This window comes from Amblyomma americanum, chromosome 9 (assembly GCF_052857255.1).
Source record: "Amblyomma americanum isolate KBUSLIRL-KWMA chromosome 9, ASM5285725v1, whole genome shotgun sequence".
NCBI classification, from domain to species: domain Eukaryota; kingdom Metazoa; phylum Arthropoda; class Arachnida; order Ixodida; family Ixodidae; genus Amblyomma; species Amblyomma americanum.
In genome coordinates, this window is record NC_135505.1 from 137,782,019 (window position 1) to 137,896,402 (window position 114,384).

The window sequence follows — 114,384 nt, forward strand, 5'->3', positions numbered from 1 at the left end:
TGAGGTGATTTAAAGGCAGGATATTGTGTCTTAAAGATCACCAATGATAATTCACTTTTAAGACAGATTGAATCGAAAAAGAAACATGTTGTATACGTATATCGAAAGAAAGGGTGAGGCGTTAGATTTTGCGACTGGTCCACATTAAACCCATGCTATGGCGTGCCTATTTTTCCGCGGAAAAAAAAACAATAAAACTTTCACAACTCTTCTGCCTTGTTCTAACACTGCATAAGGGGTGATCGCTCGAACCCTGACAGACAGGAAAAGTTCACGGCATGGAGGACGATCCAGATAGCATTTACAAAGTAGAAAGCGCCTTCTCTCCGTCCCTCCCCCCTTATTTATTGAGCGACTTTCCGGTAAAGAACTTCACTAATCCTGCTGGTTCTGTAAGAGTCACGACCGACAATTGCATGGTGCTTAAAGTAGCCCCAGACAACCTGTAAAGAAAGACTGTGGAGATGTGTTTAATCTGGTGAAACCGTTTTCCGCTCCTAAGTGTAGCACTGACGGCCGAACTCAAGCTCCAAATTTGTGCAAAGGGTCTAGAGCCTTTGCTCTCACCCTGGAAGAGCTTTTAGTTCACCTCAATGTTTCAGATGCAATTCAGGAAGCCTAAACATCACTGCAATTTTCAAGGAAACGGGCTGCATTTTAACCAAGGCTGCACCTAAGGCATGTGCCGAAACACCCATCCCACGCATACAAAGGCTTGTTTGTACTAAATTACACTCTCCCTCTGGCCAAGAGTGATAAGAGCGTGTACGTGGAATTAATTTGTATTACATGCTTGTAGCGACCTTTAATTTGGCCGCGAAAATTTGAGAGGGGACACTGGTAATAATAATAATAATAATAATAATAATAATAATAATAATAATAATAATAATAATAATAATATAGCACCCGCCGCGGTGGCTCAGTGGTTAGGCGCTCGGCTACTGATCCGGAGTTCCCGGGTTCGAACCCGACCGCGGCGGCCGCGTTTCGATGGAGGCGAAACGCAAAAGGCGCCCGTGTGCTGTGCGATGTCAGTGCACGTTAAAGATCCCCAGGTGGTCGAAATTATTCCGGAGCCCTCCACTACGGCACCTCTTTCTTCTTTTCTACTTTCACTCCATCCATTATCCCTTCTCTTAGGGCGCGGTTCAGGTGTCCAACGATATATGTGACAGATATTGCGCCATTTCCTCTCCCCGAAAAGTAATTTTCATTTTCATACGCTCATAATGCCACTCAGGTGGTTCTGACCTGTAAATGGGCTGCGTTGCGCAACTTACTGTGAACAACGAGGAAAAGGAAAGCTATAAAAGCTCATTTCATTTGCAGTTCTTGTGAGAGAAAGGACGACCTCAATTTAGCACACTCTTGAGTGTACACTCTTGAGTGTACACTCTTCAGTACACTCTTGAGTACACACTCTTGATTGTACACTCTTGAGTACACTCTTGAGTACACACTCTTGATTGTACACTCTTCAGCTTACACTCTTGAGTACACACTCTTGATTGTACACTCTTCAGCGTACACTCTTGAGTACACACTCTTGATTGTACACTTTTGAGTACACTCTTGAGTACACTAGGGTGGCAGACTGGGCATGTTGGTGATTCATAATGGAAATGTACAGCGCTAATACAGACAAGGACACAAGAAAGAATGACATGGAACACACGAGCGCTGTGTGCTCGTGTGTTCCATGTCATTCTTTCTTGTGTCCTTGTCTGTATTTGCGCTGTACATTTCCATCTTGAGTACACTCTTGAGAGTACACCGGAATATTTAAACCCAAAAGCCCAACTGTTATCTCTACGTCCGAAACCTTTCTCAATACCCTAAGCTACGTGACTCCATGCCTTTAGAAACGTGCCGCAACGTATGATTTCGTATATGTTGCTGAATGCGTAGAAGAATGAGTGCGTATTTAAATTAAAACTACGCATAATTTGACTGTGAAGCTGGGGAAATTTCGGAGTAATTTCACCGTTAGAAGTCGGAATCTGATCTAGACAAAGGAACCAAATAGGACGGCTGCACGGGGCACCCCGTCTTCTACGCAGTTCCTGAGCACAACGAGTATGCTCTCCGACTTCGAGTGGCACTTACAGGCTGCAGAATTCATGAGTTTCCTTTATACACTGCAAATGATAGGTTTGAATTATGTTTTGCGATAGCGGAATAAATAGCTGTTCAGATACCGAAACATTCTTCCGCATCTAATTGCAAAATACTGCATATGCTATGCTAATAACGCAACCGACATCAAAGAGGAGCGCTCCACCGAATCCCTTGTGTCTGTAACAAATGCATTTTTAAGTTTCTGAAGTGGCCCGCGCTCTTGTATTGAACTCCACAGTCATCACATGTTGATGGCTGTATCGTTCTACGCCGTTTTTCAGTGATGCTCCATCTCTCTTCTTCAGCTCAAGGTGTACTGTATTCCTCGAGGGGATATCTTGAAGAGCTTGCCCTCACCATGGCAGCTCCTCATCATAGTAGCCGTTGTTCTGCTGGTAACTTATGTTTTTAGTTTTTGAAGCACTTTTTATGACGAATTAGTCTCACATTTTCTGTGAACCGCACTTCGTTGCGTTCATCGTTGAGTGCCCGGCGTCGCTAATAAGTTTACGAGGAAATTGGTCCGTTTCTTCGAAGTACAAATGATTCTTGCTTAAGAAAATGCACGTGTGATCATAGGATCTGACGCGTAAGACCTCCGTTATCAATATTGGTTGTACATTTATTTTTCTTTTACATTGAGCGGTCTACCCGTTGCGTGTTCAAGTGCATTTCAAGTGGAAGCGTACACACACACACACGCGCACACACACGCACACACACACAGGTCACTGGTTTTTGCCGAAAGTGGACTATCGAGTTAAGTTGGTAAAATAGTTTTGATGCTTCCGAAAAGCAGTTGTGCAGAGGTTAGATTAATGACACAGCGGTTTACTGCAAATGGACAGAAGTTTAATAATTCTTGCATTTATCATATCTTTTTAACATTTTCACTGTGCCCAGCATACCTTGCTTTACTTCCCAAGCAGCACAGGTAACCGGCCCAATACTGGTATGAATGGTTTCACTCTGGTTCTTTGTACGACCGGAATTTGCCGATACATTTGCAATATTGGGAAGATTACACGTGCTGCTTGGGTTGCCGATTAGAAGGTTGGTTTGCCAAAAGATTGAGGCTGTTCCAGCACGTGTGAGTCGAGATGCTTATTAGCGGGGAAAACAAGTCATGAACGGCCAGTGCCATTCGCAGAACGCTTTTTTACTTAGTCTTTGGCCGCCGCGGTGGCTGAGTGGATTCTATTTCCGGCTACCGTTCGGTGCGGACGCAGAATCATGAGCTCCGGCGGAGCGGCGATAGCGACCCAGGCCGGCCGCGGTAACAGGCTTGAAGATAACGAACAGGACTACGAAGTTATTTTGCCTACGTTGCCTACCGGTCGTGCTGTGTTCAACAGCGTTTTTGTTTTTTTTTGCACGGCGGCGTGCGAGTTAGGCCCTACAGGGTCCAGGATTTGCGCGACACCCTCGCCAACGCTGGTGCGCTCTCCGACGTTGTGGCGTTGGAGGCGTATCAGGTCAACCATGTTTGGGCGGTCACGGTCAACGGTGTCGAAGCAACGAAGAATCTGGCAGCGATCAAGGAACTGGAAGTTAAACGACGGCGCTTCATTATCATCTATCCTGCCGACCAACAGGTGAAACTACGGCTGCACTGGATGCTGCACGGTGTATCCGACGACGACATTCGGACGGCACTTGCGGTATTTGGGAACGTAACGGAGGTGACCCGGGAGCGTTGGCGTGTTTCAGGCGTCAAGGAGAAGGGGTCTACAACCAGGACCGTTCTCCTGAAACTGAAACCCGGCATGAAGGTTGACGACCTGCCGCACCAGTTACGAGTCGCCGGGGAGCTGACCCTTGTTGTGGTGCCTGGGCGGCCTACGCAGTGCCTACGGCGCCGTGGCACGGGTCACGTTCGACGTGAACGCAAGGTACCCCGGTGCTCTAAATGCAGGCGTTACAGCCACGGCGATAGTGAGTGTGTTCGCACATACGCGGTGGCTACCGGTGCGGTATCGAGAGACGATACGGCAGAGCTTCTGATGGATGTCGTCGAGGCGGAGGAGGCGGCAAAAGGAGCCGAGGAAGTTGGAAAGGCTGCTGGGACGACCGATATTTCGGGGCCTCCCAGCGGAGACACTAGTGAAGAGGGCAACGAGAGAGCAAGAATTACTCGTGAGTCAGGTGAACACGTCGACAAACGGGGAGAGCGTACCGGCAACGAAGGACACCGAGTCAACGAACAGCGAGAGACAGCTGGACCAGAGCTGCTCCCGTTCAGCGAGCGGCACCGCCTCAGCCAAGCGCCCTCATGCCCTGACCGGCAACCAAGGGGGCAAGGCGGCCGCTTCCAGTGGTGAGGAGCCGCCAGCAAAAACTGCTCAGCCCCGACGGTCTTCCCTCAGACCGACACCAAACTTTTTGGTGGACAAGCGTGCCGGCGATAAGGCAGTCCCGCGGCAAGGTCAGGGGCCTGCACCGGATGGCTCCGGTGGCAACGACGGCGTCTACCCATGTGCTAGACGGGAAGGGTAAGCACCATGCTCTTGGCCTCTGCACTGTGCGAAAATGCTTTCTGTAACCCCGTTGAAAGCAGCCACACTAAATGTTAGGGGCTTGGCAGGAAACAAAAAGCACAGCCAAGCATACCGGCTTTTAACGGAGCACGATACCGACATACTGGCCGTGCAGGAGACAAAAGTAGACGGGGAGGAAGAGACCGGGAGCATGATGCGACGTCTCACTCTAGATTCTACGCTGTTGTAAGCCATGCGATTGGCACATCTGCTGGTAGCGTCCTTTTTGTAAAGAAGTTGCCCGGTCTTGTTGTGATCGATCATTGCTCGTACCCTTCAGTTCGATGGGTCGCTGTCGATTTTACATTGAATAACGCTGAGCGGCGGGTTGTCTGTGTGTATGCCCCAAATGTTGCGGACGACACTTTTTTCAAAGTGTTGAACAGCGTCTTTGTTTCGAGAAACAGCTTATCATCATGGGCGACTTCAAATGCGTCCTGAACGGCTGCGATAAGACCAGTGCAAGGGTGTTCAGGGACGCAAGTACGAAGACACTGTCGAAAATCATAGACAAATGGAACCTTCAGGATGTCGCGGAGTGTATGCAAGGCGCGAGCGGTGTGAAGTACGCACACTTTCAAAGGACAAGCCATGCTCGACTTGATCAAATTTATGTATCGCTTGACGTGATTCCAAAATGCAACAGTTACTATGTATTGCCGGTGTCTTTTTCGGACCGCTGTTTAGTAGAATGTGGGATAGGAGAGAAAAAACGGGGCAGTGCATTTAGTTGGCATCTGTGAAAAATGGAAAATAAGTAACGAGCTAATTAAGGACGATGACATTAATCGCGCAGTAATTAAGAAATCAGAACAGAGCCTAGTAGTCAACTGAAATTAGGCAACAGTGGGAACTTTGCAAAGAACAGGTTAAAATAAAAGCAGTTGAACGGTCTAGTGTCATTGCGTAAGAAGCGAATCTAAACGAAAACAATCTAAGGTGTATGCTTGCAAAACTGCTCACAAAAGAATGGGAAGCGCCTGGTAAATGGATCGATGACATCAGGAAAATAAAACAAAAAAATTCAACTAATAGAAGAGGACCGATATCGCGGAGCGTTGGTGCGGGCCAGAGAGGAAGATGTTGCTGCAGGGGAGACGCCGACGAAACGAGGCTTGGTCATTGAAAAAGCCCATGCGCGGCGAAATCACATTGACGGCATAGAATGGGGTGGCATCTTATCAGACGAAAACGAACATAGACAGCGTGCGTTCTTTGAGTACTATCAGGTGCTCTTCGCATTACATGACTCAGACACGAACACGTTTAAGGACAGGTGTCTGGGGGCACTGCCGCGACTTAGTGACGAGCAGAAAGAGTGGTTAGAGCTCGCAATTACCGAGATCGAGACGGCAATAGACAATTTAAATTCGGGGAAATCACCAGGACCAGACGGGTTATGTGTGGCGTTTTACAAATCATTTAAGAGCAGAATCGCGCCAGTGTTGACAACGGTCTTTAATGAAGCTTACGACTTAGATCAATTGCCTCCGTATTATGGTAAATCACACTCTGTCCTAATCCCAAAAACTGTTGAAGCTGACAAGTTACGACACGTAACAGGGTACAGACCAATTGCACTCACAAACGTGGATTACAAAATTTACATGAAGGTGTTGGCTCAAAGGTTACTGTGTGTAATCCAGCGAATTGTGGGCCCCCATCAAACGTGTGGGATAGAGGGCCGGTCTATTCTTACTAACATACACAAGGCAAGATGTGTGCTCGAGTGTTGTGACCTTACGAATAGTCGCGTTGCTATCTTGCATCTTGACCTCGAAAAGGCGTTCGACTGTGCGCGCATAAAATTCTGCTGTGCATTCTGGATTACGTGAATGTTGGTTCAGTTATCCGGGAGTAAGTCGCTTTGGCGTATCGGAACTGCACGACGAGATTGATTGTTAATCAGAGTCTGGGGGCCCGCATTTTCCTGCAGCGTTCGGCACGTCAAGGCTGCCCCCTCAGCCCTCTTCTGTTTGCCATTTACATTGAGACGCTGTGTTTAAACATAATTGAAAATGAGAGCATCACTGGTTTTCGGCTGCAAGGGGTGGAGGTCAAGCTGCTGGCATATGCGGATGATTTGGCGGTTTTTTCCGTTAATCGAGAAAGTGTAACTGAGACCGTTGAATGCGTCGCAGAATTCTGCAAAACCTCAGGCAGCAGAGTGAACTGGTCTAAGTCAGTGGGGCTCTGGCACGGAGCATGGCAAACGACGTCTGACCACTTTGCAAACGTACCCTGGGTGAAGACCCCAACGAAGTACCTGGGAGTACCTCTAGAAAGCTATCGTGATAGCGAGCCATATTGGAAACTGCAGACCCAGGATGTGCGTGACAAGGCGGAAAGATGGAAAGGAACAGGCTTATCAATTTTCGCCGGAGCCACGGTGTACAATCTTTTCTTTATCAGCAGGGTGTGGTATGTGATGTAAGCGTTGCATTGTGGAAGAATGAACGTACAGAGGCTACATCTAATTTTTGCTGTTTTTGTGTGGGCTGCGCAACGGGAAAGGTGCAGCCGGGCGAATTTATTTAGAAGAATTAAGGATGATGGAGTGGGCCTGGGACACCTTTTTTTTCGTCAGATTGTTAATAGATTTATGTTTCTGCGGGATGTCAGTCATCCGTTTTTGCGCACCGCGTGCCAAGTAAGGCTTGGGCGGGCGCTCCCTGACTTTGTTGTTGCAACCGAAACCATGTCGGGCGGAATTTTTGGGTACTTTAGAGAAGTTGTCGCAAGTGTGTGGTTTCTCGCAACTAGGTTTTTTCAACGAATATTTATCTACAGTGAACAAGAACAAGCTGTATAAGGATTTATGTGCAGTTTTTCTGCCGGAACCCATGTACAGGGCCTTGTACAGTGGAGGCCCCGGAAGGAATGTGCTAAAAAGGGTAAAGAGAATGCACGTCGAGCCAGGGGTTAAAACATTCTTTTTCAAGTTACACACTTTAACGTTATCAGTCAAAATGTTTTTACAGCATAAGGGCTTATTTGTTCCGTGGAGTCCTAACTGCCTTAACTGCAAGCAACCAGAAACGATAGACCACGTTTTTCTGCATTGTTGGGAAGGGGTTTACTTTTGGCACGTACTCCAAAGGACGATAAAGAAACAATTTCCACTTCACGCCCATGGAATACGGTATCTGTCCATTGATAACGAAGGTGGAGTACCAATTGATTTAATAATGCTAATGGGCCTCCACAGTATTTGGCGCTCGCGAACGGCAGTATATTACTGTGATCCCGAAGCACGGCCAGCACGGATTTATTTTCTTGAAACTGTGCATCGGTTAGTTCAGAGGGTCAGAGCTGATGGCGATGTTCCCAAGTGGTTGTCAAGGGTGGAGCCTTTGATGGCCTTAAAAGAATTTTAATGTGACGAAGCCAGCCGTTGGCAGACTGACTGTAGTAATAGCATGTTTTCATTGGGTCCTGTAATTTTTTTCTAGTCTTTCTTGTGCAATGCGAAAGCTAGGCAATAAAGAAAAAAAAAGCCCCGGTGGCTTAGTGGTTATGGCGCTTGGCTGCCGGCCCGAAAGACGCGGGTTCGATCCCGGCCGCAGCGGTAGAATTTCGATGGAGGCCAAATCCTAGGCGTCCCTCATACTAAGGCGTCCCTCATAGCCTAAGTCGCTTTGGGGACGTTAAACCCCCATAAACCAAACATCGTATTTGTTTTTATGTTCCTTATCGGGCAGAGAGCAGGATAATGTGTGAGGCACTAATACATGAAGTACTAGAACTTTCAGACGGGCTAGTTGGTATATCTGAAGGGTTAGTTTGTTTACTGTGCTGCTAAATCTACTCATGAGTTTAAATTTAGCCTTTTCAACTTCGAATGTGAATGGAGCGATAATTGCTAAAGGCAAAGTCATTGCGTACATATTTATTAGTCATGGCAAGAAATTTTTTATTTGCGTATCTCTTGAACCCTTGGGTGTTTTGACACTAGCTTTGATACCTCCAGTTCTTTAGTTCTGGTGCTCTTCCTCATCCTGAACGGTTTTTTTTCTTCAGATTTAAGAGATCCATTTCGCAGCACTGTGTCTACAATCCTTCTTTCGTTTAGCGTTCTTCCTCTTTTTTATCACGCTTCCTCATGGCTCCGGCCTTGATTATATTCATCTTTAATTATTTTAATAGATTAGGGAGAATGCCCTCTGGCGCATTACGTCACACTGTGCGGTTCCTTAGTAGGCTACTGTGAGGACACCGAAGTGGACGGGTAGCAAAATGAGCGAATAGGTTTCGCTCCATTCATTGAATTCCACAGATGATTGCATTTGTATAGCCCTGTCAATTGTCGGGGGATTAGCGATACTTTGTGAGTTTTGTCATGTCACCAATGTAAGCCCTCTTGTGAGTTTATAAATTTTGTAAAAATTATTTCAGATGGATAGCCCGGTTAAGAAGTTCCTTCGGTGTTTGCGCGGTCGTCACCCTGTTCTTTATAGTGATTCGTCGTAACAAAAACTGCCGCATTAGCTAAATGCGCGATGAGGGTGTTATCTGACTGGCTCTGGGTGACGTGTGCCGGGAGTCTCGGAGCTGTACAGGTGGTCTCATTTCTGGTCATGATGTACAGGTTATCGAGGGCAAAGGTTGGGAGTGGTCTATCTTAGCAGGCAGGGCAAATGGAGTACTGCTGTCATTCTCAGTTGTTTTACATGATGAGGCGTGAAGATTCAAGAAGTTTTCTTCTATGTATTTCTTATAACAGGTAACCATGTGGGCTAGGTAACCATGTGGCCATGTGGGCTAGTTTCAGACATCACTTCACCAGCGAAAGCACGAGACACCAGGAGAAGAACAAAGAACAACGCTGGTCCCGTGTTCATCTTCTCCTGATGTCTCGTGCTTTCGCTGGTGATATTATGTCTGAAGTATTTCTTAAGCTGGGGACATTAATTGCTTTCAAAGTCATTTGGAAGCGCACCAACCTGTGAGAGAGAACCGGTTTTCTCTTGATTAACATCTACATGCGAAAAGAGGGAGGCCTGAGAGCGGCAAAGTCGAGAAAAATACGACACCGTATTTGATGCTAATTGAAAGGTCAGTGATCTAGAGTGCAAGGCTTAGTTGCCGGCCTTGGAACGCATGCTTGTTTTTCTCAAGGTGAACAGCAACAAAATGGGCGTTCGCACACTGTTGCCCGATGGTCAAGTGCCACTTGTTGGGCTCTCCACATACGGGGTCATTATCTGGGCTCCAGCAATGGATGAAACCAAGTGGATCTTATAATTATCGCAAACATGTCAGTTCTTATAGGGATAATTTGCGGATCGGGAACGTGAGATTGGTTCTAATAGCGTTCGTGTTAGCTCCGATCACTGGGTAGGGCGATGTACACGATGTTTACGGGGGAGGCGACGATGACTCAATGGACTACGCCATGCAGTGCAAGGCATCATCAAGAATATTATAAACAAAAAACTTATGGACGGGGCAAAGAAGGGCGAAGACAGGATGGTTGCTCCTCCTCCCGTTCAATTGCTACGTTTTTTGTTTACAATATGTCCGACCAACTGGCCCCAAAGCATACTCTGTTAAATCACCAAGAGCCCCCTTTTTGCGGAGGCCTATAAAAGGATCAGATCGATAATTTTAGGCCTCCTGACTTTGTTTTTCCAGGGCTCTGTTCGCACCGGAAGCCTCGTAATGTAACACATACGCATTTTGTAATATATAAATGCAACCTGCCGCGTGTCCTAATTTGCGTACTAACATGAAAATTTTCCTTTTTTATCAAACAATATCGTTCCCACGTTTTTACTCTTGCGGCACCTTTGCGGTTTTTACTCCACCCCGTCCACAGCCGAAGCAGCGTGCGAGTCCTCAGTAACGTTCCACTCTCATAAAAAGTGTTTGCTGAGCTGGCCGTCTTATCTCGTGTGCAGTTTTTTCGTGTCTCGCTGTCTTGCTATTTGGAAATCTTGCTGCAAATCATGGGAGGCGGGGGGAGGGGGGGGGTTGCAGCGCGCGGAGTGTCCAAAAGCCGCCCATGAGCTGTGAAAGGCGACCAAGTGGAGGGCTCTGGATTATTTTAAGCCAGCTAGGATTATTCAATGTGCACAGACATCGCACAGAATACGAGCATCTTTTTCGCTAGCATTTGCCGAAATGTGGCCTCAAAGGCCTCCGTTTTGCCCCTTGGCCTTTCGCTCTTCAGCTGGATATCATAGCTCCCCTTACAAAAAAAAGTTTATAGACAATCAACTGACTGTCTATAGACTTCTGTCTATAAAGTATATAGACTATCGAAAGACAAATCCTAGAGAACATTCTGTACGCAACACAAATGCTCAGTCTATGAGAATCTATAATTTATGGTCCTACAGTTTTAATTGGTTTTTGTCTATAGACAGTTTATAGACGATGACTAGACCAAAAGAAATATCTATACGAAGGCAATAGTCTATAAGAAGTCTATAGATGGTCTCTAGACCATTTTTATAAGTGTCGACAGACCCATCGCTTTAAAATTCAGCACTTATACACTTAAAAAGGTGCATCACATTGAGAATAATCTCATACGCTGCACTGCCTCGGTGGCTGTGACGTTGCCATATTGAGAAATATTTTATGGGCTTGCATCGGTAATGGCGGCTACGTTTTGACGAAAGCTGCAAAGAGAAAAAAAGGCTTTGTACAGCAATATTAACGAAAAAGTGTGGCTGCAATACATTCATTTATTGATGTAATACATAGTTCTTCCCCTTGAGGCAGGGCAAAGGGAGGGAACACATCCTCCTGACTTGGCCCTGGCCTCAGAGGGCCCCGATGGTGCAGCAACAGTGGTGCGTCAGCAGTCACCCTCCACAACAAAAGTCATAAAAGAACAAGCAGCATTATCCAGAATATTGTACTGTGTCAAAATGTACATATGAAAACATAATGTAACAGTGCTGTGCAAAAAGCAAAAGGAAAGTAAAGTAAAAAATGTTGATTAGTAAATTTAAAGGCAATCAGTGAAAAGAATGCTCTGTTCAGGGTTGGAGTAAGAAGAAAAAGAAAGAAAGAAAGAAGATAACAAGACCGCGCATTACACAAATCATGCAGACAGTAGAATGAAACTCCAACATTCACGCTTAAATTTGCAAGCCGTTTTACATTTTTTGCAACATCAATCATTTTAGGGTGAGCCTTACAGATTAGCATGATTTTAGGAAGTAAAAATAAGAAAGAAAGATGACAAGACCGCGCATTACAAAAATCATGCTGACAGTAGTATGTAATTCCAGCATTCACGCTTAAATTTGCAAGCCATTTTACATTTCTTTGCAGTCTCAATCAATTTAGGGTGGACATTAAAGATTAGCATGATTTGATATTCCTCAGTTTGCTTTCTATAAAATTGGTACGAGGACGCTCTACTACAACGCGCGTATAACTTATCTCGCACGTATAACTTAGCTAGATGAAATCCCGTAACCTAACAACAGCCCACATACCGTGTTCAATTGCTGTCCTGCGCCGTCGTCGAAAAAATTTGACGGCCATAAAAAATTCTTGCGGTGTGCCAGAGATTCAAAACTCGCGCGGTAATTTATGAAGCTCAGCACAAATGAAGCGCGTGTGGCAGCCGCGCAAACCAGAAGCGCTTGTCCCGACGTCCCGGTCTTGGCTGCGCCTTAAAATTAAGCGTCGCGGTGCGAGAGTGGAAAACAAAGTAGTGCTATCTACACACTTATCACTCATGGCCAGCGGTGCAGTTTCGTTGAGAACAACCTTTTTTTTTTGCTTGTGATGGGCGTTTACAACCACTTTTGGCGCATGACTTAGGTGCAGAGTAGGTTGAAAACGCAGCGAACGCCCTTGAAATCCTGCTCAGATGTGTTTGTGCCACGTGCTTTGATTTTGAACCTTAGAGAGAGACATTCGCGGCACCCCTTAACATCAACACCAAAAGGCCTTAGGAGTAGTGGACGAGGATTCCTCTCACTCCACACACTTCGAGCTTGAGGGGTGCTGAAGGGCGTGCATTAGGAATGCAGGGTGCGACTGTAGGCCTAGAATAGACGTAATTGCTAATGAAAGCAACCTCGTAGCTAAGTGCTCGTATAGCTATAGGAATAACCCGACACAAGGTAACCTCTCGCCCGATTTGTTGTTTTTTGTTAATGTGCAGCAAGAAAGAAGCAGAGATTGTGGCCATACAAGGGAGTCAGCCGATTTTCGCAGCAGGAAAAAAAAACTGCAAGACGCCAGAAAACATTACACAACCCTACACAGAGATGCAATACACAACACACAACAACGCAAAACACAACCTGCAAGTAATATAAATAGAGAGCGTTATACAAGGAATTATAAACAGGAGATTAAACACGCCTCAGCTTTCTTCCTTTCCAGTTTGTTGAGGGTCTATCAGCCCTTACAAAAATTTCTTTATACAGTCTATAGACTGTCCATAGACTTCTGTTTATAATGTCTATAGGCTCTCTATAGACAACCCATAAAGAACAATCTATAGGCAGTACAAATCATATAGACTCTATAGAGAATCTGAATATTTATAGCCATACACTTATAATAGGCTTTTACCTATAGCAAGTCTATAGGCTATGAATAGACAAAATGAAATATCTATACGAAGACAATGGAGTCTATAAGAATTCTCTAGACTATCTATAGACCATTTTTGGATGGGAGGCACCATGAAAGTTTGAAACTCGCCGCGGTGGCTCAGTCTCTTCCGCGTTCGGCTGCTGATCCCGAGGTCGCTGGTTCGGTCACGGTCGTTGCTGCTGTATTTCGATGTAACCGAAATATAAAAACGACCGTGTGCTGCGTGATGTCAGAGCTTTTGACTACGAATAGCGCGAACTAAGACAGCGACAAAGGGAAGCCACACAAGAACAAGCACTGACTTTGGTCAATTGAATTCTTTTTTCTTGGAGCATGGAAAAAAATAGATGAGGCACCAAACTACCAGAGATGGACATCCCGAGAAATCCTACTCCAGCATACACGCAAACAATAAATCTGATAAAGATGACAACAGCTTCGTCCCTACCCTGCAGCTAAAAACCCTCATTTTCTAATTTTACAGTCGCTCTCGCAAAGAAAAGCCAAAAGAGAAGAGCAGAAGAAAAGGAGAGAGACATGGCGGCCCAGCAAAGCTATCACATGCTTAGACCAATCTAAGTAAATTAACAAGGAATAAAACAAGGCAACCCAAACTAATTTTAAATTAAATGCCAGTTAGAAAAATAGGCGGATGGTATTCAAGGTTGGTATTCATGGCACAGTTGACTTTTCTTTTTTCTTCAAGGGTTGGGCCGGTCCCACCGTTTTGTTTCTGCTTAAGCTTCCAAGGACTGATTCTGGTAAAGAGACAAGCAGCTTTTTATCATATCCTGCCTTGACAAGGATCTCGGTTTGGTGGCTGAAACAATCCTGACTGGAGCGAATACGTGATTAACTTAACGCTTCAATATACTCATGGTGAAACACAGCGCTAACAAGATGGAACAAATAAGACAAAGAAGACACCACGTGCGCTGACTCGCAACTCTCACGGTTGTGTGGTGTTTTCTTTCTCTCGTGTGTTCCGTCTAGTTTTCGCTGTCTTTCGCTAAGAATACTTGCCAACTAGCCCAAGCTTCTGTTCTGCTGTTTCGCTACACCCCGACTTAGCCACAGCATGTTTAACATGTGGCGAGGAAAACGGAAGCATTGGCTTGTCGCTTTGCGGTTCGTAAGCTCAATAAATATTATTTGGCATTATTCACAACTTAGTGGCCGCCGCGGTGGCTGAGTGGTTATGGCGCTCGGCTGCTGGCCCGAAAGACGCGGGTTAGATCCCGGCCGCGGCGGTCGAATTTCGATGGAGGCGAAATTCTAGAGGCCCGTATACTGTGCGATGTCAGTGCACGTTAAAGAACCCCAGGCGGTCTAAATTTCCGGAGCCCTCCACTACGGCGTCCCTCATAGCCTGAGTTGCTTTGGGACGTTAAATTCTCATAAACCAAACCAAACCTATTCACAGCTTAGGGTCCACAAATCTGACAGCGCCTTCCCAGCTAACTTCGCTAGTTCATCTTCTTTTGTTGGTTCATTGATTGTGTCAATGCTTCGAGATTAAGTTTTCTCCAATGTTTCTTGTTTTCAGCTTTGACCTAAATAGAAAAAATATTGTCTATTACACTAAAGTCAAATTTATTTCAGCTTTTGTCGTACAAAAACCGTGGGTGACGAAAAAAAAGCGGTTCGCAATGACCGCTTGACAAGCTTCGTCACCCGTAGAAGTCGGCAGCATTAGCAGAAACATTTACACAGGGGAATCATTATACATAGTTAGAAAAAGAAGAAAAAGCTCGAAAGGAAATACCCATAGCTACGTGTTACCTAGACAGTAGCGCTAGGCATCCCCCTTCCTTGTCCGCCGGAGGCAGGTAAAGCGAATGTTGTGGTATGTCAACTAGTTGTTGTCATCAGCACCCCGCGATGGGAAGATGCCTGAACAAACGTCTGACTGAAGTCAGCAGTATTGTGCATAATGCGGTGGAAGCCACCCCGATATACATTGCAGAGACTGTGAAAGTAAAACTTGCCATTCGTTATTCAAGAAAACAAAAGCGTTAAACGAGCAGCGGAAAAATTGGCGGTGGTTTAGCTCTCATTCAACCTGGAGTGACGCGATAGCTACAGCCGGCCGACTGGAACTTGCTCAGTTGAATTACAAAGTCAGTCTTTCGCCGCTCCGTTTCGCTGGGCGTTCCTTCTTCATCTTCGTCTCACTTGACACGGCGCATGCGCACAGCTCTTTCAGCTCGGTTTCGCCGGCGCGCCGCGTCGCCGCAGCAGCAGCTGCTCCGCACCACGTGGCTGGTCACGTGACCACGTGGCAATGGCGGCGCCGCCACCTCCGCCACGCTGAAGGCTCGAAATGCTACCGTGCTGTAGCTATCGCTACAAAACTGTTGGACGATGCATGTTTGATTGTTTGAATGCGTTAGCAGTCAAACGTTCGTTATATCAGAGGTTGAGGTACTAATGTTTCTTATATCCCAAGGTGACACACTTAGTTTCATTATATCCGAGGTGCCATACTTAAGTTCGGTATATCCCGGATTAACAAATTAAAGTATATCCGAAGTGCCACACTAAGGTTCGTTTTTTTCCTACACTCTAAACAGAAAGGAGTAATAAGGGAATAAACTGTCCTCTGGCGTATTCTCGTTTATAAAAGGGAGTTTGCTAGAAGTGTGTTAGGAAACAGCTTACTTCCTTATTACTCCCACATAAGTATATTCTTGTTTAGAGTGTAGGTTAACACACCAAAGGTCGTTCTATTCGAGGCGGCGTACTAAGGTTCGTAATACCCGGGGTACTATAATAAGTTCGCATAGACAGTATACTAAGTTCGTTCGTATCCCATTTAACAGGTTGCCACCTGCCTTCGGTGGTGGTTGGGCAGCCTGCAACTGGCTGGTCAGAGACTATGGTCACCAACTCCGCTTGCACGAGCCCCTCTAATGCTAACTATTAATAAGCAAACACGGATACTTGTGTGCCAGCGCTAAAAACGTGCTAAAAGCGTGGGATGAGCGGGCAGTTTCGGAGCACAGGAATAGCTAAAGAGCCACGGGGATGGAGGGGGCGGAAACACTTCTCGGGGACAGAATGGAGATATGCTTCCTGGCGAGATAATGAAAACTCTAGCGATGCGCCTCTAAGCGTTCAAAGTAGCGTAACTGTACTGACCTATTTGTTTGATGCTCGGCTGGGTCGCCATCGTCGCTCTCTGGAGAGAAACTGAGACTATGCGGTCCACGGCTTTTCGGAGACGGGACCCTGCTAGCGACGTGATACTCGCCGTTGCGAGCACGTAAGAGGTTTCCGGGAAGTGCTGCATTATGGAATGGAGCGATATTTGAATAATCGATCGCCTTGCCGGTCATATCTCGATCAGGTGCCGCGTCAGGAGCCCGTCCGAATTAACCGGTGTGAGCACAGCTGCGGCAGAATTAAGCGCGTCCTACATAAATACCGGCGTGAAGCTTAGTGATATGTTTCTTCCCTGATACTCAATGCCACCTGCTCGTCGCTTTGTCCCTCATTAACGCGAGATGCAACCAGATTTATTTGCAATGATTGCAGCGGCGCGCAACTGCTGCCAGGTTATTCGAAATTGCAGTAGCTCATTTACCTGCCTTATCTCGAAGGTTATTGGTCACTCTTAAATTGAGCGGGGCCAGACCGCTCAGCGACCGCTAAGCGCACGTGTTGCTATCGCCACAGCCTTGTTTAGTTCTTTATCGCGCAAGCAGATTGCTCAGTCGAAAGTCGATAGCAGCAATTGCGGCTCGGCGGTCGCTGCATGAGCGTATGTATTGCTAGCGCCTCCTCCTGGTCGTTTAGTTTTTTGTCGCGCAAGTCAGCCCCTTAAAGAGCTCCCTTGTGAAACTGAAAATTGGTTTGAAGCCTTTAGCTGTTTTCCTGTATGTTTGCAGGACAGTAGTCACCAGCTAGTAGCAATATGCAGATTTACTTGACCGTTGGTAGGAGCACAGTTTTCCGTCCGAATTGTCCGGATTTCGGAATTAACGTTGGTCTAATAAACGAGGTTTCACTGTAACGGTTCCCTTGGAACTGTTGATATGAACTCCAACAGGAGTCGAATTGGTTTGTTTCTCTTCCTATTTTGAGGTCATAGGGCAAGTATCTTCGCCCAGCTATCTGCCGGCTTTTAATATGACCAAGCTAGCCGCCGCGGTGGCTGAGTGATTACGGCGCTCGGCTGCTGGCCCGAAGGACGCGGGTTCGATCCCGGCCGCGGTGGTCGAATTCCGATGGAGGCGAAATTCTAGAGGCCCGTGTACTGTTCGATGTCAGTGCACGTTAAAGAACCCCAGGTGGTCGAAATTCCCGGAGCCCTTCACTACGGCGTCTCTCATAGCTTGAGTAGCTTTGGGAAGTTAAACCCCCATAAACTAAACTAAACTTTCATATGGCCAAACGGTGGAAAACGAAGCGAGGACAAAGGCAAAGCGCACCTAACTGTCTCACTACCTCAACACTTGTCAAGCAGAGCTGGAGCTATGCAGATTAAATATCAGTGACTATTTGTCTTCGATGTGTCTGTGAGGATGTAGAGCGAGTGCGTGCATGATGTGAGGTATTGCATCTATCAGTTTTGAATAGATGATGGCTCGTACGGATTCCCGTAAACTTTAACTGAAGATGGAGGTAAGAATGGCGATCTTCGTACACTAGGGGCAGTTTCACTGTGTGCAAGAAAAGCACTGAATTACGTTTCCACCTTGTGACCATGCCTGTTTTTCAAACAGCAAGGCCACACTCTGCGGTAATCAATATTGGTCTTTCAAACTGCGTTTCTTTCAAACTCGACACGTTCGCATTGATCTCTGTGCCCAGCAAGCTCCAGCTTCCTGCCAAGAGGAAAAAAAAAGATACTGTCGTGCTTTTTCTCTTCGTGTATCCTCGGGCAGGGGGCGTCGGTAAGGAGTGGGCTTAGTCTCGTGTATAAATAGCGTCGCCTTCTTCTAGTAAACACGTTCTCAAGGAGAAGGTGTCACATGAGCGGTATGCGAAAGGAAGGAAAGTAGTCAGCACACTGTTTTGATTGAAAAAAAGCTGTGCTTCTTCGGTTCGAGGAGAGATAGGAGGAGTATGTTGATGCTGTCTAAAGAACTTCGCCTACCCTGGCCTTGCCAACAGTGCAGGCTATGGTAAAAACTACGCAGACAAACAAAATTACTCCTGGAAACAAATCACGCAGAAAACGAGGAGTCTTTATCGACCAAGAAAGCTTTTGATTCTGTTAAGCATCGCATTCTACTAAAAACTTTATTCATATAGAAGAGGTGTAGCGTGGCATCTAATAAAAAATATTACCCTGAAAATAACTTTCCTAAAGGCTCCATGCATGGCCCGCTTCATTGCTTGGTCTATTTAAAAGACATCACAAGCATACCACTGACACAATAGGCATCATTTTGTTCTGTGAGAGCATAAATCTATTTTTCTCATAAACTGAATGACAACTACTTCTGCATTGCCTAAAAATATGAGTTTCTGTGCAAAGTTTTAAGACTCCATGCCTATCTGTTGTTTTGCGCGCATGCGTGTGCGTGTTCCATTGATTTCCCGATAGGAACAACAGTTCACAATTGGCAGCGAGGTGCTTGAAGTGGTAAAGGAATATGTCTACTTAGCTAGTTCCATCATGAGATGGAACTAACTAGAATAATAAGAATGGTGTGGAGTGCATATGACAGGTCCTCCCAGATCATGAATAGCAGTTCACCAATATCCCTCAAGAGAAAAGTGTGCAACAGCATAATCTTACCGGTACTCACCTACGGGGCAGAAACGTGGATGCTAACGAAAAGGGTTCAGCTTAAGTTAAGGACAACGCAGCGAGTCATGGAAAGAAAAATGATAGGTGTAACGTTTAGGGACCGGAAGCGGGAAGAGTGGGTGAGGGAACAAACGCGTGTTGGGGTTGGGCGTCTGCGACAAGGCAGCTCCTAGTCGCATAGCCGTCCTGCCGGAGCCCAGACGTTCGGTTGTTTTCGCAAGCAGTCGTCTTCATCGCCTCGGCGCTTGCATGCGCCTAATCTAGCTTTCTCGTTTTTTTTTTTCGTTTGCCTTAATTCCTGCTCTCCAATCTTTCCTCTCCAATGCGTCTGCACGTGCCAAAAATAGTGGCCCCAGTTGGTGCCAGTCGGCAAGCCCGTGCAGTTTCATCAGCATTTTCCTCTAGGCACTTAATATTGCTACTACTACCCTAAATTGCCGGCAACCTGTTTCCTCCGTTGAATTGCGAATATAGACGCAGAGGTGGACGGTTTGGGATAAGTCAAGAGGTATGGGAAGGCGGCTCGCAGATTGCCCTGCGGTCATACTCAGTCAAGTTTGCCACATGCCTAAGCATAGCAAGGGGTGGATTTGGCTTTCACACGTGCCCAGCTGCCTTTTACCTTCTGCCACGTATTGGCCAGAATTAGGGAAGCGACGCCGTTAGCTGCTGCTGTAAAAATACGCTTTTCCGCGCTGCTTGCACTGTGCACATTGAGATGGCTTTGTACACAGAAAATTTAAAATTGGTTTTTGGGAAAGGAAATGGCACAGTATTTGTCTCACATCTCGACGGACACATGAACCGCGCCGTAGAAGAAGGGATAAAGGAGAGAGTGAAAGATTAAAGGAAGAAAGAGGTGCCGTAGTGGAGGACTCCGGAATAATTTCTACCACCTGGGGATCTTTAACGTGCACTGACATCGCACTGCACACGGGCGCCTTTTGCACAGCAGTTCTATTTTTAGGACGACAACCTTTGCGGCGTAAAAGAGACCGGTCATCAATTTTGCATTGTTTGCTTTGAGAACGCTATTGTGGTCAGTCTCAAAAGAGGAAAATGGCATAAGCAGGAAGCGAATTAGGCGAGTGCATTACGAAGAATCAGTAAACCCCTCTTGAGAAAAGGAGATGAGGCAAGTTTGACTGAAAAATACTTGCGATGCTTGAGCCAAAAACTTCCAGATCCATTCGCGTTCTACCATTCCTAAAAATTTGATGGTCGTAAAAAGTTCCGACACCAATGACACACTTTAGGGGATCGATGTATGTTTTCGCGATCCAGCCCCCCCCCCCCCCCCCCCCTTCCCTGATAGGTGATAACTTCAAGGCGGAGTTAGGTGATTGCAACGTGGAACACTATTTACATTGCGCTCGTGCGATATGCGCAATGCAGAAAAAAAATTCCATCGCAACAGCACGAATTTAACCCAAGTTTGCTTCGAAAGAAAACGATCAACTTCAGGATCTCACTTTGCACATGCAGGTCCTCTTTGCATTTATCCTTCCCATTCGGCACTCCACAAGTATTCGCTTAGAGCCAGGCACTTTGAGCTCCCTTTATTTACCGTTATCCAATACGACGGCCTTAACTGGAACTATCAATGTCATGCTTAGAATAAAGGTCCTCATCCTCATCCTCGTCAAATGTCAAACGATGGACAGAGGCCCCTTTCAGTTATCTCCACGTGCCCCGGTTCTGTTCCCGAAAACTTCCTAATATTACCGGCTCTCCCTCTGTTGGCTACAACTGCCTTCTTTTTAAATACGAGCACCCAGTTTGCCAGTGTTCACTAATTACCTACTGTCCGCATTATGTGCCCCACCAGTGTTCATTTATTCTTCTATTTTAACTCGCACATGATCCCTTATCCACCTTGCAGTATTCCTGACTCTACGTTGCAACCCCATACATAACACTCTTTTTCTATAGACCGTGGCGCGGTCCACAAGTTAATCAGAAGCGTTTTCTTTAGTCTCATAGTCTAGGACGGAAAGCGAATGCGTCCGCCTTGCATTCTGTACGTGCGGGGTTCGATCCCCACTGCCGCCGGGCACCCACCTGTTTCATAATCGGTACAAGATTTTTCTCTGCCTGCTACCCGGCTCTTCTGTGATGAAATGGTTGGAAAAGAACCTCTGGCCAACCTAAGCCCACCCTCGATGGAAAATAAATCCTCAAGGTATCAAAATTCGCCTTGTACTTACACTAACGTCATTGTGTACCTTTTTTTTTTGCACAAGGTGGGTTAAAATAATAAAACACTCATTCTTCAAGCAAAGCACCCTAAAGAAGCCGACCAGCAGGCCAGGGTAAAACTTGTGCCCATTGTAGCATGTAGCCACTGCATCACCGGTGGGTACCCGGCGGCAATGAGGACTGAATACCGCACAGCCTGCATACGAGGCGGATGCTCAAACCGATAACTCGTAGGATAATGTCTGAAGTAAAAATAAATACACAGCTTCATTCCTGTTTCCAGTTCATTCCGCTTGCATTTATCTGCTCTGCACTGAAAATCGTTAGCTTACAAAAATTTCTTTACACAGCCTATAGACTATCTACAGACATTTTTCTGTAAAGCCTAAACACTGGGTATAGACAAATTCTAGAGAATAGAATACACATCCTATGAACAGTCTACAGAGAATCTAGATTTGTGGCCCTACACTTCTACTAGACTTTTGTCTGTGGGCAGTCTACATAGACTGTGAATAGACGAAAGGAAATATCTACAGGAAGGATAATGTGTCAATAAGAAGTCTATACATTGTCCATAGGCCACTTTTATAAGGGTGGCACCTATCCCGTCAAGATTGGTTTGGTTTATGGGGGTTTAATCTCTGAAAGCGACTCTGGCTATGAGGGACGCTGTTGTGCAGGGCTCCGGAAATTTCGACCACCTGGTGTTCTTTAACCTGCGCTGACATCGCACAGTACACGGGCCTCTATAATTTCGCCTCCATCGAAATTCGACCGCCGCGGCCGCTGGATCGGTCTCGCGTCTTTCGGGTCAGCAGCCGAACGCCGCAACCACTCAGCCACCGCGGCGGCGGCGATATTCGGGCAAGAGGGTAAGAAAATATATACTCTCGCTCTTCTCTGAGGCAGCAATACACCAGTGCTATAGCTCACGACTGGGACTATCTGCATAAACACGCGCCGAATGAGCACGGCGTAGGCGGAGAATTAAATGCCTGCTGGTGACTTTCCGACAACCGTAAAATGTGCATCCGGACGATCGCTTCACTCACGCCGGCTCCCTTGACGCGGGCCTCTATAGGGAAGCAACGCATGGGCACTTTTAATGAACCAGGAAAGTGATTACGCGTGCGCCACGCGTTGTCCTCGGACGGACAATTTCCTTGTATCGGAAACACGGCAGGTTTCTTCCAATTTCACTTCTGGCATCGCGGCAGGTGCGCTTTCTCCGCAGTTTCTCTCAATTTCCGAGCAGCTATGCACGGTGCCAGGGATCGCGTAAAATTCGGAAGAGCTCGCCAATCCGAATTATTAACATAGGCGTGTTTGGTTACGGCGAAGTAAGCAATAAGGCGCCCATATTTCTATAATTGTGTGCCCCAGTTGCCCACATCGACTATATCCTGCGATGGTTATCTCGATGACGCCATGAGTCTTCCACATATTCTCTTGAGAACACAGCCAATTAAACCAAGACGTGGGTCAGACGTGAGTTACGTAAGGAAGTATCATTAATTGCATTTGTCCATAAAATTACACTATCAGTCACATGAGTTCCCACTGGTGGTGAATCCGTGGAGTTGGCAATTCATACAGCTGATCCGAGGCTAGAAAGCGGCCATCAAACAATATCATAAGCATATCGTTGTCCTCGATAATATATGGCCCAAAAATCTACCATCTCCCCGATCAAACACAAGCATTGGCTTTCAAGCAGGGAAAGTAATGTCAAACACAACGCTGCAGAACAAATTTCGGATTCTGACGAAAAGTCAGCTCGCAACTATAATAATTCCGGCCATGAAACAATGAAAAAAAACTCCTTCAGTTATTACGAATTGTTGATACGACTACAACATTGCATAATATAGTTGATAATATCACAAAAAAAATGTTTTTACAGCCACTTTTTTTTCAAATGTAGGGGATATGATAATTTGGTTCCAGGTTCTATACGGTTTAACGTTCCAAAGCGACTTAGGCTTTGAGGAAGGCCGTTATGCAGGGCTCGGGACAACATCGACCAACTGCGGTTCATTAACGGGAAGTTATATATTGCAGAGTACAAGGGCCTCTAACATTTCGCCTCCATCGAAATGCGACCGCCGTGGCCGGAAACCGAACCAACGCCTTTCTGGTGAGGAGACGAGCACCATAACCACGAAGTCGGCGCTGCGGCCAATATGCTGATTTGTAACCCGTAACACAACTAAAACATATTTTGCTGCGTTCAAACGTATTGCCTGTGTGCTCTGAAACGTCCAATTGAGCAGGAACTATAAAATTTCCAAAGCACAAAACAGAACCAAAGCCACGTCCCTCAATTGTGCGTTTAGGTGCGATGGGAGCATGTCACTGATGCCAATAGGTGCCTAAACGTGCGCTATACCGCCAGTCGAAACATCCACAAATCGGCTTGATATTTTTTTTTTACCGGCCTGTGAAACGCATTCTCACCGGCTTCCACCTTTTTGGAAGTAGGCGAGAATGGGCCGAAGCAATACAGCTTCGACAATACTCCCAAGATAGTAGGACAGCATTTAAATGTAGCTGGAGGCAAAGATATTTTCGATGCAAAGCCTCCTGTCACGGCTGCCACGCTTCGGATTTCCTTAATAATAATAATAATAATTGGTTTCTAGGGAAAGGAAATGGCGCAGTATTTGTCTCATATATCGTTGGACAACCGAACCGCGCCGTAAGGGAAGGGATAAAGGAGTGTGTGAGAGAAGACAGGAAGAGAGAGGTGCCGTAGTGGAGGGCTCCGAAATAATTTCGACCACCTGGAGACCTTTAACGTGCACTGACATCGCACAGCACACGGGCGCCTTAGCGTTTTTCCTCCATAAAAACGCAGCCGCCGCGGTCGGGTTCCAACCCGGGTACTCCGGATCTGTAGCCGAGCACTCTAACCACTGAGCCATCGCTGCTGGGCGAGCTACAAAAATCTGCTTTGACCGCATTTCCTTGTCCAGATGTGGAGCAAATTTACGCCCCCTCCCCTCCCCCCGCTTGGTGCGAGCTTCAGTGCAATCGGACGACACAGCTATCTCGTATAGCGCGGCCTAAGATGGGATAGAAGAAAAGAGAAGCAGGCTAAGGCGATAAGATAGAACTATAAGATAGGATAGTGCTATGGGCGATGGAGAGGATCTCGCCCGCCGCTCCACCAGAGCACAAGACCGCGTGTTGGCGAATGTCAGGTTGGTGTAAACAACGTAAATGTCGTCGTCGCAGGAGAGAAGCCTATGCCATGTGCGAAATCAAAAAATAATCAAGAAAAACTGCCAAAATAGCTCCGGTCTTTATTGCGCATACTTACATCACAGCGCAACTTTGTTCACTGTAGCTCCTGTGTGCTGGCCATCCAAAACAGCTAAGCAGCACGGCAAAGCCTGCAGTAAACCGGCTATCACTGGAAATTTATGCGCTGAGAAACGAAGCTTGACTCTGACTGGTTCTTTCTTTTTTTTTTTTACCGCGTCTCGGGAGAGCGTCGTTGAGTCAATAAATAGCTAAATGAATAAACACTTGCAGAAGGGCATTGCTAAAACGGCCATTTCTTTCCCTTCAAGGACTTACGGAGTGACGACCGAGAAGATATATCAGCAAACGCCGAGAAAGGGGATCCGTGACGCGCGTCAGGTTGCGGAGGGGGGGGGGGGGGGGGGACGCACGACGATAGAGCGCGATGGCGAGAGGTGGCAACTGCTCAAAGAAAGTCGCCGAATGGGTGCGACCTCTATGAAAGCCGCGCAGACTGGAGAAGCGATTTCGCTCGCTCTTGCATATCCTTTTCATGGCTCTTAACCAAGCCTTGATTGCAGGGTCGCTCTCCATCGGTTTCCTCTCGGGTGCCTTTCGTCTTTCCTGTTGACCTTTCACGCATTATTTTCGTCACAGTTCGCTCTTCCTTTTTACTTTTTACTGCATCTTTTCTATTGGCCCGAGACGCGTCTTCTATCTCGCAAGTCTCGAGAGAGTTTCCCTCACACTCCTGTGCTTAGTAGAGTGCGGACATGCGTACTTCTTGGACGCTGTTTGTGGCGTTTGCACTGCTCTTCTGGAACGCGTGGGATTACGTGCCGTTACTTACGCGAGTTGGAAGCACTGTGGGATCCATCGGCGTCATCCTGTTGGCGGCACACTGGCTTTCCAGGTTCGTGTGGAAGAAGCTCTTTGTGAAGCAGCTGCCCAGCGATGGAAAGAGTGTACTCATTACAGGTGAGTTGTGCTGCAGTAAATCGGAAATTCAGTGTTCCACGCCGTGAGCGGAAATGAAGCTAAAAGTCGCGCCTGTTTACTATAGCGCATATGCACACACACGGGCAGAGAGAGGCAACAGGACCCGCGCTAGCGCTCGCGAACGCCAAGCAGCACACGTAATCGGCCCCAATATTGGACATAGATTGGCAATTAACGATCATACAAAGGACCAATGCAAGACCATCTTTTTCCAATATTGGCCCAATATTTACCCAACATTGGGCCTAGCGAATGGCTAGGCTACGGATTAGAGTTAACAAGAACGGTCTGTGGATGTATTAGTATGCTGCTTATAGATATATACAAACTTGTGATCTTAATATTCGCGGCTATTTCTTTTCGCACTCAAAGGCTGTCAAACTTGCCGTCATATATTAGGTTTGCGATGATTTGTACCAAGGAATAACTACAGACTGCTTGGGTTAAGTACTGAAAGACGCACTCGGACGACCGATGCTACTGCTCAGCAAATTAGCGAGCATAATCCTTTTTCTGCTATGGCTTACATTAAGCCGTGATGAACTACTCGTAAAAAAGAGAGTGTTATCATCAGGCTATACTTCTCTCAAAGGGTGAGAATACTTAAGTGGAGCATATTGGAAAAAAGGAAAATATTTGATAAGCGGCGGCACAAACGCAACTGGGAGAAATCACGGTCAGAGTTTTGGGATGGATAATTGCCCCAATTCAAATGGTTGTCGGCAGAAAAATCACTTGGACGCCCGTGGTGTAAAGCAGAATGCAAGAACAAAATGTACGCTTCAGGCTGTCAGAAAACCGCCGTACTCTAGCTGTAAGGTAGGTAGGTAGGTCTCAAACAATGCTGGCGCATACCCACTGCGGGGTAGTGGCCAAGACAAAGGCGGTTAATTGCTGGATACAGGAAAGTTTTGACGGGAAAAGGAGTGGTAATAGCATGTTCGCTGATAGATTGGAAGACGCAAAGGACAGGGGTCCTGTTAACTAGGAGATCGAAGACGGGACAATGGCTTAACGTGCATAATAGTATACAATGTCTGTATATCTTTTAATGTCGTACTGACTGAGAGCGGGAAAAAGAAAGGAATGGGAGTCGCTGTGTTTCTTGAAGGAAATTTTGCACAGCAGAGCGCACACTCCTGTCGCTTCGTCCAAGCAAAGAAGCGCCAATGGAAAGAACAACCGCGGAGGACACAGGCAAGCCCAGTTGATGAAATGGAATTTGCAAAAGACGCCCCCTCAAATGAGAGAAGCGGCGGCAGACCAGCAGGATGTGATCTATTGTCTCAGGTTCGGCACAAAAAGGGCACAGTGGGGAAACAGCCAGGCCAGATTTGTGGAGGTAGAAATTCAGAAGGGGAACCCGGCAACGCAAGCGCGTGAAAGAGACCTCTAGTCTGCGCGAGCGCCAGTCTTTGCTACTCCAAGGATGCAGAAGGTGCTGATATTCGGGAGGTGATGTAAGAGCTTGGGCAGAAAATTCCTGAAGCAAATTCCTAAGGTACCAGCTATACAACAGTGGCGGAGACCAGTTTTTTTCTTTGCAAGGCCAGATGCACAAAAACGCACCCCGAAATGCTGCGCTGGTTAGAGCAACTGATTGTCGCCTGCCCGTTACTGCGACAAAACACCACACTTAAATCAGCACGCTTGGGAATAATTAATGCACCGCACCTTCGGCACCACCTTGCTCGCCATAGTGCGGACTACAAAAATGCTCGGTGTCGTCAACATGGTCGAGTTTTAATGCGCAAGCATGCACTACTTCACAGCGTCAAACCCAGCCAGGAATCTTGTGGCTTGTATGAACTTGAGGGTGCAGAAATAAATTATATATTGCCGCTACTGGGTTTTGAACTTGCGGCTGCGCGAGCAGATTAGCTTCGCTGGCCACTGCACGATAGCACTATGCTATCGGCGCAGCCGATCACGCCTCGTGTTAAACTGCAACACACTCTTGGGTTGTGCATTGCACATCGTCGTCTTCACATCAGCTTCCATCTGCGGCGCGAACAGATCAGATCAGCTTAACCTCGATCAGTGCTTAGCATGAGCTTAATATCGCCGCCAGACGTGCCGACGACACAGCAAAGCAAAACCATGAGCCAACCAGGCTAAACACATGCTTTCGCACGTCTACTAGGTTTAGCTACGTTAAAACCGTAGCACTTTTCTGCTGTTTTTTTTTCATCTTTTACACTGCTTTTCGATTTGATTCCCATGTCAGTCGTTAAAAGGGACTTAAAGTATGGCAACAGAGTACGAGTAATAGCTGCTCCGCCTTATTGGGTTTATTGTAATTAGTGAACGCCAACTTGCCTGCCTTTTTGATATGTCCTTGCATAAGTGTTGGGTAATTGTTACGCAAGCCGTCAGGTCGTTTGCCTTCACAGCATCACCGGTGGAGAGGGCGACAGAAGGTAAGCGAGGGGCGATCGCCTGTGACGATCGGGTGTGAGTTTCAAGGCTAGGGGTTTCTTGCCATGCCTCGAAAGGAAAGATGGCAATGAAAGAAGACCGGCAGATGTAACGATAATTCATTCGGAGTTCGCCGATTCGTATCAGTACATCTCAGTCTCCCCCTCCCCTCCCCCCCCCCCCCCCCCCCCCCCCAGTATACTGTGCGAAAATATAAGGCCAATGAAAACGAAAGGGCAGTAAGGGATTCTCAAAATGTAAGCAAGGTATCAGACGTACACATCAGACTCTTGGTGTCTCAAGGCTAGCTCAGGACGAGACACATGTCGACGCACTTTAGCGTTCGCCCTTAAATTTTGGCATCTTATCAGTGCCTTTTAAACTCATCGTTTCCCTTGTAACCGCTTCGTTTTTGACACCTCTTCAAAACAGGGACTGTTCATGTGGTTACTAGCATTCGGAAAAAAAAAAAGCCGGACCTTCAACACAGCCAGAGACGAAAAGGTAATTTAAGCACAGAAAGTCGTAAAAGTCCCCTCGCGGTGTAGCTCGGAAAATCCCACACATAGCCTGCTCTGTCGCCTAGACTCGCGCATATCGCAATCGACATTGTAACGTTACGATACTATGTGCCAGGGATACGCAATGCTATAGGTAGAGTAAGTTGAGAATTCGACTTTAACTGCACTAGGTTACGTTACAGAACGATTACAAAATGCGCAGGGGCTCTTAGCAAAACGGAAAAATAGACGCTACATTCAAAGCAGCCAAACCAGTATCTCACTCAAAGCAGTCCGCCACGAGTCCAGAGAAATCTTTTAAGCTAGTGCGAAAACCAGTTAACTAAGACTTTTGAAACCCGTTTAAGAAACATATATATGTATTAAATCTAAACCTGCCCATCGCTGAAAGAGATGCAGCGAATCTTCAGCGGTTAAATGTGCCGTTTCGAAGTCTCCTGTGTGCCGAACGTTCTATCAGTGACAGCGTTTCCAACAATTAGTTAGCTTGATACCAATAACTGAGAAGAATACCATGATTCGAGCCAAGTATAAGGAAAACGGTGTAAAATTACTGCCACTTACAATGCCACAGCATGCTCCCAATTCAACACCGATCAAATTTTACAAAAAAGGACCTTTCTCTCCTCCTGACTCATGAGCGTTTTTCTGAAGGGTAAGACAACGCTTACATTCCAGCGAATAATAGCCGAAATTACAGTTCTAACCCTGACGAAACATGGGAGACACGCGCTAACATTGCTACTAACTAAAAAAATGGCAGACCACGTGCGTGTAACAAGTGCGTAATTGTCAAACTGGTGCCACAAAGTCTGAATAAATAGTAAAAATAAAGTTCGAAGGCGGTCTCAGCGGAAAACGCGCAACAGTGCAAGGCATATTGCAACAAGTTGAGTAGACAGCAGTTGGCTTAGATGCACTTCTCAACCATGTTTTATTTCCGCTAGCGTTGGCAATTCACCGCCTGTGTAAAGCGAGTAGCCCGCTGGTGTCAAAGGAAGGAAAGAAAGAAAATGCGTGCAAAAGCAAAGGAAGACACGGAGAGCTGGTGTCCGCACACTGCTTTCCTCAGGCGTAGTCTTGTCACAGGACCATCATGTCCGCCGCAAGCTTTACTATGTTACACAAGGCGCTACAAAAATGTCTGGAATGACTCTTCAATATGATTCGTGTCGGTGACACCCAGAAAGGCATCGGGCCAGACAGGAACGGACGTTATGTAGACAAAACAGTGAGGCTACTGATATGGAAAGAATCAATGGCACTGAAGAAGCGCGTCTCTCAAAATACCGGCACTCACTGCTGCTGCTATATGCTCAGGAAGGCTGCAGCCCCAGGAGAAGTGTGCACCCAGGAGAGCGTGCGAGCTTGCACGCTGACTATGACCCGGGAGGACCAAGGGCACGTGAACTGGCGCCATCTGTTGGCCGTTACTCGCGACTAGTTCGTGTGTGCGCTTTAAAAAAAGAGAAAGGCTTTCCGGTTTTTCCGGCGTACTAGTACGTGGCTTGTTATGATGCGTGACTCATCGCGACGCCATCTCGTGACAGGAGGCGGAAACATTGGCTTTTCCTGCCGCCGCTGGACCGGCTCGGCCCAGCAACGCCCGCATCCTTGTTATACCTGCTTTCAGGCCGTCATCTCCCGGTCATTCAGCGCCTGAAGAACGTGTTGAGTGAGGGCCGCGAAAGTGAAACTATAGCCTTACATGAACGCCAAGGATGGTGAGTGCAATTGGAGGAAATTTTTAGGCCGTCGCCTCACCGGGCATGCTATCGCTCGGCCGCAAAGGCCCAAGCAACTTGCGGCAAGCGATGAGCTTCCAAGCAGCACAGGTAATCGGGCCAATATTGGAAATGACTGGTTTTACTCTAGCCCAACGTAGGACCGGCATTTGCCAATATATTTCCAATATTGGGTTGATTAGTTGTGCTTCTGGGGAGAAACGGTGCTGCGTCGCGTGCCTGGCCGCTCGGTTCCATGTGCAGGCACCGACTTAAATCACATCTTAGCTGGTGCACGTAGTACGCCGCGTCTGTCGCCGTACTTAGCATGATGTTCCCACTAAGCACATTTTTCGTAACCGTTGGTCGCGCCGTCGGCGGTGCGCTAGCGACGGCATCTGCATACCGACCAGTTCATCGACAATCGATCTGCCTAGTGTGACCAGACCCTAAGTATACCGACGGAAACTAACGTTACCGCTTTCGGTTTTACGTCGCCTGTAACTTATATACGAAGGTCGACTGCTACTCCTATCGCCCTCGAGAGTAAAGGCGACAAGAAAACTCGCTGCCGGCATTGCTGCAACGGCAGTAGGCGACGTTGCTCCGTGTATGCCCTTGTGACGTCACGAGAGCATGAAATATGGAGGCCGCTGACAGATGGGAGGAGTTTCGCGATCCCATTTTCGAAAGCGTTTTTTTTTTTGTATATACAGCGCGTCCAGCACACTCAAATTGTGGGTACAGAATCTTGTACTATTTACGGAAGTACCAAACTTCAGTGCGTAGGAAAACCATGCCATTGTCCCTTTAGTACAATTTCATTCGGATGACTGCTCATTAAGCATAAGCAACAACAATTTGAAAGGTTACTGTTACGTACGGGGCGCAAAAAATAATACAGGCCGGCTGAGTCTACGTGTACCAGGTGGTGACATCCACAACATGCGTGCATCTCCAGTCAATTCATTGTTTAATTATGAAAACACCGCGCAATTTTCCCGTGATATTGCCTCGATAAACTGCCGCAAGATCAAAGTTTCATAGTTACTGCTTCATACATCTTGCACTTTGGTATTTGTTTCACACGCTACCTGGCATATGTAACGCACCATCCAGGTTAGTCCAGAATTGAATTGTGAGCATTCCTTAGACTAAATTAACGTAACCTTTTTCCAGGCTGCGACACCGGTTTTGGACACGCCCTCGCCGTGCGACTGAGCAAAGAGGGCTTCCTGATCTTCGCCGGATGCCTCAACTCCCAGGGTGATGGAGCCCAGGAGCTTAGAAAGCTGAAGAACGTTCGAGTCCTCCAGCTGGACATCACCCGAGACGAGCAAGTCGAGGCAGCCCTTTCGAGCGTCAAGCAAGAGCTGGGCTCCCGCGGTAGGCTGCTTTGCTCCATTTCGTATCGTTGCACGCGGTAGTCGCTTTTGAAGAGGCTTCGTTCCATACAGGCTGGCATTTACGACCGAGTATGGTCGCTTGAAGGCAAGGTTTCTTTTACAGCCAGCTGGGCGACGTATGCGGGCCCTATAAATGTAGCTTTGGAACGTTCGCACACTTGAGGCTGTGGGTACCTAGTATCAAGAAACTAGGAAGAAATGAGAGTACGTATGGATATGACATTCACCTCCCATTCACCTCCCATTGAACGTCTCTACAGAGGTATTAATAAATGGGCGATGTAAAGAGCATTCTTTCCAACACTGCGAGCTCAGAGCTCTGCAGATTAATTAACCACCTCCTGTCCCTGATGATCTCGACAAAGGCATCAGTTAACCTTTGAACTTCCCTAATTAGACGTGGCACTGTTCCAACACAACCGGATTAGAGCTCCTAGTGTAATCGGTAACCCAACAGCTGGAACATGCTTATTAACATCCCTTGCTGCATGCTGCTTGAACTGGTAGGTCATTTAAATCATCTTTTGAGAGACAGGGCTTTTCCCATTCATCTGGAAAGAGGCCAGTGCCATTCTTATATCCACACGTGGATGACCCATCTTCACACGCAAACTTCTGCCCCATTTCGCTCACTTCCTGGTCGGGAAATGTTATGGAGAGTAAGAGAATGATGCGTATTTGCTGGAGGGGCGCTTATTACACGATAAACAGCCCCCCCCCCCCCCCGCGCACACACACACGCACGCACACGCACGCACGCACACGCACGCACGCACACGTCCACGGACACGCACACGCACACACACACGCGCACACACGCACACACACACGCGCACACACGCGCGCACGCACGACTTGTTGGCTTCAGAAAGCACGTATGAACCCAGGATGTCGCTATGTAGTATGCCCAAAATGTGCGCTATGCACTACGCCCAACAGTGTAGGCTCGTTGCCAACATCCCCTCCGTGTTGGGTAGCAACCCTACCACGCCGAGTCTGAACTCACCGACTAGAGACAGTGACACAGACCTCAGTTTGGTTAATAATTGTTTTTTTTTGGAGGGGGGGGAAAGAAATGACGCAGTATCTGTCTCATATATCGTTGGACACCTCAGCCGCGCCGTAAGAGAAGGGATAAAGGAGTGAGAGAAAGAAGAAAGGAAGTGAGAGGTGCCATAGTGGAGGGCTCCGGAATAATTTCGACCACCTGGGGATCTTTAACGTGCACTGACATCGCACAGCACACGGGCGCCTTAGCGTTTTTCCTCCATAAAAACGCAGCCGCCGCGGTCGGGTTCGAACCCGGGAACTCCGGATCAGTAGTCGAGCGCCCTAACCACTGAGCCACCGCGGTGGGTCCTCAGTTTGGTTTGGTTTCGTTTTCATCGGGGGGGGGGGGGGGGTGGAAATGGTGCAGTATGTCTCACATATCGGCGGAAACCTGAACCACGCCGTAAGGGAAGGGTAAAGGAGGGAGTGAAAGTAGAAAGGAAGAAAGACGTGCCACAGTGGAGGGCTCTGGAATAATTTCGACCACCTGGGGATCTTCAACGTGCACTGGCATCGCACAGCACACGGGCGCCTTAGCGTTTTTCCTCCATAAAAACGCAGCCGCCGTGGTCGGGTTCCGACCCGGGTACTCTGGATCAGTAGCCGAACGCCTAACCACTTAGCGCAATAAATTGTTTTCTCTCTCTCTCTCTCCTGCTGTCCACTGATTATTCATGTGCCCTTTATGAAAGTTGTTCCAGCTTCTTTTCAGTTTCCTAACTGTCCAAGCTCTAGGTAACAAGCCCAAAGAAAGCCTGCTACCAATTGACGGTCTCTCTTCTACTAATTTCGCAGTTCTCTGGTCTGTCGTCGCCAACGCTGCTGTGCGCACCAATGGCCTCCTGGAGTGGGTCACGATGGACAGCATCACCAAGATTTTTGACGTCAACGTGTACGGGACGCTGCGGGTCACCAAAAAGTTCCTGCCGCTGCTGAAGAAGAGCAAAGGACGGATGATCGTTGTAACTAGCCCATTCGGTAAGCATCGGGACATCGGGTTTTGCTTGACTTTTTTCCCATTGCTATGAAACTTTGGCTCGATCAAGGCACTTATTTCTTACTCATACTCTAATTTAAGTCATTTGCATTAAAGCACAAAGAGGAAAACGAGAAAGCTGACTGTTGCAGTTAATCCACTTCCGGGAGCAAAATATTCATCATAAGAATTCTTCCCGTGCACTTTGCATACTGTTTCCATATTCTTCGCGCATTTTTCTATGCAGCAATTTTCTAATGCAGCTGCCGCCGCGGCGGCTGACTGGTTATGGCGCTCGGCTGCTGGCCCAAAAGACGCGGGTTCGATCCCGGCCGCGGCGGTGGAATTTCGATGGAGGCGAAATTCTAGAGGCCCGTGTACAATGCGATGTCAGTGCATGTTAAAGAACCCCAGGTGGTCGAAATTTCCGGAGCCCTTCACTGTGCCGTCGCTCATAGCCTGAGTCGCTTTGGGACGTTAAACCCCCGTAACACATAACCCGCAGCAATTTGCTGAGATTTGCTGCATCATACCAGACAGGTTATTAGAAAACCAAAGGGGATCTCGAATTTCAACCATCAAAAATAATGATGAGGCGTTAAGCATCATAACGGACGCCCTCCCTGAATTTGTATTTAACGTAATCTACTAGAAATGTGAGCCTAATATGCATGTTAGAAAGTAAAAGACGTCTTCTAAGAAAAAAAAAAGTCTTTATGAATGTAAGATGGGCTTGCTGTTTTCTACCTTTTTTTTTGTCGCAGGGCACATCACGATGCCAATGGCTGTCCCCTACTGCATGACAAAGTACGCCCTGGTATCGATGGTCGAAGGGCTTAGGAGGGAGTGCCAAGGAAAGGGCGTGGACTTCATTGCTGTAGAGCCCATTGCATACAAGTGAGTGTCCGCTAGCACTGCAGCTAACATCCCCGTAACAGGCTTGCAGGGCTTGCTCTTTCTTTAAGGCAGCTGTGCATTCAACGGCTGCGCTAAAGCTTTTTTCAGCAAAAATTTTGCGCACCAATTTTTTTTCCCCACGATAATGTCTGCGCCATTTTCGTACACGGACATCATTGCACTGTTGATTGTGAGCGGAAATCTGTGCGTCGAAATTCAGGGCAGAAATCGGTTCACCATTTATTGTCGGCTGACATCTGGGCACCTTTTCTTCCACAATCAAATGTGGGCACGACTTGCCGGCCTCAAAAATGTGCGTGCATTTTTGTTCGTATTTGTTCCAAATGCGCGCATTGTTTCAGACCGGCGGAATACAATACGAGAGAACTTTGTCAAGCCCAAGGGGTTTCGTTCTAAGCTCTGTAGAGGAGTTCGAATTGAGTCATCCGTGGAAGTCGGGCGTTTCAGAGCTGTGAGGTCGAGTCGCTCTTACCGTAAATAGGTCTGGAAGGCTGGTGGTGAGTGAGGAGCCACACCGATTGACCCAGTTGAAAATACCATGGATTCCTTACTCTTGACGAAGGATGTGCACTGCTTCCCTTTAGAGCGGTGTTCACTTCATCGCTTTTGCTGCCGAAACGATGACACCGACACTCACTTGAGCTGTTACCCATGCCCTGCATGAAATGACGATGTTACATTGCAAGATCACATGATCCAATGTGATATGATCCAATGGGGACATGAATGCAGTATACGACTCGCTGATTGCCCGTTAGTTACGTGACCCATTTACTGAACAGTCATGACCTATTTAATTCTCACTATTAAAGTTGATGATGAAGATGAATTTTTATGGTGCAAGGGCGACTTTGGCCAAATAGCGCCATCCACAAGGTAGTTTTCATTTCACAAGGGGGGGTCAGAGACCCATTTCCCAAGCATTTCACCCCAAGAAGCCGAGCACCAAGCAGGGGAAAGCTTGCACCCATTGTATCACCGGTGGGTACCCGGCGGCACTGGGGATCGAACCCCGCACCTCCCGCATACGAGGCGGGTGTTCAAACCAGTAGGCCACCGCTGCGGTTCACTCTTAAAGTTAACCGACCACCCAAGCGAGCCGCCAAGCCTGCTCAGTTGTGATGTCCTTTCTTATTAAATTAAATTAAATTGGTTTTTGGGGAAAGGAAATGGCGCAGTATCTGTCTCACATATCGGCGGACACCTGAACCGCGCCCGAAGGGAAGGGATAAAGGAGGGACCTAAGAGAATAAAGGCAGAAAGAGGTGCCGTAGTGGTTCTTTCTTGGGGTTCTTTCTGGTGTTCTGGGGGTTCTTTCTCCCTCATTTATTTTACGAATACAGCCAACGCTGAACTTCCCTTAAATGTTTACAGTGAGAACGGTATGTGCCACGTTAAACAAGTTCAAGTCTTCGCCGCCCATTCTCTTCCTTTCTTCCTCTACCCCCCCCCCCCCCCCCCCCCTAGTCGTTCTTTTTCGGTAGTTTTCATGCTGGACGCCCTCTGTTCTGGATGTATCCACCGTGTGTCACGTGACGCACGTCTACCACGCACCCTTGCCCGCTCACCTCACGTCTCGTAACCCGCCCCCCCCCCCCCCCTCCCGATTGGCTGCTGCACACGGTTACTGAACTCTTCCATCGAAAGGCAAGAGAAGGAAAATGAAGGACTCGTTATCACATAATATTTCGATCTTTTTTATTCCTAGCGTCAATAAATGGGAAATTAATATTGTAAGTATACTACCATTATACGATAATTAATTAGAAATTCAGAAAAAATGGCTCTTTTCCTTTTAATTTCTCGTCAGTTATCATTCAGCGATAAAATGATTACGTTATTAATTTCCCCTTGATTTACACACACAAAAAAAGATCGAAACATTCCCTTACACTATTCGTCTCGGCATTCACTAGACAACTGCCGCGGTAAATCAGTGCTCATGTTGCTCAGCCGCTGACCCGAAAGACGCGGGTTTGATCCCGGCCTCGGCGGCCGCGTATCGATGGAGGCGAAATGCTAGAGGCCAGTGTAGTGTGCGATGTCAGTGCACATTAAAGAATTCCAGGTGCCTGAATTTATCCGGAGCCCTCCACTACGGTGTCCCTCATAGCCTGAGTGGCTTTGCGACGTTAAACCCCATAGACCAAGTGAAACCATTCACTACACAAACAAAAAGGCTGTTACTTTGCGTTCCGTCCAACCAGCTAGCCCGCAGCGCTAGCGTTGCGCATTCACTACACCTCCCGCGTGACGCTAATGTAAGCTAATGTAATGTAAGCGCAGCAGGTATCCGGCACCCTTACTAGTTATGAAACACTTGTATTAGCACCAGCATCTTGCACCGCCCTTGCTGTCGTTGAAATTTGCATTCCGCAACGCGATGCTAATGCAAGCTGCTTTTGAAACGAACGCTAGTTTCGTGTGGCCACCAAAGAGCATGCTAATGTGGCGCCACCACCTGAAAGTGACGCCACCGCTGACTATACATAGCATGGTTGCCGCAGGGTCTGCGTCATTCTCCCCGACGTTGAAGTAGACGGCACTGCTCCAGTGAATAAGGCTGCTCAGCGTCTCTCGCGAGTTAGAGAGCGCGAACGTTTAACACGGCTTAGAAATGACGGGCTGCTGAATCGCCGCAGCAAGAGCGTGCTGCAGAGGTTGAACTACGCGCGAAGGGCTTCCGCTGTCATCGCGTGTCAGACCACAAGCGTGATCAATGGCATTTTTGAAGCGATAGCTTCGCTACTAGAGGTAACGGGCTGAGATCGCCGTGTACTTCCCATGACCTTCAAGGCTCAGCCAAGGTCAAGGCTCAGCCAAGGTCAAGCCTTCAATTTAGAAGTTTGGAGAACCATTGAACGGTCAGTGGTGAGACCAATGGCCAAGCCATTGCAAATATCAAAGATCGAGGTCAAGGTCGTTTCAAGGTCGAGGTCAATGTCATCACAGCCGTCAAGGTCACATTAAGGTCAAGTCAAGGTCAGTCAAAATTGGGTCACGTGATCGACTCTTGGCTCGCCGAGGAGCCGAAACGCGGCGTTTACCTGACAGGTTAAACCACCGTGAAACTACCGCTTTTCCCTCGGTTTAACGAAAGCTAAACCACAGTTAAATTTTTCTTTCTTTTTCCTTATCACTCCATGCGCAGGACGGTTATTACGGCCAACCTTGATGCTGTCGAGGCGGTGGAGCAGGAATTGCAGCAGCAGCCTCCAGAGGTGATTGCCGACTACAGCGCGGATGAGATTCAGCGCTGGCTGAAGATACCCAGAATCGCCTACGAGTTGATCGCCAGGGAGGACATCAACGAAGTGGTAGAGACGATTATGAAAGCGGTCCGTGAGACGTTCCCAAAGACTCGCTACATTTCGCCGTTCAGGCTCGGCGGTTTCGTGTACTACTCGCCCATGCTTCTGCCCTCTGAGCTTGCGGATTGGGCAATTGGATCGACCATAAATACGGTGCTGCCTTTCGTGTACCGAATTTTGGGGTACGAATCTACGAAGAAAGTTTCATAAATATTAGAGTATTTAGTTTTTTCTGAAGAATAGTTTTTTCAGAAGAAAGGTGTGTGGTGCTGCGTGCGAGTTTCCGCTCTCAGTCAGAGACGCGAAGACATTGTTTGCTTCTTTATGCTCAAGAACAAATATTTGTATTTACTCCTTTGTGTCTCAGGCTGCATACACAGTGAGCGCAGGTTTGATTGTCGATGTATGGTCCCCGTTCATCTGCATCAAACAATGTGGCCGTGTTTACTTGTGTTGTGGTGTGCTTTAGCAAAATTCAGCATGCCCTTCAATATTTCTTTAAAGGTGCAGCTACATATGTTCGCCCGTAAAACTGGAAGATTTTTATTCCGTGACTGTGCATTTTTGAACTTAGCCTGAAACTGAGGGGGCCTTGTAATTATTCCGAAGAGAATGCTTGTTTTAACGCATTCAGGTATTCGCGAACACATCTAATCTTAGTGAAGACAATCCGGAGGCGCTCGAACATATCTCAATATCACGTGACTTTTTCCCGAAGGGCGTAATACAGACATCAACATCAGCATCTCCTCTCTGTATTGGTGATGACTTACGGTGATGGTATGGGGGTAGGAAAATGTTTTACTATTACTGCAGCGAGGAAGCGCGTTTAGGCAGCCGCCTGTCATCCGTAGGAAAATTGCACTACGCCTTTAATAGCACTTAGAAAGCGGCTTAACTGCAGGAGAAGATCTTTAGCCGCTCTCTGTGAGCGAGCTGCATTATGAAATATGTTCATATCAATATAGGGAATACGATTTCCGAAATAACTACGACAGGCTTCCTCTACCTGTCCACAAGCAGTTTCTACACTTAGAGGAAGAAACAATTTAGAGCACACGATAATCTTGTGTTCAACTGTTGTTGTTTTTTCATTTTTTCATTATTCAGCTGACTCCTCCGTCGGGATTCACGACCGATGCGATGTGGGGCTGCCGTATGTTGTGTCTTGTAAGTTAGCGACTAGCATTAGCCACACTAGCTCAATGACAATGACTAGCTCGTGTGCTTCAGCGCTATTGTTGACGACGCAGAAGGCTACGAACGTATCGCGGGCGGTATCTGAACTGCTGAAGTAGCCATCATCGTAGCTCCGTTTAAATGATTGCTGTGAGTCGCTTTTTTTCTTGCATATTTCTTTTCACACCTATTTCTTTCAGCTTCTTTTTTTACACGCGTGGCAGTGACATAGGCCCAAGTTACCCATCGTGTTTTCTTTTTTCTTCATTCGTTCATAGCAGCGACTCCGGAAGCTGTTCCGTATAGAAAGGGACCCTGAAGATTATTCCCCGCGCTAATTCTCGGCAAAGCTCACCCTATTTTGGGGACTCTCTATAGCGAAGAACAGAGTAATACAGCTATTGAGCATTCACCAAGAGATTGTTTGGAAAATGCAGACAATATCGGGAAGAAAGGAGTTGTCGCTCACTATGATATTCGCCGAGGACTTCAGTAATCACTTGTGACGAAAAGACGAAGTAAGACACGACGCCTAAAGCGGGTCATCACCAGAAGCGGGAAAAATTCTCGGTCTTATGCAATCAAGTGCTTCACGAAGAGGCTTCAATTTATTCGCTTCTTAGAGTTGTCTAATAATTTCGAAGCGGTATAGTCGCTGCTGCGCGATATAAATCAGTATAAATCGCATGGTACAAATTCGGTAGAACATCTGTAGCGTACACGCCGTGTATAAAATGTCACCTGTGAACTAAGTGTAAGGTGATTTTGGTGCGAGTCTTTTTTAGCACACTAATAGACTTTTTATTGCTCACTGCCACGTTTCAAGGTCACAAGTTTTGATAGGTATGCGTGTGGGCTTGTACTGTATATCGCTAGCTTTACTGTTTGCGTTTGGAAAATTATAGTCGGATGAAACTCAAGAGTGTAGCTGCTAATTCGCTTGAAAAGGGGCCCTCCTGACAATAGGTTCGACCGAATGGCATGAAATCGCAGACGACCGGCAGGTGCCTCCGTTAGATGGGGTCGATCATGACGTCATGGTAATCGGTCGAAGCTATTGGCTGGAGGAAATCTATTGAAGGGTATTTGCTGCTTGGTTCTCGAATGTGTCCGTCTATATTTCTAAATTGGGCGTGTGGAGTTTACTGTACATATTTTGCAAGGGAAATATGCGGAGAAGGACTGGACAGGACTTGTGCTCTTTTCCTAGTGGTGGTTGCGCCATATTGGTTTCCCATTTTTTTGGGGTGTGTGGACCTGTATGTGTGCTGCGCCATGATTAGACGACAAAAGGAGTAGCCAGCTGCGATGAATGGTGCTACTCCTTAACACACATTCAAATAAAAGAAAATTAATAAATGCAGATTGTTCTTCAACACAATATAAGCCTGCAGGAAAGAGCTATACACCACTATATCGACTTCGTATTTTGAATGCTGTCAGACTAGCAAAGACTCAATCAGTGAAGCGGAAAGACGGCCATTTTACGGACGTGGCAAAGAAAACAAAATACGGCCTTTTTTTTTTCTTTCATGACAGAGAACATTTCCGTTGGGCACAAAACTTTGTTCCCAGCACTTGCTGTCACAAGTTCCCTTTCGTGAGGAAAATTAAATCTGCTCACAACGTGCTTTCAAACCGTTCAATGCTTTCAGTGTTTTCCCGTTTCTTAACGAGCCGCCGAGGTGGCTCAGTGGTTATGGCGCTCGGCTGCTGATCCGAAAGACGCGAGTTCGATCCCGGCCGCGGTAGTCGCATTTCGATGGAGGCGAAATTCTAGAGGCCCGTGTACTGTTCGATGTCAGTGCACGTTAAAGATCCCCAGATGGTCGACATTATTCGGAGCCCTTCATTACGGCGTCCCTCATAGCCTGATTCGCTTTGGGACGCTAAACCCCCATAAACCAAACCAAACCTTTTCTTAACTGCATGCGTGGTCTCATGCTATAGCGTATACCTTGCGGCGAACGCCAGCCATCCCGCTTACGACACCCTCATAGCCACGTTCCTGTGGCTGATGGCGGCACTGACACCGTATACTATATCGCAGGGTGTGAATGAGAAACGGCGGACCATGATGCGCAGGCCGGTGGAAGGAGAAACAGTACGTGCGGCGAAAACTCGTAGAATGAAAGCGACATGCACTATAGAGTAAGCGCGAGTGACGACCGTTTTAGTTGAAGCTAACAACAAGAAATATACACGGAGAAAGATTGTGATGCACATAGCTTACTGTGGTAATGAAGCAATGGCACGACAGGTGAAAGCAGTGCCCACCCTGTTCATCCTGAAAGAAGTTTCTTGCACAGTTACCACAGAAAAGGCGGTGTATACCATCAGCGTCAAATGACACGCGAAGAGGAATAATTTAGACGCGAACACAAAAACACATAAATATTAGCTGCTGGAAAAGTGATGCAGACCGAGTCAATTAGCCCTTCCACACAGCTATCTTCTCAATAAAGAAGTGAAAATAAAGTGCACCAGTATCCCGTCTTCGAATGAAAAAACTTCCCGTGTTGCTGTTGGCATTTCACCTCTATTGGCCGCGTTTTATTCGACGCTGACTCTAAATACGCTCTTGCACGGATGGTGAGAAAGGAAATCATTTTAAGTCTGACGACCTATTCGAAGAGCTTGTGCAGTTAGCGCGTCCGCCATTCCGATTGTAAATTAATATTTCTCTGGGGGACAGCTATCAATACGCAGCCGCAGGCTGATTTTAGAAGTAACGGTGTGAGGCAAAGCCATCGCATGCCTTTGAAACTTTCGCTACCACGAGTTGAATTCAAAGAATGGGGTGGTGGACCATCCGTGGTGACGAAGGCGAAGTGATCGGTGACGAAGCCCGGTCATCGATAAGGCAGTAGAAGCAGTACGAAGAGCGACTTGCATCTTTGTAGTCCGGTGACACATTGCCGGCTGGGTCAGCAGACTTTCGGATTCTCAACAGAGGAATGACAAGAGAACTTTTGCCTAGTTTCCGTAAACGTGCTAAAGCAGAATTGCATGTTCATACTTCGTGAATCACTTTTGTGAGCTTTGGCATGATTAAAAATGAGGTGTCTTAAAAAACACGTACATCGACGACGTTACCCGTGGACTGAAATAGTTACAGCCGCTGTATTTAAGCAGAAACATTCATTAACATAAGCTGACGAGTTTTTCAGTATTAATAGACGCAACTGAAGGATCCCACATTGTTGTAGTTCAGTAGCAATTCAAGCAACGTACTGTTGGCTGAACCGAAGTTCGGTGCAAATTTGAACAACCAGGAGGCCACGGAGTCTCATCTACAACATAAAGCACTTCGATAGCCAGCAAAAGCTTTAATTAATGTCAGCGAGAACGTTCTCCGTACTACAAATGAAGGCCTTTACACTAGCAGAATAAAATACTAGAGCACGAAAAGATGCCTCCAACATGTAGGTTAACGGCTTTTCTAAAAAAAAGATGTCTACCCGTGTTTAGCAAAAAAAAATGTTTAGTTAGAAAAACTTGAGTACGAGAGAAGCAGACGGGTAGGTTGTTCTTGTTTGTCAATTGATTGGCTGGGAAGAAAAAACCTTCTTCCTCATACGCATTGACATCAGCCGTAAGGACATATACGTATCGGAGAAGCTTGTTCAGCGGTTTCTTTTTCACTTTCTTGAACGTAAATGGACTGTTTAGTCTTTCTCTTTCCTGAAAGTGAAAGGGGAAGTCTAATAAAAGTTTTATTTGTGATAGGCCACTTCCTGACGCTGAAGGAAATCACAGTTTTCTTGTTTCTTGTACGACTACCCGTGAATAGGTCAGAGTGACGTTTATAAATCTGGCATCGAGACTTCTGGAATTCCCGACGTTCTGGGCCATGCTCACGAGATTCTCACGTAAACAGGCAACTCTCATTGAAGCCAACGCCCGTTATACCTATTGGCATGTGCGGAGACTTATTTTTATTTAGTTATGAGTCCCAACACAGTATCTGTCATTGGAGCCAAGCAGAGCGCAGGGAAATCTTTCTTTTTTTTTAGGACAGGAAATCAACGGTCGTCATTTTCTTGTCTACATATAAAAATGCAAACCCACAATCTTTCCCGCTACAAGGACTGTCGATTCCTTCGTTATGTAGTAGTAGTAGTGAGTGATTTTATTAAAATAATAATAAAAGGGCAGGAAAAGATTTTTGCTAGCCCCGGCATCTGCCATCGATACTGAAGCACCTGAGCTGGGGCAGCGGAAATAAAGGATAGCAGGCAGAATGGAGAAGTGAAATGAAAGAGGTGAGGGGACAGGAAGAGAGGATAGGGGGAGAAGTAATATGCACAAGCTATTTACACAGTAAGAAATGTGTACCGACAACGTGTTCAGCAAAATTACGGATGTATAAGTACAAAAAACGCACGCGCTAGAGAGAGAGAGAGAGAGAGAGAGAGAGAGAGAGTGTGTGTGTGTGTGTGTGTGTGTGTGTGTGTGTGTGTGTGTGTGTGTGTGTGTGTGTGTGTGTGTGTGTGTGTGTGTGTGTGTGCGTGTGCGTGTGCGTGTGCGTGTGCGTGTGCGTGTGTGTGTGTGATTTCTTTCTCTTTGCCTTGAGATAAAAAAGACCAAACGACATTGTCATGATCACCGTTACTCCTGTGCACAGCAACCGCTGAGAAGCTTCTGAACCTTTCAGCCCTTCAAGAGAAAAACAAATGTGATTAATAGCTGCCTGTAAAACTTGATTTACCGCCTACTTCACCTTTACTTTCTCTGTACAGTACCAGGCAATCAACTCAGATAAGCCTTGAATTGCGCTGTCAGATCCCTCGCTCCGGTGCTCCGATAAATATGACGCTCAAGCCCAAGAAAATGTCCTCAAGAAACGCAGCAAGCTCACACATTTGTGGGAGCCGACGCAGTCTCCAACGTCCCTTTTGTCATCCCGCCTGTACAAATTGGCCCGGCGCTCATATCTGCTCCCTTCTCATTGACCACCATACGCGCTGCATCAAGAAAAACTACCGCGACCACAGCTATATCTTCTGCAGGCATTACTCAAAGTGATAAAAAAATGCACAAAGAGAATACGAAGGACGGACTGAACGACGCAGACAAACGCATACATTCTTAGATTGGACCGGCAGCTCTCACACAATATATAGTAGGATACAGCCTAAAAAAAAACAGCAGTTAGTAACACTGGGCCACGGTCCACGGCATCCTATATCACTCCCCTAGCGAATCCCAAGAGTAAATGAAATCAGATTTTAACTTTCGCCCTTATTAAACAAGCCAGGTATCAAAATGCTAGAGCATATAACTTTTTCTTGCAGTTACTTTCTTCTTTAGCCGACAAGAAAAGTTTTAACAAGGAACTACTTTTTTGTCGAGGATGAATTCAGTGCGCCGGTCCGTAATGTACGCGGAGCTTCACCGCAGACTGAAGTTGCATCCGACTGTGGGACTACCGACAGCCCTGACACTGCCATCAGCTCACAGTCCGAGATTCAAGCCCAATGTTGTGCGAACTGGTGTGTCCCCGCGCATACAGCTTGAATCCCCAATTGAGTGTCCCTGCACATACCACGAGCTCTTGATTAGGCAGGTTTGAGCACTTCAGATTATTTTCGCTTATAAACTTCGTGTTTGATCAACGGCGTCTCCTTCTTCGACTGCCTCGATTTCATTGCGTTTATAATAACAATAATAATTTTTCTCTGGGGAAAGGAAATGGCGAAGTATCTGTCTCCTATATCGTTGGACACCTCAACCGCACCGTAAGGGAAGGAATAAAGGAGGCAGGGAAAGATGAAAGGAAGAAAGAGGTGCCGTAGTGGAGGGCTCCGGAATAATTTCGACCACCTGGGGATCTTTAACTTGCACTGACACCGCACAGCACACGGGCGCCTTAGCATTTTGCCTCCATAAAAACGCAGCCGCCGCGGTCGGGTTCGAACCCGGAACCCGACCGCGGCTGCTGCGTTTTTATGGAGGCAAGGTGATCGCCTATTTCCCAACGTGCAGGCAGAAAAGAATAATGACATTACCAGAAGAGCTTCGCGCCCTCGATCCCGTAAATTATTTCTTTGAAAATTTAACTTAAAAGACAAAAAAGCCCGAGTTACTATGCCTTTGTCAGGCTTAAAGACAAAGTGGTATAAAAGAGAAGCACGTGCTGAAAAGAAATTTAAAGGGAAAGTATTTTGGAAAAAAAATAGTCTTGCCACAGGAAACAAGCACCTAGACACATTTTTTTAAATACGAAAACCGATGGAAACACAGGAACGAATAAAACAAACCGCACGCAAGAAAAAGGTTGGCTTGCAGGAACATATAATTAAAAAGAAGAGCTAACAAGAAAGTGATAGGTAGCCAACAACAGAGGGATCATTACACAAAGCAAAATCATAACAAAAATACTCGGCAGTGGGATTATTAAACAAAGCAAAACGAGAACGAAAAAACTCGGTTGGGAAAAAAAATTTAAGCGAGGATGTACAATCAGCGATAAATGAAACGCGAATAATACAACTTAACCACGGAGAGAAAAATGAGAAGCTCTGATCAGGGGAAACCTCAATGCTAGTGGAGGGTAATTTCAATTTTAAGGAGCGAAGGCTGTCCTTTAGAAGTGTTAAACAACCTCAATCGTGTTTTCCTCTCCCATAATTATTATGTTGGTTCTTTTTGTGTGTGTGAACTTCAGTTCCTTTGTTCGCGTTGCATTTGCTGCTCATAGCACGTAAGGACAGGGTATACGATTGCACCCAGACTGCTTAAGGCACCCGGCTACTGATCCGGAATACCCGGGTTCGAACCCGGCCGCGGCGGCCGCGTTTCGATGGAGGCGAAACGCAAAAGGCGCCCGTGTACATTGCGATGTCAGTGCACGTTAAAGATCCCCAGGTGGTCGAAATTATTCCGGAGCCCTCCACTACGGCAACTTTCTTCTTTCAATTCTCCCTTTGTCCCTTCCCTTTCGGCGCGGTTCAGGTGTCCGCCGAGATGTGAAACAGATACGGCGTCATTTCCTTTCCCGAAAAACTAATTTTAGATTTTCATCTATCACCCAGACTGCATTGCCTCGTGAATCTCAAGCTGCCATCTCAGAAAAAAAGCTACAGACAGGGTATTTTGGTACCGAAAGAGTTAAAGGCGACTCCACTTAAACGTACTGATGAGGAATTGGGTTTTCATGTCACAGCAGACTTGTAGGCAGACTTGGCACAGCAAACTGTGCCAAGCTTTGCAGCCGCGACGCAGGAACGAGTTGCTGCGAGAAAGGGAAGCACATTTATGGAAGTAGTACAGCCTTGGAACTCATGCCAAATGTGGTGACATGCACGCTAGGAGGAAAGTCTGCGCTCTATAGCCTACAACGCCGGAAACTGAGTATAGCAGGCCGCTCGTGTCAAGGCTGCGACACGATATTCTTGTCTGGGCGGTAACACCAGTTCCGACGTTGCTTCCGTAAGCACAGAGGAGTGGATTTCACACAAGTATTTCGAAGTTGGGAGGAAAGTTAGGTTGTAGGCGGCCCCTGGCACCTTGTATGAGAAACAAGCAAGACAGATAAGGAGGTGGCCTGGTTACTTCCTCAAGCTATTTTGGACGGCCCACACATTTAGTTCCGTACGGTGCTTCAAAGGCACGGTCAAGGAGACCACCTAGGGACGTCAAGGGCGCGTCTTCAGCACGCCCTTCCCACATAGAGTGTGAACACTGAATTCAGTGACCTTGGCACAGAGGGCCTTCGATGCTAAACATGAGAGAATATACATTCGGCAGTTGTCGTGCTTCACAAACGGGATATACGTCAACTAGCTTACGCTGACCTCCAGACTTAAATGCTCCTGCTTAAAATATATGTACACTTGCGACGACCGCTACTTCAGACGGTCCGCTGGCACTTCAGAGTTGTTCGGTGTGTGTGGCCTTAGCAGGACACTTCTTTCATGGGTCCAGGACTTGTATGAGTACCCCTCCATCGATGAGCTCCCTGGGATCAAACTGGATTTTTCTTCACTTTCTATAAACGACGGAGGAAGTTAACTACGGGTACCGACCAGCAACACACCCTGCTTGGAACTGCTGGAGAGCATCGTCGCTTGCGGCCATACCCGAGTCTTTGTGGGCAGCCGGACGATGCGCACCTCGTGGACTTTGTTCTTCACGTTGGTGGTGGCATTTTGGAAGTACTGGAATCACCTACCGCTCGCAAGATGCGTGGCGCAATGGACTGGATTTGTGGTGATTGTGTCGGCACTGTCTTACTGGTTGGCCCGGTGTCTCTGGACCACTGCCTTCGTGAGGCTGGTCAACGGCGATGGCAAGGCGGTCTTGGTGACTGGTAAGCTAGCGTGTGGTGTTCTGGTTTGGTCAAAAAATATTTATTGATGTATTTACTCACTTCATAATTTATTCGTTCACTCAATCATCTATTCGCATTTTCCTCAATGCCGACGGATTATTTTTGATAAGAAGGCTAGAAAGAAACTTAAAAAAAAGCATCGCAATAGATCGTCAGAGCCGGTGCACAATTCTAGCGAGCTCGGTATGATCAGCTACTACGGAGGGAAGATTACAAGTGCTATCGATCTCTGCTGCCGATGCGGGAAAGTTGTTCCGGTCAAGTGACTTGGGCCTGCAAGTCAGGCTTTACACTGCCTAGTTTTTGCATTCGCTGTGAGATGCTAGTATTTAGCCTTGCTATATAATAAGCTCAGTGTTTCTACTCTATTAAATGCGTTGTGCTTCATAGCGTGGCTATGTGAATTTCCACTGCTCATTATCACAATCAGTACTAAGTGAACGCGCAGTTGAAATTTCGTAAACTTCGGCTTCCTGAGTAACAAGGGTTCTGTTGTCTTCACTCTGATATTTGTCCTAATGTGCACGAGCCACGCATCACAAAGTAAGTAAAGCAAAGTTAACACCAAGTGAACCACAGTGAAGTACCTCATTTGAGTAGGCTAGAACACTAGACTCTCTAAAGATGATTCCATTGACGGAACACTGCGGTATTTATGAAGTAAATATAATTAGTGTTTTCCGCAACCATGACATGCGTGCGCTTACATTACAATGCCTTTGGACCATTCCGGTAGATGTGTTGAGAATGTGGTAATTTGCAGCCAGTGCTTTATAATATCTGACTTCTGTTGGAAGTGGAGAAGGAAACATTTTATTAGCATTTTTTTTCTTTTTTCTCCAAGGCATGTTTCCACAATCTCGCGAATTTTAAGAGCATATAGGTGACTGTGAATGGAACGTTAACGAGGGATAGTTTGACCTTAACTATTTTCGTTCCACTACTTAGTTTTACAAAGCACATGAACCAGCACTCCGCGTGCCCCGAGGCTTGCCATTTAGTCAAAGTTTTTCTATTCCTGAATTTTCGACGTCCTCTAATGAAACGAAATGCAATGCGCCTGAGAACAGGGCTTGGGTTCGTGGTTAATTCAATAGTAATAATGCTGATCTACCCTGCGAAGCAACGGTTTTAGAAAGCGTTATAAGTTGCCCTGAGTTTTGACCTCCAAATAAAGTCAGTCGGTAACCGAACAGTGAGCTACAAGCGTCCTCGTTAATATGGCGATGGTGGCATAACAAATTGGCGGGATAGCCAACAGAATGCTTGGCGGAAGTTTAGCATAACTAAGCTTGAGATAAAGCTTGTTAAATAAAGAAAATCCTTGCCAGGGTACCGCCCCCTTGAAGTACACGGTATGGCAAAGACCACTGGGATTCGGCTAAGTGTTACCTGGCGTTTCTAAAAGAATAGTTGACTTCTATTCCAGCGCCACTCACAAGTGATTTGTGTACTTATGGCTACAAGCATATCAGAAATCGACAGACCGTACGGAAAAATGGCCATATACAATTCCGTTTGAAACTAACTATCAAGTTACATGGAAAACTTATTACAACCTGCACGTTGATGAAGTTTGTCTCGTAAACACATTGCATACAGTCGAAACCTTGTTTTATAATCACATAAGACCTTCACACAGATTTCCGCCACATAAGGGTTTATTTGATTTAGTCGCAAAACTTTACAAAATTACCGCTTATGACCTGAACCTGTAGTAGTTATAATTATGGGCATCCTTGCGTTACTGCTATCAGCATCTATTATACGTCTCTATTTTAGAGTGCTCTGTAGGGCACCTAGGCAATGTAATCTGTTTCGCTTCGAGCTTACCACTTTGCATTCTATGAATTGTTTTCTGTTTGACTTCTTTTTAAATTTTCTCATTTTTGAACACATCATCGTAGGGTGCGACAACGGCTTCGGACACCTGCTGGTGAAGACTCTGTCCCGCATAGGTTTCTTCGTGTTCGCGGGCTGCTTGGATGCAAATGGCGAAGGCGCCGAAAAACTCAGCAATCTTTCCAACGTGAAGGTTCTGCAGATGGACATTAGCAGCGAGCAGCAAGTGCACGACGTAGAGACGATCATTAGAGCTGACCTCGGCTCCAAAGGTAAGTAAGCTGCTGAATGGCTTGCAAAACGCCAACCTTTGAGTTCACTTTTTATGTACAGGAAAACATTTTGTTCACTCCTCACCTATTCCATCCCCACTGCGGGGTAAAAGTTTTGAGCATGCTCTACAGAGTTAATAGAGGACAGTCTATATTGAATTTTGCATGGATAAAGATAAAAAGCACCTTTGTTTTGACTAACGTAATCTGTATATAAGGGCGCAAGGACAGCAGGATATCTTATTGATATCATCTAGGTTACCACAGAAGATGAAAAACTACTAGTATACGAAGACGAGGAGAGCCTCGATAGGATACATTATCAGTAATGCACCCTGGCCAATCCCCCACCGTGGGTGTGTGCTATTCAGCATGAGGACATTATCATCATCATCATCATTACACTATCTTCGCTCGGCAATCGCTGGCAATGCAGACCTTCATGAGCACGTGTTCCACCCAGGTTTACGTTCTTGTATTCATTTTTGGGGCAACCATCGAATCTTGCTCCGGATTGCTTCAAAAATTTGCCCGACAATTAACGGATCGTCACCAGCCGACGCAACACTGCACACTGCGATTCTCGCCATACCCGCCGCGGTGGCTCAGTGGTTAGGGCGCTCGACTACTGATCCGGAGTTCCCGGGTTCGAACCCGACCGCGGCGGCTGCGTTTTTATGGAGGAAAAACGCTAAGGCGCCCGTGTGCTGTGCGATGTCAGTGCACGTTAAAGATCCCCAGGTGGTCGAAATTATTCCGGAGCCCTCCACTACGGCATCTCTTCCTTCCTTTCTTCTTTCATTCCCTCATTTACCCTTCCCTTACGGCGCGGTTCAGGTGTCCAACGATATATGAGACAGATACTGCGCCATTTCCTTTCCCCCCAAAAAAAACCAATTATTATTATTATTATTCTCGCCATTGTGGAGGGGTCAGAATTAGTTTTTACCACCTGTGGCTCTTTGCAGCGCATGTAAATCACAGTATCACGTGCATGGAAATCACCAAACACCTAATGTCAGCCCTAACACAAAAGAAACTGAAAAACATTTGAGGGCCTGCCTTACAGAAGAAAATGAAAACCAACATAACAGCGGAAAATGAATATTGGCAGTAGGCATTTGCTGGCTTGGTTTGGAATTCAAAAATCGAATTTATTTTTATTTCCGCATGATGGTTGGAAAGGGATTAATGTCCTGCACAACGGAAAAAAATGCCTCCACAAGAAGAGAATTGTTATTCATGCTGCCCTCATACAAATAGAGTATTTCTTTCCATATATCCCATGGTGTTCTGTGCGCAACTGCAAGAGGCACTCACAGGGTAGGCACGGAAAGAACACGGTGTGACTCAAAATGAAGTACAGCTCAGTTGTGTCCGGTTTGCCGATGTCATTTCCTTTTTAAACTGTAATATGTAGGCAAGCCCACACCACCGCGTTAGTTAAATAGTGGCTGGTTTCTTTCTGCCGATGGATGGCGACAGATTTCTTACTTCAGTCACAGAAAGACATAAACCATCCTCATTATCATAAGCCTGACATTGTCCACTGCAGGGCAAAGGCCTCTCCCATGTCTCTCCAATTAACCCCGTCCTTTGCCAGCTGGGCCTCCGCATGCCCGCAGCTGGCAGACATAAAACGTGACTTCAGATAGTAGTGCTTGTATTGAACGCCCGTGATTGTATAAATAAACCACAATTATGTTTTCTGCGAAAAAAAAATACACTCTAATTCTTCCTGCCCTCCTACTCACTGTAGATCCCAGCGGTCGCGTCAAAAGTGAACTTGGAGCACGAAAGAGACCTTCGCTTCACGACCTCCAACAAGCCTGCCAAGCAAAAATCATTAGAAGCGGTGGCTCTAATGCTACAGCCCGCATTTCTGGGCGAAAGTGCGCGATGTTTGTGTAGTATATGATCGGCTTATCAAAACTCGAATTGCAGACACCACGGCCATGGCCTTCGGTTAGTGACGTCAAAGGGCGCGCAATCGACTTTACGGTCGCTGCAAGCACAAACAGCTAGGAGGCTTCGGTTTCAGTCGTTGGCTGAACCTCTTGGCCCCTTTTGCATCGAACTGGGGGAGTATTATTAAAACATTTCATGGCCGTGCCTTACGGGTCAGTCTCCCTCAAAGGCGGTGCATCTGGATCAAGTCGCAATCAGAAAGCTCCCGAGCACGGAATTTCATCGCTCTTCGGGGAGTCATTGGTGATCAAAATTCATTCGAGTTCCTGTACAACGTCGCGCCACACTTTTCTGCAATAACTTTTCAGCGCATATATACGGGAATTAACCTCAACACGGTGTTGTCAGTAGACAGTTAGGTGGGCGGATGAGATTAGGAAGTTTGCGGGGATACGGTGGGTGTAGGTGTCACAGGCCCGGTTTAATTAGAACGATATAGAACAGGCTTTTACGCTGCAGTGCGCATAGTCAGGCTGATGATGATGATGATGATGATGATGATGATGAATCTGGTGATGATGGTGGTACACAGAGATCGCAGTGTACGCAGTTCCTCTTGCATTGTTTCGTGTTAGTGATTTCATGCTCGGCTACGCGGAAAATGTCATAATAAAGATCACCCACCAAAGACGTAAAAAGCACCGCTATCGCATTTTCGCAGTTTTATGGGCCGTCGTCTGCAACGCGGGCGTTCGAAACGAAGGACTCCTAGAGTGGATTCCGATGAAAGCCGTCCAGAAAGTGCTCGACGTCAACGTCCTCGGCACCTGCCGGGTGAGCAAGAAGTTCCTGCCACTGCTGAGGAGGTCCGGGGGACGTCTGGTGGTCGTCACAAGTTCCTTCGGTAATATATTACCTATGTATTATAATAAGAATGTTTCTCTCACGAATGATATCCGCGTAAGCTTTGGGGAAGGCGGTTGGGATGAAGCGGTCGATGGAAAATATTTGCCCGGTGATGTAGGATATGGTGGTGGATGGCTTATTTAGAGGTATTTGATTATTGAATAAATAATAAAGAAGCAAACCAGAGCGTTTTCTACGAAACTGACGGACAGAAAGGCATTGCATAAAAGCATAATTTCGAATGTGCGTTCCGAATGCAAGAGCCGGCGCTAGAGAGTTTATGCTTTTTCAATATTTCACATCAACCGGGCTTACCGAATTATGAGCGTGATATAAATTCCTATTGTTTAGTTCGAGACTCTTCGGAGATATTTCGGGGATACTAAAACTGCTATCGCCGCGTTTTTGGTCTTACACCAGCACCGTGATTATAAACAGAGGGTGCTGGTCTACAATAAGTGTTGGTCTACAACTGTGCCTAAAACACCTGAGTACGCAACCTTTGGACAGGTTGTTACCAGTGATGGGCTTGTTTGACTGAAACACTCTTTTCATTCGCAGTGAAGGCAGCCTCTTCCGTAACACCTTGCAATCTTCTCGTTATTTCAGGCTACGTCACAGTGCCCATGGGCACGCCGTACTCGATGTCGAAGCACGCTCTCGTGTCTATGGTTGACGGACTCAGACGAGAGTGCTACGGCAAGGGTGTCGACGTCATATCTGTCATGCCACAGGCGTACAAGTAAGTCATATCCATAGAACGCACAATGAGAAAATCACACCATGATTAATACGGACAACGTTAGGAAACTTTCCTTCGCATTTACCAGAGCACACAGACTTAACGCACGCCGATTGTTATTATTATTCGCATTGAGATAAAAAGGAGATGTCGGTTGCCTGATTGTGGCACAGGTTCTTTTTACATAATGAAGAAAGACACTGGAGCAGTTACAAGCTCCAGAGCTTAGGATTCATCAAAGGAACTTCATATTTAACCCTCTAGCCCCGCCGCGGTGGCTCAGTGGTTAGGGCGCTCGACTACTGATCCGGAGTTCCCGGGTTCGAACCCGACCGCGGCGGCTGCGTTTTTATGGAGGAAAAATGCTAAGGCGCCCGTATGCTGTGCGATGTCAGTGCACGTTAAACATCCCCAGGTGGTCGAAATTATTCCGGAGCCCTCCACTACGGACCTATTTGTTCCTCTCTTCTTTCACTCCCTTTTTACCCCTTCCCTTACGGCGTGGTTCAGGTGTCCAACGATATATGAGACAGATACTGCGCCATTTCCTTTCCACCAAAAACCAATTATTATTATTATTAACCCTCTGCGGTTACCATTCCATTTTATAAATAGGAGGATATCATTATGTTAAGGACTTGTATCCGAACAAGCCGAAGAGACGATTTTTTCAGCGACCATTGCCATTACATGAATTAATCTTGTTGCAATGAAATCAATAAAACCCGGTATTATCACTCTTACTAAAATTTAAATTGAAGCCGTCCATATACCAATGAAATTGCGGAAATCTGGGCCATTTCAATATTTTTAAATTGCCGATGTGTCTGCAGCTTCGCAATTAGACGAGGTACGAGGACTTTGTAAACCGAGCCTATTAGTGCTTTAAAAGCTGCAAAGGAATGGCATTTGGTATTTCAATCCCCATTAAGCTATTCTTAAAGAAATTAGAAGTTCTGCAAAATATTAGGCATGGCGAATGTAGGATTTTCCGGTAAAGTCTCACATCAGGCATGAGTTCTTTTATGAACTTTAAACGGTTTAGTCAAGAGCAGCCGCTATATATTGGCTTTGCGTATAAATCGGAAAGAGATTATGTAAATGCAAGCAGCACGGAGGACCAGCGTTCTCAGCGCACAAGAATAACACAAGAAACGATGTGGTTCTGATGCTAAGCTTATGAGCGCCCGGAAACTTCTTGAAGAGACTCCAATGTTTAGCGAACATGCATATTAAAACCAATCCGAAGTACAAAATTCCTGAGCGAAATGAAATCAGTATAGAAAAAGAACTACAGGCCTCCTAAATTGATTTATTGAGAAAACTGCCAGTAACTCTGCGAACAATCCACATGACACAAGTTTCATTTGGGCTATCTTTTCTGCAACACGAAAAGCGGAAATTAGCGCTTCCGTCTTCAACCTCTGTCGGTTTAACATATATTCTCGCTTATTACGGCAGAGAGTTAAGAGGTGCCGACCGGTTTCTCACTTTTCCAGGGAAAACTCAATCCAGTGGTTATTGAACAGATGACTTGAAGGCTGCAACAATTTCCACCACGCTGTCGTCACTTCCATTCCTTTGCATGTTGCGTCGCAGGTACATCACTTGGACAGGGTGAAGACACACAGCAGCTGCTCACTGAATTCCATGGAATCAAATGAGAGAGATATTTTCGTGTATTCCATTGCTTAAAAAAGTAGGAACATAGAAAAATGTTGAAAGGGCTGGGCTCACTCAGAAATGCTCAAGAAGCGCTACCTGCTTCATCCTTGACTAGGTAACTGTTACACGACGGACAATGTGGGAACCCAGCTTTGAAGAGCCGCGCTGTTCGGTGTAATGGCCCACCGCGAAAAACCGTTAAGACAAGTATACATTGTCATAATAGAGCAGCAAGTAGCAGAGCCAATGCTGGCATCAATAGACAGTTCAGGGGCGCTGCATCCAGAAGCATTCCTTGTTCGCCTTCCACTCCTGGTCACCGCCGTCGTAGTGCTCTTTCTTCCAGATGGGAACGCGTCTCTTCAACTCGTCGATAGCGTACTTGACGGCGTCGAGGCCCTCCTGACGGTGCTCAGAAGACACGGCGATAAGCACACTAGCCTCGCACAGTGGGACATCGCCCAGTCTGTGGACCACGGCGATGTTCTTGACGGTCCAGCGTTCCCGAACGCCCTCGCAGATGCCCAGCATCTCCCGCTTGGCCATGGGCGCGTACGCTTCGTAACTCAGCATCCTAACCGCCTTGCCCTCGAAATGGTTTCTCGTGGTGCCCAAGAAGACAGAAATGGCCCCACAGTCCGGAGACCCCACCTGCGCCAGGACTGCCTCGACGTCCAGCTTGGTGTCCAAGAGCTCCACGTAGTTCATGGCGACCAGCTCGGCTGACCGAGCTGTAAGGGCCTTGAGATGATCACCCGCCGCTTATGGCTGGAATGAAGGCAACTTCGTCTCCAGGTCGTAGCGTTACCTGTACCCCAGCCTCTAGGTAAGCTTCGTTCAGGGCTATCACGGCGCTGTGCTGGAGGACAGAGAGGCTAGGGTACGCGCAGAAGATTGCCTTCTTGAGTTCTTCGACGTCTGGGAGCACGGAGGGCACAACAAGAGACTCTTCGGACACACCAGCCAGGCTGCGAGCGTTGGCGAACAGCAAAAGCCGTACGGAGACCTCCGATGGCATCGTAGCCAACAGCTGCAGCTGTACAGAGAATGCTGCGGTCCGCTATGCGACCGACGTTCGAAGCGGCTTTTATTATACCTGAGCATGCCAACGAACTGACAAGTTTCCGTTCGGAATGTCACTGCGCAGCGAGGTTAGAACGAAACGATGTAGTGGTTGCGAACCGGCCTTGTGGATGGAGCGGGCCACCTGTGAAAGTCGCCTGTGCGTTTAAGTTGAGCGCCGTGCTGGGGCGCAGCGTAGGCACTCGTCAGTAGACCTCATTTATAACGTCAGCGTTCTGTGCGATTTAGGCTGCAAACGAGGCCGCGCAATGAGGAAATTGTTGTTGGAAAGCTGTTGGCCATAGTCGCTAACTGAGCGATTAAGCGAACGTGGAAAACGTGAGAACAAGGTGCGGTTTATTATTTGGCTATTGCCTGTCAAAACTATGCCGTGGCAGCCAAGGCAAGGCATGCAATGGTGGAGTGTGCTGTGGCCAATCTGACCGCTGCCACCAGTTGTTAGTGGCCGCCGTTCGTAGACGAGTTCGGGACAGAAACGAAGCTACCGGGGAAAAAGTAGCGAGAGCCGTAGGATGCAGATTAAGTCTGTACAATCTTTTTACATTTTTATAGTCGTCAAGTTCAGCACGCGAGGGCTCGTGAGAAAATACGAGACGTAAGAAGTTAGTCCTAGGGCACTACGCTGCTAGTAGTCCGGCTGCTTAAATGCAGTCCGAAATCCCAAAAGCCCTAGCCGGGGAAGCACTGCACTTGATCAGTGTCAAATCAAGGGGTCACTCAAGATGACTTGGTGAGCCGCTCATCGCACATGGCGACACCGTTGCCCTCTCGTAGCGGTTCCGGTATCGAGGAACCGCATTTTCGATGGCGCTGTCAATCCTGTCGTCATCCTCAGCTTTGCCGGTGCTCGCGGAGAGAAATTCAGTACCACCGAAAACCGGCCCCTGATGCATCGGCCGTTGACCAGTGATAATTGGAAGTACTTCTTCCCGCAAGGACACCGGCTTCGAACCTCGCCTCTTCGTAAAGATGAGGCTGGCCGCCGCCGTTAGAGACTTCAATGAAGAGGGGGGGGGGGGGGGGGGAGGTGTTGGATTCCACCACCGTACCCGTACGAAACTTGTTTTCACCATCGCTGTTCCATGCGTGTAGAAGGCTTCTTCCCCAAACGATGCAATTTGTCCCGAGTGGCCACGCAACGCAGTGTCCACCTGGCCAAGGCCGCCTACTGGTTGGCGATCCCTTTTTTTCGCACGAGAAGAGAAGACTCTTCAGTCGTTGATGCCGTCGTTGTGACGACGCAGAAAGCGCGTCTGTTGACAGCTCACGGGCGGTCGAGCTTGATAATTCGCCTCTGGCTTGAGGTCGGTGCCGATCATAAAAGGGGCGAGATTGATTCTGACGTTTTAGGTTCTGTAGCGCCAGCCGACTCTTAAGCGCAAGGACTTTTTGGATTTTGCCTGCTTCAAGATATGGCCACTGCGGCCCGAATGTATGCCTCTACTAATGCTCGGCTGCCAAAAGCAGCTTGCCGCAACAATAATGACATTTCCTAAAATCTTGGTGTTAAGCCTGAATGGTAGACAGGACCACACAACCTAAATTGTAGCGCGTTACCGCAAGTAACGGGCCCGTGCCACACGTACGCAAGTACAGAACCATAGCATTCCTTTTTGATACTCCATCTCGAATGCATTTCCCGCGTCTCCTGTCGACTGCGCCGCTGACGGTTTCTTTTACTAAACAAAATAAAAATCTCATAAAGAGCTGCACGTCATACACGAATAAAGAATCATGTACTGAATCGGACCAGCAGGACGTGTGCAGGCGGTCACAGCTGCAATACTCTGGAGCGAGGAAACTCTGCCGCAGATGTCAATTTCCTTGACACAGGTTGTTTTTTTGCTGGATGGAGCATACGTGTAAGGCTTACATACGGCGCGGAACGAGCAGATTTTTTGTTGGAGCGTACACTTTCTTTTTATCGCAGAGAATTACTTTCCAACGTCGCACGCGGCAGTGTATTTTTTCTCTGGTTGCCGTGACGTTTTTAGTTTGCCGTCTTACTGTTAACAATACTGTAACTCACTGTAGCAAGTTCTAGTGCACTATGCCAGTGAATGTCACTATATTTTGCTCCGGCCAAATGTGGTGCTGGTGTGCATTAGCTGTGCATCGGTTATGTCGGTGGGCTGTACGTTCCTGGCGCAACAATTCTTGCAATCGCCGCAAATAATAAACAGTTAGAAAAATTTCTACGAGTGCCATCTATAGTCGTCAAGATTACAACTTTTCACGACTGCCACATACGCATGGCTTATAACTGCAGTCGCTGTCATGTCGGTTCACATGTGACAGTCCTATGCTGCTCAAAATGGTGCATGGGCCAACTGCTCTTCAAGCGTATATCTCACTAATCAATGCACGAACTACCCGGTATTTTAACCATTTGAACAAGTTCCTTCATTTCGAATCATTTGTTCATGCAAGTTCATTTTTTTTACAGAATACTTGATGATGGAATAAGTTTTTGCACCATACCAAATAGCCACTTCCAAAAAGAACGCTTAACCATGCTCCTTGATGTTGCTGTTGTGTTCGAATTGTCTGTCTACCCCTGTTGTGTTTGCTAAAATACAGACTGCAGTATTTTGAAATAGACATGCGCCCCTTCATTTAACTGTATTTCAGTTCTGCAGAATGTACCTGCAGTCAAGGTGTAGGCTCTCGTTTTTAAATTTCGTAAAAAAAATCTGCTGGGTGACGTTTTTAATTTTGCTGATCGTTCACTGAGCAGAAAGGCTGACATTTCAGTTTCCATCCTATTTTGCCGACTTTGCAGAACAAACATTACCGCTCCGCCAGGACATCAGCAATTCACTGTAGAGGACCTGAGGAAGAACTGCCCGGAGGTGGCCGATGACTTCACGCAAGAGGAGATCGACGGCTGGATCCGCTCCACGAAGGAGTACTTCGACCTCCTCAACCGGGACAACCTCCAGGAGGTGGCCGATGCCATGGTACTGGCGGTGCGCGAGACGCATCCAAGGACGTGGTACACGACACCGCTGAGCCTCAGCACAATCGCGCTATTCCCGCTCACGTACTTACCGGACGAGGCAACGGACGCCATCATGGCTCTCTGCAGAACCAAGCTAGGTCGCCTGTTGGACGTCACAAGGAAGCCCAAGGTCGCATAGCTACACGCACAAAAATGTTCCTCAGACTCGCTAAAACGACCTAATGCAATCGTAAAAACCCCACTGAAGCACGTTTCCTATTTCCTAAGTTCATTTCCTGCCCCCAAAAAAGTTTGTGGGCCGACATGAGGGCTACGTAGACCCAGAAGTAAGTGCCCGAGAGAATGTGTCATTTTGGTGGTACGCTCCTAGTGGGAGCCTGCAGTGACAGGCACTGTGAGAGAACACTTTGCGGAAAGTTTGATGTATACGCCATGTGGGATCACGTAAAGCAATCAGGCGTGGGAAGGGTCAACCTCCTGGGTGAAGTCGGGACCCCTTCCGCTAGAATTTCTTTGTTTCGGAATAACGGCAAAAATTAGGAAACTTTTCTACTTCATGCAGTCAAGATTTATCAGAGAAAGATTAAATTAGAAGTAAGAAAAAGTACGAATCGGGGGGGGGGGGGGGGGGGTTAAACCACAATCGAGACATTCGCTACTGATTAAATCGAGCTCTCCTCTCACCGAATACGACGATGAAGAGAGCAGTTGCGTGGGTGGCTTAGGCACGCAGGCCAGAGTGCTCGCGCTAGGCCCGAAACCATTAAATTGTGCTATTGCCATCCGTAATGTCGTTCTGTATTCTTCGGCTTGCCGTCACGTGACATTTGGTGGATGTTTCGGATGTCTATCATCATTCCGGTCCTGGACTTTCACCGCGGTGCGTCTGCTTTGGCAGTCTGCCACGTATTCCTGGTCGGCTTGCCGTCAGGCTTTGCCCCAGCCTGCCAGGTCAGAAATGACCTCACTCCAGCCGCGTCCCTCACACCGGCCAAAATACACGACTAACTCAATCTAACGCAGCGACCAGTCCCCACAAACCCCATGGACCCTAGAATCCATGGACATGTGAGCACACGGCCCCTCTGCCCATTCCATTCGGTGCATCCATGGGCTTCGGTCGTCGGCTCGATCCTGGTCACATGTGGCCTGGAAAATTCGTGGACCAGCACTCATCTGATTATCCTCTCATCCAGCGTGGAGGCAAGGCCTTCACATTCTTAGCTTTTCAGTCGAACCATTATTCCCCGCCGATCATCATGTCCTGCTTCCGTCGTCAGCACCGTTTTAGTTCGCGATCGGCGCGATCGCTCGGCAGCCCCGGGTCATGTAATTGTCTAGACGAAGATGAAGCGGGCAGGGGCGTCAGCCGGAGAACTCGTGCTAGGCTCGCAGTTATTGAATGATGTCATCGACATCCTCATCTCGCTCTTTCTTCGTCGGCTTGTCTTCACGTATCAATCAAGCTTCGTCAAATTAATCACGCTTAGTCAAAACGATGACGAAGCGGTGGTTGGCTCTCGAAGCATTCTGGCTCTGTGACCTGAACCCTGGCTCTCTAATTAAAAGCTCTCAGTCTTGGGTTCTTCCCGAGGCCAACCTGCACGGCTCCTCAGGTCGTGACAGTATAAAAAGGAAGTATTGTGCCAGTACTCACTAGCAGGCCTGTTTTTGTTGCCGAACTCAAAAGCTAGCGCTGAGACTCAATGCGCCACACCGAGCGGTGGAAAGAAGTAGGTGTAATATTAACAATTATACATAAAGCTAAGAAAAGTGCAATCCTTACTAGTTATAGAACTCGAGCAATGAGCATGTGTTTCTGCGGACTATTTGCTATTAAAAAGGTGACAAGAGGGACTCCGAGTGCTCAGGCGCTATTATATCTTACGTGTATTCTAAGCGGATGAAAAGCATTGCCACCCACAGAGAAACCCGTATGCAGTTATCGGCCTATCGAGCCCTATTAAGGCAGTCGAATACCTTTTAATTCCGCCAGGCGCTGAAAGCTGATGCTTTTCGGATGATCTCCACTTTATATGATGCTAATCAGAACACGATGTTCTAGTCCTAACCTCAGGAAGCACTAGAATTGAAGTCGTTTTAGCCTCAAGAAACACTGGACAGGACGCCTTCTCAGTATTAGTTCAAGTTACATAAAGCCCTGAACCATAACGGTACCAACACTGTCTACACAAATCACTGTTCTTTGTGTGGCATGCCGTATATCGTTAAGAAAGAAAATTCGCTCAGCCTCATAACCTTATTCCTTACATTCACTCACTGTTGAACGTTCCCTTTTCAAAATATCTCCGTGTACAACCATATTTATTCTTTTTCATCCTGAAATAGTTCTGGTTCATCCGAAAACTTTCAATGGATGGCATTTGTGAAATCTTGCGACATCACGCTTTCTAATTCTCCATCTATTGTTCAATAAACTGACGATCGACAGACGACCTATTCCGTACTGTCAGGAACAACTGTGTGCCAGTGCTTGCGGCTGAAAGCCTCTTTTGAAGCTGTCCAGTCAAAATCATATCAGCACTGGATTGTTCCTTTTACAATGCAAACAGATCTCCAATGCCATAAGTCGACGAAATCAGACATCCGCTGTTCGGTTTAGCTGCACTGTGAATTCCCCCAAGCGTGTGCAGCGTGTACTATGCTCAGAGTAGCGTTCTAGGAGGGGCCATTTGGGGCGGCATATGATAGCTTAAAGCTGCTCCTGCAGACCACGCACAAATTAGGAGCGAACGCGACGCGCGTGGAGTTTCAACTGCTGTTGAAAAAGCGGCAGCCGTCCACCTTTCAACAAATACTACACGCAAAAACACACGTAACTGTAAAAAAAAGTGCCGCCGGCGTCAACAAGTCAGGGGGAACCGAGAAATGAAAATCTTGAACATACAGATGAATAGAGGTCACGTTAACACTCGTATCAGGGCTGTGTTTTGGCTTTTCACGAGGTTTCGAGAAATTCTCGTGCCGTTGCCTCTAAAGCATGCCCGACGACCTTCCATTATCTGAGAAGCGGTGAGTATATTCCCACGATCAACGGTGTACCGTCATATGGGCAAAGTTACCTGCCTTTAATGACGCTTCATGCTCAGGCCGGCGACAGTTGAATCAATAGTTCGTATGGAATGAAATGCGGCCCAGACACGCGCCGTTACCGAGGCTTTAGTTCATGTGTTTGATAAAGACTTGGGACCTCCCAGTTATTCCTGGCTTATTCATATCGGTGTCCCTATTTGAAGCGTTGCGTTTAAGGCCTCGTTGTCCAGAAAACCTGGTGTCAGCGTTGACGTTGTTGTGGGCGTAGAATCACTAGCGTGACTGTGGCAGGTGGTGCCCAGAGAGCAACCTAGGAGGCAGGTGGGCCACCTAGGTCACGTGACCTTGCGGCGTCATCACAGCCTGCCCACTAGATATTGAGCGAACAACCAACCGTGGAAGGTGGCAGTTAAATTAATGATTGGTCGCTCTGGAAGGTCAACCTGGGCACACCTGCCATCGCATGGCAGTGGCAGATCGCTTAACCGCTGCACCACTACGCTGAGACAGGTATAAAAACTTCCAGAGATATTTCAATGTAGGGGAGAGAATGGTATTCTATTCATATGGAAATTACCCGCCACCCTATCGCGGCATACCTAAGGCGGAGCTGGTGTTTCCTCCAACTTTTGAATGAGATGTACGTAATGTCCTTAATAGGAAGACAGGTGCTTTTTTCCCAGTAGACAATAATAGAGTGATTTCACAAAGCCTACTGCGCATGCGCGCGTTTACCGGAAGTGGCCAGCCGCCATCTTGGCTGCAGTCCTTCGTGGAGTCGCCTGCTCGAAAGCCCGCTTTACTTTGCACCTTGATTGGCAGTATACCAGGACGCAGTAGCTTTCCGCCGTCTCATTTATTGTGTTTAGCTAAAACAAAGAGAGGCCCAACTACGGAGTTTCTATCGTTGTAATGCTAATCGCAGCAGGAGCAGCGCAAAGAGGTTGGTCAATTTTTTTTATTTACATGAACAGTAAAGCAGAGGTTGGTGCTGCATATCGGCTCCGGCTACTCCTTTTCATCAATTCGCAGCAACCATGCGCTTGGTCCGACGAGGTACAGTTCAACATAACATAGAACAAACACAGACAGTACACAACATATACAGCAAAGTACAAGCGTCAGTAAAAGTTACAACAATGAGAGAACAAAAACACATTGAATGTTAAGAGAACAGTACACAATAGAATATACATAACACACATGTATAAACAAGGGCAGGAGAACAAGAAATCAGCTGATTTGCAGTACACACAGCAAAAGTAGATAACAACGCTATTAAATACCTCACTCAGCAAAAACAAAAAAACAAAACAAGTTTGTTTGCAGCAAACACAGCAAAAGCAAATAACAAAGATCTTGAAACTCGCACACAGAGAGGTAAGACACCTAGCATTGACTCAACATCTACAAAGCTAGTACTTCCCAAGTATACCACTGTCCTCAAGGAATGCTATCAATTTCATAAGTGCTCCCTTTTGCAGTTCACATGTCGGCCACGGGCCTAAGAGCTTTTGTAGACTTAAGGGTCTTTTGTCAAGAGCGCTCAAGTCTCTCTTCAGTCGCGACCTGAGGTTGTCGTGCACTCGGGAATCCAATAATAGCTGGGCCACATTCTCATTTTCTCGACTACACACACACCGTGGGCTGTCTGCGCGGCCAATTTTATGAAGAAAGTGCTCCGTGTAAGCCGTTCCTAAACTCAAGCGGAGAAGGAGCGTTTCTAAACTTCTGCTGATAGATAATGGAATATTAAACCATAGCAACGGATCGATGAAATGCAGATCAGAACCTGCATGGTTTGGTTCAAACCATATCATTTCTTTCATTTCATTGCGCACGGTCTTCAAGAAACGGCGCAATGCGCCTCTCGATAACGGAAGGCCAGAAGTGAGGGCATTGGAATGTGCTTGCCTTGCCGCTGCATCCGCCTAAGTGTTTCCAGGAATAAAGCAATATCCGGGTAGCCACTGGAAAACTATAATATGCTGCGTTTTGATAGCCCTGGAAAATTCTTTGGGAACTTCGTATACCAGTCTAGCTTTCCATGGTACTGAACTACGCGGTCAAGTGATTTCAGTGCGCATCGGGAGTCGCTAAAGATTACTCGCATACTTGGGTCTCGCACTGAGGAGATGAACTGGAGAGAAAAATAAATAGCGTAAAGCTCAGCAGTCCTTGATTCTGTCGCATGAGCCAGTTTACATGCCCGTCGTCAAACCATACAGGTTCTGATCTGCATTTCATTGATGCGTTGCTGCGGTTTAATATTCCATTATCTATCAGCAGAAGTTTAGAAACCCTCCTTCACCACTTTCGTTTAGGTTGGTGAATTGTTGCATGAAGTGACCACGGCAGCGAAGCAGCGCTTGCTACTAGAACCTTGTTTGTGAGAATGTTGCAGCTGACGATGAAAACGCACTTGGCCGTCGCTTTCGTTCACTTTGCCAGCGGATCATTTCTACGCATAGCGATGCACGCGTTTTAACATCTTCAGATCATGTTTGCATTCCTCGCCACCTCATTTTGCCTTTTTAATATTCGCTGCATTCATGTAGGCATTCACTGTAGTCGTGTCACACTGCGGTTGTTGTCTTTATTTTTTCATCATTTTCCTTGTTCAAAACTGGTCATGCAGTAGTTTTTTTTTTTATCGATGGAAACACATAAATTTATTCTCAACGTGTTCAGCGGGTCACCAGCAGGAAAGCTGAGCAGTACGAGCGACCTATGCCGTTTTTCTAAATGGAGTTGGGACAAACGGTTGTGTTCATTGCAAAACGGAAACAGAATAAGCTAATCGAGGAGGGTTTCAGTTCGCCAAATTAGTGCTGAATCGCTTTTAATTTCGTGGCCAATAGTTGCCTTTTGATTGCTGCAACACTAATTACTTTTTGAGTTAGGGTAATATAATCTTTGTTGCCAGGGCGCCTCCCGTACGACTCATGTCGCTATTTTCTCAGTACGAGTCTGAGTTGACTGATGAATAAACACTAGATGGCCCTTCTTTTTTCGAAAATACTGACCAAATTGTGGGCGATATCAGGCCATAAATGGCATGCTGCTGAAATGGCAATGTCACGTAGGATCAACGACCGGTGTGCAATAAAACGTCAGGAATTATTCCACATTTCCACGGTTTGATAGCCTTGCTTTCTCGTTCCGTGAAATAAAGAAAGCACTATCGCTACTATGGCAGCTCGAGGTATCAGGAATGAAGTCACCTTTTTTAGGCTGCTACAAACGGGCACAAAAAGCATTTGTTCTTTCAATCTTATAGTGACCACGTATTTTCTTCTTCTGATCTATACTCTCGCTACGTTTTTGTCATTATGACGCACACCTCTTTCATGCTTTTCAATGCTTTTCGTTTATTTGATGCCCCTCACTTGTGCCTTTGTCTTCGCTTAGTGCATGGACGTTTCAGTATTCAGATCTTATCTCTGTTTTTGAGGGCGATAAGTAAACAGATTGTTATTAATAACACATATATTGCCGTTTTTTGTGATGGGGAATGGGGTTGTTGATGTTGGCGTGGGTGCTGTTGGCATTTTTGTAAACAGGAAGAGAGAAAGACAGCTACTTAATTTTTTCGTCATCGCAATAGCTATTTTAGAAGTCATCCATGCACACATGCTCCCCACGTGGCAGTTAGGAAGGCCAGTCAGCCAACTGCCCGTGCACCGGGCACTCATCCGTATCGAATGATTGTTGCCTCACAACTACCTCAGCAACAGGCGAACTCGTCTTTCTTGTTGCACGCCTGATCGGATTCTCTCTTTTTTTTTTCCTCGTTTCTTCGCACGCTCTCTTACTTCATTATTCATACTTATCTCTTTTTTTTCTCCCTCCTCCTCCTCCTCCTTAGGGCCAACCGGTTATTCGAATATGCCATCCTTCAAACACCAACGGACTTCCTGCCCTTTTCGATTTCGTAGATGCTTGTCGGTGCTACGCATTCTCCGCCAGCGTTGTGAAACCCAACTTGAGGCAGCGCGTCCTTCAGTCCGCGGTAGTCGTGCTATTTCTTTCGTGTGCACAGGTGGCTTGTAGTGGGCATGCGCAGGAGGGGAGGCGACGTCCCTGTGAGGATGACACGGGTCAAGTTCTCCAGGAAAACACGCAGCGCTGTGTCATAGCTACGCCAGCTGCAGCCGAACTCGACACTCTTATTCCAGCCGTTATCCTTCGGCTCATTTGCGCCGCTCAATAGACAAGAGAGTAAGTCCTTCTGTGCGACGCTGCACTCCGCACAGTAGTCCATTAAGGGTCGGTTGAAGAGCTCGAGGACGTCGACCGGACATTATGAGGGCATCGTGGGTGCTGTTCTTTGTGATTATCTTTTTGCTATGGCTATTGTGGGACGTCCTGACGCCGTTGCGCCAGGTGTCGCTGATCATCGGGTCAGTGTGGGTCGCTCTGCAGCTGTCCTATAGGCTGTCTCGCTTCATCGCAAAGCACACCTGGGTGAGAAGAGTACGTGGAAATGGGAAGGCTGTGCTCATTACGGGTGAGTAGAAGCGATCACTTTATACCTACTGTGCTCAACCTACTCAGGGTCAGTTTATTTTCTACCATCATTTTACTTTATTTCATTCATCTGACCATAGAATGTGTCATCAAGCTTAGCCAAGGATGTTTCAGCTGCCGCATTGGCGATAAGTTAGCGTTTCGGATGGTGCCACCAAGACCATGTTTTAACACTTGAACAGCTAGTGTGCTGAAGACATCAAATCCGCCTTTTTCATTTTCCTGTGCTGCCACCTCGCGTGCAACGCTGGAAGCTCACTGGTAGGGCACTGCGCCCCCAACCCGACCGGACTGAGTGCTGCTGCGGAGCACGTTATGTTGGAATCTGTCAACGATGGCGTGTCCTGGGCAGCACCTGGTGCCTGGAGGATTTCTAGGATTGACTGATGGCTGGGTGCGAAGTCCGAGGCAGGCTGCTGTGCCCACCGAAGAGCAAATTCTTCAGTATCTCCGATCATCCGGCATGCGATGCGAACACCAGCTTAGCAAGGGCCGCCGCTTCAGAGATGAAGGCTACATTCGGAACATAATGTTCAATGAAATATCCCCGATCAGTGAGGTTGGCGTTTTCCGCTGTATATGCCTGCTATCCATGAAAGGTGGATACTGCATCGTGAACGCCGTAGCATAGAAAACGACTGGGGACAACAGTTTTCACAAGCAATCGTTGTGCTCAAGCGCTGCCGAATAGCTATACGAGCTATAAAAGCACAACCGTACTCGCAACATGGCAGCTCTGCTAGCATTTCACTTTATTTTCCCACAGCACGGCACTACATAGGTTAAACAAGCATGCGCGTCCATAAAGACGGGCGCGAGAGGCGCACATTGAGCCATTCCGGCGATACCACGCAGAGCTCTTCATCATGGTTATGATGCGAACACACGCATAACGCACCTTCTTCTTCTGCCTCTTAATACATGGCACATACCAACACGAGAGGATTGGACATGTTGTAGTGGCATAAACAAGAAAATTTCCATAGGAGATTATGACAAAATTTTAGCACCATGCGTGAATGATCTCGTAGCTTTTCGTTGTCCGCTCCATCGCGCGTTGAAAGCGGCCCACAGCACTTGCCCACTTGGCCTTCTTGCTTGAGAAAGCAAAAAGCGTCGGAACGAACTCTAGGTGCAGCGGTGACATTCGAGGCCTTCCTGGCCATGAACAAAACATTTCGTGATAGACTGCACACGCATTTAAACACAGTACCGCGTCCGTTCCTGTCACAAAGTGATTCCCACACAATCTTGAAGTGCTTGACGGTGCCCAAGGGCGGCCACGATCGTCGAGCCGGCGAACTGCTTTTATCCACGCCTCGCGTCGAAGGCGGTCCCGGGAAGCGTTCGGAAAGCGATCAAATCCGAGTTTGCTTCCCTTTACATATTGGGCATTGCAGCCGTATGCAACACATGTCGTTGGCGTCGCCAAATGCGTCGCGCTGAACGCCCGACGGCTGCAGCAACGCACCCCGCGTAGGAAGCCGGTTTGTTTACACTTCCACGGCCGGTCTCGAGTGGAGCGCGCGACACTTCCAATTTATTTCGCGACACCGCCGCCAGGGGATGGGCGCATGCGCAGTTGCGTCGTGAAAAAGGCGGATTGGTCCAGTACTCGGGAGTCTGGCTGGCAACTTGGAATATTTCTAACTTCAACTTTTTGGAATAGAAGATGGGCAGAACACAATGGCTTCCCCCATGGAGCTTGTGTTGGTGTCCCGAGTCCGAACTCTGTCTCTTCTTTTTTAGAGCTATTCATTATTTTTTAGAATTTCAAGACAGTAGACTGGAACTTGTGTGTTGTTGCTGTTGTGCAGTGTGTTGTTGTGCAGTCAATGAACAAAAAACATCCAAGAATACAGGGCTCTCCTTAAACAACATCGTAAAGAATGCAGTGCGTGCCAGGATTCTTTATTAATTTTCTCACCTGCGCCAGCACGAATTCTGATATCGTTGTTTAGGGAAGGAACGATAGCTTCGATCGGATTATCTTCCGTGTAACGGCCCGTTCGCACTGGGGCAGTAGACGTAATGACTTGAGCATCTGTTGAGCCCTGCGCACTTTTTTACACTATTACTACCTATGTTGGGCTACGTATAGGAGACGTTTCACAAACTACCCCTACTCTCGTTAGTTGTCGTATAACTCCTTCAAAGGAGATGATGCACTACGCAGGATGCGACACGGGCTTCGGACACCGTCTGGCAAAGCGTCTGTCACGCAAGGGCTTCCTGGTCTTCGCCGGCTGTCTCAGCTCCAAGAGTGACGGAGCCGAAGCGCTCAAATGCCTCTCCAACGTGAAGGTCTTGCAAATGGATGTCACTAAGCAAGAACAGGTCGACGACGCCCTGGATGTCGTTAAGGAGCACTTGGGTGACAGAGGTCAGTGTACCCCCTTTTGCCAAAAGTAACCGGGCTGCCCGGTTTGCTTCTCAGTTGTATAGCGGAACAGTCACCGCACTCAGCAAGGTCTAAATCAATGTGAGGTAAGAAGAGCCCTTTTCCTGACCTTCCAATGCCTTTTGGTTTCTAGGAAAGCCGTAGGGGCTCCACTATATGAGGGTAAGTGAACCATGCAGCCTGGTTACTTTAGAAAAAGACTTACATCATATCTCTATGAGGACGAAGGAGGTAATGAGGAGAGGCAAAAAATCGCGGCCTCAGTGTGTGTCAACAACTTGCAACCGTGCCGTGAGCGAATGAATGAAATAAGGAAAGAAGTAAGTGAGGTAGAAAGGCGGGTAAAAATGTGTAGTACATGAGCAAGTAACCACGCGTACTCCGGTCCGCGGGTCTGCAAAGCACGCCGCGCTTGCACGCGACAAGTGGCTCTGCACTCGGAGAGGAGGCCATGCACAGCACATGCGGTGCACATACTACCAAAAGTGGTTGTCCCATTAAACTCGTTTCATGGGCGGAGTGCACTGGCGACGGAATAAGTGAACATTCCTTGGGCTAGTTTTGCACTCCCACATTGCATACCTTGGAGGCCAACTAAGCCCTGGTTAATGAGCAAACTGTTTCGAATGCTGCCTCCCGATCAACCACATAGCATGTCCTTGCCTAGTCCATGACATAAGCTAACCGCAGCTGACACCATGGACTCACAGAATGCGAACGTTGCAGAAACTGCTGAGAAATATATTAACGCCTCTCCTGACCTCTATTCAGTCCCGTTAAAGTTACTGTGGTTATTACTGCTATTAATTATAAGGTTATTGTTTCGTTTCAAGGCAGAGTTTAGCTGAAGCATCTGGCAACTTCCGACACATTTATTATAATCACTGAGAGTCCAATGGCCACAGTTCTTCACTACGCACTGAGCCTAGTCCAGCGGAGTAGGCGATCGCGTAATGTGAGAAACTGTTCGAGGTATACTTGCCTACTTAATGGGCTACAGTGTTATCACATATGTGCAATGCGAAGTAGCCTAATGTTTGCAGTTGACCGCTGGTGCCATGTGCAGGATCTTCCAGTCAACCGGATGCTCAAGCCAGTCGGAAAAGCACTGAAAAACGTTTTTTTTTCCCCGAAAGTGCTTGCATTTTGAAGTAGTGCTCAAGTATTCTACGCAGATTCGTTCCGGAATGTTCCTGGCTTTAAAGTACGAATCAATATTCTAAATGCAGAGGAGCATTCAAGGACAAGTGGTTTCCCTGTTTTCAGCGTTGTGTCTGCGGCCTTGGTGAAACGAGTCGGTGTTGGCGCGGTTGTATTTAAAAAGAAACAAAATGATGTGGACGAAACAATGTGGAAATTCGTTATATTTCTTTTCCCTAAACGTTTGCGGAAGGTTGAATAGATGAGAGCCAAAATCTAAAGCGGTGGCAACTAATGACCACATAAAAGATATACACTTGTGTCTGGTAATTTCTGCCTTTTTGCATCAACACTGCTTCGTTAGACCGCATCTTTAATTAACAGCAGCCCTAACTAAAACATTGTTTTTATTAATTTTCTCCAAGCGTTGATCTTAAATGAGCAGGGTACTTTTAAGCGCGAATTTTCATGTTTCACGCCATGACCTGCAACATCCTGCTCACCTGGAGCCGCCCGCAAAGTACCTCATTTAATTTTGTTATAGGAACTGGTTTCGGAGGTAACAGGGAGATCATATTCTTCAACAGCCTTTCGTCATAAGGTCATTAGCTGAATTCTCAGCTGTTGTCTGGAGTATATCAACAATTTACTGCGGGCCAAAGCGAACATGCTTAACTGCTATCTCTATGATAGGCGTTCACAATGTTTCTACATAATAAGAGGCCCATGTTCACGGTAGCGCCTGTTGGTGTACTTTGTGTAGCAACGAAAAATACAGCAACGGGCGCCATTGTGCGTCTTGCTCTCCCCTATGTGCATGCCTATGATTTGTACTGTTTTTGCCACGTGTGATGTCTAGACTGTTCCATTCAGCGTACAGTTAAATTAAGAAGCGTTTTATGATACTCATTTCTGGTTGTCCAGCTTTTATGATTGCTGATTACGAGCGCTCTGGCAACGCTAATATGGTGTAGTTTAGGATAGGCATGGAAAGTCAGCGTGTAATCCTCGCGGTAAGCGGCGAGTAGAGAATGTAATCGCGTGTGTTTATATCTGTCTCTGATACAACATATGCTTTCATTTCATGCGCAGTGCTGTGGTCTGTGGTTGCGAACGCTGGAATCGGAAGCGGTGGTCTCCTCGAGTGGACGTCGTTGGACACCGTCGCCAAAATCTTCGACGTCAACGTGTTCGGCGTGCTACGCATCATCAAGATGTTCCTGCCTCTGCTCAGGAAAAGCAAAGGCAGGGTAGTCACGCTGGCCAGCCCTCTAGGTATGAATTCTTCAGCAATTTTATGCGCTCCCTGCACAAGAACAGCTAGCATAAATCATTAATTCACCTATAGTAAACTTAAGAGTTCACATGGGATGATCTATTCTTCCCAATGTTTTGTTGTTGCCACGAACACTAAGGCGTGAAATAGAAAGTCAACGAAACCAGAACTTTTGTTCACAGGTGGCACAATGCGAATCAGAAGTTCCAAGAGAAATACATATACAGAAGAAGGGTTTAAAGCGCAGCTTATTGACAACCCTTCGCACAGCTTAAGCCTTAATCATCATGATACGTACTACGTAAGCCTGACTCCAGTCTTTTATCACGCTACCAGCAACCATATTCAACACCAGCAACCTAGGCTCAGTAAGGAGTTCTTGAGTAAGCAGGAATATGCGCCCCCCCCCCCCCCCGGAGAAAAAAAAAAGACCTCGTACGCAGGAAATTTTCATAGCTCACGGCCGAGCATGACATGAAGGAAAGTTCAACGATAATTTACCACAGCCGAAGACGAGAGACGCTGGCTTGAAGGCACGTTGCGCTTCTCTAATGAATGCAGTAAATAAAATGAGCACATCCGTTTTCGTCCACATTGCAACCTTCGGCTTTACTCGGTGCGCTCAAGGACGACAAGCCGTTTGGGCCAGCGGTAACGTCACGTTCGAGGCTAACGCATTTCATGATTTGTTTTTTTTTATTTGAACATAGCCACAAGGCACAATTTGGCCTTATGTTATATATACTGTAGAAAGCCGTGTAGGCTACTTTCATGCAGGAATATGAGCTGGTTCCTTTACTGTTCTTCTGAGCACGCATTGCTCTTAAGCTTCCACTGATATCGCACGCCACACGTGGGGTTATACATTTCACCTCCGCAGAAATGTGGTCGTCGTGGCCGGGATTCCATTCGTTGGCCTTCAGCTCACCCTTACGAATATTTTTTTAGACAGTCTATAGAGTGTCCTTAGACTTCTAAGGTGTATAGAATGTCTATAGACTATGCGCAGACAAAAAGAAATATCTATAGGAAGGCAATACAGTCTATACGAAGTCTATAGACTCTCTATAGACCATTTTTATAAGGGCAGCAGCTGAGCGCTATAGCCGCAAATCACCACAGAAGGCGTTAAAGTAAAAAATGTCTCAAAGTTTTACGAATCTTCTTTTTCTGTGATATATTTACATTCGAAGCGATAATCAAAGCTTGCTGTCGATACGCTTTGGTGGTTCAGTGTAACCGACGTTCTGCTATTGAGCTGGAAGTCGTGGGTTCGATTCCTGGCCATTGAGGGGCCACTCGGAAGAAAGCGAAATGAAAAAAAAAGCTCACCGACCATAACGTGTTCGTCTATGTACGATCCCTCTCATCCCGTTCTTTATAATGAAGTTCAAAATTACCTTGCAGGCCGTTTCACAGCGCCCATGACGGCGCCGTACTGCATGTCCAAGTATGCCGTTATCTCAATGATGGACGCCTTCCGTAGAGAATGCTACGGCAAGGGTGTCGACTTCATCACCGTCGAGCCGTCGGCGTACAGGTAATTCCAGGGACTGCCAAGCAGCAAACTTTTCACCGTTTAGCCGGGTAGCCTGTACAGCGACACTACCAGCACATGCGGTGTTATTCTAAACTTCTTCGAGGTAACGTTGGCAGTAAAATGCAGCGAGTATAGTTATCTTCTATTATAACATTTTGTATGCGTGTGTGTGTGTGTGTGTGTGTGAGTATGATTGTGAGTGTGAGTGTGTGTGTGTGTGTGTGTGTGTGTGTGTGTGTGTGTGTGTGTGTGTGTGTGTGTGTGTGTGTGTGTGTGTGTGTGTGTGTGTGTGTGTGTGTGTGTGTGTGTGTGTTTGAGTGCGTGTGTGTGTGAGTGAGTGTGTGTGTGTGTGAGAGAGAGAGAGTGAGTGTGTGTGTGTTTGAGTGTGTGTGCGTGTGTGTGAGTGTGAGTGTGTGTTTGAGTGCGTGTGTGTTTGAGTGTGTGTGCGCGTGTGTGAGTGTGTGTTTGAGTGCGTGTGTGTGTGAGTGTGAGTGAGTGTGTGTGTGTGTGTGTGTGTGTGTGTGTGAGAGAGATAGAGAGTGTGAGTGTGTGTGAGTGTGTGTGTGTGTGTGTGTGAGTGTGTGTTTGAGTGCGTGTGTGTGAGTGTGTGTGTGTGTGTGTGTGTGTGTGTGTGTGTGTGTGTGTGTGTGTGTGTGTGTGTGTGTGCGTGTGTGTGAGTGTGTGTGTGTTTGAGTGTGTGTGCGTGTGTGTGAGTGTGTGTGTGTTTGAGTGTGTGTGCGTGTGTGTGCGCGTGTGTGTGTGTTTGTGCGTGCGTGTTTGAGGGAATGGGATTCTCCTACGTACCTGCAAGTAATAATTCCCCTTACTATTCATTCTTGCTATGTTCCCTGTCTTCCTATTGTCCCGCCGCTCGCCCTCGCTACCCATTGGATGCCCCAGGAACAAGCCACAGTTTCAGAGGGGCAGGCAAACACCTTTTACCTTCCTTTATTTTGGTTATTATAAACGACTACCCCAGCATCACGTTAACACGAGTGGAGCAACTACCTTAATACAAGGAGGCCTAGCGAATGTCAACAGAGGAAAAGCAGCCATTTCCGCAGTCGAAATTTGGTCCTTTCGTAATATCATTCTTTTAGTGATGATAACTTGGCCACACTTTCTCTGTTTCCTTTGGCCTTTTTTTTGCTAATGTCCACTTGCTAGAGAACCAAATGATTGTGCGTTAAACTAAAGACACGAATTTCCGAGTGAACTGGGAAAAGGGTCATGACTTGTAAGTGGTTGAAAAATAATATGGGGGTAAGTTAGGATGTTAATGAGTCCTATAACAATCACGGAGCCGCACACGACCCTTAATGTGACCGATGGCAGTGGGTCGTATACTGTAATGAAGTCAATGATTACGCTAATCTCATGATGGCGTCATTTAGTGCGAATGACGCCGTCTATGCACACCAAAGCTTTAAACAACTGACGAGACAGCATACACCTTGCTGCGTCGTTCCTTAATGTATGTCGTGTCGTGTCGTGTCGTGACGTGCCGTGCCGTGTCGTGTCGTATCGTGTTCTATGGCGCATAGGCAACTAAGGCCATCATGCGCCAAGCCTTAATATAGATCTTGTATGCTATTACAGGACATCTATCGTTACCATGTTCAACCCTCCCAAAGACCAGGTGATGCGGGAATTCAGGAAGCAAGCACCGGATGTCATCGCTGACTACAGCGAAGAGGAGATCGTCGAGTGGTTGAGAATGACTGCTGAGCTCTCGAAGACGCTTATTAGGCAGGACCCAGAAGAATGCGTTGACGTGATCGAGAGCGCTGTGACAGAAACTCACCCGACGATCCGCTACCGGTCCCCTTGGGGAAGCGACTATTCCTTTTTGTTACTCCTCACCTCTGTACCCGCCGAGGTCGCCGACATCATTGTCAGCCTGACACGCAGGATACAAATCAAGATGTTATGATTACACTGAGGCTTCAGTGCAGTGTTCACTCGCTCGGGCTCTGGTTGTGCGAGTTGAAGAGATAGTTTAGCCAACTCCCCACAGAAATGGTCTATAGACACACTATAGACTTCTTATAGACTCTATTGCCTTGTGCATAGTGGTGGTTCAACAGCGCAAACACACACAGACCAAATACACAGGCAAATGTACGCCGTTTTTTTATGATACTGATGTCTTGTTCACTCATTCTGACCAGCGCACTAGAGAAGTAGCTGAGGCATTTCATAGTATCAGAAAAAGTAAAGGGTGCGTGAATAAGACATCTGTTACATTATCGCTTCGAGAAATCAATATGCTACATAGTGGGTAGCGGTTTTGCCGATGCACACGCGCTTTTAAAGCGATTTTTACCTTGTACTAGCACTAGGTGTCGTCTTGACATTGCGCTTGTGCGCTGTTCTTTCGTGTGTGTATATATGACGTGCTTCTTCCTAACAAAAAAATTAGTTGTAAGTTTAGCGCTGGTTTCTGTGTCTCGTCTCTTACTTGGTCTGTGTGTGTTTGCGCTGTTGAACCACCACTATGTATCAACACCAACTAGCCCAATCTGCAGTTCTTCTACCGTCTATTGCCTTCTTATACATAGATAATTCTTTTTGTCTATTAATAATCTATAGACTGTCTATAGACAAAAGGCTACTAAAAGTGTACGGCCATAAATCTATCGATTGTCTATAGACTGTCTATATGATTTGTATATTCTATAGACTGTTCTCTAGGGTTTGTCTGTAGATATTCTATGGACTCTCTATTGAGAGAAGACTCTATAGAAGACTCTTCATAGACTATAGGCAGAAGTCTATGGACAGTATATAGATTGCCTAAAGAAATATTTGTAAGGGACGTGCCCTCCGTCATCACCAGTACTCGTCCTTTTACATTTAGATATGGACAGCGTGTACCCGCAATACTGACATAATGTTTATTAGAAGCTAACGGAACAAGCTAAGAGCGTGTGCCAGTCAGTTCATGCCTTGGCGACATACAATTCCCTTCACACTGCACGCAACAAAGTGGGGAGCCAATCTGCCCGTCCGACAGCTACTATTTTTAGGCGCAAATCATGGTTGATACAATTTACAACAAAAATCAGAGTTCGACCTTTACGGAACCTTCCATTGTTTCGCTTTAGCAAACTTTTATGTAAAAAGTTTTATGAAAAATAAAGTACGCGTTAGCGGGGACACATGTGGTATTGTAACGCCGGATATAAATGAAATGAACATTGAAATCATTTTAAATTGGTCTAGTTGGTTGTCGCCATGGTCTTGTATTGTTGCACTCTTGGTAACTTCGACAAAAAGCAGGAAACAGCACAGAGCATAGATTCGTGTTTTGTGTCAAAGTTTCCAACCGTTAAAGATTGCAGTATTTCTTGTTGCATAACTAACCTGCTTTCTGGATGCGCGGGTGTACCATTTTGCACAGAAAATATGTCATTTTGAATCAATATAACAAGCTGAGTCTGAAATGTTTAATAAATTCAGTTCAGGTAAACATTTGGAATTAGGTGGACAGGAAAAGTAGCAGAGACACATTCCTACTACTAAATCCGCTTATTCGCGGCGGTGTGCCAGTCAGGCCCAGCGTATTTCGCATGCTTTCCGACATTCTCGTGATTAATGAATCGTTGCAAAAGCCCTCTTCCTTCCAGGCAGTATTGAGAAACGGTGCGAGTGAACAGCTGACTCCTAGGTTAAAGAAAAACAATGAAACAACGAAATTTAACTTTAGAATTGGGGAATTCATTGATTAACTTCATTACCGCCACATGTACTCTCTCATGTTAGTCGTTATCCTCGGTGGTTTGCATTTCTTTTTCTACTTTCAGCAGTTATTGCCGATATTTCCTTTGGAATAAAGCTTAGTTGGCAATCAGCACTAGCAACACGTGATAGTTGTGCTTGTTCGCATCTTGCAAGAAGCCACGTCAACCCCCCCCCCCCCCGCCTTTTTCGGGGCTGTATTTTGCTATTTGCCAGGCTTCAATAATTGCTCGCGATGTTTACGCCCTAGCACGACTGATGACAGTCGTGTCTGTAAGAACCGCTTATTACTCGAAAGAAGGTATGCCACGTAATGAAGCCGCCTATGGGGCAGTCCGCGCACTCAGCGGGCTCCAGGCGTCCCTTGGAAGGACCTTAATCCAGATCACAGCCCTCTTCTCTCTTTTAAAGGTATTACTGACCACTATCGTGCGAACACCGGGGCTTCCCGGTTCCTATGAAGGGAATGTGTAAAGCTGGCGAACGAACTCTCCTTAGGCTCGTTACAAACACCCTTCTGTGCCCGGCAGTTTTCAAGCACTGTGATCCTTATTTCGACGGCTGCTGCTCATTCTGTGGGGAGGTGGCCGATACCATCCACATAGTTTCGGCATGCAGGCAAAATCCTTCTCTCCCCCATCACACCTTCCTCTACCCGAGAGGACTGTGAGGCGCCCTGCTCGGCTGCCAGGAACTATCGGCCCAACAGGCCCGGGTTCGGCGGACCTGCCTTGTATTTTAAGGAGCGAGACCCACTAAGGTCCTCTCCCCGAGCACACCTATGTAAATATAGCCAAATAAATGCTTTTCACCACCACCACCCAGCTGCGCTTCCCTTACATTGGAGTCCAGTCGATACCAATAAAGACCATTGGTTATCTTTGATTCCATTACACCATCTGCCCAAGCCCATTTCTTCTTTACATCGATAAGTGTCATTAAACCGTGTTTGATCCCTCACCCACTCTGCCCTCTTATCTCTTAATGTTACACCTATCATTTTTCTTTCTATAGCCCGCTGCGCTGTCTTTAATTTAAGTTGCACCTTTTCCGTTAGCCTCCGCGTTTCTGCTCCATGGGTGAGTACCGGTAAGATACATCTGTTATATACTTTTCTCTTGAGCGATAGTGTTAAACTGCCATTCATGATCTGAGAGAAACTGCCAAATGCGCTCTACCCTGCTCTCATTCTTTTAGTTATTTCACACCCGTGCGACCACGCAGTTGAAACTACGGTATAGTATGTGCGCTCAAAAACTGCTCGTGGGCTAATACAGATGTCATCGTGGAGGCTTCCGGATATATTTCGAACGTCTGGTGTTCTTTAGCGACATCACGCAGCAAAAGCACATTTTGTTTTTTGTTTTCATCCCCAATGAAATGTGGCTGCCGTGGGAGGCATTTCAATCGGTTACCTGGGAGCAGCGGCGCCTCCAATACAGATCTCAATACCTATTGTGCCAGACAGAAAGTTTTTTACCATTCTATTCAAGGTTCTGTCTCCCCAATTACGGGATGCTTCTGTTGCTTGAAATGGAAGCTTTACATCTCTGCTAATCTCTCCGTGCTTTCGTTTTCTAAAGTGCCGAGGAGCATGACCATACTTTGTCTTACTGCATAAAGTCCTTCATAGCACTATTAATTATGAATCTCATTTTGTTCTGATCACTCTCCGTGTCACCGTTAATCCCATTATAACACAAAGGCTTTTCATTTTGTCAATCTGATTTAATAGCCTTCCTGTGAATGAACTGCACGCCTTATATGAAACAAACTTTTCCAACCTTGATGTGGTTCGCAGTTCGCTCTCCTCGTTTTGGACACTACGTGGAAAGATACAAACTCGGCTCTTTTGTTATAAGATATTACTTTCTCCCGCTGGCATTATTCTCTTTCCTACAATGCACACCGTCTGGAGCATAGGGAGGCACATCACCGTACCACTCGGGCACCCGGCACTCAACGTCATCCAGTTATTGTTGGCTCTCAAACACCGCAGCAGCAGGGCAATTAACTCGTCGCTGTTGTTGCACGCGTGGTGGGGCTGTCACTCTTTTTCCGCGTTTCTCCACGCACTCGCTTGCCAAAAAATACACATTTCTTTCTTCTTTTTCCCTCGCCTTCGGGACCGACCGGTTATTGCCGAAGCCGCCATCCTTCAAACACTAAAGGTCTTCGTGCCCCTTTCAATCTGGCAGATATGTATGGTTGTAGGCGAAACGCATTCGCCGCCAGCGTTGCGGAAGTCAATTTGTGGCGGCCGCGTCTTTCGCTCCGCGGTAGTCGTGTTATTTCTTTCGTGTGCACAGGTGGCTTATAGTGGGCATGCGCAGGAGGAAAGGCGATCTTCCCGTGAGGATGACACGGGTCAAGCTCTCCAGAAAAACACGCGGCGCTGTGTCATAGCTACGCCAGCTGCAGCCGAACTCGACACTCTTATTCCAGCCGTTATCCTTCGGCTCATTTGCGCCGCTCAATAGACAGAGAGTAAGTCCTTCTGTGCGACGGTGCAGTCCGCACAGTAGTCCATTAAGGGTCGGTTGAAGAGCTCGAGGACGTCGACCGGACACTATGAGGACATCGTGGGTGTTCTTCTTTGTGATTCTCTTTTTTATATGGCTTTTGTGGGATGTCCTGATACCGTTGCGCCAGGTGTCATTGATCGTCGGGTCAGTGTGCGTCGCTCTAAAGGTGTCCTATAGGCTGTCTCGCTTCATCGCAAAGCACACCTGGGTGAGAACAGTTCGTGGAAATGGGAAGGCTGTGCTCATTACGGGTGAGTATAGCCTTATTAAAATTGTCTATAGACAGTCTATAGACTTACTATAGAGTCTATTGCCTTCGCTTAGATATTTATTTTTGTCTATTCATAGTCTATAGAGTGCCCATGGACAAAAGTCTACTTAAAATGTATGGTTATAAATCTATACATTGTCTATAGACTGCCTATATTATTTGTATTGCCTATAGAATGTTCTCTAGGGTTTGGCTACAGTCTATAGACTTAGTAGCCAGAAGTCTTGGACAGTCTATAGACAGTCTATAGATTATGTGAAGAAATGTTTGTAAGGGATAGAACCAATCACTTTCTACCTACTGTGCACAACCTACTCAAAGACATTTTATTATCAATCCTTTTTGATCACATCATGACAGAATTTGTCCTCCACCTATTGTCCTCAAACTTTGGAACGGGCTGCTACATTTTTATTTCCACTTCTTTCTGACATAAAATATGCCCTGAAACTTAGCCAAGCACCTAAAGAGCAAGTGAACTGGCGAGTATATAGCGTTATTTTGGTAATGCCTGAAAGACAATGTTTAAACACCTTAATAGCTGATGCGCTGATACTTAAGGTCTTCCAGTATTGGTCAGCACGGCTTAAATCTTGGAATATATTGCACATCAACTTCTGGAAATGCGCAAAGGGCAGAACACCATAGCTTCCATGAAGGAGCTTGTGTTGATGACCTCAGTCCGGCCTGTGGCACTCCTTTCTAGATATATTCGTTTTCTCTTGGAATTTTAAGTCAATAGAATGGATGTTCTGTGCCAGCAGAGGGCCGTTGTGGAGACTCAGAACAAGAAAAAAAAAGCTCGCAGAATGTAGTGTTCTGCTCAAACAACGTCCTGAAAGGCGCATTCCAAGCCAAGGTTTCACATTGCTTTACCCTACTAGTGCGCTTACTGGACTATGAACAGCAGACGTTTCATGTCGGTCCGCTAAACTTTTTGATGAACAGCCAACCGTACGTCTGGTTTGCAAGACTCACTGCATTGCGCAGGATGCGACACGGGATTCGGTCACCGGCTGGCCAAGCGACTGTCCCGCAATGGCTTCCATGTCTTCGCCGGCTGTCTGAGCTCCCAGATTGACGGAGTCGAAGACCTCTAGCGCCTCTGGAACTTACACGTCTTGCAGCTGGATGTCACTAAGCAAGAACAGGTTGACGACGCCCTTGATGTTGTTAAGGAACGCTTGGGAAACAAAGGTCAGTCTGAGAGCTGTAGGATAGAGGATGAGGATATGAAGAAAGGACAGACGCGCGTTTTTTGAAGGCGACACATCAGCCATGCCGCAAGCTAAAAGATGAAGGGAATGAAAGTATAATTGCAGGCAAGATGGTCTAGTATATGCACAGACGTAATTAACCCGTGTGTATTACGGTACGTTGTTTTCTAAAATTTCCTATGCCAGCACACAGCATGCACCTCTTCGGCCAGCGAGAAGTACTTGCGCAGCATATGCATTCACAATATAACCAAATTACGTGCCCCCTTTGACTATTTTGAAACGGTGACAAGGGTTAAACCGGGCGGAATGAAATTACAGCAAAAAAAGCAAATTGTTATTGAGGTATTTGTGCACACTGCATGCATTTTGACCTAGCCGACTGTTTAAACTTCACACTATCTGTTGAACCCAATGGGATAAACGCTCTCTTTGAGTTACGTGTTTGATGTCCAGTGTACCGCAACGTTTCGTACTCTGTTCATCTTCTAAACGAGAGCGTTGAAAAAGGTTTCTTCGTAGTTTAAATGATCACCTCATATACCTGCCTTCTAATCGGAGTCGAAACAATACCTTTCAATGCGATCATGAAAACAGCGCCTTTTACGGTACCATTTAGTGAATCTTCTATTTCTCTATGAAAGCCTAATTCAAGGGTCGTGGCATACCACGACCCTTGAGTGTATACATGCAAGTCTACTGGCAGCGTTTCGAGTAAGATAGGACCAAGTAAAACGTAAACATCTATCTTTGGTACAAGAACACAATGGGAGGGCATGTGTTAATATTTTTCTGGTGCTATATGTGCATTCCTTTTCAACGCAGTACTGTGGTCAGTGGTCTCAAAGCGGCGGTCTTCTCGAATGGACGACTTCGGACACCGTCGCCAAAATCTTCGACGTCAACGTGTTTGGCGTGCTTCGCATAGTGAAGAAGTTCCTGCCTCTGCTCAGGAAAAGCAAAGGTCACGATGGCCAGCGGTCTAGGTATGAATTCGTCAGTATGTTTTTGCTTTTGTGCAGAAGAACAGCCACGATAAAACATTAATACCTCTGAAGTAAACTTAAGAGTTCCTCTCGGATGATTTATCCTTGCAAATGTTATTTGTTGTTACAGTGAACGCTAAGGGGTTGTGAAGGATGGTCACGAAACTGGAACGTTTGTTCACAGGTGGCACAATTTGAAAGAGAAGTTACAAGAGAAATACCAGTATGGACCGAGGGCTTGAATCGTAGATTATCACAATTTACCCCATTCATACTAAAGCTTATATCATCGTGATATCCCGCCTTCGACAACCCTGAGTCTAAGGCATTTAACATGCTACCTGCGACCACATTCAATACTAGAGGCCGAGGTTCCGTAAAATGCAAGCAGGGAATCTAAAAAAAAACTTGTAGGCAATTGACATAGCCCACTGCCTGAGCAGGTCAGGCGGGAAAGTTCAGCAATAATTTCTCACAGCCCTAAGAGTCAGAAGCTGGTTTGAAGGCAACTTTGCACTACTCAAAGAAATACATTGAATTAATTAGGCGCATTCATTGGACACGACCATTTTCCAACTTTTGCCTTTATCGGGGCGTGGCCAAGGTGGACCAGATGGTTGGACCGGCGTAAACGTCACCTTTGAGGCTAAATCAATTCATGACATTTTTTTTTTAAATTAGAACACTCGCCCCACAGCGTAATTGGTGCTTCTAGGATGTACAGAGTTGATCACACTTGTCTAGAGCGCTCGAGCTGTGCCATCCGCGGGAAATAACACGACATTCTAAAGCAGATATTGATTTTAACTGATAACGCTTGCGCTGTAGAGCAGCCAAATAGACCAGTGAACCGCACTGGCATCAGCGCCTTAACGCTAGCAAAACAGTTGAGAAAATATTTCACTTCATTTGCTCCGCAACACACCGCCCGAGCGCTCTAGACAAGTGTGATCGACTCTGTACTTGAGAATGCCGTCTACGCAGCTGTCAGGCATGAATCTCAGCTGGCTCCTGCTCTTACTGCTGTCCTTCAGCCACCTGGAGAGGTCTTCCTCACGTTTTGTCGTAAGGCTCACTTCCTGGGATATACGTGTCCTTGAGGCCCTGCTCTCTGCAATCCATACATATGAACAGAACCTACTAAACACACACCGGCCTCGCACGCATTTTATCGACTACATTATCTCGGGCGTGTTGCCAGCATATGACATGTGGCTCGTCGTGTTGCTCGTCCAGCGCCGAAAGATGCTGCGAGAAGAACGAAAGATCAAAGCAGATAGAGCCCACAATAAGGTCGCATTTGAACCTAATGAAGGACTGCAAAGTGAGGGAAACACATTTGTTCAAATACAAAGCGTATGGCATGTCGGATTTAACGTCCGAGACCTGTACATTAGCCACGAGCGGGGCAGTAATGCAGCAGTCTGGATTTGTTCCGACTGCCTGAGGCTCTCTGACCTGCACTGACATCGCGCAGCATATGAAAATTTCAACATTTCACCTCGGCTGAAATATGGCCTTTTGATTTGTTGATTTATTCAGGTAATACATAGTTCTTGCCCTTGAGGCAGGGCAATAGGTGGGAACATATCCTCCTGACTAGGCCCTCGCCTCAGGGGGCGTCGACGGTGCAGCAACAGTGGCGCGTCAGCAGTCGCTCTCGACAACAACAGTTATACAAGAGCAAGCAACATTATCCAGAATATTGTACTGTGACAAAATGTACATATGAAAACATGATGTAACAGCGCTGGGCAAAAAGCAAAAGGAAAGTAAAGTAAAAAAATTGCTCAGTAAATATAAAGGCAAGCAGTTAGAGAATGCTCTGTTCATGGTTGATGTAAGAAGTAAAAGAAAAAATAAAGAAGATCGCAGGACCGCGCATAACAAAGTCATGCAGTCAATAATATGAAATTCCAGCATTCACGCTTAAATTTGTGAGCTGTTTTACATGTCTTTGCAGTATCTATTAATTTAGGGTGAGCATTATAGATTAGCCTGATTCGACATTCCGCAGTTTCCTTTCCATAACTGGTACGAGGACGCTATACTACAACTGAGGTTTGCCGCGAAAAGCAACTTGTATCATTTCTAAGGTATATTGATTATAGAAGCTGTTGTAGTTCTGCGTTATTTCTGTGCATACCAGAAGCCAGGATTCCATTCCTTGGTCTGGGCTGAGCAACTCAGCGCTATAGATGCAAGCCATCGCGAAGGTGTTCAAGTAAAAGAGCCCGATGTTTGTACGAGTTTACCACTTTCTTGTTTTTTTTTTACATGCTTCCTTTTCAAGGGACATCGGAAGGCAAGCGCAGATCTGCCTCTGCCGCTCAATGAATGCGCCCTTGAGCTATTGAACCGGAAGTCGTGCGTGCGATTCCTGGCAACAGCGGACGCCCTCTGATGAAACTGAAATGAAACAGAGGCTGTGTGATGTGCGATGTTAGCCCACGTTAATGCCACGTCAAAATCCGCAGTCAAAATTTCTAAAAAGATTTACACTAAACCATATTCAGAAAACAGAATTCTATCAGCACTGCAGGTTCGGCTTAACATTGCGAGTGGTATTGAAACATTGCGAGAGTTAATTATCAATTATCTCTTTAATTAGTAATCATCTAGAGGACTGCACGCAGGCGTCTTCTTTACTGTCCGGGGTAAAGTGGCGTACACCACCCGATGTTGGGTGGCTCAATGCTTCGGCGACGCCTTGCGATGTTTTCGCAAGTAGGACCGCATTGGGTCGGAAAGGAAGAAACTGACATATTAAAAAAAAACGGCTACCTCTTCCGATCTGACGACAGTAGGCGGTGGGGTATTGACTCGGCGGACGTGGCGAAAACGGTAAAGTACTCTAGCGGAAGCGAAGGATTTTGTTTTCGATGCTATACATTCAGCACTCTTTATACCCCCCCCCCCCCCCCCAGACCAGGAAATTTTTTTCTTTAACTACAAAGTTTCTGTGGAAGCTTTATGGCTTGTTTTTTTCGCCATATCACCGCGTTTGCAAAGATGTCAATGAGTAATTACTCCCGCGTTTGTACATTATTTAAGCCCATCATGACTTGCAGTGGTTATTAAAGGTTTATTGACATTTCTTAAATTATTACCTATCACGCATGCAACGAGGGAGTGAGATGTTTTGCTGATAATACTGAAGGCAGCAATTCAGGTAGGATAGAAAAATAAACTAACTGAAGTACATGCTTCTGGGATTACGGCGTGTGTTGCAGATAGTGAACACCTTGTATAGCACAATACGAATCATTATAAAAAAGTGGATTCCTAGAGAAGGCAAACAACGTAGCGGTTGGTGCAACAAAGTGAGGTGGCCGGAGGGCATTGGGGTGGGAGCGTGGGTAATGTGGACGCTGCTGGCACAATACAGGGTCATCTGGGGGGCGGCGAGCCGGGCCGTTGTCCCACACATGTCCAACATTGTGGGGCAGAAATTTTGAAAATTGTAAAATTGTATGACACTCTTATGGAAATAATGAAGCTAATGGTCTATTAATGTCATAAGTATCAATATCTTTCTTAAATAGTGTTTCCATCGATCGTAAAAGGCAACTAGTTAAGGCTGGCCTAGAGAAGCAATGTGGAGCGCTTTTGACGATGCAGGTTATCCGAAAAAAAAAATGCAAGACTGGCGTCGGGTGATCTGCGGATATATTGATTGTTAAAGTTAGATCTTATATCATGAAAAATTGCGTGTATGAATGGTTTCCTGCTAAAAAATGCCTTTGTCCCGAATTGTTCAGTACGGGGGACGTAGTTAGGGCGAGGATATGGTGGTGACGATGACGATAGGTCAGGTCCTGATATTTCTACCGCTTCGTTCTACGACTGGATGTAGAATCCCCTACGTGTAACCTCACCAACCGTAACGTATTCGTCTCTGTACGACCCCTCTCCTACCGGCCCTCTTTAACCATCTTCCTCACTCCCTTAGAGGCCGTTTCACAGTGCCCATGACGGCATCGTACTGCATGTCCAAATCTGCCGTTATCTCCATGATGGACGCCTTCCGTAGAGAATGCTACGGCAAGGGTGTCGACTTCATCACCGTCGAGCCGTCGGCCTACAGGTAGTTACATGATTTACCAAGCCACGAATCTTTGACCACTTCCAAGTAGCCGGTAGGAGCATGGCCATCAGGTGCACTGTTATTTGAACTCTTGTGCAAGGCCGCGCAGGTACCCTAATGCAGCGAATAGTTATCTTCAGTTATATGGGATTGAATAAATGGTATTGACCCTTACTGTCATTTGAACCTTACTGTCCTTTGACCATTTGACCCTTACTGTCCTTTTTCATTCGGCCAGCTGCACATTAGGTGTCACAGGAACAAGCGACAATGTAGGCGGCACGCAAACATCCTTAATTTTCCTTCCTTTCGGTATTATTTGTTTGTTAAACCACTACGCCAACACTACTCCACTAATATGTAATGCAAGGTCGGCTAATTTTCTTTTGTTTGGTAGAACCAGGTGGAAATTCTGCAACTGCCTTACCCATCGACATTCAGGTTCTTGCGTCGCGCCTTTCTGCATTACTGACGACAACATGGGCAAATTTTTTAATCTTTCCTTTCGTCAAATTTTTTTCGTGACTGTCAGCCTTATAAATAAAGGTAATTCTTATTTTATTCTGTTTCCTTACGTGCTACGCCATGTATTTCTTTGCTCATTAAATGTTCTTTTCTCAACTTTGCTGTTATCTTTGTCTAGTATTTCGTAGTCCTAACTAGTTCTTCTCATTTTTACAATGTCATTTTTTTTGCGCAAATCTCCCCGCGACCGCCACCCACCGGTCTTTCCTCCTTTTTCCTACAAGTGGAAAGGCGGATTTCTCTCTCCTCGCTTTGCTGCCTGCCACGGTCCTTCCGTTTAGCAAATGTGGCAGGTGGCAAGAAGGCATGGCCATAGGTTCACAAGAGTCTTGGTCATAAGTTTTTTTTTTTTTTTCATCAGACCGATGGCAGTGAGTCGCATGTGGTAATTATGTAATTAATTATAGTCATGTCACGATGACATCATGTAGTGCAAATAACGCGGTCTTTTTCAGTGTTAAGGCTATTCCTTAACCAAGGTCAATTCTTAATGCATACTATTGCTGCCTGTTACAGGACGTCCATCGTTACGATGTTCCACCCTCCCAAAGAACAGGTGATGCGGGAATTCAAAATGCAAGCTCCGGATGTCATCGCACACGCCGCGGTGGCTCAGTGCTTAGGGCGCTCGACTATTGATCCGGAGTTCCCGGGTTCGAACCCGACAGCGGCGGCTGCGTTTTTATGGAGGAAAAACGCTAAGGCGCCCGTGTGCTGTGCGATGTCTGTGTACGTTAAAGATCCCCAGGTGGTCGAAATTATTCCGGAGCCCTCCACTACGGCACCTTCTTCTTCCTTTCCTCTTTCACTCCCTCCCTTATCCCTTCCCTTACAGCGCGGTTCAGGTGTCCAACGATATATGAGACAGATACTGCGCCATTTCCTTTCCCCAAAAAACAATTATTATTATTATTATGTCGTCACTGAATACAGCGAGGCGGAAATGGTCGAGTGGTTGAGGATGACTGACGAGTTTTCGAAGGCACTTATTAGGGACGACCCGGAAGATTGTGTCGATGTGATCGAGATGGCAGTCACAGAAACACACCTGAAGATCCGCTATCGATCCCCTTGGGGAAGAGATTATTCCTACTCACTGTTGCTAAACTTCTTCCCCGCTGAAGTCGCCGACATCTTTGTCAGCCTCATACGGACGGTACAACTCAAGATGCTGTGGTAACACTGAGGCGGCCGTGTTAGGCGGCTTTGGGTGTGCGAGTTTAAGAGGTAGTTTAGCCAATGACAATTCCGTCGTCATCAGCCATTCTTCTATTATTAAAAACGGCCAACGTGTAGCCTCAGGGTTGACATATTGTTTATTAGAAGTTAACGGAACAATCTAAGTGCTTGTGTCCAGCAAGTCTATTTCTTGGCCATATATACTGCTTTTCGCATTGCAGAAAAAAAGTTGGGGGCTCTATCTGCCTCTCTAAAAGCAACATATAACACGTCATCTTTTTAAAGGCAAATGTTGGCTTGAACAGTTTACGACAAAAGTTAGCCTTCAATTTTTTCCAGAGGTCCTCTATCGCTGAGCCTTGGTGGCTTGACTACCTGGCGTCCAATAGGAGTGTGATATGCTGGCGCGGGTGATGGTAATGCTGCTTGTAGGGGTGATGGTGAAGCCTGCTGAGCACATTAGTTGAGTTAACAGTGGCTTGGACAGTGGAGGTTCGGAGGAAGCCCTTATGTCATGAAGTGATCTGATGAGCAGTGATGTGATAGCAACACCTGATGATGACGTATTGATCTGATGAGCAACACCAAATCCAGGTCGAATTACCTGTTGTGCCGATAAATGCCAACTTCTGGTGCAATGATTGCAAATGATCAGTGCTGAGGTCCATCTTTGTGTACACTCCAAGGCGTCCATTTGTCTTGGAGTGTACTCAACGACGGACACCAGCACTGATCATTTCTAAATAAACTTCATCGTGCCTCAGCGGAGTTATACTGTGGGTGGATCTGAGTTGGATGCGTTGGTTCGTTTGTCCGCACTTTCCTGCTCATCACGAGTTCGAGTAGCGATTTGAACCCATCCATCGGAGTTCTTTGAACGTCTATAAGAAACTCAGGGGTCTTCATTATCTTTTAATCTTTCTTCACTGCATCAGTTGATCAGCTGTTTCGTTTGGAGTACAACTTATTTCTGATCAGCGCTTCTCCTACTTGATATTCGTTCTTGTTCACATAATGCGAGCGAACTCGGCTGCATTTGTGTACCGCTGCACTTCAAACCTGTCCGGCGGCTTCAGAGCGCAATTAAATCCTGCGCGGAGAAGAGAGGACAAACGTGACGTCAGTCGGTAAATTCAGACGACAGAAGAGCTTAAACAAATACAACTTCAGTAAGCAACAATGCTCCCATACCATGCGTGACAGCGCGATAACATGCGTGACAGGCCTCAACACTTCCTCCTAGGCAAGGAAATACGCCTTCGGTACAGCATTTCATGCTACATGCAGAAAAAGCTAATCAGAAGGCGGAAACATAAGTACAAGAGTTTTAATGTGTCTCAGTTCTATATTACAGCAAAACAATACATTATTCTTTTTGTTATTTCTGCTATTCCATAAAGGAATAGTAAAGCAATCTGGACAGCCCAGGCTACTGCTGCCAACTGTTATTTTTAAAAGCTGTTTCCTGCTAGAGCGACAATTGATATCTCTGAAAGTTTTCTCCATCGTATATCTTTGAACCAGTATAAAGAAGAAAATATCTACAGACAAAAAAAAAAGAAACAGGCTCCAGAAAGTCTAGGAGTCGAGGTCCCCTTGGAGCGATAAAACCTACAGCCGGAATTGTAAATTGAATCTTACAGTTCCATTAGCCTCGTCCCGCGAGCCGTCGCATCCGCAACACCTCTGACGTCACCGGCAACGGGTCTTCCGACTGCTGGCAAGGAAATCTTGCACGTCGGTACGCATTTGCGTATGCTGTGCGCGGCCTTTTACGGAGCCTTGAGCGCCCATTTACTGAGCCAACTTGGACCGGATCTCGACGAAGACTGTTACCTGTTCTACACTAACAGCTACTTTTTGTTTTACTAAAGCAGGTATAACTACGGAAAGACGCTGTCAGCCTTGTGAACAGCATAACCAAAGACACCGCACTTAGCCCCATCTCTTCCACAGAGCGGTCTCTGAATTCGCTCTATACTTTCCGTTTATTCAGCCTTTGGTGTTCTCTTGCCGCGCAAGATAGTCGCAGTCATAAGTCATGTGTTCACTCTCTTTCATCTAGTTTCCATATCCAAGTCAAGCGACTTGAATCCGCGGGCTACCCTCAGGAAGTAATTCGCAGCTCTGTGAGTGCCTTCTTCAGAGGATGAAAAAAGCAATAAGGAAAAATCCAAGTGCAGACAGGACCTCTCCCTTCGTGATGCCATATTTTCACTGCTGTTCCCACAGCATCAAGAAGGTGGCAGGCAAATATGGAATAAAAGTAGTGTTTTCAGCGCCTTGTAAGTTGAAAAAAGTTTGTCCCATGCTCTCGGAAGAGAAAAAAGAAACAAGATCGGAACGCAGGTCTTGCAAGAAGAATCATCAGACCAAGTTCACCAGGTGTGCCTCCGAGGTTATCTACCAGAAACCTCTATCTTGCGGGCGGGTTTACATCGGCCAAACTGGCCGGTGCTTCAATGAGCGAGCCCTGGAACATAGACGATCGATGCACACCGGCGCAGGCAGCAATCTGCCATTACACTGCAAAAACCGTGACACCCGCCACTGCGTTCCCTTCCTAGACAAAACTGCTTTCCTCTCCTATGCACGCAGCAAAACTGAAAGGGAGGTTATCGAAGCTTTCCTGACAGCCAAAAGGGGTGATGACTGCGTTAGCTCGCCCTCGCTGTTGCTATCGGCACCAGAGCTAGAGTTTTTAGAAGGGCACGTTCGTGTTCACATCGGATCTGATTAACCTGTAAATTTCTACTGATGTTTCTATCGTTGAACCCTATGGTGATAGTGTTTTTCTTATTTTTTCTTATGTTCTCTGGCCTTATTAACAATGTGTTTTTCACAAATAAAATCAGTTGGAAGTCTGCGCTTTGTCTGTCGATTTGTGTGCCTCTCGTCCCGTCTTGTTCGCGCAGTTTATACCCTTTCTGTTCATCAAGATAAAGCTTCTATTTTATAAGGAGCTCCTCTGCTTGTGGTAGGGTAGGGCAATGCGGACCTCTTGGACATTGTTCGTAGCGTTGACGCTACTCTTCTGAAACGTGTGGAATTCCGTGCCGCTGCTTGAACAAGTTGGAGCAATTGTGGGGTCCGTCGCAGTCATCCTGCCCGTGGCATACTGGCTATCTAGGCTCGTCTGGAAGGCGCTGTTTGCGAAGCTCCTTCCCAGCGATGGAAAGAGCGTTCTAGTCACTGGTGAGTCTTCCGGGCTCCAATCATTTTTTTTACCCCGATAACGTGAATGGCTCCGTTCACCAGAAAATGCGGCGACGGCGTTGTCTGCGTCAACGTCGGCGTTGTGAGCGTAAAACGACAGGCATGGCTCTGGAAGATGGTTCCCAGAGAGCTCACAAGGAGGCAGGTGGGTCACAGGGTCGAGTTACCATGCGGTGTCATCAAAACCTGCCCACCGGATAGGGAGCAAAGTGCCCACCGTGGTAGATGGCCGTTAATTTATTGTTTGGTCACCCGGAAAGATCAATCTGGGCCGCCAAAGACCCACGGCTGGGGGCACCTGCCATCGTATAACAGTGGCGCATCGCTTAACCGCTGTACTATTAGACCAGAATTGGCGTAAGGACTCCCGGGGATCTAAGAATGTGAATTAGAGAATTACCTTCTGCGTATAAGGGATTTAACCCATTACGCTATCGCGTCGTGCATTCAATGCGGGCATGACGCAATAAAAAAAGTGACATACGCAAATGTCGGCACCGTCACAGCGTAGCGGATACCTCCTACTGCAGCTAGCAGTCTTAATAGTGCGGTTGACGCAGTGAAAACGGCAAAGCAACAGACACAAACACGTATAGTTGCTGCAGCACCTGTTACAACTGTGAATGCTAATGCTATAGCATTCCGCTGTTAAGGCGACTTAAGCGCCCCGATAGTTTTTTTGCCGCACGTTGTGTGAAAACGTTAATGTCAATAAAATAATTAAGCCGGTAACAAACACTGCTGCACCTGGAAAGTGAGGTATTTTCCTCGCGCGTTGTGTTGTGTGAAAGTGAGAGCGTTTCCGTCCAGGATGCGGCAATGGCTTTGGATTCGCACTTGCCAAGGGCCTCAGCAGCGAGGGGTACCTGGTCTTCGCTGGGTGCCGCGATTCCCAGTGCCAGGGAGCCAAGGAGCTCAGCAAACTGGAGAACGTCAAGGTCCTTCAGATGGACATCATGCGAGACGTGGAAGTTGAGGAAGCCTTCGTCAGCGTGAAGAGGGAACTCGGATCTGGAGGTAATGTGCCTCTTCCTGAATGGTTCGATTAAAGGGGTAGACCGAGATTTGTACCCTTACAAAAATGGCTATCAACTTTCTTTAGAATTTGTATTAACTCTCTATGTACTATAGTAACCCTGTAGTAACTTTTACATTTTATCAACAATTGTTTGTATTAAGTGGATAGAGTTTTAATTCTTCGTATGTACTCCTTTCAGTAGAAAGTTACTAGAAAATAATTTTTACATTCTATGCAAGTTTGTTAATAAAAGCTGGTATAATGTTACTTCTCTCTATATACGTCTGTCAGTAGAAAGTTACTAGAAAACCTTGGTGCAGTTTGACACGTCGAGAGAAATAAATGAACAAACTGCATGGTGTTTAAGAGGATTAAAACTATCTTATCCGCACAACAGTGACGACATCTTACCTGAGTGCATAGTGAAATTTGTTGCAGCTTGTTAACAGTTTCACTATATCGAAAAACGTCCAACATTATTCACAGCAAATGCATTTGGAATCAAATCGGGGTATGTAAAAACGTTTTAAAACCGAAGACAAAGTATTTTAATAAATTGTTCTTACTGATTTCTATATACTGTTGTTAGTATAAATATACTAGAAACCGAGAAAACAGATGATATGATTTGTTTCATGCCTTCTGGGAAGTTTCAGTCACAGTCATTGAGTGGAACATAGTCTAATATGATATAAATGTTGACCAACAAGCCGCCCTGCATTTCCACCCACACCGGAAGACAACAGGGTGCATTTGCCCCAGTTTATGTGACGTCATCAAACATAGTGGTTCTTATAAGTAAAGACCAGTGCTTGTCGGCGAGCCGATGTCATCGAAACTATGATAAGGGAGTAATCACTCGTTAGTATCCACCAAAGTGCACCCGAATGGCTAGAAAAGATAGCTGTACGATACCGAACAATTAATTCAGTACAAAAGCATTTTTAACGAGAAAGAGTTTATGAACGCAATTTCTTCACGTATTCTAAAATTTCACTATAACCATCAATATACACGCAGAGCTTCAGTCGGCAGGCTTACATTCTTTTGGCATTAACGATTTTGCTGCGATCAAAGGCGTTCCTTATTGATTCTTTATGGCAGTCTTATCAGCTCGATGCGAGCTATAGAAAAACTTTAAAAGGAAGATTTGCTAGAAGTCGGAAGAATGCACCATTACCGTCAATATTTTCACTAGAGTTCATTAAAATATTTCCAATGCTCGAAATTTTTGTCGAAGATTGTTGGACGTGAGCGTTCTCACCAATTTCTAAGTTGAAGAAAAATTCGTCCTTGTCCGTGGTTCCAACCTGTGACCGCCACTTCACTGGAGCAGTAAGTCGCTCTGCAAACTGAGCTAACCAGGAAATCTAACATAATGTAGGAAGAAACTGAATTGACCAATACCTCTAAATGGAAATATTGTTGGTCCAATTTTTGAGGGAAATCCCTGAAGGTGGAGAAGAATTGTAATAAGACAGCAATCACTTATTACCATCCATCCATGTGCAGCCAAACGGCTATTTATAGCTGTGAAGCTGCACATGGATGCAGCCTTTCATGGATGCATGGTGCAGCTTTCCTTTAGGAAAGCTGTACAGCTTTCTCAGAAATTTCTCAGTTAAGAAAAATTTGTCCTGCTCCTGGGTTTGAACCCGGGGCCCCCACTTCACCAGAGCAGTAGCTCTACCAACTGAATGGAACAGGAATAATAATTCTTCTCCGTTTGGGGTGGATTCCCTTAGAACGTTGGACCAACATCAGGAATGAGGCAGTCCAGGATGGCCGGTCGACCATGACGTCAAGTTGAATTTCAGCTCTGGCGCCCACCGAGACCAAAACTTTCGCCACAAAATTTTTTAAAAATAATTATCACAGCTGCGCACTGGCGTTTTGAGCCCATCAAGGCCCTTAGGCATCTTTAAAAGAAAGAAAAGCGGACGTCCGAAACACTCGTGTCTCTACACTTTTAAAACTATCTGTCCGCCTTGCTTGCATTAGTCGCCGAACAGAGTCGGCGTCGTTGCAGTTCAACTGCGATCTGTGTGCCGCACTCGCAACTAATACGGAGCTTCACTATCACAAATAACTGGAAATGTAAAGTTTATTTCTACGTCAAACAGTTACAATGTAACCTGGAGGAGAGAGGACAATGAACAAAAAACTGCTAAGGAGAGCTTGAAGGATCACCCAGTCCCCAAGGTACACACCGACAGCAAAGGGTTCATATATATCTCATTCTCATACCTCAAAACACAACAATAAACATTCACCTTAGTGCTCACTGCTTATGTAACAAAACCATAGGACATGCAATAACAAGAGACGCAATTTACGCGAAAGTAGATCATGGTTACTTAAAATGACACTGATATCTATGTGTGCCTGTAAAAAATTAGCTGTGCTTTAAACTCTGGCTAACCCTGGAGAAAAGCGAACGGATTGACCGTAAGCGTCGATGAAATGCCCGATGGGGCAGTTGCCACCTGCCACGGTAGGCAGATTGTGATGACGTCAGTAGGTCACATGACCTGCCACGTGACACCACGTGTCACCTGTCACGTGACTGCACTAAACCTGCCCTCTTGAAAATCTAGCGTAGTGAAGCTTTCGCTTCAAAAATTGAAAGGATGGATATTGATTTCGTGATAATTTTTCGGAACATGCGCAATTCTATGAGTGCCCAAGTGCATAAGAATAGCTATATGGCGCTGCGCGAGGCATAAAATGTCGTCCCTGTACTCAAAAAGGCTGTTATTGTTCTTTATATTTTCTCTTCGCCAGTGCTCTGGTCCGTCGTAGCCAACGCCGGAGTTTCATAAAAGGAAACTGGACTCCAAGCGTTCTTCGACTCCTGCTGGTTACAGATCGATGTCGATAATACATGCTCGAGGAAAGAGGCAGATGTTTCCAATGCCAAATGCCACGCGAGCCGCCGCCACCACCCTATTGCCTCCGAAGATAGTGCCCCCCCCCCCCCCCCTTTTCCCCCATTTGTCGCTTATGCTGTTCACATCCATTTGCAGAGCCTTCAACGTTCAATCGCTACATCATGTTTGACCGGTTCTCGACGATGGCTTTTACCTTCTCCTAAAAAATGCTAGTGCACTTGAGCCTTTGCTGCCAGGAGTAGGCAATGTAAGGCTGTGCCAGTGTTTCTACAAAAGGCGCCAATGGCTGAGTCTTAGCATCATTGCTAGTGATGAGATGGCGATTGATATTCATTTTCGGAGAGAAACCGTTGCTGCCAAGGCGGTTTTTCTTTTTGTTTGGAAATCCGCGCACTTAGGTACTGGCGGTTTAGCGTACGGCCATGAGGACCTCTTGGACGCTTTTCGTGGCTTTCAGTCTCCTCTTGTGGAACTTGCGCGACTCTGTGCCGCTTCTTGAACAATTAGGAGGCATCGTGGGATCCGTCACCATCATCCCGCTGACGGCACACTGGCTTGCAAGGCTCGCTTGGAAGGCATTCTTTGTGAAGCATCTTCCCAGCAATGGCAAGAGTGTGCTCATCACAGGTGAGTGTTACGGGCTCCGGTCGCACTCCCCAAGCAGCACAGGTCATCGGCCCAATATTGGACAGATATTGGCAAATGCTGGTCCTGCAAAGGACCAGTGCCAAACCATCTTCTTCCAACGTTGGACCATTTACCCGTGCTACATGGGTCTGCGCCGCTGAAATGCTACTTTTTATGGTGCATAAGATTGGAAATTAAATGTAATTGCCTGCAGCATCACTTTACGCGCGATACAGAACCACGCATAGATTTTAACTCACCTACTAGCAGAACCTGAATTTCAATTTCGCAAACGAATACTTCCTGCGAGTATGCGGCTATCGAATACCAGGGGATAGATTGTGCCTCCCTAACTCACAACACTTCTGATTCAATAAAAGTTGCCGGACTTGCTGGTTCTTTCTGACGCCTTCGCACGTGCCATATTGAACGTTCCCTTAGCGGTAAGGACTAGTTATGATGGGAATTTAATTAGTTTCCCAGTGGGGCACCGTTACCGCTGTAGAGCCGCTGTAGGTATTTTAATTCGAGAGATTCTTTAGATACATCACTTAGATTCTGCGATGCGTCTGGCTTATTAAAGGCGCTTCCCGTAGCTGGACACATCAATGGGTCACGTGCCGAGCACCGCGCATGCGCACATGTGGCCGGTCTGATCACCAGCGTGCCGGCGCTCTCTCGCCGAGCGTGAGGCCAGTCGGCTCGCATCTACTGTACCGAACTTGAATACTCGTCGTGTTAAAGAAGATGAGGCTTTGCAAGCCGCCACCTCCCTCCGAAGAGGCGCTTCTTGAAAGAAAACTATGCAGTGCAGCCCCCGCCAAGTGTCGCCAATACGGATCGAAAGCAGAACGGGGGGGGGGGAGGGGGGGGGGGAGCAAGAGCGCCTGCAACAGATGCGCGAGGTCCGTGCGACAAAGGCTGTGAAATGCCAACGCGTACAAAAAAAATGCACCACAAAAAATGCACCACAAAAAATGCACTACAAAAAAAATGCAGTACAAAAAATGCACGTCCGACGAGGGCGTACCCGCGAAACCTCAGAGCAACACAATGCGAGGCTAAAACAGATGCGTGAAGTTACGAGTCGTCGTGTGCCAGATCCACAGACCTGGTCGAATATTATAGTATTGTATTGAATGTAAGGGTAGAAATTTTGCAGCAAAATTAATTCCTGTCAAAGTTACTTTCTTTAAAATGTACTGCTGCTCCTTGTTTCGGCAAAACTTAAGTAGAGTGCACGGCCTGTAAGGCGCCTCAAAATCAGAAACGCCGCGCTGCAAAAAAAAAAAAAAACCTCCAGAAAAAAAAGCTGAAAAGAAACTAGATAAATTAATGCGACGTCATATCACGCGCTTCCTTTGGCAAAAAAAAAATAATACCGCAGCATCTCGAAATGCAAAGCTCGACACGATGCGAGGTCGAAAGAAAAAGATACGAGTATTGCCTACGCAAAAAACTGAAGCTAATTGTGAACGGTGAACACGTCCTCTTTCCTCGTTCACGTGTCCTGTGCAGCTCTCAATTTATGAAGGGTGTTTCCGCTAAGGCTGACAGCACTTTATACAAATAGGATTTTTGAGTAACAAATGTGTTTTCTTCGGCATAGCATTTGTGAGTGGTGTAAGTGCGATACGATAAAGCTGAGGCATGCTAACTGCCCGGCTGGTTAACTAATTTTGATAATTAGCTTTTGCTATTATTGTTAGGAGACTTTTTATTATTATAATTATTATTTTCAGATACTTCTAGCTCTTTGGGGGGGCTGCGGCAGGATTGGGATACATAGGTTGATAATAAAAATGCATATTCGCAGGAATCGGAAAACAGCAGCGCACTCTGACACAAATGAAATATAAACGGGAGGCATAAACATGTTCATATGGATTAACGAACCACTGCTGTGCAATGCTACAAATAAAAAAAATGCACTGACCTGTGAACATACAGTACATATAAACACTCTCTGGGAAAGTTTAGGGATCTCCTTGAAATACAAACAGAGACACATTGCTGGAGAATGTGGTGATAGATGGAGAATCCACAAGTCCTTGGGGAGAAGAGTTCCGTTCCCTACTAGCGCATGGAAAAAAAGAATAACGAGATGTGTCTGTGTGGAACCTATATTCTTCTAGGTATTTCCTTTGTGCCTGGTAGCACTTGTTCCTGAGACAGACATGTACTTGCTATTGTAAATTTTGAGCAGATTGTTGGACATAAAAGTTCTAAACGTAGGAACTTGGCCCGCTTGCTAATTGTGGGTAAACCAGCCATTGCCAGAAGTTCTGAGACATTTGTGTGCCACGGTAATAAGATACATATCAGGTTTAGATTTTCGAAAATTCCATTCTTGTTGCCAATGCAATACAAGCAATTCTGTGGCCTCACAACACAAAACACACGAGTTGTGATGCGCGCTCGTAAGCGGGGCTAGCGTTCTTTCTTGTCACGTGGTTTCGGTTTCGGCAAAGTGCGGCCCCCAAATGGCTTGCACTGCAGAGGCGATGAGGAGTACGTTTTCAAAAATCTAGAAACTGATATGCATTTTACTTACGTTTTGCTACAAGCTTCTCTGTAAAGAAAATGCCCAACAGTAAAGGTCGTAAGGTTAACTATTCAAACTAGTTAACAAGCCTGATAGTTAGCGCTTCTAAGCCATATTTTGATGTACTACGCCACCGAGAATTCTACGAAAACAAAAAGCATTCTTCCAACTGAAGAAGCCTACTTTAAAGAATTGTTGGCAGACTTGGGCGAAACACCCATTGTGTGAAAACGTACCAAATCATTTTGCTAATTATCTTCATCCTCTATATCTCGATCGAAACACCAAAGAGAAAAAATTCTGCTGTCCCAACAGATTTCTTTTTGTAGTTTTGGACACGACTTTGTCGCCCTTTACATTTATGTCTGAATCCGTGAGTGCCGTCCCTTGTAAGCGAGCCTTCTTTTCGTGTTCACATGTTTTTTTCTGAGTAATAGGCTCCCCTCCGTTTTACGACAGGGAAGGGAGGGGATTAGTGCGCCCAACTAAGACGTTCTTAACAGTAGTGGTTAGATTACCGTTTTAATGGTTATGAATAATACATATGTACCTAGATAGTTAATGTCAGTCACCCGCGGCAGTAGCTCAGTGGCTTTGGTATTCCTTAGCTCAGCCCAGTTCGTCGCCGGGTCGAATCCCATCCGTGCATCCGTGGACCCAATAGTCTGGCTACACCGTCACCGATTCACGAACGATCTATACGTAGTCCTTTTAGAAAGGTCCAGAAGAAACAAGTTTGACTCGAGCGGCAGGATTACTTTTAAATCAATATTTCTCTGCAACAAGTTAACTCAATTTACGCCTCATAGAGACGTAGCCAGAAAGGACCCTAAAACCATCGTAAACATGAACAAAAATTTGACCCCGTTTGACCTAAGCATCCCTTCAAAAGTGAACGCACAGTGATTCCCATTCTTTGCGAAGAAGCAGAGCAGGCTACGCCCCTTGGAGCAGCGTTTGAGCTTATTCTACGGGAATTAAAGTTTGCATCCAAGTTTCCAGTGCCAGGGGAGCATTGTTCATCGACATGGTTTTAATTTTGAGCGACAGGTTGAGGAGCTGGACGGCTTGGCCTGGCAATACGTACAGCCGCGCCAGCATTACGCCGTAAAATTTAACGTCAGTGATGGCGCCGTTGTAAGCCTCTCGAAAACTAACGGCATGCGCCAATTTCTAATGAACGTGAAACATAACGACTAATCAATTTCAATTCGCGTGTGGAGCATGTGTAATCATGCTAGGTCTTTCTTGACGAGCCAGGCGAGATCCTCGTACTATGGCCAAACAAGGCTGGGCTTTGCCTAGTCGTCCGCTAAATGTTAAAGCGAAAACTCTACTTTACGACCAAAGCTGAAAATGAAAATTGGTTTTGGGGGGAAGGAAATGGCGCAGTATCTCTCTCACATATCGGCGGACACCTGAACCACGCCGTACGGGAAATGATACAGGAGGGAGTGAGAGAAGAAAGGAAGAAAGAGATGTCGTAGTGGAGGGCTCCGGAATAATTTCGACCCCCTGGGGATCTTTAGCGTGCACTGACATCGCACAGCACGCGGGCGCCTTTGCGTTTCGCCTCCATCGAATCACGGCCTTCGCGGTCGGGTTCACACCCTGATATTCCGCATCAAGAGCCGAACGCGCTAACCACTCATCCACCGCGGCGGGTCGACCAATGCTGCAAAAGCCGATTCACTGCTGAAGCCTTCACCTTGACCTAGAATGAATGAATAAATTTTGCTGCTACTGGGATTCGAACGCACGTCAGTGCGAGCGGATCAGCTTCATGTCGCATACTCGTGATAAGTCAACATTTGAAGCATGAAACTTATTTAGAATACGGGGCCACGCGTTTGCTAGGCTATGTGTACCGTAGACTGTGCAGCATGTTTGAATGTGCCACAGTTCGCTGTGTCTGTGAGGATACATTTGTACGTTTAGCGAAAGGTGTGCGGTGTCACGCATATGTCATTCACATTTTCTGTTATTTCCTTTTTATATATTTGATCCAGTCTAACATTGTACATTTCAGAGACATTTACGGCATTCTATTGGTAGAATAAATCGCATCCATTTAGAACATAACCATCGTTGGGTATTGCACGTAGAGCGTTATTTTGTAAAAGGTGTATCTTACTTTTGTGGTACCTAATACAACTAATCGGGAGCACCACTTCGGTCTGGAACTGTGGGCAACTCGTCTGTACTATTATAGGTGATTGTATTCGGTTATATTGCAGGTATGTCATTGCACGTCATATTGATAAATTAAAATTTAAACCTAATACCTGTATACAGACAGGTTGAACGAGTGACATTCAACCTAAAGGCTGATACAACTTCTTTGGCCCTGTGGTGCCAAATTGTATTAGTTTTTTTGGGGGGGTGGGGGGGGGGGGTTAACGTCCCAAAGCGGCTCAGGCTATGAGGGACGCCGTAGTGAAGGGCTCCGGAAATTTCGACCTCCTAGGATTTTTTACGTGCACTTGTATATATTAAACAAGGTTAAATCATGTTAGGTTAATTGCAGTTGGTAGCACTGCTTTAACTTTTCAAGTGTCGCTCACCGCTTATATTAACATAAAAAATGTTTTTCATCCTAAGCTGTCAACACGCATGTTACTGAATCTAGATCTACAATCTATTCAATCTACAAGGTTTGCATCTCAAAGCACCAGCAGTTGTTCTTTCTTACACACGTGCACAAAATTTTGCACGAATTGTCTCAAGAGAGGACAATTGCCAAATCGAAACACTAGGCTTTGTCAGAGGTATACTCAAGTCATAAGGAAGCCGCATTTTTTTGTTTGCCTTCTTAGACGCGCAGGACATTAGAAGCACTGAAGAAAAAAAATACATAACGGATGGCAAATTCTGTCCCGAAAGTGTATCGAATGACGCGACATAATAAGCTCACTATATTTAGAAATATTGTAGGAAGAACTATTCTTCGTGTGCCTTGGTCATCATTTATGTCACTGCATTTTCGCTCAGGCTGCGGAAATGGCATTGGGTTCGCCCTTGCAAAGCGCCTCAGCACAGAGGGCTTCCTGGTATTCGCCGGATGCCGTGACTCCAAATGCCAGGGAGCCAAGGAGCTCAGTCGACTGAAGAACATCAGAGTCCTTCAGATGGACATCTCCCGGGATGAAGAAGTTGAAGAAGCCTTTGCCACTATCGATACAGAGCTGGGCCTCAATGGTAATGTGTCTCTTTCTCAACGCTTACCATTCTTGACTTCATTCCCTCTTACTAAAGATGTGTGCCCCATCGCGATGGCATTTATAACCAAGCACACTCAACAGCGTAAGAGTTAGTTTGGAAGCTAATGGAGATGCACTATCACAATCATTTGGAGCCGAAGCCTCAGCGTAGGGAGCAAGCGGGGATATGACGTGTGCTTCCTTTAAAAAAAAAAATTCAAGGGCGATCATTTGGTTTGAATAATAATAATTGGTTTTTGGGGAAAAGGAAATAGCGCAGTATCTGTCTCATATATCGTTGAAAACCTGAACCGCGCCGCAAGGAAGGGGATAAAGGAGGGAGTGAAAGAATAAAGGAAAAAAGAGGTGTTGTAGCGGAGGGCTCCGGAATAATTTCGACCACCTGGGGATCTTTAACGTGCACTGACATCGCACAGCACACGGGTGCCTTAGCGTTTTGCCTCAATGAAAACACAGGAGCCACGGTCGGGTTCGAGCCCGGGAACTCCGGTTCAGTAGACGAGCGCACTAACCACTGAGCCACCGCGAGGGGTCATTCGGTTTGACGCAGAGGAAATACGATAGCTTCACTCCCTGGTCTATACAAATTATTATTATACTGCAAGTCTTGTTCTGATATAGAAAGAAATTCATATTTCCTCTAGTGGTTCATTTTTACTCTCCCTATTGAGTCAACACGGTTTCTTTTTAACTACGGATGTAATAACTAAACGAAATGTGTCGCACTAATAAATCCCAGTGAGTCCTCAAAGTTCTACCAGCGCAGTAGAGCTGCGTTTAAGCGACGCGCCATTACGCTGGCAGGCGGCTGTTTCAAACACAATATTCAAAATTACTGCAAAAATTTTGAATATTGGAAAACTGTGAGGTGCTCCGCCGCGGTGGCTCAGTGGTTAGGGCGCTCGACTACTGATGCGGAGTTCCCGGGTTCAATCCCGACCGCGGCGGCTGCGTTTTTATGGAGGAAAAACGCTAAGGCGCCCGTGTGCTGTGCGATGTCAGTGCACGTTAAAGATCCCCAGGTGGTCGAAATTATTCCGGAGCCCTCCACTACGGCACCTCTCTCTTCCTTTCTTCTTTCACTCCCTCCTTTACCCTTCCCTTACGGCGCGGTTCAGGTGTCCAACGTTATATGAGACAGATACTGCGCCATTTCCTTTCCCCCCAAAACCAATTATTATTATTATATTGTTATGGAAATATTGTGGGTAGTCAATTTTCTCTATGTGCAGCAAAATCCTTGTTTTAAATTGTTCCATAGGTCGCTCGTGCTGTTAAGAATCCTTAGAATACCATTGGGGAGCACTTTTGACAATAACAAAAACGCTAATAGCAAAAAAAAAAATGCAAGCCTGCCTATGGCAGATCTGCGGATATCTTATTGTTATTGTGAAGTTTTACAGTATGTGACAATAATGCGTTCATAAACTGACTCCCTTTAAATTGTTGGGTATGAGCCATCGGTGGGGCTTGTGAGACCCTGCTCGCAGTTCCCGAGAAATGCCGAGAAAGAATATCACCGGTAAATTTCATTGTATTTTCATTCTAGGTTGCCTACTTTGCACGCAGGCCTGTTGTTCTGAGAGTTATTTTCTTCTCAGTCATTTTCACGTCACTTAATTGCGACCACTTCGGCGACCAAGTATTCTCGCTGAAAGATAATAGGAGAATGGCGGTTAGATTCCTAAGGCAGTCGTGTTGTACTAGGACTCTATCCCCCTTCAGACCTTTTACTTTCTCAGAAGTTTTCCGATTCTAATTTAGTAAGTGCCAGTTTACATCTACTTTGCGTGAGAATAGGTAGTATTTAGAACTATACAAACGCTTAAATCTAAATTTTACAAAAATTCTTTGGACGTTATCGACGCGATGATCTTTCTATAACTTCCTTAATGACCCCCAGAGTCGTCATCGCGGACATGACTGCGTTGGCGCGACGTTCCCAGCAAATGAAACCACATAATGCCAGCATTTCACTACTGTCATTCGCCTTACATCACTCTCCTCCTTTCTCCTAAAGCAATGTATAAAGGAGCAGCCAATCTGGCGACGCATAAACACAAGCTCCTTGCATTTTTCTCCGATTCTTATTCCTTTCGTCCAGGGAGAAACTTCCCTTTGAGAGGGTCTATAGAGCGAAACAGAACCTTAAGCACAGGATGTCAGCCCCACAACTATAACAGCGGTTCTTGTATTCTTTTCTTTTTTTACTTTGCCAGCACTTTGGTCTGTGGTAGCCAACGCCGGAGTCCGCACCGACGGCCTTCTGGAGTGGCACACAATGGACAGCATCGTGAAGATCTTCAACGTGAATGTCTTCGGAACGCTGCGGGTCATCAAGAAGTTCCTGCCAATGCTTAAGAGGAGCAAAGGACGGGTAATCGTCATGAACAGCCCACTTGGTAGGAATCAAGCCCGCAGAACGTGCGGCACACCATATTTCGAGCACTTTTTTCGAGCAGCTTTTTCAAAACACCGCTAGCTTCTTACGACAACCTCTCTTCTTTGGTTACACCTCAACTTCACTTCATCGTCTGTACGAAAAAGCTTAAAATTTTTCAAAAACTCGGGGTATCACTAAGCTCCGCTTTAGGGGGATGACGCGATACAGTCAATGGATTAATGACCATATATGGGGAATTGGTAATTCTCCACTTTCCATTCATAATTGCCTGGAAGTGCACATACCACTCCTGGCGCAGTGGTGCGGCGATTGAGCGATGCTCCATCGACCTCCGACGGGGCTTGCGTTACACAGGCTGCTCTTACTGAAAACCTCTCGCGGCCAATCGATAATTTAACTGCTACAAGCCACGGCGGGTAGTTCGCACAGAATCCGGTGGGTAGGTTGTGATTACGCTTGCATGTCACGTGACCTATGTGGCCCCTCACCCCCCCCCCCCCCCCCCCACTACCTGCCATCAAGTCGGGCCGCCTAAGGCGCCCACATAGGTTGCGTCTGTGGGCATTTCTCGTGGATTGTTTGCTCACAGTAAGCGACGCCGGCTTTTCCACGGCACGGGCTCGTTAACGCTATCGCGTTAAATTTCCGACAATTCGGCGCAAGGAAGTCAGAAATTTTAGCTGTACTCTTGTTTTATTTTATTCACAAGTGCGAAGAATCTGACCACACACTTCCAGACACGTTAAGAGTGGAACTGGCTGGAAGATGCATTCTTACAGTCAATCTTTACAGCTTATAGGACGAATGTTGAGAATAAAAATGAAATAGACTTCATACTGTGCCCTCAACCTGTCTTCGTGCAGGATGTGGAGGTCCTCGGAAAGGTGTGTTCTAGCGACCACAGGATGGTAACGTCTCGAATTAGCTTAGACCTGAAGAGGGAACGGAAGATGCAAGGGAGGCGGAAGCAGATTAGCAAGTTTGCGGTATTAGGGAAAGTAGAGAAGTTAAGCATATCGCTTCTGAAGAGGTATTCGGCTTTAACTTAGAACGACAATTTTAATGTTCAAGCAATGAGTGATAATCTCACAGCTATCAATACGGAGTGTGCAGTTGAAGTAGGCGGTACGAGTGTTAGACAGGATACAGGGAAGTCCTCTCAGGAGGCGAAAGATCTGATTAAGAAACGGCCAAGGAAACCATCAAACCTCACACACAGAATAAAATAGGCAGAGATATCAAACTTAAACAACAAGTGCAAGGTTACCGACATTAGGAAGTTTAATATGCAGAAAATCGGGCACAGCCTAAGGAACAGAGGTAGTAGCCCTAAAGGTAACCTTGAAGGTAGCATTAGAGACATGGGCGAAAATCAGATGTATGGTTTATGGTTTTTATACTTATGGGGTTTAATGTCCCAAAGCGACTCAGACTTCGAGGGACGCTGTAATAGAGGGCTGCAGATAATTTCGACCACCTAGGATTCTTTAACGTGCACTGACATCGCACAGTACACGGGCCTCTAGTATTTTTCCGCCGTCGAAATGCGAGCGCTGCGGCCGGGGTCGAACCCGCGTTGTTTCATTTTTTGTCGACAAATACTGTCAGATCATACGCTCTCGACCACAGTGAGTCCTTCCTTCGTGCATTTTCTTTTCTTTTTCAGGGCACGTTACGATACCAATGGAGGTTCCCTACTGCATGACAAAGCATGCACTGGTGTCGATGGTCGACGGTTTCCGCAGAGAGTGCCAAGGAAAGGGCGTGGTCTTCATTAACATGGAACCGAGTGCTTACAAGTGAGCCCTTTCTAAGCTTAACCGCTAAACAGGATTAATAAAGAAATTTGTTGAAAACTTAGATGTGTTCAAACATGAACAAGATGTTTAATGGAGAGTCGAGCTGAACGATGGACTGCAGTACGCACATGAAGGCATTTGTTTAATGGCTAATGTTGGCTGAGGCGCGTATGATGAATGTCTCACTACAGGAACTAAATGGTGACCTCACACAGGCTTATGGAGCGCATAGAGCCAGCCCTTTTGGTCGAACTGTTGGCCGGGAAGAGGTAGTTCCGCAGAAAGCATAAAACAGTCGGTATAACTGCCCCCATAGAAGCCGCGTCGAGGCGCACAGTAGTCTTAGAAATTATCTGGATAAACGTTATGTTCAGCATCAAGCCAAAGAATGCATATAAATCCACCTACAGAATCCATAAATGAGAATGGCGTCAAAAACCTCATCATTATATTTGTCGCCAAGGCCTGTCTCAGTATTTTTGCTAAGCGATAAGTGATTAGGAAAAGAGGAGCTCAACTGAAGGAACACAAAGGGCTGTCTTCGTATCACTGTGTCAGGACGGTGTGTGTCTCGTGCTGCAAAGAGATCGCAGCGTTCATCATTGTTGTCTTGATGCGCCTACCCGCTATACCACACCATGCCATTATAAGATCGCTATATAGCAAAGGCAGTGTTTGATTTGGTTTACGCGGTTTAACATTCCAAAAGTGACTCAGGGTATGAGGGACACCGTAGTGGAAGGCTCGGGATAATTTCGACCACCTGTGGTCTCTATAGCGTGCGCCGACATTAGCAATAATTTTGCTCTACAATTTGTTCCGTTCTACGACGTGGCAGCTTGAAGACTTAAGGAAATGAGTCGCTTGCTTCGCAAAAAAAAAACGCGAATTTTATGGTGGCCACTTATGGCACCAGGACAATATGAGCACAGTGGCGCCTGAGCTTGTGTAGGCGCCGATCAGACATACTGAACAAGTTTTCTCCAAATGCTTGCGTTTAATGCGAGTAAGAGTCCTTAGGCTATTCTAGAGCTTTGTATTTATACCTTGAGCTTGGCGCATGATAGCCTTAGTTGCTTATGCGCCATTAAACCCAACACAACACAACACAACACAGAGATTTGTTGTGATTCCTCGTCTGCAAGAATTCCCTCAAACCAGAGACATTTTTTTAAAACTGAAATTGCTTTATGTCTGAGAACTGTGGTTTCCTCAGCTTATACTTCTTTTGTAGAACTCAGATCACGGCCAACTTTGGTGATCCTGACCTGGTTGAGCAAGATTTGCTGCGGCAGCCTCCGGATGTCAGAGCCGACTACAGCACGGAGGCGGTGCAACGCTGGTTGCAGTTTCCGAAGATCCTCTTCGATACCATCAACAGAGACAACCTAGATGAAGCCGTGGATCCGATTGTGCTAGCGATTCGCGAGGTGGACCCGGACACCTGCTACGTTTCACCGTGGCGACTAGGTAGTTTCTTGACCGACGTGCTTCGAATTCTTCCCTCAGAGCTTGCTGACTTGGCCTTCGGAGCCGCTCTAAAGCTGCTACCTTTCCTGTACACGAATTGCGGGTTTCGGAGTAACAAAACATAGTACCCCAACGCAACTTCCTTGTCGCGAAAAGCTTCTGTGGCAAGGGTAGCTAGCCGGGCTTTTGTTTTCTCTTCATCTTCTCCAGGAGACCATGATGGACGAGCAAAGATTGATAGCAAGGTCTAGTACAACACTGACTGCACGTACTTCCAGTGCGCATAATTTTGGAAAGGATCGATTTGTAGTGCTACCTACACGAAACACTTGAGGTAAGGCCCAAATTCAGACTTGGAGTGCAGGCGAAGAACATCTTGTAACTCTGCCGATAGCAGCGAACCGCTCAGAAAGTGTCCTCCTTTGGCGACTACCTCCTGCATTATTCTCATCGTGGCCTTCACAGTTTTTAAATAACAATAACCACTGTGAAAGTGTCAATGGTATCAGATGAACATCTGTATCGACGTTTTTTTGGCTCTGCAACTATGCTCTCCGGTTCTTTTACCTTCGCCAGCCTTGGAAGCTTTTGAAGGCATTGCTTGCAGATCCAGCGCGGTGACTCTGCTTAGAGAAGGAGGGTCATTCTTTTATAGCGTGTTCAGTAGACAGAGACAGGCAACTGCACATACCAAGCAAATGACGAAGACCGAAGCCTAGGCAGATGTGACGTGAACCAACCCTCGCCTTGCACATGGATGCAGCTATTTCCGAAGTGGAGACATTTTGGTACACACTGCTTTGTCTGTGACGGTAAAGCTTTTGGGAAACGACATCATGTCATTTTGGAGAACGGCGTAGTTTGGTGAGTCAATAAAAGAAGCAGGTTGTTCCACACCGAGGAACAGTTACTGAAACAATTATTCAACAGCGCGTGCCAAAACGAGCACGGAACACGAAGATAGAAGATGAACCACGAGTTACTGAAGCATTTTGCAGCCCTTTTTGCAATCGTTTATCGCTCGGATAGTCGACAATGATGCCGAGCGCTTCTGCTAAATTAACTGATGGTTGCTGAAGATAGCGGCATTCGAACTCACCAGCGACCACACGTGTGAGGCGTGCTTCAGCATTAGTCTGCAGCAACCTGCGGGGCATCGTTTAAAGTGTTGTCTTGTTTTCACTCGTCTTCCGAGTGGAAAGATTAAATCGTGTACAAACTCGCCCAACTATTCGCCTTTTTGGGTGTAGATAGTTCCTATTTCCCAGTTGTGGCCTGCACCTGAAAACGCCCATCGCCTGGGCAAGCCCAGACGCCCAGCCGATCAAGTTTGCCTCCGAACAGCGAAAGCATCCACTGCGCATGCGCTGTGATACGCCCCGAACGCCGCCGTCCCTGACGCTACAAAAGGAACTGCTGCATCGCCTCCTGCTACATTTGGCAGTAGCGACGACCCGTGCGCGCACCTGTGTAACGCTTTGCTTCTATTTCCCAGGTTAGTGAAAGTACAGTTTTTTTCCCTTCCTGTTTCCTGTACTTCGTCGCTACTGCCGGGTGGATAACTTAGTGCTTTTGCCTCAAATAGTCTTGTGGAGCTTGGTTTTTGCACAGCTCTTCTTGTTCATTTGCATAGTTTTGACTGTACGTTAACACTTGCTGAGGTGAAGGACGAGGTGAAAGCTGAATTTTCCAAGATGAAAGAGGAAATGAAACAGGAACTGAAGGTTTTCCGTTAGTCGATGGAAAGGGACCTGCGTAGTGAAATCCGGGACCTAAAGAATGAGCAAAAGAATATAACCCCAAGCCTTGAATTCGCGCATGCAACAACAGAAGAGCTAAAAAAAAAACTGGATGACGAGGTTGCGAAAAACCGCCAGATAGAAGCTCAAAACCAGGCACTTCAAACGAGGATCATGTCGACGGTGACCAAAATGAAAGACCTAGAAAGCCGGCTAACCCGCTCCGATCAACACTCAAGGGTGGTTAAAACTGAACAAGAATCAGTCCCTGATGTTCTGGCAAAGATCGGAGATGTTATAAAAGAGCCAATTACTGAGGCTGGCATCGAAATCTGCCATCGTGTGCCGACCCGAAATCCCGATAAAAGTAACATCATCGTCCAGTTCCGGGCACGCACTAAGCGCGATAACGTCCTCGCGAAAGCGAAAAAGGCTCGTTTCACGAACAGCAACATCGGTCTTAACACTTCAGAGCCCGTCTACGTAAACGAGCACTTATGTCCAGCACTTAAAAAACTTCTAGCCATGACTGTTAAGAAGTACGAAAACAGTTGGAAGTCCGCTTGGACAAGCAATCGAAAGATCTACGCAAGGCAGGCCGATGGCATGCCGGCAGTACAAGTCCTCAGTGAAGTTGACATCGATAAAACCTTTTCAGACCAGTCTAGGGTTGTCTTCATCTTCTAACAGTGACTGAAGTATGTACAGGCTTAGCTGCTTGCACAAAAGGTAACAAAGGATATACACAAAATGTCAGTACAGCTCAATTGCCTCAAAATCCTAAAACCTGATGGCACATTATCTTTTCTTCGCCTAAATGCCCGTTCACTGGAATATAAGCATGATGATTTGGAACTCGTGCTGAATTCCGTGGACATCTAGTTTGATGCTATTATGGTATCCGAAACCTGGTATACTGAAGCTTCCTGTTCGTTCAATCAACCGGTTTATAATACACTTTGCCGTCCGCATAAAAGGGGCGGTGGTTTGCTGCTCCTTTTGAGACATTTGTCTTAACGTGCATATCGTCGAAGAATATTCTGAGTCAAATGAAAATTACGAGGTATTGACAGTTCGTGATGCTTGCAGATTTTGCACCGTGGTTTATCGTCCACCACAGGCAAACGCCGCAATTTTTGTGCTTTCTTGAACACCTTTTTGACTTCATAGCTTTAAATAAGTACTCATTATTTCTTGGTGGCGATGTAAACATTGACATGCTTGTCAATGCAACCTGTCGAACTGGTCTGCTGTCTGTTTTTGATGCATATGGCTTTGTTAACATCATAAATGAGCCCTCAGTATAACATCACCCTCGCAAACTCTAATTGATGTATTTGTTACAAACGTTGATAAACCTGCAATCTCTGGAACTCTTGTATGTGATATTAGCGATCTCTTTTCTATTTTCGTATTTATTCAGAATAAATATGCCCCCAAGATAGACAGCTCACCTCCCTTGCTTTTTCAAAACATCACCGATACTTCTTTGAACAGCTCTCGCACTGATATTCAAGCCCACGACTGGACTCATGTTCTTGAAAAAACTGATGTTGATTCTATGTATGACGCTCTCATGTCAGATATTGCAATCCTGTACAAAAAAACATTTCCCGTACATGTCACGCGTAAATAATAAAAAATCACGGAAGCCATGGATTACAAGCTATCTACTAGCTCAAATTAAAATAAAAAATAAGCTATACTGGAACTTCGTAAAATCAAGGGATGTGCCAGAGCTTCAAACGTTAGTCATTCAGGAATCGTTTAAATGCTAAACTTAAGCATGCCAAGCATCAGTATTTGATGGCGCATTTCAATGATGCAATTAAAAATGATTTGCTGTGGAACCGTTTAAACAGTCTTCTACGATGCAAAAGACAAACTGTACTTACAAGCATGAGGGCGGGTAGTACAGATGTGACTGGCAAGGTGCTCTCTGATATGCTGAATGACCACGTTATTGGTGTGAGTGCCTCAAGCAGACTGCCGGCAATAAGATCAGTCCCACTTGCCGGACGAATTTCAGTCAGTAATAGCATGGTATTTTTCCCTGCACCTGCGACAGAAATTACATCTGCATTTCGGGCAATGAAAAATTGTAAATCACTGGATGTCACTGACATGCAGATTTCTCCAGTTAAGTATGCCCTTGATTTGATTGCGTCTGTCTTATGCCAACGGTATAGTCTGGTTCTAGAATACAGCTGCTTTCCCAGGAACATGCACATTGCAAAATTGGTGGCCCTATACAAAGGAGGTGATAAAAATAACATAAATAACTTTCGTCACAACTCCGTACTGCCTATATTTTCAAAAGGTTTGGAAAAGGTAATGCACACGCGTCTTTACGGTTTCCTAAACAAATTCTCTCTCATCTCGCCGTATCAGTATGGCTTCGTGAAAGGAAAACCCACGGAATCTGCACTATTAACTGAAAAGGAACTCATCATTGACGCCTTTGAACGTAAAGAACTTGTACTAGGTCTGTACATTGATTTTTCAAAAGCGTTTGACTGTGTCCATCATGAAACCTTACTGTCTAAGCTGGAGGACCACGGAGTGCGCGGCAGTGCAAATCTTCTCCTTTCTTCATATCTTCATAACAGGTGCCAATATGTAAATCACAATAATTATAACATAAAAAGCATCCCTTCCGGCGTACCTCAAGGAAGTATCCTTGGGCCATTGTTATTTTTTGTTTATATTAATGATATTTTTTCCCTGCATGACGCCATATCATGGGTTGGTTACGCGGATGATACTGCTATGTTTTTCAGAGGGGAAAATATTGATGATTTAATCTACTCTGCAAACCATGCACTGCCATTTGTTAGCGACTGGTCGCAAAGAAATCATTTACGGTTGAACACTAAAAAGACAGGCTATTCTTTTCGCCACTAAGAAAACAAATGTTAACCCCGAAGGTAACATTATTATAGATGGTGTGGAAGTAAGAATTGTAAACGAAATTAAGACCCTTGGCGTAACATTTTCTGAGACCCTTACGTGGAATAAGCACGTTGAAGTACTCTGGAATAAACTTAACAAGGTTTGCGGGATACTAAACAGACACCGCCACTTCCTACCAACCGCAGTTAAACGCGTAATTTATAACGCACTATTTCTGTCTACACTAAACTACTGCCATCTAATCTGGTCAACTACATCTAAGGAAAACATAGGGAGACTTAAAATCTGTCAGAAACGTGCCTTGAGTGCAATTGCTAATATTCCATGTCATGCGCATACTTCTGATTACTTTCATCACTTTAAGCTTCTTCTCATAGAATCCATCTATCTTTTTCGTCTCACGTCTACATATCGCTCGTCCGTTTTGGCGTGTAATCGCAGCTTCCTGGACTTAATAAATCTTCGACACCACATTTCCTTCTACAATACTCGTCGAAATGACTCATGGGTTGTGCCTTTCTGTCGTACAGATTATGGTCGCCAGTCCATTTCTTATCACGCAGCTGTTCTTTTAAATAACCTTGCGGCCATCGAGGTCTGCCCGGAAAAGATGTCCAAACGAGCAGTTTATGCAGATTTTCTTGCAGCTAACGCCTGATAAATTTTGTATGCTTGTGTTTGTACTTTTTGGTGTTCTTGATGTTTGTTACTTGTTGGTTATTTTATTTTATCCTGTGTTTTTGACTGCCATGAAGTGTTCTGTACTGCTGCAGATTCTTTTTCTGAATGGTGTTGAAAGGTTCTTTTATAGGCATTGTGTTTAAGATGAAGTGTATTTAACGAAATCTGTTTCTAACTTTTTGAAGCTATATATGTTTTTTTCAAACTGCTGCCGAATTGTACATGAGGGGGCTGGGCTTCGTCAAGCCGCAATCATGCGGCTTTTACCCGCCAACCCCTCTTTCTCCTTGAGAGATAAAATAAAGATTTGATTTGCTTTGATTTGTAAGTGCTCACAGCCCTTGTGGAGCAGGGGTGCAGCAATTGAGCAGTGAGCCCCGCCCTGCCATTTATTTAATTGCACCGTTCACGATGGGCACTTTGCTCACAATCCGGTGGGCAGGATTTGATGGTGCTGCAAGGTCATATGACCTAGGTGGCCCACGTGCCTCCTAGAGACCTCTCTGAGCACTGCCCCCTAGGGTCATGCTCATTTTTTTTTCGCTAACAACGGCGACGCAGACAACGCCAACACCGGGTTTTCAAACCAACGAGGCCTCTATCGCAGTCGCGCTAATATCTGCCGACTCGGAAAATCTCTGTAGTCCAGGCTACAGCCGGTCACCTGAAGCATACGACCAGCGGTTAGCCCTAGTTGGTTCAGAAAATGATTAACACAATCATGACACGCCACGCATGATGGGAAGGCGATGGCTTTTATTTTGTGAACGAATACAACGAATGCATTTCGTTTTGAGGAATGTATGTGCACGAAAATGAGGATCTTATCGCGCAGCGCATTCGTATGCAGCGCCTCTAGAGCATTCCTTCTGTGTTCGATTTGCGGCTGCCGCTTCTGTCATACGTGCAGCGTTCCAAGTAGCTACAAGCTGCTCCGGCACATGCTACAGCGGCGCGTTTTCGCCAGCCACATTTAGCAAATAGCAGTCGAATTCTGGTATGATCATCATTATCATCATCAACCTGACTACGCCTACAGCAGGGCAAAGGCATCTCCCATGTCTTTCCAATTAGCCCTGTCCTTTGCCAGTTGCGCCCACCCTTTGCCTGCAAACTTGCTAATCTCATCCGCTCACCTAACCTTCTGCCCCCTGCTACGCTTGCCTTCTCTTGGAATCTACTCAGTTACCATTAAGGACCGACGGTTATCTTGCCTTCGCATTGCATGCCCTGCCCAAGCCCATTTTCTCCTCTTGAGTTCGACTAGGATGTCATTAACCCGCTTTTGTTCCCTCACCCACTCAGCCCGCTTCCGGTCTCTGCACGTTACACCTATCATTTTCCTTTCAATGGCTCGCTGCGTTGTCCTTAACTTAAGCTCATAGCCCGCGGGTGCATCGCTGCGACTACTGCTTTAGACTGTGGGGCTCTGCGGCTCCTTTTAGTCATGAGAACTGTGCGCGTTGTACATCAGAACAGCGCACGACTAAACTGTTACTCGCGAAGAGTGCATATTTAAGCGGCAGCAGTTAGACAGCACCCTTACAAAAATATAGTGTGATATAGACTATAGACTATATAAAATATAGTCATGGACTTTCTGTATACTTCTTATAGACTCTGTTCCTTTGCTTTAGATATTTACTTTATCCATAGTCTCTAGACAAAAGTCCACTAAATGTATATGGGCATAAACTATTGTCGATAGAGTTTCTGTAACAAGACTATGTAGAATCTCTCTTTCTTTGTTACGGCAATTCTAAGGACTGTCTATAGGCTGTGTTAAAAAATGTTTGTAAAAGAAACGGCGCTTATTCCACACAGTAGTTTTCTTTCTTCTTGTTGTTTTATCATGGATTATTATATAGCTTCCTGGCTGCACAAATGTTATTATGTTTTTGTGTTGTTAGTTTAGCGCATGCATTTTGCCCTCGACCGGTTAGTTATTTTTCTGCCATCTTCCAAAATAAACCGGATGTAACTCAATGCCCGTGCTGTTTGTCCTCTTCTTCATGTCTTCGTCTTGTGTCATATTCAAACTTTTTTGCGAAGAAATTTTCTGCCTGTTCTAGTGAAAAAACGAAATTATAAAATTATATGCCACAGAAAATGTAATGCCTGTGGCTTATTTATTACAGCGAAACTTCAAAATGGCTGTCTTAAATTATGCTGTCATTGGTAAGCTGAGTTATACAGAACCTTCCGAGTGTGGGCTATTGTTGCCAACTACTACTAATTTTTATCCCATCCTACTAGAGCAGCAATCCATTTACTAAAGTACTCTTCCCTTACAAAAATATTCAATAGACAGTCTATAGAATTGTTATAGATCTTCTTATAGATTTCTTATAGACTTTTAGAGACTTCTTATCGACTTCTTATAGATATTTGTTTTTGTCTATTCATACTCTATAGACTGTCTATTGAATGTCTACTAAATGTGTAGGCTACAAATCTGTAGATGCTTCATACACTGTCTATAGGATTTGTAGTGTCTATTAACTGTTCTCCATGGTCTGTCTATTGATAGTTTTAGACTTTATAGACAAAAGTCTATGGAAAGTCTACATACTGTCTAAAGAACGTTTTTGTAAGGGTTTGTCAAAGATTGATGAAAGTATGTAAAGAAGAAAGTGTTTGCAGGCAAGAAAAATGGATTCCAAAATTTTACAGGATAACCACTGCTCCTTGCAGACCGATATCGTGTCAATTCAGAGTTCTGAATGAAAAAAG

The 114,384-nt window shown here is 46.2% G+C and overlaps 5 protein-coding genes and 1 pseudogene across 5 annotated transcripts; 5 read left to right on the forward strand and 1 right to left on the reverse strand.

Moving 5' to 3' along the window:
* The first annotated feature begins 24,930 nt into the window (after positions 1 to 24,930).
* Positions 24,931 to 40,579, forward strand: LOC144104556 (D-beta-hydroxybutyrate dehydrogenase, mitochondrial-like). Its single transcript, XM_077637643.1, has 5 exons — positions 24,931 to 25,416; positions 31,280 to 31,486; positions 33,352 to 33,534; positions 34,297 to 34,429; positions 37,602 to 40,579. The coding sequence occupies exons 1-5, from the start codon at positions 25,212 to 25,214 to the stop codon at positions 37,969 to 37,971; spliced, it is 1,098 nt and encodes a 365-aa protein (XP_077493769.1). The 5' UTR covers positions 24,931 to 25,211; the 3' UTR covers positions 37,972 to 40,579.
* A 6,300-nt stretch (positions 40,580 to 46,879) lies between these two features.
* LOC144105616 (retinol dehydrogenase 7-like) lies at positions 46,880 to 59,264 on the forward strand. The gene is made up of 5 exons (XM_077638739.1): positions 46,880 to 47,254; positions 49,183 to 49,389; positions 52,019 to 52,201; positions 52,813 to 52,945; positions 58,476 to 59,264. Exons 1-5 carry the CDS (start codon positions 47,050 to 47,052, stop codon positions 58,831 to 58,833), a joined length of 1,086 nt encoding a protein of 361 aa, XP_077494865.1. The 5' UTR covers positions 46,880 to 47,049; the 3' UTR covers positions 58,834 to 59,264.
* On the reverse strand, positions 54,096 to 55,465 carry LOC144105615 (molybdopterin synthase catalytic subunit-like). Its single transcript, XM_077638738.1, has one exon. The coding sequence runs from the start codon at positions 55,316 to 55,318 to the stop codon at positions 54,878 to 54,880; it is 441 nt and encodes a 146-aa protein (XP_077494864.1). The 5' UTR covers positions 55,319 to 55,465; the 3' UTR covers positions 54,096 to 54,877.
* A 6,368-nt stretch (positions 59,265 to 65,632) lies between the features above and the next one.
* On the forward strand, positions 65,633 to 77,148 carry LOC144104557 (D-beta-hydroxybutyrate dehydrogenase, mitochondrial-like). The gene is made up of 5 exons (XM_077637644.1): positions 65,633 to 66,219; positions 68,416 to 68,622; positions 70,873 to 71,055; positions 72,464 to 72,596; positions 74,196 to 77,148. Exons 1-5 carry the CDS (start codon positions 66,015 to 66,017, stop codon positions 74,527 to 74,529), a joined length of 1,062 nt encoding a protein of 353 aa, XP_077493770.1. The 5' UTR covers positions 65,633 to 66,014; the 3' UTR covers positions 74,530 to 77,148.
* Positions 77,149 to 78,609: 1,461 nt separating this feature from the next.
* LOC144103722 (retinol dehydrogenase 7-like) lies at positions 78,610 to 87,167 on the forward strand (annotated as a pseudogene).
* Positions 87,168 to 90,445: 3,278 nt separating this feature from the next.
* Positions 90,446 to 106,740, forward strand: LOC144103723 (D-beta-hydroxybutyrate dehydrogenase, mitochondrial-like). Its single transcript, XM_077636380.1, has 7 exons — positions 90,446 to 90,488; positions 91,154 to 91,329; positions 94,666 to 94,879; positions 100,416 to 100,622; positions 102,865 to 103,047; positions 104,716 to 104,848; positions 106,083 to 106,740. The coding sequence occupies exons 1-7, from the start codon at positions 90,446 to 90,448 to the stop codon at positions 106,441 to 106,443; spliced, it is 1,317 nt and encodes a 438-aa protein (XP_077492506.1). The 3' UTR covers positions 106,444 to 106,740.
* Positions 106,741 to 114,384: the final 7,644 nt, after the last annotated feature.

What these genes read in the sequence shown, in the direction of transcription:
- LOC144104556 (XM_077637643.1), top strand. Translation starts at nt 25,212, where the DNA reads ATGCGTACTTCTTGGACGCTGTTTGTGGCGTTTGCACTGCTCTTCTGG. An exon ending in CGTTGTAACTAGCCCATTCG is followed by an intron (nt 33,535 to 34,296) that starts GTAAGCATCGGG and finishes TTTTTGTCGCAG; the next exon opens with GGCACATCACGATGCCAATG. An exon ending in GTAGAGCCCATTGCATACAA is followed by an intron (nt 34,430 to 37,601) that starts GTGAGTGTCCGC and finishes CTCCATGCGCAG; the next exon opens with GACGGTTATTACGGCCAACC.
- LOC144105616 (XM_077638739.1), top strand. Translation starts at nt 47,050, where the DNA reads ATGCGCACCTCGTGGACTTTGTTCTTCACGTTGGTGGTGGCATTTTGG. An exon ending in CAAGGCGGTCTTGGTGACTG is followed by an intron (nt 47,255 to 49,182) that starts GTAAGCTAGCGT and finishes ACATCATCGTAG; the next exon opens with GGTGCGACAACGGCTTCGGA. An exon ending in GTCATGCCACAGGCGTACAA is followed by an intron (nt 52,946 to 58,475) that starts GTAAGTCATATC and finishes CCGACTTTGCAG; the next exon opens with AACAAACATTACCGCTCCGC.
- LOC144105615 (XM_077638738.1), bottom strand. Translation starts at nt 55,318, where the DNA reads ATGAACTACGTGGAGCTCTTGGACACCAAGCTGGACGTCGAGGCAGTC.
- LOC144103723 (XM_077636380.1), top strand. Translation starts at nt 90,446, where the DNA reads ATGGCTCTGGAAGATGGTTCCCAGAGAGCTCACAAGGAGGCAG. An exon ending in CAAGAGTGTGCTCATCACAG is followed by an intron (nt 94,880 to 100,415) that starts GTGAGTGTTACG and finishes ATTTTCGCTCAG; the next exon opens with GCTGCGGAAATGGCATTGGG. An exon ending in ATGGAACCGAGTGCTTACAA is followed by an intron (nt 104,849 to 106,082) that starts GTGAGCCCTTTC and finishes CTTCTTTTGTAG; the next exon opens with AACTCAGATCACGGCCAACT.
- LOC144104557 (XM_077637644.1), top strand. Translation starts at nt 66,015, where the DNA reads ATGAGGGCATCGTGGGTGCTGTTCTTTGTGATTATCTTTTTGCTATGG. An exon ending in GGAGCACTTGGGTGACAGAG is followed by an intron (nt 68,623 to 70,872) that starts GTCAGTGTACCC and finishes TTTCATGCGCAG; the next exon opens with TGCTGTGGTCTGTGGTTGCG. An exon ending in GTCGAGCCGTCGGCGTACAG is followed by an intron (nt 72,597 to 74,195) that starts GTAATTCCAGGG and finishes ATGCTATTACAG; the next exon opens with GACATCTATCGTTACCATGT.